Source organism: Quercus robur, chromosome 8, assembly GCF_932294415.1.
Source record: "Quercus robur chromosome 8, dhQueRobu3.1, whole genome shotgun sequence".
Lineage (NCBI taxonomy): Eukaryota > Viridiplantae > Streptophyta > Magnoliopsida > Fagales > Fagaceae > Quercus > Quercus robur.
In genome coordinates, this window is record NC_065541.1 from 67857268 (window position 1) to 68001446 (window position 144179).

Consider the following 144179-nt stretch of genomic DNA (forward strand, 5'->3'; position numbering starts at 1 on the left):
TATTGTAAAAATGTTGTGGATGTAGTATTACACTTATTTTTGTTGAACCAAAATTATTGTGATTTTCAAGGTAGGGTGTTCAATATTTTTCTAGGTTGGTCACAATAGGTTAGTTTAGTATATGACATTTTTTTCCAAGTCAAGGTGGTCTTGTGAGTTGTGACCACCCTGACATCAATGCAAAGCCGCCATTATCTTTTGTCCTAATTTTCTTGTTCTACTCTATGCTCTACCAATAATAATTTACCGCATCTACAACTATTTTATTAAAATCTAATTGTTTTCCTTTAATTTTTTTAGTTTCCTAAAATAAATAAACAAAATAACCCAAACCATCCCCACCGACCACAACCAACAACCTTCGCCAACGCCATTAGGAAGAGATTGTCGATTTCATCAACAACCAACCACCACCTTTGACCAGCCATCCACCACCTACAACTAGTGGCCAAACATAAATAATTTTCTTTATAAAAAATTTAAAAAAAAAAAAAAAAAAAAAAAAAAAAAAAAAAAAACAACACATCCCCACCAATCACCACCACCTTCTCTAGCGCCACTAGGAAGAGATCCCTGTGATTTGTGATTTTTTTTTTTTTTTTGGGGGTTTCCCTCTTGCATTTGTTGTCAATGGCAGCGTGGACAGCGGTAACATTGTGACTTGGCGGTAGAGAGGAGAAAGGGTGAAAGAGGAGAGAGAGACAGAGAGGGATGCATTTTTACTTGATATTGTAGCAAGTTTTATAATTTACAATATGAATAAATAACTGGATGTGGGAGCATTTTTTTTTTTAATTGAGCTACAATTTTTTTTTTTTAGAAACAAACACACACACACAAGGGTGAAGAAAAGAGGTTCTAAAACGAAGTTATTTATTTTACACTTTAGAGGATTTTGTATTCTCATCTAATAATCAATTTGACCTCAGATTCTATCATTTTTTTTACTCAAATTTATTGAGGGTTTCTTTTTTTCCTTTTTTTTTCACAAAGAGAGAGAGAGAGAGATTTCTTGGAGCAATTAAAAAAATTGTAAGAATTTACTTAGCAAAGCTATAGTGCCTTTCCAATTGAAGTATTGTAGCTTCCACTAATTTTGTTGTGCAATTGACGATTTGTTACTGTGGGGGATTTTTTCCTGCGCACACTCAGCTCATTGTTCGCTTTGGGGAGCCAAGCCCGCACGGATTTATTCTCGTCCCCGAGTGTGGGAAGACTTTGAGTGCAGTCCCACATCGGTTAGAGAAGCGCCCCATGCATGCCTTATAAGCCCTTGGAGCAAGGCATGGTGTACCACTCGTCACACATGTGTGGCCGAGTGGTACACCATGCCTTGCTCCAAGGGCTTATAAGGCATGCGTGGGGCGCTTCTCTAACCGATGTGGGATTGCACTCAAAGTCTTCCCACACTCAGGGACGAGGACAAATCAGTGCGGGCTTGGCTCCCCAAAGCGAACAATGAGCTGAGTGTGCGCGGGAAAAAATCCCCCATAGTTACAATTATGATTTTTGGGGTTTGGCTAACCAAATTTGAAAAAAAAAAAAAAAAAAAAAAAAAAAAAAAAAGCAAACGTTTGGAGCATTACAAATATTATGGATGCATAGTGTTTGTTCTACTATAATAATTTAAAAGTTATCATTGAGAGTGTAACCAATCTTGTTGATAGAGACATAGAGTTCTCATTAAAAAAAAAAAATCTTATTGATAGAGTTACTAACAGTGCAACAATTATTTATTTATTTATCTTTAGTTAAATCAATGTTTATTTAACTGTGTCACATCATTGTGTGTACGAACAAATTTTTTTTGTTGTTGATAACATTGTGTGTACGAACACAATACTTACTTTAAGATGATACACGATATGCATCATTTGATATATATTAAATCATAGTAAAAAAAAGAAGTCACATTGACTCTCAGTACTCTGGTATGTAGAGATAAGGATGACAGCTTGGGTAGTGAGATCAATATGTTAAGAAAGGAGATTAATGATTTATTGGATAGTGAAGAAATTATGTAGCATCAGAGATCGAGGGTGCAATGGTTAGGCCTTGGGGATCGAAATACGAAATACGAAATACTTCCACACTAGGGCTTCAGATAGGAGAAGGAGAAATACTATCAACAACATTATGGATGAAAATGGAAATTGGCATGATTCTATTGATGGTATTGCAGAGGTGGCTGTGTCATATTTTAAAAATCTGTATACCACTTCTTATCCGACTCGCATTTTGGAAGTCCTTGATACTATTCCAACTAGAGTCACTGAGGATATGAATCAGCTCCTTATCCAAGAGTTCACAAGAGAGGAAGTTGAGGCAGCACTAAAACAAATGCATCCAACAAAAGTCACAGGTCCTAATGGTATGTCTGCTATTTCCTTTCAAAAATATTGGGGTATTGTTGGTAATGATGTCATATGCATGGTCTTAAATGTGCTAAACTCAAATATGTCTATGGTAGAGATTAATAAAACAAACATCACTTTGGTGCCAAAAATAAAAACCCCCACAAAAATGACTGATTTTAGACCTATTAGTCTATGTAATGTTGTTTATAAACTCATATCAAAAGTGTTAGCCAATCGTCTCAAAATATCCTTCCACAGATTATATTAGAAAATCAAAGTGCGTTTCTCTCTAGGAGACTAATTACAGACAATGTTCTTGTAGCTTTTGAACTTATGCACTATTTAGAACATAAGAAGGAAGGAAGGGAGGGTTTTGTAGCAATAAAGTTGGATACGAGTAAAGCATATGATAAGGTGGAGTGGGGTTTTATTAAACAAATGATGGAAAAAATGGGCTTCCATGAAAAGTGGATAAATTTGATCATGCATTGCATAACTACTGTATCTTATTCTATCCTCGTTAATGGTGTTGCTTATGGTAGTATTATTCCTACGAGGGGTCTCCGTCAAGGAGACCCAATTTCACCTTATATCTTTCTTTTGTGTACAGATGGTTTTTCCTCCCTTATTAATAATGCTGCCAGGAATCAAAGAATTAATGGAGTATCAATATGTAGAGGTTGTCCCAAGATTACACATTTATTTTTTGCAAATGAAAGTCTATTGTTTTGTAAAGCAAATAGCCAAGAATGCCAAAATCTTATTGATATTCTCCAGCTATATGAAGCTGCCTCAGGTTAGAAAATCAATGCGGATAAATCTTCAGTCTTTTTCAGTAACAATACCCCTGATGATAGAAGATGTGAAGTGCTGAATATGTTGGGTCCAATGCAAGATAACCGACATAAAAATACCTTGGCCTACCCTCAATCATTGGCAAGTCAAAAGTTGAAGTTTTTTAGAAATTAAAGAGAGGGTGCAGAAAAAATTATCGAGGTGGAAGGAGAACATTCTTTCAGTGGGGGGCCGAGAGATCCTTATCAAAGCTGTTGCTCAAGCAATTCCAACATATACCATGAGTTGCTTCCAGATCCCAAAGAGTCTTTGTGATGAGATTGAAGGAATGATGAGAAAGTTTTGGTAGGGCCAAAGGGGTCAAGAATCAAAAATTACTTAGGTTAACTGGAAGAAAATGTGTAAGTCAAAGTTGAATGGAGGAATGGGTTTCAGAAATTTACAGGCTTTCAACCTTGCTATGCTAGCTAAGCATGGTTGGAGGTTGATCTCAAATCCTAACTCTCTGGTGGCCCAAATCTACAAAGCGAGATATTATCCACATGGTGATATTTTTAGAGCAAAACTTGGTTCCAACCCTTCCTATACTTGGAGAAGCATCTTCAATGGGCTAGAAATTGTGAAGAGAGGTACTCGGTGGCGAGTTGGCAATGGCAATATGATTCATATTTGGGAGGATAAGTGGCTGCCTACTCCAACAATGTACAAAGTAATCTCCCCCCCCCCCCCCCCCCCCAAAGCCCTTTGATGATTTTCCTAGGGTCTCGGTGCTAATTGATAGAGACACAAGGAGGTGGAAAGGTGATGTAGTAAGATCTTTGTTCTTGCCTTTTGAAGCAAGGACTATTTTGAATATTCCCCTTAGCCACAACCTTCTAGAAGACCAAATCATATGGGTAGGTAATAAAAAGGGAGAAATCAGTGTAAAAAGTGCTTATTATAATGCTGTTAGGGTGCTAGATACAATGGAGGAAGGTGAAAGCTCTCCGGGTGATTCTAGGAGTCCTCTTTGGAAGAAGTTATGGCATTTAAACATCCCTCCCAAGGTGCATATCTTTGCTTGGAAAATGTGTATGAATGCTCTTCCTACTTTTGTGAACTTGCAAAGAAGAGGAGTTAAGCTTTGTGATTTTTGTCTAGCTTGTAGAAAGGAGCTTGAATCAACTCTCCATGTTTTTGTTAAGTGTGAAGTGGCTATGAGAGTATGGAGATGTTGGGTGGATAGTCCGGTTAATTTGTTGAATGTAAATATGGATATTATAGATATTACTATGCAAATTTTTGAATCTGGTACGTCACGAGACTTGGAGGTTTTCTTTGGAGTTACATGGGCAATCTGGTATAATAAGAATAAAATAGTGCACAAGTCCTCAAGTTAGTTTCCAAATCATATTTGGAGTTTTGCTAGAAAATATATTCTTGAATTCAAGAACGCCTCAATAGCTTGGCTCGGACAGAAGAGAAGTGGACAGCACCTCCTTCAGGAGTTTTTAAAATCAATGTTGATGGTGCTACATCTGAAAATGAAAAGAACTCAAGTGTGGGAGTTGTTATAAGAGATGCAGATGGTATTGTTCATGTAGCTTGCTGTAAATACCTTCAGGGACAATACTCGATGGAGGAAGTTGAAGCGCTGGCTATGGAGTGTGGTCTAATTCTTGCCAAAGAGAAAAAGCTATCTCAAATCATCTTGGAATTTGACGCATTAACAGCTGTTTCAAGTGTCACAGCAGCTGAAACAAGTGGTTGTATTGGTCATATGTATCAGGGGATTCTTAGTTTGCTTCTTCGTTTAGCAACTGGAAAATCAAGCATGTGAAAAGATATTACAACAGGGCAGCTCATGAGCTTGCACAGTATGCAAGGCAAAAGGAAGAGTCTTATGTTTGGAAGGGAGTTTGTCCTCCCATGGTGATTCGCATTGTCCAGGAAGATTGTGTGTAGTATGTACTGTGTTGAGCTTTTCTCTTTGCTTTGTTGTACTCCCTTTTCTGTTTGGCAATGATAATCCAGTTTGGTTGTTTCAAAAAAAAAAAAAATCACATTGTAAAGTGTTTACTAGGTAGACTCTTGATTCACACAATACAAATATACTTATTGTATTGATCATATTAAATTAGTGAATTGAACATATTATATGATACATAAACAAGTACGCTTATATTGAAGTTTTGCTATATATTTGAGATTTGATTAAAGTCCAATGATTAATTTTAATGCAAGCTTTTTAGGTCACTCGATCAAACCCAATAAATCGTTCACATTCTCTCTCTCTCTCTCTCTCTCTCTCTCTCTCTCTCTCTCTCTCTCTCTCTCTCTCTAGGATCCCACATACTTTTCAATATCAAGTTTGTTTTTCTTCCTTGTAGACTCTCCAACTCTTAAAATCCTCATTTTTTTTGGTCTCTCTTTCACTCATCATCCTTTTGGTCTCCTAACTTGTCCCCCCACCCCTCTCCCCCCTTCTAATCCATGGAACCATAAGAGTCACTTTTAGTGGCTAGTGGATTCTCTTTGAACTTTTGATTTAGATTAACAATATTCTTTCTTAAATCTATTAGTAATTTTGATTTGCTCATTTTCAAATTTACAATATATGTATCAAATTACTTTGTGATAATGTATGTGCATTATCTATTATAGGGAAATATTTTATGGCAATATGAATGTTCTAACAAATTAATCTAGTATTTTATTTTTATCGTACTATTTTTTTAAGGATCACCATACTAGTCTATATATATATATATAAAACCGAAACTTTTAACTTTTTATTGACCTCTCCAGAACATGTCACATCATTATCATTCTTTTTTTTTTACATAAAATTATTTTTGTTTAGTCCAAACTTAACAATGAATGAAACTCTATCTCTCTAACAAGTCCAACTTAAACTCAAACTCATCATTATCATTTTTTTAAAACAAAATTATTTTTGTTTAGTCCAAACTTAACAAGGAGTGAAACTCTATCCCTTTAACAAGTCTAACTTAAACTCAAATTCAAACGTTGATAATTTATCTCTAAATTTGTGAGGTTAATCATGAACACTATAAAAGCAGTGCAAACTCCAATATATATATATATATATATATATTTAAGCCGAGTAGAGGTATAAACTCTTCTTCTGTTATTTTATTCTCCTCTACTTTGTTAATATATATATATATATATATATATAAATATATATATATATATATATTTTATGATTTTTCATGTATTTTTTTAAAAGTAATTTTCGTACATGAACCACCAAACTCTCTTTAGCCTTTTTTACCAGATAAAAAAACTTGCAATAATTGAAATTTAAGGTTACTGCTATTGCATATATCTTTGCTTCACCTAACGATATGAAAGTATGTTAATTTCTTAGGCAAAAAGCTTACATACGATATATTAAGAGGAGTTATGATTTTTATTATTTCAACATGGGCTCTTGCTCAACATTTTTTAGTGTAGGCCACATGCTGATAAGGTTCATTTAAAGTTTAGACCCGTTAAAATTTATTACTTTATGGGTTCGTGTACTTTTTTCTTTTTCTTATATTTTTCTTTTGAATAGTCATATATTTTTTGAATTGTTTCAATAACTTATTCTTTAATTATATATCTTTTTTGGCATTTTAGAAGTTTTAACATCTGAATTTGTGTAGTCACACACACACACACACACACACACACACACATACACATATATATTATCTATAATTTGTAGGCTTTGAATCTTTTGATTCCTTTCAATAGTTATAGCCATGAATTATTTTTTTGAATGTAACTATTGTGGTGGGCCTTTTTGCGTTGTTGGGCCTCCATCCCTCTTGCTGCACTACGGCCCGTAGGTTTGAGGTAAAAGAGTTGGGACTGGCCTAAATGAGGCTATACTTTAGGTCAACTTGTGCGCAAGTTGAGCCATCCCAATATAGATGCGTTCTGGCAGGAGCATTATGGGCTAGGCATATGGCATGGCCATGGTAAGAATAACTGTTACAGATGTTATAACAGAAATACAATACAATAGGATAACTGCAATACTAATGAAATGAATAAGAATAACACCAAGAAGGAAAACAATTAATAAAGTTACGGTAGAATAATACAATAAATAGAAATAACGCTACAACAAACAACTTAATAATTGAATAGTAGACGAATCACCCAATAAGCATGAATAGTAAAAGAAGCGGACCCAAGAAGGGAGCCAATCTCCAACGTAAGTAACATCAAGGAAGGCTTCTGCCGTAGAAGTTACACACTTTGGAAAAAGGACCTAAATGGTTAAAGTTTCGATTCTCAATTCCTCAGAGAGTGGGTCTGTCAAGAGGGAGAAAAAAAGTGGTCTATTGATGCATGCCTCTATTCCTACCTCTTATATCTCTCTGGTTTTTCTGTGTGTTCTTTCTTTCTACCTCTCCTTCCTTTTGTTCTATTAGTCTCCCTTCCCCCTTTATTCACTGTTCACAGTTACCCCTTTTATACCATCTATTATAGTGGGATTAACCATTTTTACCCCTCAACTGCTTTTGACTCCTTATGGGTGTCCTTCTAGGACTGCCCACTAGCCTATCGGTTGCCCAACCATTACCTCTACTCAGAGTGTGTTGGTTGCACCATTCTCCATTCCCAGACAAATTGCTTGTCTTGTTTCTTACCTCTCTCCGTTTTCACTTCACTCATTCGGATAAGGATTAAGCTCCCTCATCACCTACCTTTATGGCATGCATCAAGTGGTCCCAATCCATACTTACTTCTTTTGGGTGAGATGCCATCCCAACAGGACATTTTTCCCAAAGAAGCTGAAGCGGGAACCCCAGAATAGACCATTTTTTCTCCCTACCGCCAAATCATACCCTTTGAAAGCCTTGACCCATGCCCACCTCCCATGTATTGGCTGGGTACAAGTAGGTGGTGCCATGGTCCTTTGTGCAAGCTTTACTCCATTTGAATTTGTTTCTTTCTGGCCTTCACACCATTTCTGCTGCTTCAGCGTTTGTTTGATTCTACTGTACATGCTAGTTGATGTTTATCTTTTGTGGCATGAAGGATGTGTGGAATTTTGGACTCATATTTTCTGCCTTTTACCCCTTTTTGGACTGGGTATTGCTTGGGAAAAAGCCTTCATCTCCCTTTTAAGCCTGTGCTTTTCCTTCTCTATGACCATGAGTCTTTTGGCCATTGATCCTGCCATGTCACTTCATCGTGCCTGCTATAGTTTTACATCTCTTTTTATTTCTTGTTACCCCATGGGCTTGTGGACTGATGCTTCGTCGTGTCAATCCACTTCTTCATCAATCTTTTGCTCAAGGCTTCCTTGGCTCACTTTCCACATCTTTGCCTCTTTTGGGCTTTGTTGGCCAACATTCCTGTTGTGCCAACCCATTTCACTACCTTATTCCTTGGGCTTCTTTGGCCCATTTACCTTTTTTACTCCCATGGGTTTTTTTGCTAAATTCTTTGGGCTTCTTCAGCCCAATTTCTACATCTTTACCTCTTATCACTTTTCAAGCTTATTGGCCTTCAAGCCAACCTATTGAATTTACTAATTCATTTCCCGGGCTTCCCAGACTCATTTACTTCCTCTTTACCTCTTATTATTCTCATGGACTTACTACTTCATTTCTTGAGCTTCCTTGACTCATTTACTTCTTCTTTACCTCTTTTTATTCTTGTGGACCTGTTGGCCATCAATCCTGCCGTTGCAGCCCACCGAGCTTGTTTTCTTATTTCTTTACCGTTTTTTCCTTCTCACATTCTCTATTGTTGGGCTTCTTCTATTGTTGGGTCCTTTGTCAAAAATGGGCATCAACACCCATCTATCTCTTATATTTCTCTATTATTTAGTCATATATATTTTGTTTTGTTTCAATAATTTCTAAGTAGTGAATCATCTGATTCTTTAATATTTTTTGGTCTTTCAAAAGTTTTAATATCTGAATTTTTGAGTTATTTTTTTGCAGTATCTAAAACTGTCTGACAAATTTTTCGAAAGCCATTGCACATTCAAGCAATGACTTTTTCATCAAATTGTAACACAAATTGAAGTCATACAAGAGTATCATGCAATGATGTAGTTTCTTAATCAATTTAAGATTTTATAAAATTATTTTTATCTATCTCACAAATAGGTAGATTCCCATGAATAGCACGGATTAGTGATTAGTTTAATATAAATATATGACTTATAAAAAATTAGTTTGATATAAGCGTATGTAATGAAGATATTATAAATTTATCCTAATATATAAGTGTTATATATAGTTTTCAAATAAAAATGTTATATATATATATATATATATTAATGTGAATAAATATTATATTATTATATATATTTAGAGCTAGTTTATTATATGCATAAATACATCCCAAGTTTATGATAAATATATACATTTTATATACAAAATATATCTATAATATTATATATATAAAATATTGAAGGGAAACATTTGACTTTTTGTTGACAACATGGGTATATAAATTTATGCCACATATACATTTAAAAATACCAAACAATTGTGCTTTTTTCATTTTGCCCGTTAACTTTCAGTATCTACTTCACATAAGATGTATGTATTAACACAAAAAAACTACTATTGAGAAGAAAATCATCGGTAAGGCGTAGCGAAGAGAATGGGAAATCTAAGAAGAATAGCATTCGTAAGGCGTGTAAAGAAATCATATAATATTATTGTTGCTACCATTGGTATGACTTGATTCTTGGACATTTTCACTATTTAACCAAAAAAAAAAAAAAACCGACTTACAAATAGTAATTTTGGAGAAAACCCATAGAATTCTTGTGTTTTTAAGAAAGATGAAAGAGAAGAAGTTACCAAATGAAAAATCGTTCAATATTATTGTTAATAATGTTGGTGTGGCTTGATTCTTGGATCTTTTCACTATTTAATAATAAAAAAATGACTTAAAAAAAATAATTTTGGAGAAGATCCACATGTTTTTTTATGTTTATAAGAGATGAAAGAGAGCTAAGTTTTTTTTTAAAATATGAAAGAGAGTAAGTTAAAAAGAAGTTGCCAAATAAATAAAACAACATTACCTTTTTTTTTTTTTTTTCTTGAAACTCATCCAATAGTTTCTTAATCAATTTAAAATTTTATATAATTATTTTTATCTACCTCACAAATAGATAGGTTCCCATGAATAGCACGGATTAGTGATTAGTTTAATATAACTATATGACTTATAAAAAATTAGTTTGATATAAGCGTATGTAATGAAGATATTATAAATTTATCCTAATATATAAGTGTTATATATAGTTTTCAAATAAAAATGTTATATATATATATATATATATTAGTGTGAATAAATATTATATTATTATATATATTTAGAGCTAGTTTATTATATGCATAAATACATCCCAAGTTTATGATAAATATATACATTTTATATACAAAATATATCTATAATATTATATATATATATATATATATAAAATATTGAAGGGAAATGTTTGACTTTTTGTTGACTACATGGGTATATAAATTTATGCCACATATACATTTAAAAATACCAAACAATTGTGCCTTTTCATTTTGCCCATTAACTTTCAGTATCTACTTCACATAAGATGTATGTATTAAAACAAAAAACTACTATTGAGAAGAAAATCATCGGTAAGGCGTAGCGAAGAGAATGAGAAATCTAAGAAGAATAGCATTCGTAAGGCGTGTAAAGAAATCGTATAATATTATTGTTGCTACCATTGGTATGACTTGATTCTTGGACATTTTCACTATTTAACCAAAAAAAAAACCGACTTACAAATAGTAATTTTGGAGAAAACCCATAGAATTCTTGTGTTTCTAAGAAAGATGAAAGAGAAGAAGTTACTAAATGAAAAATCGTTCAATATTATTGTTAATACTGTTGATGTGGCTTGATTCTTGGATCTTTTCACTATTTAATAATAAAAAAACGACTTAAAAAAAAATAATTTTGGAGAAGATCCACATGTTTCTTATGTTTATAAGAGATATGAAAGAGAGTAAGTTAAAAAGAAGTTACCAAATAAATAAAACAACATTACTCTTTTTTTTTTTTTTTTTTTTCCCTTGAAACTCATCCAGGAGCTATTCTTGTGTATCGAAATTGTTAGCAATTTACTAATTCGCGTGTGGATTAGAAAGACAGCAGCTGAAGTAAGAGCAGGCCCAAAAGTAGAGTCCGGTTTCTCTACGGTCCATATTCCATAAAGTAATGGAACAAAATGTGAAAGCCCATTGGAAAGCTATTTGTCGTGAAGATCCAAATCCGGAATTTGAAAAGAAAACGGACACGCACACAAATTGAATTGAAATCAGACATAGACACGTAAATAATTGATCATTCTAATCTCTCTCTCTCTCTTTTTTTTTTCTTTTTTTTTTAAATATTTTTTTTATCCTTACCTTTTCAGAGATTGAGAGATACAGCTCCAGATTGCAGTGGTTTGGGTATTTTCTTCTGGGGAACGGCCAGGTTTAGAATTTTGTTGTTCTATTTTAAAAATATACAATAATATTTTAGGGGTTTTGGATGATAGGGAGGGGAGGGGAGGGAGAAGTTGAAGTTAGGGTTTAATGATCTGGGAAGCTGAAAGATAAAAGATTTTATTTTATTTTATTTTAATATTTTAAAATTAGTAATTGCGGAAAGGAAACAGATTGATAGTAAATGTTGTTATCGTGGGTGGTTGATTAGGTTATCAAAATATATATATATTTTTTTTAAATTTATTTTTGGAGTTAAGAGAGATGGAAGGCGGTAGGAGGATATCGGTGAGTCCTCGGCCTTGCAGTGGAAGGCGGGTAGTGGCAAAGAAGCGAGCACGCGGAAGCGGTGTGGATGGTTTCGTCAACAGCGTTAAGAAGCTTCAGAGACGGGAAATCAGTTCCAAGCGTGACCGTGCTTTCAGTATGAGCGACGCCCAGGAACGCTTCCGTAACATCCGTTTGCAGGTAGGTACCTCATCTCTTCTTTTTATTTATTTATTTATTTTTATGTTCAATTTTATATCAACCAATTCTTCTTCAAACTTCAAACCCACTTCATTTTTCATTTATCCATAGGTCTGCTCTTCATAATTTATATTTATTTCTCATTTGATTTATTCATGTGTAGGAGGAATATGATACCCATGATCCAAAAGGTCATTGTTCCATGGGACTGCCTTTTCTAAGAAAGAGGTCAAAGATAATTGAGATTGTAGCAGCACGTGACATTGTGTTTGCTCTTGCTCATTCTGGTGTTTGTGCAGCATTTAGCCGAGGTTTATAGCTGCATTATTCTTTCTTTTTTCATATTCTGTTTGCATCTGATAGTAGAATCACTATGAGGGGATTATTATATCGGTTTCCCTTGTTGGATGCAGAGACTAATCAGAGGATATGCTTCCTGAATGTCAGTCCTGATGAAGTTATACGAAGCCTGTTTTATAATAAAAACAATGACTCACTCATCACAGTTTCTGTATATGCTTCAGACAATTTCAGTTCTTTGAAATGCAGAAGCACAAGAATTGAGTATGTTCATCTTTTAACTCCACAGCCCCCCCTCTCCAAAAAAAAAAAAAAAAAAAAGACCTCAACTCCAAAAAGATTGAAAGAATCTCAAACTATATGACTACCTGTCCCAATTTCCTTTTGTCTGCTTCTACTTCATGTTGAAATTGTTGTCTGTTCATATGTTTTAGATATATAAGGAGGGGTAAACCAGATGCTGGCTTTGCCCTTTTTGAATCTGAGTCACTGAAATGGCCTGGTTTCGTAGAGTTTGATGATGTCAATGGGAAGGTACTCACTTATTCTGCACAGGATAGGTAATACATCATTATATGAATATTCTTTTCTGCTAAGATATGATTATCTATTACACAATTCGCGTATTGATTTTGATATGATTTTCCTTTTCACTCTTGTGCTAGCATTTACAAAGTATTTGACCTGAAAAACTATACAATGCTGTACTCCATATCGGATAAACATGTTCAAGAGATTAAGATCAGGTAATGAATCTGTATGTGCTTATACATTTGCATGATAGTGGTTGTTCATGTTGCACATTCTTTTTGGAATGAACATGTTGCATCTGCTGTTCTCTTTAATACTGCTAAATTGGTATTTGCAATTGGTTCCTTTTTCCCACTTTCATATTCACTTATGTTTCTTGTCCTTGATGGTTTTTCCTGAACAGTCCAGGGATCATGTTGTTGATTTTTACCAAAGCAATTAGCCATGTTCCCCTTAAGATTCTTTCAATAGAAGATGGAACTGTTCTCAAGTCTTTCAACCATCTTCTTCACCGGAATAAGAAGGTGGATTTCATTGAACAGTTTAATGAAAAGCTACTAGTAAAGCAAGAAAATGAGAATCTACAGATTCTTGATGTAAGGGTCTCTATTGATATCTTTTAATGGTATTTGTTCATTTTGATTTAGACATCTGACTGCTATTATACATAGGTCCGCAATTTTGAGCTGACAGAAGTTAGCAGAACTGAATTCATGACACCATCAGCATTTATATTTCTGTATGAGAATCAGTTATTCCTGACATTTAGGGACCGAACAGTGGCTGTTTGGAACTTCCGTGGGGAGCTTGTAACTTCATTTGAGGATCACCTTTTGTGGCATCCCGACTGCAACACGAATAACATATACATCACAAGTGATCAGGATCTTATTATCTCTTACTGCAAGGCTGATTCTGATGATCCACTGTCTGAAGGAAATGGTATTTTTTTTAAAGAAAAAAAATTCAATAGTAGTTATGTTTGTGATTTCCACTATTATTGTATTACAAAGATTCAACTTTGTGGTATTTACTTGTGGGGAAAGTTCTACAGTGACTACAAATTTTAAACTGTTACAAACAGACGTGGCGATGAATATGATTTTTGGATTTAAAAATATAATAAATGAATCTATGATATACTTTTTCCTGATTGGTTTACACATCATTTTGTAAAAGTTATCTAGTAAAATTTGTAGCATCTCTAGTATTACCCTACTTGTGGTGTTTTCATAGGGGCAGTATTTTAAAACTTCATAAATTAGGGTGGTGATTAAATATGTGAACAGAGATAACAGAATGAGAGAAGAATGTGGATATTGAATGGTGTGGTTTGCTTTTACAATGTTTGTGGGTGTTTTGTTTTGCATTTCAGTTTTGGGGAGAGAGAAGGGGGGGTGGGGGTGAGTTTGTATGTGGCTGTTTGCTATAAATTATTTTCTTATTTATACAAAAAATAGTCTATATTTTGTTATTCTCTTCAATTGTACAAGAAGTTGAAGCATCTCTTTTTTGAAAACGCATGACTATCAGCAATATTAATAGTCTTTGTATCACTAATGCAGCAGGATCCATCAATATCAGCAATATTTTGACTGGGAAATGCCTTGCTAAGATTAGAGCAAGCAACAGCTTCCCCATGGAAAATGAATGCAGTTGCAGTGGCAATTGTTGTGGTAGCAGTTGCGCTTTAAAGAAGCAGAGTCCTGCCTCCAGAATTAGGAGCACGGTTGCAGAAGCCTTGGAAGATATTACTGCTCTCTTTTATGATGAAGAGCGGAATGAAATATATACTGGCAATAGGCATGGTCTAGTTCATGTATGGTCCAACTGATGGTTTCTGTATTTGTTCCTAGTTATCTTTAGATTTATTTTACCTCTTTTCTATCGTTGAATTGATTGTTCTGCTGCGCCATGAGAATGGGAACTGTACCATTTAATGTTATCATACCAATTCTTTTTTTCTTTGTTCATTAGGCTGTGTTAGGCTAGGCTGTGTTAGGCAACATGTAAAATATTTTCCGAGTGTAAAATATTTTCAAGTGAAAATATTTTTGGGAAAGGAAAATATTTTCAAGTGTTTAGCTGCATTATGAAAATTGTTTCAGAAAATGTTTTCGGGTGTTTGGTTGCATTCTGAAAATGCTATTTTCCTACTAATTTCTCACATTTTCTTAACTTCCAAACAAACTTTGTAATAGAAAATTTCAATAAATAAACTTAAAGAAACAAAAATCAAAACAAAACCATTCGTTAAACTCAAAAATTCGGTCAAATTGAGAGGGGGAGGAAGAGAGAGTGATTGTAAATTGAGGGAAAGGGAGAGGTAAATTGAGAAAGAGAGAGATCAGTTATGGGTGGGTCATGGGCGACGAGACCGGTTAAGTTGTGGTAGGATTCAGGCAGTGTCGAGATTGAGATGACGAGAGTTCGATCTAGAGGGCAGTAGTGGCGCGATCTTAGTGATATGCAACCAAACACGTTGCTGGGTGTAAAATATTTTCCGAATTTTATTTACACCCAAAACAAACTGTCTTAGTTGAGTCTCTTCTACATTAGGATCAAGTTAAACTTTACATAATTTTAAACAACATTTTGTCACCTAAATTCTTTTTTTAGATTATTATTTTAAAAATCCCGACTATTGTTTCAATAGCAGGGAAGGTGTTGAATGATGTTGGGTTGGCCAACCAATATCCTGGTGGGCTGGCTCTGCCTTCCCCTTTTCTTGGGTGGACATTTTTCTGGTAAAGTTTCTTCACACGAATCAAGGGGCACAATCTCTGTGATGATTACGAACACTCAACTCAAGGCATGAGTAGAGTGATCCCTTTACGATTTTCCAACTCCGTCTTGCTTGTGCTCCAAGCAATATCTGATGTTGTCTTTGCTACAAGTTTATAGTAACGCTGTGACCACAAGAGGAAACAAGTTGAATGCTTCATCTTTAGCATCAAATAGGATTGTTAAAATTGGGATTCTATGTAGGTTGGTGAAGGTGCTTAACGAATCTGATCTTAGAATCGTGTTGAGAACTATAAGATACTACTTTTATTTAAAAATAAAAAGTGTTAAATTTATATAATCATTAGAATTATTTGTTAAAAAAATGTTAAATTTCATTGTAGTGTAATTTTTATACCATTTATGGCTACATCCCTATAAACTAAAGAGATATGTTTTGTTTTGTATTGTGCTTTTTGTTTAAAAAAAAAAAAAAAAAAAAAAAAAAAAAAAAAAAAAAAAAAAAAAAAAACAAAACAAAACGAAAACTATCCAAAAGTTCATAAGTTAGCAACCATGTATTAAATTACGTTTTATATAAATAAAAAAAAGAAAAAAAAAGAAGTATTTAATTATGAATACATGAGGAAAATGTTTTTCAAGTTCCAAATTGTTACACTTTGATATCTTCAGTGAATTAATTATCCACACACGCACTAATTGAAGTACTTGAAGAACAAAAAACAAAGAACTTACTAAGAGCACCGGTGGGATGCCGACTAAAAACCCTTCGAAGGTTAAGTCAATGATAGAAGAATCTCTAAGAACTTAGTAGTGTGAGAGTTAAGGATTATTTTCCGTACCTTAAGGAAGAAAAGGTTTGATACTTATATAGTGGTGTAGAGCTTGACTGAGTTCCCTTGAATGTAGGAGAATTCCTTGTGAAGAAGATTTGGAGTTAAGGTTTCGAGATCTTAGGGTTTCTCTTCCTATATGGGGAAGACATGAACGTGTAGTGGGGTTTTTGGACGTGGTGTGTAAGTTTTTTCCATGTAGGGACACATAAGTGGGGAATACGTAAATGCTTGTGGGACCCATTAGGTTCAATTGTTGGTGTGCCCATCCGTTTGTCGGGATGATGAACCATCTTTTGGTATCCAAGAAAAGGATAAAGTGTAGGCCACCCGTCAGGTATATACACAAGCTACCTGACGGTCCTTCGAGGGGGTGACTTACTCGTCGGGATGATGAGGCATTCGAATATTTTATCCCAATGGGGCCTTGGTTGTCATCCCATTAGGAGTGACCCTGACGGGTCAAAATGTGCTAACAATCATTATGGACAAAAATACCCCTATCACACTTGATGATGGAGTTGATTACAAGGTTGATCTTGATCCACAAATACTTGCTAGAGAATGAAAAACACTGGGTGAGCTGTTGGGGGACTCTTCTTTGCTTAATTCAGATAGGCCTCTCACAAAATTCTTATTAAAAACATGCCTATTTTACTAGTTTTTGGGATGAGCCATGAGTGTTTCTTTTCCTAGCTTTCCCTCGTCAATTGTCTTCCATTTATCCTCACTGTGAGAGAAACTTCCTCTATGATTCTAGCTCAAATCTTGAAATTTGGATTTGAGTGTGATATCTAAGAGGCTGTTTGGATGCAAAAATTTCATCACTCAATTTCCATCACTTAATTTTCATCACTCATCACTCATAACTCATCACTTAATTTTTCATACCCGTTTGGCACTATCACTCACTTTCCATCACTCAATATTTTTCACACTATTTGTGGGTCCCATACCTGTCACTCGATGCAGGTTTTTTTTTTTTTTTTTTTTTTTAGTACCCAAACTCACCGAACCCAGTAAAAAAAGAAAAAAAAAATTGAACCCAGAAAAACCCAGCCAAAAAAAGAATCTAGTGAAAGAACAAAAAAAGAAAAAAAGAAAAAAGAAAAAGAAAGAAAGAACTGAATCCAGAAAAACCCAGCCAAAAAAAGAACCCAGTGAAAGACCAAAAAATAAAAAAGAAAAAAGAAAAAAGAAAAAAGAGGAAGAACTGAACCCAGTGAAGAACATGAAGAAGCCACTAGTGTGAAAGTAAAAAAAAAAAAAAAAAAAAAGAAGAAGAAAAGAGATGGTTAAAATTTGCGACTGTGATTGACAGTGGGTTCCTCCATGTAGTGTTATTTACGGAAATGCCATTGAGTTATGAGTTATGGAAACTGAAAACAGCTAAAATGTGTTTTCAGTTTCCATAACTCATAAATAAAAAATCAGAGAATTGAGTGATGGAAACAGAGTTATGGAAATAGAGTTATTGTGTGCCAAACGGATATTGAGCTATGAGTCCCATCATTTTTGAGTTATGAGTTATAGAAACTGAGAATTGAGTTACAGAAACAGGTCATCCAAACAGCCTCTAACTTTCCCTACTTAAAACTCGTGGGGGGTTTGTTGTTGTTGTTGTTTTTCTCCTTTTTTTTTTTTTTTTTTTGGTGTGTGTGTGTCAAAGTAGCTCAAAATGGCTGAGCTTACTTATTGAGTTACGAATGGTTGAGTTACCACTTTATTATGGTGATGTTGCCAACTAGATTACACTAAGGTTCCACGTTAATGATACATAGTAAGTAAATAGCTAAAACATAAAATTATAAAACTTATATAGAGCCACAAACAAAAAAACTTATATTATAGGTTAGTAATAATTTTGGTCCTCAAGCATTTCTTTATGTTTCAAAATGGTTTATAACCTTTTAAATATTTTAGTTTAATACTTATACATTTAATTTTGTGTCAAAGGGTCCCTGCTGCTAATTATTGGATGAAAAATGGGTGGCATAGCAAATGGAAAGGGATTCACTTTTTTTTTTTGAGCTTGAAAGGGATTCACTTGAGCGAGATATATTTATCATTTTTTTTAGTATATTTCAAATTGAGATTGTTTAATAAAATACCAAAATGTTTTAATACTGATAAAGGAGGGTTTAAAGATTGCATTGGGGGACTCAAACCTCGAGAGGTAAATGAATATTGTAGGGTCACGTTTTTCAGGCCAAGCCCAAGATGCATGGGACCTTAGACCAGTAAGCCCGATATAATGAATTGATAGAGAGTGAGCCGAAGAGCTAGGCTTTAGTGTATGGACAACGACCATTACGACATTCCCAATGGACCGAGTTTACCAAAGAAAATTGGTCCTCAGTATGATTCGAGGAGTTTTTGCTGGCATCCCTCATTTGTTGGGGGGGGGGGGTGGGGAAGAATCCCCCTTATGTTTCTCTTTTTCCCTTTTTTATAGTCGTTTCCTTTTTCTTGAATAGGGTCCCTAGGGTAGGTACTTGTCCCATCAGCCTTTCCCTTCAGTTGTTGGGAGTGGTTGTAAGGATAGAGAAGTATGGCTCTGTCAGGCACAAGGCACTGAATGCAATAGTTGTAGCCTTTCCTTTAGACGTTTTTGTTTTCTCTGTTGTCTTTTTCTGCTTTAGTACTTTTCCTGCCTTGTGAAATAATATGGGGTCTCGCTCCTGGTGGTCTGTTGCCTCTTTTACCCTAGGTTATACCTTAGCTGATGAGGATTCTCCCATGGCTGAGGAGGGGTTTTCCTTGGGTTGAGCCCCTGGCCCAATGTAGACATCTACATGGGCCTATTAGTTTTTTACCCCCCCCCCACAATAGCCCCTCAAAATCCTGCTGTCCAGCTCCTCGGACGGAGAGGAGGGTTTTGGTGACATCGGGCCTTTGTTATAGTTTGCCAAATCTTGCCCTCCATTAATGCTAGCGTCTCTTCATTTACTCGAGGCATGTTTCTGGCTGTGAGACATTCTTCTAATCTATTCAAGCCACGTCCCTGTCGTTTCGGTACACGAGGCATGCTTTAATTAGGGCCCTATCACGAGGTGACATAAATCCAACGGTTGAAGACTACTTTGGAGCTCGAGCGAGAATGATCTCATTTGTAATTCCTTCTTGGGGTTTTGGGGCGAATTGATTGCCTCCAGATTCGTCCCTTATATAAGACGCGCAGTGGGAGATAGTCCCCCTTTACTTGCAGACCCTTGAATTTTTCAGGTTTCTAACTCCCCAAGTGTTCCTAAAGTCCCTACTATGAGAGTGACTGAGATTTAGGGAGTGAAATGGTCATGGTTAGGGTGAGGGTGAAGGAATCAAACCCTCTTCAGAAGCCTTGGGTGTCTCCGAGATTCAGAATGGCCCGGTCAGGACAAGGGAGACAAAGGCTCATGACCTTTTTTCATCTCGACAAGGCAAGAAAGGAGCCTTTTCTTCCTTCAGCCAAAATCCGAAACGGGTGGAGGTCGCATCAGATTTTTGGTGCGACAGCATTGGGACATCCATCCGGTGCCGTATGTCATGCACGTGAGGGCCGAGATTTCCCATCACCGGTACCATCCGTGCTTGCTCGATTGCTGCTAGAACGATACTTGCTCGATTGCTGCTAGAGCAGGTATAGGGGTTGGGCATTCTCGCTTCTTCCTCTTTTCCATCACTGGTGCCACACAGGTGCCTCCGCTTCTTCTTCTCTTCCATTACTGGTACCACCCAGGTGCCTCTGCTTCTTCTTTTCTTGCATCACTGGTGCTATCCAGACTTGCCTAGTCGTTGTTAGAACAAAATTGAAGGATCTATCGTCCCCGTGTATTCCTTCTTTTTTTTTTGGTTAGCTTATGATTACAGGCTTGTCTAAGCCCTTTTATGTATATTGTACTATCTCTTTATCCAATAAAAGATGATTTTATTGCATTTTATGTATCCTTTCTCTTCTGCAATAATTATCTTGTGAATGAATGTGCTGGTGTCTTTTCTTTCGAACCATACTTAGAACCGATGTCTTCGTCGGTAGAGTTATTACTTTGAACTTATCAAAATCGACGAGCACAACAGTGTCGACTTTAAACAAGTTAATTATAAAAGACTAACCAGGATAACAACCACACCTTTTGTATTGCGAATGGGGTGACCGCCCAAGGATGTGTAATTCGAAATAAACCATCCGAGGGGGTCGCTGGGTATTAGGGTTCTTTTCCGCATTTCTGATGATATTCGTAACTTTAACTTGTTTTAGATGTATGGACCGAGGACCGAGGCATGACTGTACCTGGTCTAAACACAGAAAGACACCATTGTGTGTTAGTTTCCATAAGGCCGGAGGTCCGAGGACCATGCAATACCTCCATTCTGCCTAAGACTTAGGACCTTCTTGAAGTTGCTAGTTTCCCATAAGTTTAAGTCCGAGGACCATGCAATACTTTGGTTCTGTCCAGCACTTGGGCTTTTAGTGTTTAGTTTCACTATGGGCTTGAGTCCGAGGACCATGCAAGACCTTGGTTCTGTCTAGCACTTGGTTCTATCTAGCACTTAGGCTCTTAGAGTGTCTAGTTTCCCCATAGGTTTGAGTCCGAGGACCATGCAAGACCTTGGTTTTATCTAACATTTAGGTTTAGGCTCTTACAGTGTCTAGTTTCCCCATAGGCTTGAGTCCAAGGACCATGCAAGACCTTGGTTCTGTCTAGCACTTAGGCTTAGGATCTTACAGTGTTTAGTTTCCCCATAGGCTTGAGTCCGAGGACCATGCAAGATCTTGGTTTTGTCTAGCACTTATGCTCTTACAGTGTCTAGTTTCCCCATAGGCTTGAGTCTGAGGACCATGAAAGACCTTGGTTCTGTCTAGCACTTAGGCTCTTAGAGTGTCTAGTTTCCCCATAAGTTTGAGTTCGAGGACCATGTAAGACCTTGGTTCTGTCTAACACTTAGGCTTAGGCTCTTACAGTGTCTAGTTTTCCCATAGGCTTGAGTCCGAGGACCATGCAAGACCTTGGTTCTGTCTAGCACTTAGGCTCTTAGAGTGTTTAGTTTCCCTATAGGCTTGAGTCCGAGGACCATGGAAGACCTTGGTTCTATCTAGCACTTAGGCTCTTACAGTGTCTAGTTTCCCTATAGGCTTGAGTCCGAAGACCATGCAAGATCTTGGTTCTGTCTAGCACTTAGGCTTAGGCTCTCAGAGTGTCTAGTTTTCCCATAGGCTTGAGTCCGAGGACCATGCAAGACTTTGGTTCTATCTAGCACTTAGGTTCTTACAGTTTCTAGTTTCCCCATAGACTTGAGTTAGAGGACCATGCAAGATCTTGGTTTTGTCTAGCACTTAGGCTTAGGCTCTTACAGTGTCTAGTTTCCCCATAGGCTTGAGTCCGAGGACCATGCAAGACCTTGGTTCTGTCTAGCACTTAGGCTTAGACTCTTACAATGTCTAGTTTCCCCATAGGCTTGAGTTCGAGGACCGTGCAAGACAACTTCTCTCTTCGTAGGGGATTCAGCGGACTGGACTACTAGGACCGCAAGAGTTAGCTCCTTGTCAGGTGCCCGGGGCACACGTCTGACGTCAGAAGCCCCTAGGACCACGTTTCGCTGAACAACCCTTCCCACGTAATCAACGCTTCGAAGTGTGGGCCTGAGTGGAGGCTAAGCAACGACAACGACGATGTGTTTTAGGAAATAGGGGGAGGCTTTCGTGCAGCTTGTACCACCGCCACAACGGTCTTCCTGATGGACTCTTATTGGCAGGAGCTTGACCCCACCGTGATTGGCCGTTGCACTTGCTAGCGCACAAGCTCTTCCCACAAACGGCGCCAATTGTAGGGTCACGTTTTTCAGGCCAAGTCCAAGATGCATGGGACCTTAGACCAGTGAGCTCGATACAATGAATTGATAGAGAGTGGGCCAAAGAGCTGGGCTTTAGTGTATGGACAACGACCATCACGACATTCCCCATGGATCGAGTTTACCAAAGAAAATTGGTCCTCGGCATGATCCGAGGAGCTTTTCCTGGCATCCTTCATTTGTTAGGGTGGGGGGGGGGGGAAGGATCCCCCTTCTGTTTCTCTTTTTCCCCTTTTTATAGTCGTTTCCTTTTTCCTGAATGGGGTCCCTAGGGTAGGTACTTGTCCCATCAACCTCTCCCTTCAGTTGTTGGGAGTGGTTGTAAGGACAGAGAAGTATGGCTCTGTTAGGCACAAGGCACTGAATGCAATAATGACAGCCTTTTCCTTAGACGTTTTTGTTTTCTCTGTTGTCTTTTTCTGCTTTAGTACTTTTCCTGCCTTGTGAAACGATATGGGGTCTTGCTCCTGGTGGTCTGTTGCCTCTTTTACCCTAGGTTATACCTCAGCCGAGGAGGGGTTTTCTTTGGGTTGAGCCCCTGGCCCAATGTAGACATCTACATGGACCTATTAGTCTTTTACCCCCCACAAATACAAATCAAATTTATCAAACAAAGAGGTAAATGAATGAAAGCATTTGCAATTTCAATAGAAAGCAATAATAAGATTATAGTAGGGGGGAAGTTGGGGAGTTTTAAAACTTGAGAGAATGATGGTAAAAATTATATTGGTGAAAATTTTTAAACATTTTCCATTTGCAGATTTGGTTGGTAATTATATTTTATATTTTTTTAGACGTAAAATTTACTTACTTTGATTTTTTTTTTCTCTAAACAAATTCAAAAGTATAAAGATTAAATTGAAACATTTGGAAGATTAGGGATCATTTGAAATCATGATCTAAAGAATGTAGAGCAAAAGTGTAATATTTATATTCTACATTCATTTAACTAGAAAATTTTGGACAAAGGCTTATTAATTCAAGCATGAGAGAATTGTGATAAAAAGGGTTAATTGGAACGTTTTTAAAAATTTGAGATTTAAAAAGTAAATTAGATAGAAGGATAAAAAAGGAAAAGGAAAAGGAAAAAGAGTACCGACACAAGAGGAGTTGGGGGAGCGTTTAAAACACGCGTCTGTAACTGAAAGTATAGTAGTCAATGAGTGATGCATTAATATCATCTGGTTAAGCTTTTGCAAGCAAGCAAACCAACGCGCAACGCTCTACGCACACTACTTTTTTACTGTCTGTCTCTCTCTCTCTACTCCTCTTACTCTTTCCCCTTTCTCATCATCTAGCTCGTTTTCTTCTTCTTCTTCTTCTTCTTCTGGCAGCTTTGTACATGAATTTTTGAGTTCCCATTCAAACAAAGATCTATCTCTCTCCTACATTTTAAAGAGAGCCATAATTTCAGATCTCAGGTATAAGGTAAAAAAAAAAAAAAAAAAATCTAGCCTTTTCGTTTTCGTACTTTTTCTTTGGATATATAGAGATTTATTCGCATTTCTATTTGCTTTTGGGTTTTTTAATACTGCATTATTATTATTAGGATTAGTTCCACTTTGCATTTCTTTTTATTTTCAAGCAAAACTCAAACTTTAACTAATTACTACAACACTACTACTACTGTTTAATTACTCTCTTACTGCTTTGTATTCTTTTCATTATGCTCATGGTTTCTCAGATCTGAGTGCAGTGCACTTAATTATTTTTGATGTTTTATAAATGTCTCATTCTGAATCTAGGCAGGCATTATTCAATCTCAAACAATTCAAAATAAATAACAAAATGAAGTAGATTTCTTTCTATTTTTGTTTTTTTTTTGTTTTGTTTTGGAGGATGTAAAACGTAAGAAACTACGTGAATTGCTTGACGAATTTTGTTTGAGGAGGAGAGAGTGTACATATATATAAATATAATAGCATTCTGGAATTCCAACAGAGATCCTACAACTACATGGTTAGGTACTGTGTTTTGAGACGATTCATTCTTGCTCAAATAAGCTAGTATTCTTAACAGTTTCAAGCATCATCCAATCCAAATCTTGGACTAGTCTCTTCAATCTCTATTTTCATTCTAATTTATAGGCCTGAACTTTTCTCTACCTTAGGCCATCCTCCAAACACCCAAATAGTTATTGTCTATAGTAGATGATATATCTCACTCCTAAACTCCAAAACTATAAATTTCTTTTTTCTTACATGAATCCTCTGCAGTAGCATGCCAACGTACGCTATCTGAAATAAGACGAATTTGAATTAGAGGAGATAAGCTTGTAGTAGATTAGGTAGTTGTCTCCTTGAGATGGATCTCTATTTAATCTACTTAACCTTCAGATAACTCATATAAATATTCCTGAATATATTTTTCAGTTCCAATAAAAACCTCCCCGAGTGATAGTAAGGTGGAGGGTGAGGTTGTGGGTTCAAGACCCATTGGATGCGTGTGTAACTTACCAATATATCAGGCATGCAAATTATCAGGCATCTAGCTGCCCTCGACACTTTCAGTTTTTTCTCTGGTTATATATACATTTGGAGTTGCATATAAAACATCCACAAACTCAGATTGGTTTTTCAGTTAATATATACCTTTTCTTTCCTGCTTATTCAGGCTCCTTTGCTTCTACAGAAAGCTGGTTAAAAATGGAGGGTGGAATAGATGCTGATGCACCTTTAGATTATGCTGCGATTCAAATTTTGCCTAATCAAAACAGGTAAAAAATTTTCTGTAGATTATCTGAAATTTGTTGGCGGAGGTGGAGCTGACAAAAGTAGTTCACTTATTACACTTCATACATGTTAGTGAAGAATATTTAGAGAGTTCAAAAGGAGGAGCTGAAAATATTTCATCAGCCTATATAACTTCAAAATTGCAGATTGGAAAAAAAAAAAAAATTCCAAATATCCAAAAAATCATTGGAAATTTTATTTTATTTATTTTTTATTTTTTTGTTTTGTCTTCGAAAATTATGTTAGCTGTCTGTTTTGGCTTCACACACAGTCCCTCAAAAATTTTCTACTGATTACATGGTTATTAGAGAGGATTATATATATCAAGGCTTTAATGAAATTTTAAGAATAACCTTCCAATTTTGCATTGTTTTGGAATATTGATGGCTTAACCTTTCTGTATACCATATAGTCTTTTGTTTCATCGTAAATTTCGATGGATATTGAGGTTTTGCCTTTTTGTTTCAATTTTGACTTGGATTAGATTAATGCTGAAACATCTAGGTAAATATAGAATCTAGGGGTGTCCATGGATCAGGTTTGGATTTATAAATAGCTCACCCATTGTCAACTGCCAATGCTCGGGTTTTAGACCGGCCAGTTCCGGATACGGTTGGTTTTGCTGATGTGGTGCAGTGACAACAAGGAGCTACCAGTGGCTATTTGGAGATCTCCATTCCCCTTTGATGATTCTAGAAGGCCTTCAAATTCACTGTCAGATGGGTTGGATGTGTTGGATTTTTATGTGGGAAACCTGACACTCTACCTGGAAAAAAAAAGGATTTGAGGAGTTTGACTTGCCGTTGACCACCACATGCATTGAAATCAGCCAAAACTCACTGGGTTGACTTGAGTTGGATGGGTGGTTTGGGTTTTGTGGGTGTTTGGACAGTCCTAATAGAATCAAATAAGTCCTTCAAGATGGAATGAAGAGAACTTGGATTTGAGCCAGACCTGTTGAGCTTATTTGAGTTGAAATGTCAAAATATTGGCCACATGTATCTATGTTTCTGTTAGTTATAATTAACTTATCTAAAATGTTTGGTGTCAGGGATGGGGGTGTTAGGTACGAGGCATTGATTTACAGTGACAACAAAGTAGAAAAACTGGCAACTGGGCTTCTTGAACAATTGTTGGTGCATGTACCAAAAGTAAATGACTTTTATGCTAAAGGTTCTGATGGTAGCTTTAAACTTCAACTTCCAGAAAACCTCAACAGTGCTGCATGGTTCACAAAATCAACTTTGAACAGGTTCTTATAATTTAAGTTTTTTGTCCTATTTTATTATTTGGATGTTTTCTCTTGTATATTTTTTTGTGTACTAGGATTGGGCCCCTCACTTTGTTCTTTTTATTTAAATATCTAATTATAAAAAAATGTCTCTCATTTGATTTATTTATTTTTAACGAAAATGTTGGTATCTATTGCTCTTAATAGTACATATCTTATTCTGTCTTCTCAGATTCCTATGTATTATTGGTTCAGTGGATTTACTAGAGGTCACTAAAGCTATTGAAGATGAGATGATTCAATTGGAGGAAGCCAAAAAATTTCATCTCTCTTTATATAGCCAGGTGTATTTTCTGTCCTTATATAAACTATTATTTTAATGTGTATGGTTGTTCACCAACAAAAATTTTCCTCCTCAGGACTGTCACGATCAATTTGGAAGTTCGGAAGCAGGTAATTTTTTCCAAAGTGTTATCATTCGAGAAAATTTGGTGTAATAAACACAGTTGTGTTATTCTCACATGTTTTTGTTATTATAAACTCCTGTCCCCTTTTTAATATCTTTGTAACGCGGTAATTATAGAAAATCGTACTTAGAAAATTAAATTAATTAACCCTAATACATATGTATTATTTATAGTTTGAGGATAAAATATAATGTTATCAAAATACCCTCACTACTTTTACAATATTACTCATAACACTCCTTGATGACATCCTCACAATAAACAAATAGGTGCATTTAGTTTTCCAAAAGTCAATGAATGCAAATGTGTTGGTTTAATTGAATGTGTTGTGAGTAAACGTGTGTTTAGGGTTTCTTGGTCAGCCTCCTAACACACAAAAATATTATATATGCCCCTGACATATATACTAATCCATAACACTTCCCCTCAAGCTAGAGAGTATATCATATAATCCCAACTTGTTACACAATAAATCCAAATGAGTTTTACATCAAGTTGTGGTAAACATATCAGCAATTTGGACTCTCTTAGAAACATATGGAGTAGTAATTACACCATTTTCTACTTTTTGCCAAGTAATGTGACAATCTACTTCTAAATGCTTAATTCACTCATGGAGCATAGGATTGGAGGCAATGCGAATTGTTGCTTGATTATCACAATGCATGGTCATTGGCAACTTCACATCAAATTTTTATTCCTCAAGTAAATGCTTAATCCACATAAGCTTACATGATGTGTGTGCCATGGCTCTATACTCAGCCTCTGCACTAGATCTGGCTACAACAATTTGTTTCTTACTTTTCCAAGTAATCAGGTTTGCTCCTAGAAAAGCGCAATATCTAGTAGTGGATTTTCTGTTTGAAGGTGACTACCCAATCTGCACCTGTAAAGGCTTCTACCTGTAGGTGACCGCTAGCTTTATACAAGAGACCATAGCCTTGATGTGCTTTAAGGTACCTCACAATCTGAATAACTGCCTCTCAATGTGGAAGACGAGGAGCTTTCATGTAATGGCTCTCAACACTAACTGCAAATGATATATCTGGGTGACAAATATATCATTTTGGATATTATCAAAATACTCTCACTACCTTGCCAAGCTGTGCTCTCAGTAAACATCGTAACATATCATTTTGGAGGGCTGTACCACATTGCATCATGTGGTGTGCTGAGAACGGACAGTTTTGAGGGATGTGAACACTCTATCCTTGAAATTAAATCCTTCTTATTTCGTACATTACAGGATTGGAGTTTGGCTTTCATTGTGTTCCTTGCTTCTCTTTTTTAGATTTGCTTGAGCATTGTAATTTGTAAGTCTCTTTGTACTGCTCCCTGTGTACACCCCCGGTGTACTTGGGTTTCTTTTCCTATTTCAATAAAATTTTTTTGTTACTTGTTAAAATAAAAACTAAAAAAACACTCCTTGAAACTAGGGCATATATGTCATGTAGTCCCAGTTTGTTATATAACAAATCTAAACGAGTCTTGCACACTGGTTTGTGAAAAAAATAAAAGACTTGAGCCCCTATAGAGACATATGGAGTAGCAGTCACACCACTTTCTAGTTTCCACTCTTTCTCAGACTAAGTGACAACCCACCTCTATATGTTTGGTTCAGTCATGGAACACTGGGTTGGAAGTGATATGAATTGCTATGTGATTATCATAATATACTGATGGTAGCTTCACATCAAACTTCAACACCTCAAGAGGATGTTTAATCCACATAAGCTTACATGATGTATGAGCCAACCTCTGCACTTGAATGTGAGACAACACTCTGTTTTTACTTGTCCAAGTAATCAAGTTCCTTCCTAGGAAAGAGCAATTATGCTGCTTACTTGTCCAAGTAATAATTTTCCTCCGAAGAAAAAGGAATATCATGTAGTAGATCTCCTATCTGAGGGTTATCCTAGTAAAACAAAGAGAGAGAATAAAAAAGAAATAAAGAAGGTAGTATTGATCAAGACTAGAGTCAAATCAAATCCCTTGCTTTGATACCATGTTAGTGAAAAGGAAGATTTAAATAAGGAGAAAAGTATGAGAGAGAAGTTGCTGTTTCTATATTTCAGCCCTCACCCAATCCATTTCATATATATATGAGAAAATTGACAAAATATTACAAAGAATATTGTGATGGTGACACTTGGTAGAAAGACCTCTACAGTAGTTTTTTCTATAGAAGGATGCATTTCTCTCTTTTTCAAAGAATACCCAAAAAGTAACATAACTTTCCCAGATCTTTTGTCCAAAACAAAGTATGAAGAAATACCTTTAACTCAGCAATTTCCTTCTGGTTGTCACTAGTCTCCAAGGCTGTCCAAACTTCCCAAAGCCATAAAACATATCAACTTTAACAAATCAACAGAGAAGTTTTTAAAAAAGCAATTTGTGTAGGGATGAGTCTCTCAAAATTCACAAAACCAAAGAGTACAAAAAAAGGGTAGAAGAAGACTGAAAATATCATTAGTTGAAGTAACCAAAAAGGACATGTCAATTAAGGAGGTAATATAGAGTATGACTTTGGATAGAGTAGAATGAGGAAAACGAATACATGTGGCTAACCTTGATTAGTTTGTTGAGGATTCATAGCAGATCCCAAAATTTTGACTGTAATGATTGTGGTTCTCAATGGGGCATACTAGAGTTTTTAATGGTGGAGGGGTGGGCTTAAGTGTATTATATAGCATACCCCAAATTTGAATTTTATATAATAGAATTAATCATTTAATGGCTACAATTATCATTTGTTTTTGCTTTGTAAAACCCCCAAAAAGTGTGCATTGAGCTTATTGAAAAGCTCCAAAAAGTGCACCATAGTGCTTCTTCAAATGTGCCTCAATTTGGAAGTGAAAATAGCAGAAGCTTAGGCACTTTGCGCTTCCTGCTTAAGCGCACTTTTACCAACATTGATTTTGAGACTAAGACTTGGTTGTTGTTGTATTAAGTGAAATCTTTGACTTCCAGGGTTTAGTAAATGTTAATGGTTGTAGCTTTTCCACTTTTGACAGATAGCTGTAACTCTATGGATGAGGAACCAAGATCCAAAGTAATTGCTCTTCCCTTTGTACATTTTTTTTTTAGTTTGATTTCGCTGTTTAGATATTTAAAAGCTCATTTTGTTCATTTATCCATATAATCATATTACATTTACTATGAGCGGTTGACAATTTGTTGCATGCGAACAGCCTGAAGTTGAGATAGCACCATCAGATGTTTCAAAGTATGTCCTGTTCTTTGTTATGTTTCATTTAGCAGTTTTATATATATTTATTTATTTTGCATCACCACTGAGCTATTGAAAATTATCCTCGCAGAAATGAACTGTTGCGAGCTATGGACTTAAGGCTCACAGCATTAAGAGGGGACTTAGCTGCTGCTTTTAACAAGGCTGTTGGTGCTACCTGCTCCTATAAAGAAATCACTGATTTAGCACAATTTTTAGAACATTTTGGAGCAACAGCTTTGAAGTAAGTTGCCTACCAAAGTAAAGGTTGCAATGTTGTTTGAACAATGTGGTTCTACATAATTTATGGTCATATGGTAAATGAAATTCCTTTGGAACTGAATAAGATTACAATCCATGGCAGGAAATCTTTTTTCAAATTTGTAGAACTGAATGAGGAGAGCCAGAGTGCTGGTCCTCTAAATGATGACAAGTCCTTGTTCACACACAATTCAAGGAATGACAATGTAAACAAGAAAGATGGGAGTACTTGGACATCAAAACCTGTACATTCAGTTATACCAATAAAATATGGTGTTTCACCAGCAAAAGTTGCCCAGATTGAGCGAGAGGGCTCAACAGAAAGCGAGGAGTTTTCTGACTCAAGTGATGAGTATCAAACATCTGCTGAAAGAAGTCGAACTCTTATAAGGTCTGCATCACCCAGGCGGTCAGCATCTCCAATGCGGAGGATTCAAATAGGAAGAACTGGATCACGGAGGGCCACTGCATTAACGATTAAGAGCCTCAATTGTTTTCCTGCTAGAGAGAGGGCATTGTCTCATAGAGACATAGCTACAAACAATAGTGAAGACGAAGGATTTGAACAACCCATTAAGAAACCTGAGATAAATGTGCAAAGAATCAGTGTTCAAGATGCCATAAATCTTTTTGAAAGCAAACAGAGGGATCATGCTACAGATATTCAGAAACGGAGGTCATTAACAAATATCTCTATCTGTGCAAATAAATCTGTATTGAGAAGATGGAGTTCAGGTATGGGTGAAGCTTCCTCCCAATGTCTGCCAGAAATTGTTTCCGAAGACTCTTTTCCAGAGACTCCCAATAATGTCGCAGATGGTGAGATTTCAATGTCTTCAGTAGGAGTGACTTCAGAGTCAGAATGTATATCTAGAGGTCACAATCTTGTTGAGACGTCTGAAGTAGATGTAGGGCTAGAAAAGGGAGAAGAAAAAGCATATGATCCAATAGATATTCAAGCAGACATGAATGTTTTGGCAACTGATGCTAAAGAAATCCAAGGAGAAGAAATTATTGGAAAATTAACAGCCTCAGATGAATGGAATCGACAAAAGGAAGCAGAGTTAGGTCAGATGTTGATGAAAATAACTGAAAATAAGCCTGTTAGATATGCTAAGCCTCAAACTAGCAGAAATAAAAAGGTTTCTTCTGAGAAGAGAGGTGGGTTTTATGACCACTACAGGGAGAAGAGGGATGAAAAACTTCGAGGTGAGAATGCTAAAAGGCGAGCAGAGAAAGAAGTGCAATTTAGAGAAATGCAGCAAATTCTTAATGAGAGAAAAGCCGAAATGGCCTCCACAAATGGGAATGATGTTGGTAAAAAACATGCTATGCGCAAAACCCAAAAACCACATAAAAGTTCATCTCAACCTGTAAATGCTAGAAAAGAAACCTCGAAGCCATCTGTTACAAAGAAGGTTTCATCTAAAGCATCACCCCTTCCTGCTACACGCAAATCATGGCCGTCAACACCATCGCCAAGAGCCACAAGGGCATCACCAGGTAAAATCATATGTTCCGTTGGCACTACACCAGCACGTCAGAAATTCAACCCAGCACCATCACTCCCTCGACCGAGCCCTAGAGTGGAAAAATCCCAGGTGGGGCAGAGAAATGTAAAGGATACACGAAGTGATCATGACAGGAATGTAAAGGGTCTGAATGAGAAAAGGCAGGAAAGGGTGACAAACTCTTATAAAACAACCAAAACGAAAGTTGTGAGAGTTTCTGGAGATTGTTCTAGTAAAGATTCAACAAAGCCTAGTTTCTATAACAAAATCACCAGGAAAAGCAGTGTAGTCCCACTGGAATCAAAACCTTTTCTCCGTAAGGGTTCTCGGAGTGCCCCTGCTATTGGTCCTGTTAACAAGAAAAAGCATTCTCCTCAGGTGGAGGAATGTTTGACAAACTGTCAAAATTTAGTGGAAGCTCAAGAAAGTGAGGTAATTATTAATGCTTCAGATCTGGTCAGTCAGCAGCAAGAGGGAGATGTTGTGTCATTGGGTCTTCATGATGTTATACAATCAGAAACTCAGGTAAATAGTGACTGGCAATGTGGTGAGACTGAGAACTTTAAACCACTTGCTGCTGATGGAGATAATGTCTTCAAAATTCAGGAAGTTTCTTCATTGATATCTCAAGTTGAGGAGGAATCAATTGTTTCCCCCATGGCGTGGGTGGAAATAGAAGAGCATCAGGAACTGCCCATTCCATGTAATGTCAGCACATCTGAACTTGCATCTCCAGCCAATGTTGAACCTGTTGGATTGTCAATACGTGTACGTCATTCTTTGTCCCAGATGCTGCAAGAAGAAAGTAGTGAACCTGATACTATTGAGTGGGGAAATGCTGAAAATCCTCCCATCATGGTCTGCCAAAAAGATGCCCCAAAAGGATTGAAAAGGCTCTTGAATTTTGCTCGGAAGAGCAAAGGGGATGCCAGTAGTACTGGTTGGTCTAGTCCGTCTGTCTTTTCTGAAGGAGAGGATGATGCTGAGGAATCTAAACCTCTAAGTAAGAGAAATGCTGACAATTTTCTTAGAAAGGCTGCTCTTCAAGCAAAGAACTTTGCACAGCAAAAGACTTCATTATGTGAAAGCTTTGAAAGAAATTTGGATGCTCGCGAACTACTCCCTGGTATATTTTCCTCTTCCCCTTTTCTATATATATATATATATATTTTCTTTTTAGTTTTTAGTTTATTTCATCCTTGTTGGTCCTAACATTACATCCTGATCTTCTTGAACTCCCCACATTTGGGAGTATTGCTTACTAAAATAGTTTGATATGTTTCTATTTGAGTCTAATGCTTTATACCATGGCTATTTTGCATGCAGCTCAATCAAATTTAAGCAAAGTGAACGACCCCTTTTCTTCTCAAAAGTTGCAAGAGAGCTGTGACTCAGCTGTGGTCCCCACAACTAAAGGTAAGTGTTCATCTATGATCTGGAGTATTGTACATCCTTATCAAATTCCTGTATGCTTTGGTGTTATACAGGTTCTTTCCATTTCTCACTCCAGTGTTATATTTTACTAATGTTTATTGATCCTGATATTCCAGTTTTTTTATTTATTTTTTTATTTTTTATGTTTCAGCCACAAGGTCATTCTTCTCTCTTTCAGCATTTAGGGGCAGTAAACCAAGTGAGACAAAGCTACGGTAATGCGAAGGATGATTGTATAATGAGCCGTGTTTATTTACCTTCTCTCCTATGCCATATGCAGGTGAAATTGGATCAAAGCAAATTTATCATGCTTTTGCGATGCTATTGCATGTACTAGATATTGTGCTCTACATGCACAGATCAGGGAGTCATCCCTATGCTTCTGCAGGTCAGGTTGGTTAAAGTGGGGCTCTGTAAATTCAGAAGTATCATGATGTTTGATTTTGCATCCGGCTGAACATTTGGTTGCTTCCTTGTAAAGCTTTGATGTCAAACGTTAATCAAATTATAATTAGTGTACTTTAAGAATTTCACTATACATTAGAATACTGTACGTACAATAACAACAAAATAATTAGGCTTTGCTTAGGTTTGAGTCGTGCATATGGCTTGGTTCATTTATTGCTACATAATATGCTCGCTCCATAGGGAACCATAGGGGAGCATGTTTTCCGGAACAATGGAAACAGTTGTGGCTTGAGTTGTCAATCTTAAAGTTCTGGCTCTCCTTAGGCATTCACCTTAAGGTCCTGTTCTAACTTCTAAACCCCCTCCTTAGCCGAAAAAAAATGTGTAAAAATTCCTTCTGCCTAACTAGTTTGGTTGTTCCTTCAAAAAAATTTAAAAGGGTGTTATTCTAGTGCGGAAGGAAAAGAAAAGAAAACTAATTTGGTTGTTGGTAGTAAGAGCAACTAGTGCTTGTCAATTTAGTTTCAATAAAATGCGAGGCCTTGTAACCAGTAAACATGTATTGTACACCAAAAAACGAACAACTGCCTATATATAATATAGTGGTCCACCCAGGAATAAGAATAAGCAAATCATAAAAATAAAAAGATGATAAAAGGCAAGCTATCTGAAATGATCGTAAGCTAAAAAGATAGTAGAATCGATCGTCATATGAACGAAACTCCTCCCTCGATTAATAAACTTTGTTATTAAGAGAATACTTTCTGAGCTTGAATTTGAACAAAAATTTTGAATTTTTTCAACAAAAATCAAGAGAGTTATTGTCGTCTAAAAAATGGCCCACCGAGTTACTCGAAATTCGAATTCCAACTATGTGCTGATAGAAGGGCGTAAAAATAGAAGTCTAACATTTCGTTCACGAATTTGGTTTTAAAATATTATACCTATTCCTCAGGACCAATCCACACAAAATCAAATTTTTGGAAAAAAATACGTTAGTGGCTAGTTATACACGAGAATAAATCGTTTTGAAAATGTGTTGAAAAGTGACCTTTAGTCACCATTTTGACAATAAGTTTTGAATGGTGAGGAATTATTTGACGCAGTCTGAATGTTTTGGAAGGTGGACATTTTGAGCTTGAATTCAACACAAATTTTGAATCTTTTCGGCACAAATCATGAGGGTTATTGTCGTTTGAAAAAGGCCCACCGAATTATTCTAAATTCGGATTCCAACAATGTGCCGATAGAAGGACGTAAATATGGAGGTCTAATGTTTTTTTTTTTTTTTTTTTTTTTTTTTTTTTTTTTTCACGGATTTGGTTTTAAAATATTGTACCTATACCTTGAGACCAATCCACACAAAATCAAATTTTTGGAAAAAAATACGTTAGTGGCTAGTTATTCACGAGACTAAATCGTTTTGAGAATGCGTTGAAAAGTGACCTTCGGTTACCGTTTTGGCAATTACTTTTGAACGGTAAGGAATTCTTTGACGCAGTCTGTATGTTTTGGAAAGTAGACATTCCGAGCTTGAATTTGAACAAAAATTTTGAATTTTTTCAACAAAAATCATGAGAATTATTGTCGTCTAAAAAATAGGCCACCGAGTTACCCGAAATTCGAATTCCAACTATGTGCCGATAGAAAGGTGTAAAAATGGAAGTCTAACGTTTCGTTCACGAATTTGGTTCTAAAATATTATACCTATACCTTGGGACCAATCCACACAAAATCAAATTTTTGGAAAAAAATACGTTAGTGACTAGTTATACATGAGACTAAATCGTTTTGAAAATGTGTTAAAAAGTGACCTTTGGTCACCGTTTTGACAATAACTTTTGAACGGTGAGGAATTATTTGATGCAATCTAAATGTTTTGGAAAGTGGACATTTCGAGCTTGAATTCAACACAAATTTTGAATTTTTCAACACAAATCATGAGAGTTATTGTCGTTTGAAAAATGGCCCACCGAATTATCCCAAATTCGGATTCCAACAATGTCTCGATAGAAGGGCGTAAATATGGAGGTCTAATGTTTTTTTTCACGGATTTGGTTTTAAAATATTATACCTATACCTTGAGACCAATCAACACAAAATCAATTTTTTTGGAAAAAAATACGTTAGTGGCTAGTTATTCACGAGACTAAATCGCTTTGAAAATGCGTTGAAAAGTGACCTTTGGTCACCATTTTGACAATAACTTTTGAACGGTAAGAAATTCTTTGACACAGTTTGTATATTTTAGAAAGTATACATTCCAAGCTTGAATTTGAACAAAAATTTTGAATTTTTTCATCATAAATCATGAGAGTTATTCGTCTAAAAAATGGCCCACCGAGTTACCCAAAATTCGGATTCCAACTATGTGCTGATAGAAGGGCGTAAAAATGGAAGTCTAACGTTTCGTTCACGAATTTGGTTTTAAAATATTATACCTATACCACGAGATCAATCCACACAAAATCAAATTTTTGGTAAAAAACACGTTAGTGGCTAGTTATTCACGAGACTAAATCGCTTTGAAAATGTGTTGAAAAGTGACCTTTGGAAACCGTTTTTGTTGGGGGGGACCAAAATTTGATTCCCTACAACCACTCTAAAGAAAGGCTTGCATGGTGTGATGTCAAAAGCCATAAAAGATTTGAATATGTCTTCCTCATCACGAATTAGTTTTGAGGTGGAATGGCATAGCTCGCAGTTCGACAAATGGTATTTGAGCCAAGGTCGCGGGTTCGAGTCCCGGGAGTGTCATTGTGAGGGAGGAATTGTTGGGGGATCCACAATTTGACTCCCTGCAACCACTGTAAAAACAGGCATGCGTGGTATGATGTCGAAAGCCATAAAAGATTTGGGTGTCTTTCTCATCACCAATTGATTTTGAGGTGGAATGGCATAGCTCACGGTTCGACAAATTCTTTGACGCGGTCTGAATGCTTTCGAAAGTAGACATTTTGAGCTTGAATTTGGACACAAATTTTGAATTTTTTTTCGACATAAATCATGAGAGTTATTGTTGTTTGAAAAATGGCCTAACGAGTTACCCGAAATTCGGATTCCAACTATGTGCCGATAGAAGGGCGTAAAAATGGAAGTCTAACGTTTTGTTCATGAATTTGGTTTTAAAATATTAAACCTATACTTCGAGACCAATCCACACAAAATCAAAATTTTTGATAAAAAATACGTTAGTGGCAAATTATTCATGAGACTAAATCGCTTTGAAAATGCATTGAAAAGTGACCTTTGGTCACCTTTTTGACAATAACTTTTGAACGGTGAGGAATTCTTTGACGCGGTTTGAATGTTTTGGAAAGTTCAACACAAATTTTGAATTTTTTTGGCACAAACTATGAGAGTTATTATCGTTTGAAAAATGGCCCACTGAATTATCCGAAATTTGGATTCCAACTATGTGTCGATAGAAGGGCGTAAATATGGAAGTCTAATGTTTTTTTTTCACGGATTTGGTTTTATAATATCGTACCTATACCTTGAGACCAATCTAGGCAAAATCAACTTTTTGGAAAAAAATAAGTTAGTGTTAGTTATACACAAGACTAAATTGTTTTGAAAATGTGTTGAAAAGTGACATTTGGTCACTGTTTTGACAATAACTTTTGAACAATGAGGAATTCTTTGACGTGGTCTATATGTTTTGGAAAGTGGACATTCTGAGCTTGAATTCAACCCAAATTTTGAATTTTTTCGGCACAAATCATGAGAGTTATTGTTGTTTGAAAAATGGCCCAACAAATTATCCCAAATTCGGATTCCAACTATGTGTTGATAGAAGGGCATAAAAATGGAAGTCTAACATTTCATTCACAAATTTGGTTTTAAAATATTATACCTATACCATGAGACCAATCCACACAAAATCAATTTTTTGGTAAAAAACACGTTAGTGGCTAGTTATTCACGAGACTAAATCATTTTGAAAATGTGTTGAATAGTGACCTTTTGGAAACCTTTTTATTTTGGGGGACCACAATTTGACTCCCTGATAGGTCAAAAATATATTGACCCCTTGTGATAAATTAATTGATTAATTAGCCAAGTTTATTAATTAATCAAATTAACATGTAATTGTACGTGGTAGCACAAATAAATCACAAAATAAATTAAGTATGCGGCGAAAATTTAATTGACACAGTGATTTGTTTACGAATGGGAAAAACCTACACGGTAAAAATCCCTCCGGGTGATTTAAGGTCACCACTCTTGAGAATCCACTATTATCAAAACAAGCAGTTACAAGTAAAGGAATCCCAGTACCTTATACCAACCTACAGTTGAACCCTTACCCTAATACCCAATTGGACTTGTTCTGTAGTGACAATCTCTCAATTTCAATGCACGGCTCCCAGTACATAATTAACCAATTGCGTGGATCCTAGTACGCGACTTCAATCACCAACTAGAGAAGGTTGTTGGCTGCAAAGTTCTTCAATTCATCTAGACGATGAAGATCATGAAGTTGCTTAGTCAAAAAATCCTACGGTATACAAACATAGCAGCTTCTTCAAGAACTAGGGCAAACTAGGTTTTCGGTCACACTTTTCTTCACTCTTGTGAAATTTGCTCTTGTGCACCTTGTGTCACCTTTTTAGGCCCTTAAAATAATCCGTTTATATGTCTAGGGTTGTGAGAAAAGAAAGCCCAAACATACAATCACAGATTGGATGAAAAACAGTCCTGAAAAACTAAGTTTCATAAACCTCGATAGATAGCCATTTATCGAGCTAGTTGTCGAGCCACAGGCTTGAGTAGCTTTTTAAACCTCGATAGATGATAACTGTCGAGCTTTAATGAAAAACACTTTCTGACTTGGTTCTTGGACAAACTTGCATGGCTTTAACACTTGAACTTGAAACCTTGTTTCTTGAAGTATTAAACACATCGTAGATCAACCTAATTACAAGTAAAAGTGCGTTTTGTCAAAGGATTAGCCAATTACATAAAATAGTGACATATGTTCCTAACATGTGTAACACATATGTCCTAACACTCACTACAACCACTTTAAAGATAGGCCTGTGTGGTGTGATGTCGAAACCCATAAAAGATTTGAATATGTCTTCCTCATCACCAATTGGTTTTGAGGTGGAATGGCATAGCTCACGGTCCAACAAATTCTTTGATGCAATCTGAATGTTGTAGAAAGTAGACATTCCAAGCTTGAATTTTAACACAAATTTTGAATTTTTTTGAAACAAATCATGAGAGTTATTGTCGTTTGAAAAATGCCCCACCGAGTTACCCGAAATTCAGATTCCTACTATATGCTGATAGAAGGGCGTAAAAATGGAAGTCTACCATTTTTTTCACGGATTTGGTTTTAAAATATTTTGTTGGAGCAAGTCTTAGCTAGAACAGAATTTGTTGTTGGGGGGATTTAGCTTAGTACTTTAATTCTCAAGGCACCACTCGCTCTTTCACATTGCTCTCTTGCCTGTGCTGTTTCTCTCTCCCAATTCTTTGGTCACCAAAGTATTCTGTGTGCAATGGAGACATCACCTGGTCATAATCTGATTCAATTCAATCTCTTAGACTTGGAGAAAGCAACAAAAGGTTTCAAATCCTCTTACAAGATTGGAGAGGGTGACTTTGGTGCCTTCTATAGAGGCACCATCAAACTAAGTGGGAAAAGTACACCCATCCTCATCCAACGGATTCAAGGACATGTACTTAAAGTCAAGGTTTGTAACCTTTTAAAAAAAAAAAAAAAAATTTCTTGTACCATCTTCTTCTTCCTCTTTAACATGTATAACTTTTCATCTATTTTCTTCCATATATCTATCTGAATCGATCCCATAAATTTATATTTTTCAGAGTGATCATTCTTGGGTGAAAGAATTAAACACTATTGCAGCAATGAAGCACCAAAACCTTCTAAACTTGGTAGGATATTGCCTTTCAGGGGGTGTCAGATTTGTAGTAGGAGAATGTACATGCATTGGAAGCCTTAGTTACTTTCTGTCCAAGTTGTTACTGTCTTGGGTAAAAAGACTCATTATCGTACAAGTTGTTGCCCGGGCTTTGGTGTATTTTCATGATCATCAGCTATATTAATTGTTATTACTAGTCGCTAACCCATGCGATGCACGGGAAAGCTATTTTATAAAGATGTAAACTATTCTTTTTCTTTTCCTCATTGATTGTACATTCAGATTCCAGTTTCATAATTTCCTATCCTTGATATGAAACAATAAATTACATAATGAAAAATAGAAATCAAACTTAAGTTTAAATTAAAATGGAAAATCAAATCCTTTGCATCCTCAATTATCCATTAAATGAATGAAACCCAAATTTAAAGAACTACTTAATATTTCAAATAAATTGAAAGCCAACTTTGATGTGTTTTTTGTATCTTCTTCTTTTGTTACTTCGTAGTAGTCACTGAATGTCCTTTTGTTTTCCTTGATTACAGATGTTGGTGTGAGTTGCACATCCGCTTTGAACATCAAATTTTTGAAACTTTGTAGAATCACCACCTTATTCACTTGATGAGTTGATGTTATATTCATTTGAAGTATCACTACTGTAAGCCTGACAATAGAATAGGTTGAGAAACGTATTACAACATATAGAAGTTAAAAATCAAATTTGTAATTTTGCTATATCAAAGAATACGTACTTTTGTCTTTTTATCAAGCTGAATTACTTTGTCAGTTTCTTCAAAAGATTTTAAAACTTTCTTGACGGTGAAGAATTCTCATCTATACTTGAGATTATAGTCATTTAGTTGTATTTGGAAAACAAATTATTTTCCATTTAATTAATGAATATCAATCAATTCATAATTTTATAGTTAAATTTTGTAAAAGCAAGTCTATAGTACATAAAGCAATGTTAAGGACACAATGTTATTGTTCAAGATTTTCTTTCTTCTTACCTCATTATTAGATTTCCACATAATTTTGGATATTTTATTTATGGTTCTTTTGTTGATGTATCTCTTCTTGAATTGTCACTTGTGATTTGGATTGCTTTGGAATTTGTACTATTGGTTGGTTACTTTCCACCAGCTTGTTATATTATATAAAGATATTAGACATAGAATTGTGGAAACTGTAAATACATTAAAAGCGTGAATCCAAACAAAGCATTTACTGATCTTTGAAATTAGCAGTCTTAGGAATTTCCAAATCAATATGAACACTTGTTCTACTTGTTGACAATAAGTTATACTCTCCTGCATTTGATATATAAAATTTTACTGCCTTCTGATTTCATAATGTGAGATGGTCAATTCATCTTATTAACATTTGAATAAACCTGCAACTCTAAAATTGAAGCAAAAAATATATATTGATAAATTAAAATATATATTTAGGCAAAGATTCCTTCAGAAAAAATCATTACAAGCCAACACAAAAAATCTTAAAAGAAACCTATTAAAGGAATTGAAAAGCCTTCCCTCCATAGAGATTCACGTTACTACTTATATAGATTAAGGGAAAATGCCTAATTTACTTTTTCATTCCGACCTAATTTGAATTGCTTATAACTTTGTCTAGAATAAACTCCTGCTCTATTTCAATATAAGAAGTGCTTGAAAGAGACTAAGACTCGCTTAAGTTCTTTAAATCCGCTCCTTTGTGTTTTAACCCAGTCAACATAGATAGATAAATATGAACAAATTAACAAAAATAACTAAACTAAAACCAATTTTACTCAAATTCCTTAATCAAAACCAAATATAACCTAAAGACCTAAACTGAAACCAATCCATACAAATATCAAAAAACTTGATCATATTTAATGCACAAACCAAAAAGCAAAGAGAAAAACATAACTTAAAGACCTAAATAGAAACTACTCCAAACAAAGTGGCTAAATCAATTTGGAGAAGGAGATAAACACAAAAATAAATAATATAAATGCAAAGCAATTATGAGTGACTTTTACAATATAAATTATGTTACCTCTATTAGTTGGTTTCTTGCCTCGGAAATTGGTAAAAACTTCTTTATACACAATATTTTTTTTAAAAGAAATTTTAGTCCATTTTTGCTTGTAACCCTAGCCACTGCAATGTACAATTGCTCATGACTAAAAAAAGGTTTTGGCAAATACACAATATAGCATCCACGTACTAACTTCAGAATAAAAATATGCAATATAGAAATTAAAAAAACATGATTCTTTGATAGAATACAAATTGTACATAGAGGTAGTAAAAACTATGGCAATCTTGAAATGAAACAATTAAACCAAACATAAAACCAAGTTTGAGATAACCAAGAAATTTAAATATGCAATCACATTCCAATTTCAAATTATTTCTAGAAACATATTACCAATAAATATGCAAGAAATAGTACAGATTAAAGGATAGACTGGTAAATACCTGATTGTCCTTATCTTGTAGTTGTATTACCAAATAACCCAAATAAAAAAATACCAGATCCCTACTTGCAAAACAATAAGAATCCAATTTTTAGCTAACATTCAAGAAACATTAATAGAAGAGAAATAGTGCAGTGCAAAAAGATTGAAACAGTGCAGTGTAGTGCAGATTTTTATGAAACTCATTACATCAATTAGCTGACAAACCACTAGGTGTTGTTGAACCACGAAGCTTTCCTTAGCAATGGGTTTGAAATTATGACCATGATACCTAGGATTCTTCCAATATATATTAAAAATACAATTTTATTTATGATCACAATTAAGCTCTTTAAGATACATGATGCACAAATTTTTTTGGATAGTGACAATAATAATTTCTTAATTTCTTTGTCACAATAATAATAATAAAAATATGTGTAATATGTTTACCTTGATGAAAATGTTATATCTTTGACCCCAACTTTGCTATTCCTGATGCAGCCTACTATTGGGAATTCAACAATTTCCAAGGTCTCAGCCCTTTGTAAGCCAGGAAAACATGATGTTAAATTAGCTATAATGCAGATATGGTCACGTACACCTTAACCTCAGCACTATATAAAATTGTAACAAAAGAAACAAATAAATGATTTAAAAAAATAAATAATAAAAAATAAAATAAACAGAACAAAGCAATACAAAGGAAGGACTAATATAACCAAAGAGAAGAAATTTACTATGAAATTCTATATCGATGATGAGAAAGTTAAATATTTCAATTACCTCAATAAGATAAGGAAAATCAAGAGAACCCCATTCAAATTATATATATGCTAGTGTTAGTACAGCCTCACTTGTGGAGCCTTTTCACAAATAATTATACATGTTCATTTAAGAAATCTTCAATTGTTTTGCAGAAGATTTACATATTGACTTTTTTATTCATTTAATTTTTATGTAAGTATGTTACCATGTGATTCTGTCAGCAGGTCTCCATGGCAATATAAAATCTATGAATATTAATATGTTGACAAACTATGGAAAATATATTAATCTGTTGAAACCATTATCAAAAGTAGTTGTTTCACTTCGTAAACAGTTGGCATACACTCTTGATCAAAATTAAGAGGGTTTTATGAACTTGATCTCATGGCTTCCACCAAATTTAAGAGGGAATCCTCATTTTTAAGTAAAATAATAAAACTTTCTAAAAGGTTTGATTCCTTTGAAGTTATTAAGGGTAAAAAACTCTAATCTTAATGCACAAACACACCATGAAATAAGTCATTAAAAAAATCAAACCTACTTCTCAAACGGAATCATATCAAAATCTATTCCAAGACACCACCAAACCCACATATCTGTCATGCTCAGAATTGGGACCATAGGCACTTGAAACACCGACTTGTATTGATCATCCACACATCTAAACTTACATAGACTGAATAATTTCCCACAGCCCCATCAAATTTCTCTACTGCTCTTCTAGTCCACAGCAATAGCAGCACAATAGAGGCTTCTAAAGCTCCAAAGTGACACCAGTCCACAGACTAATAATCAATATTGTCACGCCCCAAACCCGATACCCGGATTTGTGACCATGACCGGCATGCTAATATCAAGTTTAAACCTGATATTAACAAGAACCAACTTAACTTTTACAAAACTTTTCTAAAAACTTCTCTTTTTTCTTTTCATACTTATTTCTTTACTTCTTGATATAATTTTTCACTTGATAGTCAGAGCATCTACACCATACTCAAAATATAACATAATCCACCAGTCATTTGATTTCCATACTTTTACATAATACATCTCTTAATACTTTTAGGTACACAACTTTCCTTAGATCCTAAAATACACAATACTAAAAAGCTAAACATCAAATTGCTAATTTAAGATCTATACATATAAAACTAAAACCAGCTCCTTCCAAACTCGACTAAGGCTCCCTCTGCTCCAAAATAAAACATGCTAACTGAAAGAGTGGAAGGGGTGAGCTACACAGCTCAGTAAAGGTAAGATATATGAGAATTCAATAAGGATGCATGTAAATCAAATCATTTCATTCTATGCATAATCAAATAGGAGAACAGCTTTCCATGCATAGTATTTTATACTATTCAGAATAATAACTTATACGCTTTTAATAGGAAAATAATTGTTCTCCCTTTTCTTATCAGAATCATATTACCAAAACCTTTCGGATTAAACTTCTTTCATTTCCTACAAAGTCACCATGTATATATTCTCATTACAAAATAATTATTTTAACTTAAATAAGATAATCGGCAACTTTGTATTAAACTAGAAACATCTTGACTGATAAGAAAACTTTTCTTTATAAACTTCTTCTCATAGAATACTATAACTTTCATGATCATAAAACTTAACGTTTCATAAAAACAGATATCTGATAACTTTTAAACATAAACTTGTACTTTCATCAGAAACTTTATCTTTATAGCACAACAGAACTTCATAAACTTTATCTTTAATGAACAGCTTTCTTTTCATCAGAAACTTCTTATTTTCATGAGAGCTTTTAACTTTTCATATTGCACTTAAACAAAATAATTCTCTCATGATTAATAACATAACATAGCCGGTCATATCATATTGGTTAGTCCATATCTGATAAGCTGTACAGAGAAGGCCTCATCACATTTGGGCGCCCCCGTGTGTATGATATTGTCCCCTTTGGGAGGCTTGATGGCACATCCCCTCCAGGTTTTGTTCCTCCCCGCCGTCCGTACACATTGGGGAGAAGGCCTTAATCGGATTAGAGTTACGGGCAACCCCATTTCCTCTACTTTAAATGGCCTAGAGTTACGGGCAGCCCCATTTCCTCTACTTTAAATGGCCAAACAGATAACATATTTCCATGGAAAGCCAGTAATTAACCCCTACTAGCCGAGTTCAGATTACCAGAGGACATAACCTGAAAACATTTCATACTTTACATCATACTGAAATTTCTTCTTTTGCGTAACATTTCATAATCATAGCACTTCTATTCTTTTCATTAAACATCATGTTCGTGAAATCAATAATAGCATCAATATGCTTAAATCATATACATAAGTCTTTCGAAAGCTCACGAACATATCTTTATCAGAATAATGATTACATGCCATATCTCTAATAAAAAACATTTTAATGCATAATATACTTTAAAATAACCTCATGACTTACCAAATGCCCATATAACTTATCCCTTACCTGAAAGCAGAGGAACCGAGAGCCTAAAGTCGGAGGAGCTTAGACTTGGATACTGGTAACACCTAAACCATAAATCAAAGCTTATTACTATCCATAATTCTTTACCATAAACTTCACGTTCATCTCAAAGCCTATTTCTTAGAATTAAGGAAATCCTAATCCCACCTCAACGAGGTTCCCACAAACAAAAAAATACATTCATCAACAACAAGTACAAAATCCTAGAGAAACCAACATTCTTATATTAATCCCATATCTCTAAAAGAGCTAACTTTATTTCAAAATGTGCTTTAAGGTTAGGGCAATAATGCATGCATAAATATAAAATCTTTTAAGCATGATCATGTAACTATATAGATTCATATGATAACATACAACACGTCGGGCAAAACAGCTTCATACATACAACCATCCCATGGTTTACAACCCCTTCCTTTGGGTACTAAACCTCAAAACAAGTTACACAAAATTAATCTATGATCGAAACATACCAAAAGATAAGCATATCAAATTATAGCTCAAAACATTCACCCTAACTTGATAATTAAATCCACAAAGTTAGGCATGTCCCTTACTATTCACTGTTCTATTCCAGCAGCATAGGCTCCATTTGTAAAATACAAACGGGCTACTCAAACACATCCAATTGTCATGAAATTTAACATAACTACTCCCCTATATGTCCAGTATATACCATAAAAATTTCGGAGTCAAAGCATAAATCCATGATTTACTAAAAATCACGCAAGACAGCATACTCAAATCTGTCCTGTCAGAAATTCATGCAACTTATAAATTAAACCATTAATTTTATGTTCATCCAAATGCTGTGAGACCAATTCAATAACAACCAAAAGTGTCTTAAGTTTCATAGGAATTATCCCTAGCATCCAAATTCACTATATAAAATTTAATACATAATTTAACATGCATGAACACAGAATCTGTCACAGTGACAGCTTCAGAACATATTCTTACAAAATCATCAACAAATAGCAATAAGCCTTAATTTCATTTGGGTATTTTTATACCTATAATTAACATACTAAAATATGTTATTAAACATTAAATAAACCATAATATCATTAAACCTTCAAATCACTAAAACAGAATCACCAATTCAACTTCCAAAAACAGAGCAGAGAACAAAGAGAGAAAGTAAGCAAACAATTATACTATCCAAATACACAAAATAAGATGAGGTTTAATTACTTACCCACCACAATTTGAAGCTGAAACCTTAGGGTTAATTGTTTAATTTCATCTTTAGAGAGGAATGTATTGTGTTGGTGAGAAAGGGAGGGCTGCCGTGTAGAAGCAACAGAAGAAGAGAGAAAGAAGAACAAAGAGGAAAAGGAGTAGTGAGAGAGGGGCTGGACTTCTGATCTGATGCAGCCAAGAAAATGAGTAAAGTGTGAAGACTTTTGGGGCAGCAAAAATCAGATAAGAGAGGAGGAAAAATTGGGGTGGATACGTCTATGGCTAGGGAAAGAAATATCCCACCCACTTTCCACTTTCTTGCATTCACACTTTTATATATATATATATATATATATATATATATAATCTTTGCATTCACACTTACTTTTCTACCAAAATAATTCCTTGCATTCACACTTACTTTTCTACCAAAATAATATCACTTTGCATATATATATATATATATATATAAATATATATATATATATATATCTCACAACTTAACTACCTAATATAGTTTTGTACATGCTAAATATATTTTATAATACAAATAGTCATTTCAATTATTTATAATCTTTACAAATTCCTATTCAATAACATTATAAAATAATATGTTCATTAAATACTTTGTAAGCAAGTGGCTTAAAATATTAATCATACTTAACCACTTAAACATATAGTTTAATTATAAAAATTGGATTGGGGTGTTACAAATATAGTAAATCATCGTTACAATAGTGCAGCAAAAAAAAAAAAAAAAAAAAAAAAATCTTTACAATAATATCAAATATTACCAAAACTATCTAAATGTTGTTTTCTAGTATATAAACCTATCTCACCATCAATACCAATCCCAATATCTAACATATGAATCATAAATTTTTGGTGATATGAATTGCAGTTTATCTTCAAGAAGACTTCCAAGTTCTACCAAAGGTGTACCAAGTTTTTATTTTGAGCTTAAATCTTACCTTTTATGGTCTTTGATCCTATTGCGTTGTTTTCCATGGGGGACTATTCATCTCAAGGTGTGAGTACAGGAAAGGCCTTTTCCTTGATAGTGTTACTTTCATTGCACACATAAGTGGCCCCGACATAATGGTATACTGTTACTGGTATTCCATAACAATTATTGCATTCATGGACCAAAAGAATTGAAACAGGCATGAGAAATATGAATTTATTCTGCACTGTCTAGTGGTTAGCTAAAATGAAATAGCTTAGCCAGCTAGGTGCATCATGGTCATAAAATGGAGATATAATTTTTCCAGACCCAATATCTAACATATGAATCATAAAAAAATTTCAAATACACAATCTCAAAGAATTAGAATTTAAAATTCCTAATGAATTTCGAATTTAAATCCACAAACTATACACTAAAATCAAATTTTTAAGCGGTAGCCACATGAACCCAGATAAAAATTCACAAAATTAAATCCAGAAAAACTGAATAGAAAATCCGAATTATAAAGAGAGCAATAAAAATTCAGAAAAATACAAATTTTCAGTCGTGAGTTGCATTGTAACAAATAATCCCTTAAAAAATATTATTTATAATATAATATAGGGTTATGGATTCCTAATCAAATTTGGTTAGGGTTATGGATTCCTAATCAAAATATACATAGGAGTATAATGGGTTGAATCTACAGGTTCTAGAAAGTTAGCTGTGAAATTTTCTTCACCTTGCTCTGTGCGTGCGAAGGAGTAGCAAACCATCGCTTGTTAAATTCAATGTAGCATTTGAGGAGACAGGAGGGTTATCTGGTTTTGCAGTCCAGACATTAGTGTTATTTGGTTGAGTATGCAGCCATATTCCAATAGTGAAGCCTTTGCGGCCTTGTGGGTAGAAACCAAAGCGAAAAGGCCGTGTATACTTTTGTTGGCCCTTGTGTTTCTCTAAATCTTAACCAAAGGGGTTTTCTACGCTTAATCGACGACGGTTCCACGTTAATCATTTTGACGAATAAGTCTTACCCTACTAAGAAGGAAACTAGAATTGTATTCACACCACTTTTGGGGCAATAGTCGTGTGAGCAGCACCATGGAAAGATCGGTGATGCCTTCTATCTATTTCAGACTTGACAGTGTGGGGATGGCTTCTTGGCGAGATTGAGTTTTAGTGTTGGGTTTTGGGGAAGGAGAGGGTTTTAGAAAAAAAAATTTTGCGTTTATGTTTTTTTTTTTTTTTTGGTTTTAGAAAAGTTTTTATTTTTTTTATTTTATAAATATTGTGCTGATGTGGAAAATTGTGGGAGTTTCAGAGGCTTTGGTTATATATATATATATATATATATAGATTAGTAGCATGTGCGTGTGTTTTCCTTGCTAGACTATGGTATTAAGTAGTTATTGTTAGGAAAATTTTGACCCCCAATTAAACTAAAAGATCACCCAAGTAGATTAATTACGTTAATTATGCAAAGGTCCATTTAACATGTGAAGGGTAGACTTTCCTCTTTTCTCAGCAGTGATAGGCCAAGAACGTATTGACCCATTGTGATGAATTAATTGATTAATTAGCTAATTTTATTAATTAATCAAATTAACATGCAAACGCGTGGTAGCACAAACAAATCACCAATTAAACTAAGTATGTAGCGGAAAATAAATTGACACAGTGATTTGTTTACGAATGGGGAAAACCTATACGGGAAAAACCCCACCAGGTGATTTTAAAGTCACCATTCCCGAGAATCCACTATTATCAAAACAAGCGGTCACAAGTAAAAGAATTCCAGTACCTTATACCAACTTACAGTTGAACCCTTATCCCAATACCCAATTGGACTTGTTCTGTTGTGGCAATCTCTCTTTTTCAATGCACGGCTCCCAGTACGTGACTAACCAATTGTGCGGATCCCAGTACGCAACTTGATCACCAACTTGAGAAGGATGTTGACTGCAAAGTTCTTCAGTTCATCTAGACAATGAAGATTATGAAGTTGCTTGGTCACAAAACCCTACGGTGTACAAACATAGTAGCTTCTTTAATAGAAAGATGAACTAGGACAAATTCTGTCTCCGGTCACAATTTGCATGAACAAGACTTTGCTTCACACTTGTGCAACTTGTGTCACCTTTGACGGCCCTTAAAATAATCCTTATATATGTCTAGGGTTGTGAGAAAAGAAAGCCCAAACATATATCCACGGATTGGATGAAAATAGAATTGAAAAATTTGTTTTACATAAACCTCGACAGATACCTATTTGTCGAGCAGCTGTCGAGCCACGGGATTCAGATAGCTCTCTATGCCTCGATAGATGCTAGCTGTCAAGCTTTAATGAGCAACACTTTCACATTTGTTTCTTGGAAAGACTTACATGGTTTTAACACTTGAACTTGAAACCTTGTTTCTTGAAGCATTAAACCCATTCTAGATCTACCCAAATACAAGTAAAGTGCGTTTTGTCAAGGGATTAGCCAATTACATAAAAATAGTGACATATGTTCCTAACATGTGAATCACATATGTCCTAACAAGCAGATTCATGAGTTGTTTACTTGTGTCTTCAAAATAGATCTTCATTTCATCTTGGACATTAAGAAACTTTACAAAACAATTACATTAAAATGTGTTTTGACTCAGATTTCTCAACACAAACCTTTTAACAGTTATGATGTGCATTTTTTCTTTTTTGAAACATATAGTATTAAGGAGTTTCAAATCTTCCTCCATTGTCATTGATGAAAATCTGAAATGCAAACTTTTCGACTAGGCAGTTGCTACAGTAAGTATATAAATACCCGCAAGTTTATTTTTTATTTGATATGATACTTTTTTTCTTCTTTGTGAAATTGATTATAAAACATATGATTAATGTTGGAGAGAGAAATTAATAACACTTTTATTATACATAAATCATGACATGTCACCTCCTCAGTGGTTGTAAAACAATATATAAAAATAAAATAAAAATCCTATTAATTTTCAGAATTTGAGGAATATCAAGGTTAAGATTTTATTTTATATGTCTAACAATGTGTCACGTCATTTAAAATTATGGATCTATTTCTAATAGAGAGAATAGGTCAAGGACAATCCACTCTTACCCCTTCTATTTGTAGGTGCCCACCCCAACCAACTTCTTAATTTAGAATGACTACAAATGTTTTTTTAATTTTTAGTATGATAAAATTCAACCTCTTTTTTTTTATTGTCTATTGGTATAGCTTAAATGAATGCACCTTATAATTTTTACTTTATATGTATTTTATATTGAGAAACTTCAACCAAGATCCACATAACAAATATTGTACACTCATTATCCTTAAACTAAATATTGTGCTCAATAAGCTTGGGCAAATTTATAACTGAAACTAATACATCTTCTACATGTGTGAAATAGTTTGTAGAGATAGAGATGCAAAACAGTACTCCAAGTGCTGGACAACTTGTGTAAGGTTGAATTTATTCAACCATCTAATTGGCTTTATTCCGTGCCAAATTTGCTTGTAATTCAGCATTTAGTAACCCTATATTTAGGTGGGATTGTTGTAAGGGTAGTGAGTGAGATAGTGTGAAGATTGCTCAAGAGTGTGCAAGAAAACAGAGTGTCGCGGCTGGGACTCGCGGGTGGACTCGCGGCTTCAACCCGCCAGAAGATGCACACGTGCCAAGCATGCTGGAAGATGAACAGTCATGCTAGCTGGAGCACTACAGAAAAAAACAGGACAACTGGCCATACGGTTAACTCGCGACTGGATCTCGCGACTTGGTCAAGCCGCGAGGTCAAGCCGCGAGCCACCCCTGTTTTGGAAAAACCTGACGTTTCGCATTCCTCTTCACTCCAGTATAAATACCCTTTTAACCCACGATTGAAAGAGAGCCTCCAAAGAGAATTTTGAGAGAGAAACCCTAGAGAAAAACAAGATTGATTCATCCACAATCTTCACCTAAGAGACTCTTCAAATTCCTCTACTCTCTTCCTCTCCATTGATACATCCTTGAGAGGTTCTTGGCCAAATCCTTTTCTCACCATACCCATATCTGTGAGAAGATTTATTTGGTGCTTTGGGAAGCAGTTAGGAAGGAACCAATCTACATTGGTTGATGCTATGGTCAAGTAGCGGAATCCGGAAAGCTAGAAAAGAAAAAGGTTCGGCGCAACCTCGTTGGAGCAAGAAGCTTGGAGGGCTTAGGTACACTGGGTAGATTAGGCTTGGAGGGTCTATTGCTGTCCTTGTATCCCAACTACATTTTCTAGTGGATTATTGACCGCTTGGAGGGCGGCGGAGAGGTTTTTCGCCGAGGTCTTCGGTTTCCTCTTCGATAACACATCGTGTGTTGTCCTTGTGTTTGCATCTCTCTTCCCTTTATCTTTGCCTTTTATTTTCTGCTGTGGATGTGATTTATAATTGGCTTAGATTGATTTCCAATTCTGTTTATAGCTTATGTTCATTTTCCGCACACTAGTTGTTTGTCATAAAGCTTGAATTGGTTATTTTGTATTTGGGGGTCTAAACGTTCAAGGGTGTTTATACACGTTTTTGAACTTTCAACTTGATTGGAGTTTCATGGGCTATACGACTCCAGAAGTTGATCCTCATAATAAGATCAAATCCATGGACAACCGGCAAGCCCGCTTTCGATGTTAACAGGCCTAAGAATGAGAGGAATCTAGTGGAGTGGATCAAATCTTCTGTGTCTGGAGACGAAACCAAGCCGGCACAGATTATGGACCCCAACCTTATAGGCACATCTGGGTGTATAAAATCTGCTATGAGAGTTTTGACATTGTCTAGCAAGTGCATAGAGGAAGACCCAAAAAAGTGTCCCAGCATGAGTCAAGTTCTTAAGGAGAATGCTCCAATTGTGGAAGAATAAAAAAAAAAAAAAAGATTCTAATGAATTTGTTTTAATGGAGAGACAAGCAGAACGTGATGCTATGTTGTGTACTGGAGTTGCAGATGTAATAGTACACCTGATTGCGGCCTTACTTAGCGGATAGTCGTCATAGACTCATGACTCATGAGATGTGCAAGAGAATTTCAAACTCGTTGTATGATGCAAGTGTATGTTATTGCTTGTAACTATACTGCTATAACTCATTGTTGTGTGATGCAAATATATGTAATTGGTTGCAACTGTTACTGCTATTGTTAATTTGGGCAGTTTAAAGCCAAAAAGGGACATACTAATACATATATGAAACACTATAAACTTAAAAATAAATGATACGCAGAAAACACTTGTTTCATTTGCAATGGAAAACAAACTGTGCGTTTGGATTTGATCAATTTAATTTGTTTATCGTGTTTATTGTGTAAAAGTAAAGTTGTAATTTAGAAATATGTGATATTTTAAAGTATTTGTACATTCTGTTTTTGGTACTGCAAATTAGAGTTTGATGGGTTCAAGTAAGAAAGGTTTGGATGTTGTGTCTTTTAGGTGGATTAATTTTTTGTGGTGTTTGAGATTGGTGAGTGTATCAAGCTTAGGTTTTTTGTTGGGTTTAGAAGAGCAGAATTTCTTATGGAAAACCTAAACATGTGCATATGTTTGCTAAGAAAATGAGCCTTGTACAGGTGTTAGGTCCCTCAAGCAGGATTTCTCAATTATAACAAATTAATTCATGCAAAGCAAGAAATATTGCAGGAACCTCTTGACCAAGACCTCACAAATTAAGGTGTGTCAGGTATAGGGGAACTGGGAAGTACATGTGTAAGTGTAAGAGTAATGCTACATACACACATAAAAATTGACAATATTCTTCACACAAGTTGAGTTGGCAAGTTTTTATTGATTCTCATCTAAGCCTACACAAGTTGGCTGTCACATGTCTCAACTGTGGTATGTTTACTAAACCTGCACAAGTTGTCTATCACGTCTAACTAATTATTCTCGAATTAATATCAAGCAGGAACATTGGAAATGTCTGTTAGTATTAATCGGAAAAAGTCAGTTATGTTGATCATCTTACTAGATTGTTGTTTAACATGTTGATTGTCTTTTCTATCTGTAACTTTTTCTTCATGTCTTATCTTCTTGTTGCTGGAAAGATTATGGAAACAAACTATAATGTTAAATTAAAAATAAACATAACATATTAAGTAAAGAAGAATAAGTAAATATTTTATAAGAATTACATCTTAATCTCAATCTACTTAACGTTGGTAGCAGGTTCAGCACTGCAAATATTCATGCTTGCAAATTGTAGCTCAAGTTGGCCAATTTTGTCAGCATCTTCATCTACAATACAATATTTTAATATAACTTAATGTACCATGAAAGCAAATCAATAAAGAATTAAAATTGTATAATTATGACTATAAAAAAAATTAAATTACTTTCAAATTCCTATAGCCAACCTTTAGTACACAACGTAGCTTTCACATCCTCAAATAAAAGATGTGATCGATATGGAGTAAAATTATTTTTTCCCGTGCTAAAACTTGATTTAAAGGCGCAAGCTTTGGAGCCCTTTGTGGTTTGGAACTTTGGTCTGTCACGTTCCAACTTTCAACTTTCAGGTTTGTTTTATGCATTGTGGGCGTGGCTTTGGTTTTGGCTTTGGCTTTGGAGTCTTGGACAATGGATTACAACTAAGCTAGTATTGAATGAGATTTTTTTTTTTTTTTTTTTAAATGGTTGTCTTGACAGCCTTGAGCCTTGTGTTGTCTTGTCTCTCATGTCACTCATGTCCGTGATTTATTTGTGAGCTCTTATTGGTTGTGATGAAGGCATGAAGCTCAAACAGTCTTCAACCAAAAAAAAAAAAAAAAAAAAAAAATCAAATAGTCATTCTCTACAACAGTTTTACTTGTTTATATAATATGTTGACTATTAGTTTTGTTGCTTTGTGTTTTATGCACCTAGTATCATGACGTAGTTTAAATATTTTTTTAGCGAATTTTTTTTTAACGAGTCGGGTCACAGGTTATCTAGGTCGGGTCGGGTTAACTTGCAAAAAAAAAACGGGTCGGGTCACGGGTCAACCCGTTTTTGCTTTGGGTCAAAAAAATCGGGTTCGGGCCATGTCTAAATGGAGTATTAAGTATCAACTATGAGTGAGTTTCAATTAACTTAACCGGTAAAGTTTTTGATAGTTGAATAAAAGATCTGAAGTTCAATTCTTGCCTACACCAAAAACTGATTAATATCTTGGTTTGATGATAAAAAGTTATGGCAGATATAATCTACATAAATTAACGCATTGTTAGGTCCTTCTCAACCTTCTACCATAAAAGAATATGTTTAAGCTTCCAAGTAGGTTTTTTTTTTTTTTTTTTTCTTCATAAATTAAAACTCTATTAAAAAAAAAAAACTATGAAGGTCCAAAGTGCCACGTCAGCTTACGGCGGTTTCGATTTGATTCGGCGCCACTTTAAAAAAACGAAATTCAAGAAAAGCAGGCCTAAAGAGACGACAGTCCTGCCTTTGCGAACATTCTTTCCGTTACGATTCCGCATTCGTTACGATTCCGCATTCCGTTCCTGCCTTTGCCTTTGCCTACTTCGCACGCAGTCCATTTCTCAAAAATTTTATCCTCAAGCAAACCAAAACCCAAAACCAAAAAAAAAAAAAAAAAATCTTAGCTTCGTTCGATCCCACAACTTATTCCTCTGATTCTCAGACTCACGCAGGTACGTAAAGTTTCGTACTTTGTCTCTGCTTTTACATTACTTCTACCACAAATTCCTTTATTTTTATTTAATTTATTCAATTTTTTTTAATGGGGCTTGTTTGAATTTTAAGAAAAAGTTTGGAACTTTTTGAAACTGTGGAATTTATAAGGATTAGTTTTTTTTTTTTTTTTTTGTTTTTGTTTTTTTTTTTTTTTTTTTTTTTTTTTTTAGGGTTGTTGCAATTTGAGGGTGAATTTTTTTAGTTGAATTTGTTGTCTTTGTTTTGTTTTATTTGTTAGTTTAAGTTATTGAATTTAGAGTTTGAAAGTTTGATGATAAATTAATTCAGTGGTTTTGCTTTTTGGTTCTTAATTCAGTAGTTTGATTGAAAGTTTTCACTTTTGCACATATATGAAAGTTTATATTTCAGGTATAGTTTCATATTTGTGGGTTATGCATCAAAATTTTATAGAAATAATTTGATTGTGGATTAACTGTATTTCTCATATCTGGCATCTTTTTTTTTTTTTTTTTTTTTCCCTGTGGGTGAAGGTAATGTTATGTAGTTAGGTGTATCAGGAACTGTTACATTGAAGTTTGGCTAGTTTTGTTAATATTTGAGATTCTTTTAATTGGGTTATGCCTGTATGAAATTTTTAGTTTGGATGTTTCATTTTTTACTGTGACTAATTTATGTGTCTCACCCAGATATCAAAATCTTTTGGGCATAGAGATAAGGAAGCAACCTATAGTTATGCGTGCAAATGGCAACATATGATTATGATCCTGATGTTACTCGGTGGGGTCTCCATCATCTTACATATGATTATGATCCTGATGTTACTCGGTGGGGTCTCCATCATCTTACATATGATTATGATCCTGATGTTACTCGGTGGGGTCTCCATCATCTGCTAGATGTTTGCACTCTTACGAATAATGCTTCTTGTAGTGGTGTGACTCGATATGACCAAGATTTGAGTCGAGTTGAGTTTGTTAGAGAAGGTTATTGTGAGAAGGATAATGTGGAGAATGATGAGGCTATAGCACATGCGCTTCAAGAAGAATTTTTGCGGATTGATTGTTTAGAAGCTTCCGGAGTATCTAATGGTGGGCCAGAGCATTTGCAAGAATCGGTTCTTGCACAGAATTGTCTTGGTCCTTCGGGTAGACACTATAGTTATGGTAGTGGAAATTTTGGCGGTGGCTGCCTTTGTGATTATTGTTCATTTTGGTGTTATTTTCTGTTTTGCTTATTCGATAGATTGCGAACAAATATGTAGGGCATGCCAATGATCAGCAAGCAGCAAATGGACCTGGCATACAGATGGAGAATGCAGTTCCCTGTGGAATCATAATAGAGGAGGTGGGTGATCATAACAGAGTGGAAAATAATGTACAACCTGAAATTAAAATGTTCGCATCATGCTCTAAACCAGGAGGAGAAAAATCATCTTATGTGGATGATTTGTTTCATATAATCGATATAGCTGATGAGTCAAGTCTTGATGGTGAAGTAGGCAAACGATTGAATCAGATGGTTCCTGTTCCTGTAAGTATAGTATCTTATCTTCAGTTGTTCTGTTCACCTGTTTGGCAACATATATATTCAAGTTATAGATTATCATTGTCATCCTCTTCATTATTTGTGTGTGGAATCTGCTATATATTACAATAGGAGGATTGTATGGCTAGAAGTGGAATTGTCTGGCATGTCTTACGTTTAGTGGTTTGTCCTTTTAGAGAGAGAGAGAGAGAGAGAGAGAGAGAGAGAGAGAGAGAGAGAGAGCGATATTTAGCATTTTCAAGAAAATGAAGGTTTTGTATCCAGGGTGCTTAATTAAAGTCACAGTGAGAATGGGTGTGAATTTATTCTATTGTGGGTGTTTAGTTGCTTTGGATTTTCATACAGATGGAGAATGCAGTTCCCTGTGGAATCATAATAGAGGAGGTGGGTGATCATAATAGAGTGGAAAATGATGTACAACCTGAAATTAAAATGTTCGCATCATGCTCTAAACCAGGAGGAGAAAAACCATCTTATGTGGATGATTTGTTTCATATAATCGATATAGCTGATGAGTCTAGTCTTGATGATGAAGTAGGCAAACGATTGAATCAGATGGTTCCTGTTCCTGTAAGTATAGTATCTTATCTTCAGTTGTTCTGTTCACCTGTCTGGCAACATATATATTCAAGTTATAGATTATCATTGTCATCCTCTTCATTATTTGTGTGTGGAATCTGCTATATATTACAATAGGAGGATTGAATGGCTAGAAGTGGAATTGTTTGGCATGTCTTATGTTTGGTGGTTTGTCCTTTTAGAGAGAGAGAGAGAGAGAGAGAGAGAGAGAGAGAGAGAGAGAGAGAGAGAGAGAGAGAGAGAGAGAGAGAGAGAGAGAGAGAGAGAGAGCGATATTTAGCATTTTCAAGAAAATGAAGGTTTTGTATCCAGGGTGCTTAATTAAAGTCATACTGAGAATGAGAGTGAATTTATTCTATTGTGGGTGTTTAGTTGCTTTGGATTTTCATACAGATGGAGAATGTAGTTCCCTGTGGAATCATAATAAAGGAGGTGGGTGATCATAACAGAGTGGAAAATGATGTACAACCTGAAATTAAAATGTTCGCATCATGCTCTAAACTAGGAGGAGAAAAACCATCTTATGTGCATGATTTGTTTCATATAATCGATATAGCTGATGAGTCTAGTCTTGATGGTGAAGTAGGCAAACGATTGAATCAGATGGTTCCTGTTCCTGTAAGTATAGTATCTTATCTTCATTTGTTCTGTTCACCTGTCTGGCAACATATATATTCAAGTTATAGATTATCATTGTCATCATCTTCATTATTTGTGTGTGGAATCTGCTATATATTACAATAGGAGGATTGAATGGCTAGAAGTGGAATTGTCTGGCATGTCTTACGGTTAGTGGTTTGTCCTTTGAGAGAGAGAGAGAGAGAGAGAGAGAGAGAGAGAGAGATATATTTAGCATTTTCAAGAAAATGAAGGTTTTGTATCCAGGGTTCTTAATTAAAGTCACAGTGAGAATGGGTGTGAATTTATTCTATTGTGGGTGTTTATTTGCTTTGGATTTTCATACAGATGGAGAAGGCAGTTCCCTGTGGAATCAAAATAGAGGAGGTGGGTGATCATAACAGAGTGGAAAATGATGTACAACCTGAAATTAAAATGTTTGCATCATGCTCTAAACCAGGAGGAGAAAAACCATCTTATGTGCGTGATTTGTTTCATATAATCGATATAGCTGATGAGTCCAGTCTTGATGGTGAAGTAGGCAAACGATTGAATCAGATGGTTCCTGTTCCTGTAAGTATAGTATCTTATCTTTAGTTGTTCTGTTCACCTGTTTGGCAACATATATATTCAAGTTATAGATTATCATTGTCATCATCTTCATTATTTGTGTGTGGAATCTGCTATATATTACAATAGGAGGATTGAATGGCTAGAAGTGGAATTGTCTGGCATGTCTTACGTTTAGTGGTTTGCCCTTTTAGAGAGAGAGAGAGAGAGAGAGAGAGAGAGAGAGAGAGAGAGAGAGAGAGAGAGAGAGAGAGAGAGAGAGAGAGAGAGAGAGAGCGATATTTAGCATTTTCAAGAAAATGAAGGTTTTGTATCCAGGGTGCTTAATTAAAGTCATAGTGAGAATGGGTGTGAATTTATTCTATTGTGGGTGTTTACTAGCACGAGTGCGTTTCGGGACTCGAGTACGGGTGCGGGTGCAGGTGCGGGACTCGGCAATTTTTGAAAAAGTAGGGTGCGGGTGCGGGCGCGGCGGGACTCGACGATTAAAAAATTATTAAAAATATTTTTTTTTTTATATTTTCTATATATTTTTACTATTAAAATATTCTTAAAAAACACATTAATATACTTGATTCACAAAACAAAGAAAGAATAAGGCAAGAAACGCATCTGAGGTCAGAATTTCGGCCTCTCCGGTGATTTTCAAGGCTGATTTCGACCGATTCCGGCCTGTTTCGGCCGTATCGGTTGCCGGCCGATATTGACCGATATGGCCGATACGGCTCGATTCTGGCTGGATCAGCCCGGTTCGGCACGAATCGAAGCCGATTTGGCGCGAATCGAGCTGCTTCGGCGCGAATCGAGCCGAGTCGGCACGAATCTGAGAAGAAAAAAAAAAAAAAAACGCAGACGCGGCACCGACGCGTGGTCAACCGCGTTGGACGCTGCGTCCCGCGTCGCGCCACGTCGGACTCGGGTGCGGCACCCTCCCAGCCGCGTTCGTGCCTTCTAGGTGTTTAGTTGCTTTGGATTTTCAAACCTCTCCTAAGCTGTGATATTCTTGGCTGTCAATATTCACACATATTGAACATGATGCCATTGTAAAGCAGATTCCATAAATGATTTTTGAATAACTTTTATTATTGTAACATCAAGGAGAGTTGCAGTTCAGCTTAAAGTGGATCAGCGACATAGATCATCCTCTAGTTTTTTTAGGGGTGCTGTTGGGAATAGAATGGATATATATACTTGTCCAAAATCTCTTGTGAGTCAAATCCTTTTAAATTACAGACTATCTTCATTACAACTTCAATTTGACTTCAATTTCTTTGAAACAAATATGGTTACTTTTGAGCAGATAGATCCACTTTCTTAATTTCTTGTCCAGGCTGTGGCTATTGACATTTAAACTATACAGCAATTGATGCTCTCTCATTTACGTTTTGCAGCATGTTCCTAAGACTATTGAGAAAATACCTACAGCTGATGAAGAAATATCAGATCATCAAAGGCTGCTAGAGAGGTCTTCTGTCATTTTTTCTTGTCTTGCTATGCTTAGTATTTTTTTGAGTTTTGAGCAGTCCAGGTTGTTATATGCTTATAAATTATATTACTAAAAAGAATAATTACTGAAAATATTACAACTATTAAAACAGTCTTTTACTTCATAATTGATCAAAAGCACTTGAATGATCCTTGAGCTGCCAGTCTTAACATTTTTGATTTATGTACTGAGAACTGAAATTTTCCACTTGCGCAGAATGAAGGGGAACTTGAATTATGAACAAAGAGCATAAATAGTAAATAGGGTACTAAAATTTGAAATTATTATATCAGGATTGAATTTGTATTGAACATGGTTTAGGGGTCATTTTGAAATTTTAAGATGGACAGGATTTTGAAGTTCATGTTGTGGAACTTTGTGGAGAAAGTGGTTATCATATTACATATCAAAAAAAGAAAGGGTTATTGTTTGAAATTTACTAGTCGTTTGGTCCGGAGTAATCTTTTAAGATTTCCAAGCATTCCCGTGTTTGGTTACAAATAGTTCTAGGTAATCTAGATACCTACAAGCATCTGGAAGGGTGGTTTGTGGATACCCTCTTAAAAAGGTGGGTAACACATTCCCATGCTTTGGAAGGCTCTATTTTATAAAGAGATATAATTATATCCTCAATTTCATACCATTTGACTAACTAAAATTTTACTGTCTCTATTAAAGTAATTATGCTACATATTCAACTTCTTTTTTGGTTGATGTTATGGTTATATTCACCTTTAATTTTTTTATAAATTTATCTCCTATTTGGAATTTTTTTTTGTCTTTTAAGAAAATAAATAATTTTGATTGACAAGGCAAGACATCCTTGAAAACCATTTAAAAAAAAAAAAAACTGAAATAATTCTTATTATTATTTTAGGAGATTTGAGCTAATTAATGGTTCATATTGTTATTCTCATTATATTTTTTGTATAAGCCATGTAAAAGTGATGGGTAATACACGTGTGACACATTGTATTTATAAATCTGAGGATAATTTGGGAAGAATAAATCATTCTTATAAAACTTTTGTAAATAAACCAAATCTGTGATCTCACATTCTCAACAATCTTAATATTCCTAATCAAACCAAACATGAGCAACTTACTTTCTTGGGCATTGAGGTTCCCCAACATCATATTCCCAAGAATCTAAATGCCGGTGGCATATTTGATTTCTCGAACCAACACCTACATTAGGGTGGCTTTGGAATTTATAAGAGGGGCAGGGAAAAAGAGAAGGGTTTGGAAGGGTACAGTATTTCTGATTATAGCATAAATGTAATGAATATAAGCTTAGAGTCATCTTTAGTTTAATAAATCCAAGATCTTCATTTTGTATGTGTTTCTCATACACTATTGACATGGCTACGAATGAGGTTTTTGTGATGGCCTTGGTGACAAAATTTTTTAAATGCATTTTTCTTGTCAAGTTCTTACATTTTTATAAGTTATTACTTTAGTGTGTGACCTTTCTTTTTGGGTATTTATATTAATTGAAAATTCATTCAAATTACTGCATATCTAATATTAAGATATTTGGTCTTTTCAGGCTGCAGTTATATGAGCTGGTTGAGCTTAAGGTTCAAGGAGATGGTAACTGCCAGGTTGGTTCCCACCCCCCCACAACACATGCACACGCACAAAAATATTTCGGCATAAATGCTTATGCTTGGAAATGGAAACGATAGGTTCTATGATATTGTTCAGTGGTGAAAAATAGTGTTGGTTTATTGCTTATTTATTTATTTATTTTGGGTGGGATGAGGGTGAAGAAAAAGAAGTTTAATTTATAATATTTATATGCCTGCACATTGTATCTCAGTTATCCCTTTTTATGGGCTTGTTATGAGTATCACCTGCAGTGCACTCTTGGATGTTAGTTGGTGGTCATAGTATTTATTCTCTTTTGAGTCTGGCCTTAGAAGCAATTCATTGCACCGTAAAAAATTCAACCTTAATTTTCATGAAAATGATTTATGTAAATTCAATTCAATTTCAAAGTGGATCCAAATAAGTTGGAATTTAATGGACCTCATGAATCATGTATAGCAGATTCCTTGAATTGTCATTTGCTAATATTCTGGGATGGCTGATATGCGGAGCTTATATGTTAAGTAATAGGCATCCAATGAAGGCAACAAACCTTTATCTGGATCTTCTTCTATAACTACTTTTTAAATGCCTTATTTGAATAGATGATAGGTTGGGGTGGTTTCCTTTGCCAGATACAGTTGGTGTCCAAGTCATGTGTAGATATACTTGACATATGTGTACTTGTTAAATTTTAATGGTCATTAACTGCAGGTAACATGTGTCTTTTTCTTCTCTAATTTGTATAAATTCCTCATTTGAGTTGCAAATGAAATTGTCCGATAGCTCATTCTTTGTGGTCGTATATACTTCGGTTGTTTGGGATCGACTGGGTCATGCCAGGTTTAGTTGTGGACTTATTATTTTGTTGGTATCATTGACTTGGGAAACATGGTTCTGATATTTGGAATTTAGTCCTAGGCTGTTTAATGTGGACTATTTAGACTGAACGGAATTAGCAGTCTTTTGAAGATAAGGGGAAAACTGTGGTTCAGTTATTAGATTTATGCCAACGGACCCTCTTTGATTGGTCTCGGTGTTGGGGTTTCTCGAATTGTTCCACCCCTATGGATTTTCTTTCGTCTATTAGAATAACTTAGTGGCTGCTTGTGTCTATTTGTTTTCCATATTGTTTTTTTTTTTTCACTATTGTGAACTCTTTGTATTTTTCTTACTTTTCCTTGATTAATAATATTTTCTTCTTACTTATCAAAAAAAAAAATGACATCAAATTATTTGATAATTAACCATTGACTTAAGAAGCTTTGTTTCTTTTTAAATCCTTGTGTAAAATTCATCATTCATGATTTTTGAGTGAGAAAGGTCCAGATTGCTGATGTATGCTATCTATATTGCAAGTGAATTGCTTGAAGTTATACAAAACTTATACAATGATCAATGAAAGTGGACTGTTATGTATTAATATTTGTGATGCTTGATAATAATTATTGGCATTACTTCTTGATGTTATATATTTGAAAGACATTTTATTAGTTCTATATTTTCCCAGTTTCGTGCTTTATCTGATCAACTGTATCGTTCTCCTGACCACCACGCTTCTGAAAGAGAACAGATTACTCAACAGGTTGGTTGCATTTGATCTGTTCTTATTTTAAGATGTCAAAAGTTAATTATTTATTTGAAGTGTCATAATTTTTGTTTGTTGTCATCAGCTTAAGTATCACCCGGAAATGTACGGGGGTTATGTCCTCACGGCTTACAATGACTATTTGAAGAAAATGAGCAAGTATTGTGCTATTGTCTGTTTTAATGGTATTTTATTCACAAAATTATTAATATTACAATATTTCTCATGCTTATATGCCTTTTTTTGGGTTCATGAACTAGGAGTGGCGAATGGGGTGATCATGTGACATTGCAGGCTACTACAGATTGGGTATGAGGAACTATAAGACTTTCCTATTTCCCCCTTTACTTTCTGCAAGCTTTGGTGATTTAGGAAACAATTTTTAACGTTTTCATCGATACTTCTATTACCTGATTGCCTAAACTTTATTGAACTTGAAGGAATTTCTTATACCAAATTGATGCAAACCTAATTTTGACTCCTTTTCATATGTCTCCTTCTCATATTAGATATATATATATATTTTTTTTGAAATAGGATTTTTTTTTTAAAGATAATGGAGATATAATCTTTCATAGATCTAAAAAATTATTGTGTCATACGTTTAAAATCCCACCACACCCCCACCCAATAAAGAATTATATCTAATTTTAAATAACTTAAACACCCTATACAACCTCTTCCGATATGCATGAGAAAACAAAATTATATTGTAAATATCCTTTAAAAAAAAATGAAAATGAGAAAGAATCCTAATACAACAGCAAATAGTCAACAGCTAGAAAGCAAGCTAGGTATAATTTTTTTTTTTTCCCAAAACTAGTATACATTTAAATACTTATTATGTTTCTATTGAATAATATATATATATATATATATAAAATCATAGATTATCACGTTGATTTTTGAGAAAAATCGATTTCATTAACTAATAAAAACAACAACATTCTCCTCATGAACTACTCAAAAAAAAAAAAAAAAAAAAACAAGAGAAAGAGACTAAGAGAGTGTTTATTAGTTATTACAAGAGCCAAAATACCTATATACAACAATATATTTAGCAAGGACATAAATAACTTAATTAGCATATGACATAATCTAGCTAAAATATAAACTAAACAAAAGTATAGATTATCATATTGATTGGATGGTATCTATTCTCTCTCATTGTCTCACACATAAGAATGACTCTCATTAGTGGGTTTCAGTTTGTTCAACTGGTAAAGTTTCTGATGGTTAAATAAGAGATCTGGAGTTTAATTCCCACCTACGCTAAAAACTGATTGGTGTTTTGGTATGATAAAGAGTTATCATCAAAAGCTGCCATAAGTTGAAACTCTCTTTAAAAAAAAAAAAAAGAATGACTCCCATTAAGATCCAACTCCAATAGCTCATTAATTTTTTCAAGCCCACTAGGTAAAAAAGAGAAATGTCATGTTTATAATATTTTCACAACAAATTATAAGTGGCAGGTTGTTATACGTTGTTATTGATGGGTAAAAAAGTAATTTCAGTGATAAATTTAAATTACAACCAATAATTTATTATAAAAATATTGTGAAATTGTTATGAGTGTAATACTTTTGGATAAAAAGTGGTTGAGGACTTGGCCCTAATAATTTCATAACAATTAAAAGTGTTCGTTACTCATCTTAAAAGACACAGCAACATTGTTGACCAATGATTTAAACCCGATGGGCGCTTACAATAAAAGATCCTGTCACAACATATATGTATAACTTGTTGCATATAATGCATAGAACTGTAATGGAAGAAAGTAACAAATATTCTCAAATTGCCTATTTTGTAGGGTTTATTGGCCTTTTATGGTCTTTCTCTTCCTCATACCCTAGTCCAACTTACTGCTGGGGTCCCAACATCATTGCCTGCAGGAGTAAAGTATGAATTTCAGACATTTCCGGTAAGAACCACTCTCTTTTCAGACTCAATGTATGTTACCATAATCAAGTCATAAAGCTGGGTTTGATATAATGAATCACTATAGATACAATATTTTTCACTACTTACCGAGGTGGCAAGTTGTAAATTGTAATTGACTTTCACATGTGTCCATCACTGACATCATTTTATTGTCTAGTATTAACAACTTGCCACCTCAATAGTTGTGAAAAATGACATTAATTATGTCTATAAACTTATTGATAATGAATTATTGGAATGAAACTAGGTTGATTCAAGAGCTATAGCAGATGGAGATGGGATGACAGTGTATACAGTCCCAAGGGAGCCATCTTGTGTTCCTATAGAAGTACAAGTAGCAGCTGTCCAAAGATCACAAGCGTGTGTTGAGAAAAATTATACAAAAGCATTTGCAATTCACAAAAAAATTATTGAGTCTGGATATCGGTTAGTCATCTACTAGGCATAGGCCTTGATTCCAATTTTGATTCAATATTATAGTTTGTTATTGTTTTCTTCCACTAGGATACTCGATTTTCAGAACAATAAGGAAACCCTTGCTCGAAAGTATCGAATTCGACTAAGGTAAAATTATAGTAGGATTCAAGTAGCTAAATCTTTTAGTTTTTTGGTTAATTGCAATTTGCCCCCCTAAATTATGGGGTCAAATTCAATCCCCCATTATCTGTGAAATCGAACAAGTTTCCAATGATTAATTGGTGATTGACAAAATATCCCTCGCAGTTAATAATTTCCATCAATTTCAAAATTTTAAGGAAAAAAAAAAAAATTGAAATCAAACAATTTCCACATAGAGAATTGAACTATGGAATTGAACTTCACCCCATAGTTTAAGAGGACAAAGTGCAATTAATCTCTTTATTTATTTATTAGTTTTTTATTTTTTATATAGAATCAGTTGTTAATAGCTTCTGAACAGGGGAATAGATGCACCAGAGAATCAAATGCCATATGGGAAAGAAGCAAAGGAGGAGCTGACAAAGATTGTGCAAGGAAAGTGCTTGCGAGTCCTTGTTTATGGGGAAGATCAATATGGCCGTTGCGTAGCTGACATATATTGCGATGGCAAATTTGTTCAGGTGCTATTTCTCTGAACATTGGTTTCTTTTGTGTTTGTTAACGCTAAGCTAACTTATCCCTCTTTTGTCATTGCCAGGAATTAATGCTTAAGAAAGGTTTTGCATGGCACTATGCAACCTATGACCAACGCCTAGAACTTGCAAGAGTAAGAAATTACCTTCACTTCATTCTTGTACTTTCTCCATGTTATGCCTCTTTAATCTAACACTATGTTTGTGAGTTTTCAATAACAATAAAAGGTAAAGATAAGACTTACTGACAAGAATTGTAAATCTCTATGTTTATGAATTATGATACCAGTGGGAAAAAGAGGCTCGAGCCACAAGAGTTGGCCTCTGGGCTTCATCGAATCCTGAGAAGCCATGGGAATGGAGAAAGAAGAATAAGAAGAAAGGACAAAAGAGAATAAGGAGAAAGGACAAAAGCGAAGGTAGATGACATTTTCCAAATGGGAAGGAAAGTGAGACCTCCTTGTGACTAATTATCTTATTTGTTCCAAGGCAACCCGAGTTTTATACTAGCTAAGAAGTTGGCAGCTTTGAAGTTGGATCTAAAAAAGTGGAACGAAGCAGAGTTTGGTAATGTCACTATTAAAAAACAGCATCTTTGGAACAAGTTGAATGATTTGGATGTGAGAGAGGAGACTCAACCTTTAACAGTTGAGGAAAAGTTAGAACAAACTGATCTCCGTACCGAGATTGAAAAGCTTACTCTTTTAGAAGAGGTTAGTTGGAGGCAGAAGTCTAGGGTGTTGCATTTGAGGGAGGGAGATGCTAATACTAAATTTTTCCATAGAATGGCTAATTCCCATAGAAGAAATAATGGTATTGAGAGCCTTATGGTTGATGGAATCTTGTCTTCAGATCAAGGTATGATTGCTGATTGTATTACTCAATTCTTTATGAAATTATACTCTGAGGTGCAAGTTGATAGACCGTTTCCAGAAGTCTTGGTATTTCCTAGGATTTCTGGTGATAATGCAGATTGGCTAGATAAACCCTTCGAAGAGGTAGAAATTTTTGAGGTCATACAGAATTTTAATGGTGATAAATCGCCTGGACTTGATGGGTTTCCAATGGCTTTCTTCCAAGCTTGCTGGGGTATTCTCAAAACTGATCTTATGGCTGTTTTTCATGATTTTTTTTGCTAAAGGTTAGTTTGAGAAGAGTTTGAATGCAACTTTCATCACCCTCATACCTAAAAAAAATGAAGCAATTGAAGTTAAGGATTTTCGCCCCATTAGTCTTGTTGGGGGGGGGGGGGGGGGTGGGGGTTATAAAATCATTGCTAAGGTCTTAGCCAACAGACTTTGCACAGTCATGGAAGATATAATTTCAGCTTCACAGAATGCTTTTGTGAGGAACCGGCAAATTCTTGACCTTGTACTTATTGCTAATGAATGCCTTGATAGTAGATTGAAAACTGGGTTGCCGGATAACTTCTGAACGGTAAGGAATTTTTAGAAGTGGCCTGAATATTTTAGAAAGAAAACAATCAAATTTTGGGTAAAAAAAAATGTTTGTGGCTAGTTATTCACGACACGTAATCGCTTTGGAAATGTGTTGAAAAGTGACCTTTGGTCACCGTTTCGACAATAACTTTTGAACGGTAAGGAATTTTTAGACGTGGCCCGAATGTTTTAGGAAGAAGACAATCGGAGCTTCAATTTGAACAAAAATTTTTTATGTTTTCGTAGGAAATCAAGAGAGTCATTGTACTTTGAATCTGTCCCACCAAGTTCCCCAAAATACGGATTCCAATTATCTGCCGATAGAGGGGCGTAACAACAGAAGTTCAACGATTTGATCATGAATTTGGCCTGGAAATATTTTTCCTATATCCCGAGATCAAAAATCTTTTAATCAAATTTTGGGTAAAAAAAATGTTTGTGGCTTGTTATTCACGACACGTAATCGCTTTGGAAATGTGTTGAAAAGTGACCTTTGGTCACCGTTTCGACAATAACTTTTGAACGGTAAGGAATTTTTAGACGTGGCCTGGATGTTTTAGAGAGAACACAATCGGAGTTTCAATTTGAACACAAATTTTTTATGTTTTCGATGGAAATCGAGACACTTGTTGTACTTTGAATCTGTCCAACCAAGTTCTCCAAAATACGGATTCCAATTATGTGCCGATGGAGGGGCGTAAGAATGAAAGTTCAACGATTTGATCATGAGATTGGCCTGGAAATATTTTTCCTATATCCTGAGATCAAAAATCTTGAAACCAAATTTTGGGTAAAAAAAATGTTTATGGCTTGTTATTCACGACACGTAATCGCTTTGGAAATGTGTTGAAAAGTGACCTTTGGTCACCGTTTCGACAACAACTTTTGAACGGTAAGGAATTTTTAGACGTAGCCTGAATGTTTTAGAAAGAACACAATCGGAGCTTCAATTTGAACACAAATTTTTTATGTTTTCGTAGGAAATCGAGAGAGTAATTGTACTTTGAATCTGTCCCACCACGTTCCCCAAAATACGGATTCCAAGTATCTGCCGATAGTGGGGCGTAAGAATGGAAGTTCAACGATTTGATCATGAATTTGGCTTAGAAATATTTTTCCTATATCCCGAGATCAATAATCTTGAAATCAAATTTTGGGTAAAAAAAATGTTTGTGGTTAGTTATTCACGACACGTTATCGCTTTGGGAATGTGTTGAAAAGTGACCTTTGGTCACCGTTTCGACAATAACTTTTGAACGGTATGGAATTTTTAGACGTGGCCTTCATGTTTTAGAAAGAACACAATCGGAGCTTCAATTTGAACACAAATTTTTTATATTTTCGATGGAAATCGAGAGAGTTATTTTACTTTGAATCTGTCCCACCAAGTTCACCAAAATACGGATTCCAATTATCTGCCGATAGTGGGGCGAAAAAATGGAAGTTCAACGATTTGATCACGAATTTCGCTTGCAAATATTTTTCCTATATCCCGAGATCAATAATCTTGAAATCAAATTTTGGGTAAAAAAAATGTTTGTGATTAGTTATTCACGACACGTAATCGCTTTGGAAATGTGTTGAAAAGTGACCTTTGGTCACCGTTTCGACAATAACTGTTGAAAGGTATGGAATTTTTAGACGTGGCCTGCATGTTTTAGAAAGAACACAATCGGAGCTTCAATTTGAACACAAATTTGTTATGTTTTCGATGGAAATCGAGAGAGTTATTGTACTTTGAATCTATTCCACCAAGTTCCCCAAAATACTAATTCCAATTATTTGCCGATGGAGGGGCGTAAGAAAGGATGTTCAACGATTTGATCATGAATTTGGCTAGGAAATATTTTTCCTATATCCCGAGATCAATAATGGAAATCGAGAGGGTTATTGTACTTTTAATCTGTCCCACCATGTTCCCCAAAATACGGATTCCAATAATTTCCCGATAGAGGGGCGTAAAAATGGACGTTCAACGATTTGATCATGAATTTGGCTTGGAAATATTTTTCCTATATCCCGAGATCAATAATATTGAAATCAAATTTTGGGTAAAAAAAATGTTTGTGGCCAGTTATTCAAGACACGTAATCGCTTTGGAAATGTGTTGAAAAGTGACCTTTGGTCACCATTTCGACAATAACTTTTGAACGGTAAGGAATTTTTAGACGTGGCCTGAATATTTTAGAAAGAAAACAATCAAAGCTTCAATTTGAACACAATTTTTTTATGTTTTCGATGGAAATCGAGAGAGTTATTGTACTTTGAATCTCTCCCACCAAGTTCCCCAAAATACCGATTCCAATTATCTGCCGATAGGGGGACGTAAAAATGGAAGTTCATCGATTTGATTATGAATTTGGCTTGGAAATATTTTTCCTATATCCCGAGATCAATAATCTTGAAATCAAATTTAGGGTAAAAAAAATGATTGTGGTAGTTATTCACGACACGTAATCGCTTCGGAAATGTGTTGAAAACTGACCTTTGGTCACCGTTTCGGCAATAACTTTTGAACGGTAAGGAATTTTTAGACGTGGCCTGAATGTTTTAGAAACAACACAATCGGAGCTTCTATTTGAATAAAATTTTTTTATGTTTTCGATGGAAATCGAGAGAGTTTTTGTACTTTGAATTTGTCCAACCAAGTTACCCAAAATACGAATTCCAATTATCTGCCTATAGAGGGGCTTAAATATGGAAGTTCAACGATTTGATCATGAGATTGGCCAAGAAATATTTTTCCGATATCCCGAGATCAAAAATCTTGAAATCAAATTTTGGGTAAAAATAATGTTTATGGCTTGTTATTCACGACACGTAATCGCTTTGGAAATGTGTTGAAAAGTGACCTCTGGTCACCGTTTCGACAACAACTTTTGAACGGAAAGGAATTTTTAGACGTGGCATGAATGTTTTAGAAAGAACACAATCGGAGCTTCAATTTGAACACAAATTTTTTATGTTTTCGATGGAAATCGAGAGAGTAATTGTACTTTGAATCTGTCCCACCACGTTCCCCAAAATACGAATTCCAATTATCTGCCGATAGAGGGGCGTAAGAATGGAAGTTCAACGATTTGATCATGAATTTGGCTTGGAAATATTTTTCCTATATCCCGAGATCAATAATCTTGAAATCAAATTTTGGGTAATAAAAATGTTTGTGGTTAGTTATTCACGACACGTTATCGCTTTGGGAATGTGTTGAAAAGTGACCTTTGGTCACCGTTTCGACAATAACTTTTGAACGGTACGGAATTTTTAGACGTGGCCTTCATGTTTTAGAAAGAACACAATCAGAGCTTCAATTTGAACACAAATTTTTTATGTTTTCGACGAAAATCGAGAGACTTGTTGTACTTTGAATCTGTCCAACCAAGTTCCCTAAAATACGGATTCCAATTATCTGTCGGGCGTAAAAATGGAAGTTCAACGATTTGATCATGAATTTGGCTTGGAAATATTTTTCCTATATCCCGAGATCAAAAATCTTGAAATTAAATTTTGGGTAAAAAAAATGTTTGTGGCTAGTTATTCACGACACGTTATCGCTTTGGGAATGTGTTGAAAAGTGACCTTTGGTTACCGTTTCGACAATAACTTTTGAACGGTATGGAATTTTTAGACGTGGCCTTCACGTTTTAGAAAGAACACAATCGGAGCTTCAATTTGAACACAAATTTTTTATATTTTCGATGGAAATCGAGAGAGTTATTGTACTTTGAATCTGTCCCACCAAGTTCCCCAAAATACGGATTCCAATTATCTACCGATAGAGGGGCGTAAAAATGGAAGTTCAACGATTTGATCATGAATTTCGCTCGGAAATATTTTTCCTATATCTCGAGATCAATAATCTTGAAATCAAATTTTGGGTAAAAAAAATGTTTGTGGCTAGTTATTCACGACCCGTAATCGCTTTGGAAATGTGTTGAAAAGTGACCTTTGGTCACCGTTTCGGCAATAACTTTTGAAAGGTAAGGAATTTTCAGACGTGGCCTGAATGTTTTAGGAAGAACACAATCGGAGCTTCAATTTGAACACAAATTTTTTATGTTTTCGACGGAAATCGAGAGACTTGTTGTACTTTGAATCTGTCCAACCAAATTCTCCAAAATACGGATTCCAATTATCTGTCGGGCGTAAAAATGGAAGTTCAACGATTTGATCATGAATTTGGCTTGGAAATATTTTTCCTATATCCCGAGATCAAAAATCTTGAAATCAAATTTTGGGTAAAAAAAATGTTTGTGGCTAGTTATTCACGACACGTAATCGCTTTGGAAATGTGTTGAAAAGTGACCTTTGGTCACCGTTTGGACAATAACTTTTGAACGGTAAGGAATTTTTAGACGTGGCCTGAATGTTTTAGGAAGAACACAATCGGAGCTTCAATTTGAACAAAAATTTTTTATGTTTTCGTAGGAAATCAAGAGAGTTATTGTACTTTGAATCTGTCCCACCAAGTTCCCCAAAATACGGATTCCAATTATCTGCCGATAGAGGGGCGTAACAACGGAAGTTCAACGATTTGATCATGAATTTGGCCTGGAAATATTTTTCCTATATCCTGAGATCAAAAATCTTGAAATCAAATTTTGGGTAAAAAAAATGTTTGTGGCTTGTTATTCACAACACGTAATCGCTTTGGAAATGTGTTGAAAAGTGACCTTTGGTCGCCGTTTCGACAACAACTTTTGAACGGTAAGGAATTTTTAGACGTGGCCTGAATGTTTTAGAAAGAACACAATCGGAAGTTCAATTTGAACACAAATTGTTTATGTTTTCGATGGAAATCGAGAGAGTAATTGTACTTTGAATCTGTCCCACCACGTTCCCCAAAATACGGATTCCAAGTATCTGCCGATAGAGGGGCGTAAGAATGGAAGTTCAACGATTTGATCATGAATTTGGCTTAGAAATATATTTCCTATATCCCGAGATCAATAATCTTGAAATCAAATTTTGGGTAAAAAAAATGTTTGTGGTTAATTATTCACGACACGTTATCGCTTTGGGAATGTGTTGAAAAGTGACCTTTGGTTACCGTTTCGACAATAACTTTTGAACGGTATGGAATTTTTAGACGTGGCCTTCATGTTTTAGAAAGAACACAATCGGAGCTTCAATTTGAACACAAATTTTTTATGTTTTCGACGGAAATCGAGAGACTTGTTGTACTTTGAATCTGTCCAACCAAGTTCCCCAAAATACGGATTCCAATTATCTGTCGGGCGTAAAAATGGAAGTTCAACGATTTGATCATGAATTTGGCTTGGAAATATTTTTCCTATATCCCAAGTTCAAAAATCTTGAAATCAAATTTTGGGTAAAAAAAATGTTTGTGGCTAGTTATTCACGACACGTAATCGCTTTGGAAATGTGTTGAAAAGTGACCTTTGGTCACCGTTTCGACAATAACTTTTGAACGGTAAGGAATTTTTTGACGTGGCCTGAATGTTTTAGGAAGAACACAATCTGAGCTTCAATTTGAACAAAAATTTTTTATGTTTTCGTAGGAAATCAAGAGAGTTATTGTACTTTGAATCTGTCCCACCAAGTTCCCCAAAATACGGATTCCAATTATCTGCCGATAGAGGGGCGTAACAACGGAAGTTCAACGATTAGATCATGAATTTGGCCTGGAAATATTTTTCCTATATCCCGAGATCAAAAATCTTAAAATCAAATTTTGGGTAAAAAAAATGTTTGTGGCTAGTTATTCACGACACGTTATCGCTTTGGGAATGTGTTGAAAAGTGACCTTTGGTTACCGTTTCGACAATAACTTTTGAACGGTATGGAATTTTTAGACGTGGCCTTCACGTTTTAGAAAGAACACAATCGGAGCTTCAATTTGAACACAAATTTTTTATATTTTCGATGGAAATCGAGAGAGTTATTGTACTTTGAATCTGTCCCACCAAGTTCCCCAAAATACGGATTCCAATTATCTACCGATAGAGGGGCGTAAAAATGGAAGTTCAACGATTTGATCACGAATTTCGCTCGGAAATATTTTTCCTATATCCCGAGATCAATAATCTTGAAATCAAATTTTGGGTAAAAAAAATGTTTGTGGCTAGTTATTCACGACACGTAATCGCTTTGGAAATGTGTTGAAAAGTGACCATTGGTCACCGTTTCGGCAATAACTTTTGAACGGTAAGGAATTTTTAGACGTGGCCTGAATGTTTTAGGAAGAACACAATCGGAGCTTCAATTTGAACACAAATTTTTTATGTTTTCGACGGAAATCGAGGTACTTGTTGTACTTTGAATCTGTCCAACCAAGTTCCCCAAAATACGGATTCCAATTATCTGTTGGGCGTAAAAATGGAAGTTCAACGATTTGATCATGAATTTGGCTTGGAAATATTTTTCCTATATCCCGAGATCAAAAATCTTGAAATCAAATTTTGGGTAAAAAAAATGTTTGTGGCTAGTTATTCACGACACGTAATCGCTTTGGAAATGTCTTGAAAAGTGACCTTTGGTCACCGTTTCTACAATAACTTTTGAACGGTAAGGAATTTTTAGACGTGGCCTGAATGTTTTAGGAAGAACAAAATCGGAGCTTCAATTTGAACAAAAATTTTTTATGTTTTCGTAGGAAATCAAGAGAGTTATTGTACTTTGAATCTGTCCCACCAAGTTCCCCAAAATATGGATTGCAATTATCTGCCGATAGAGGGGCGTAACAACGGAAGTTCAACGATTTGATCATGAATTTGGCCTGGAAATATTTTTCCTATATCCCGAGATCAAAAATCTTAAAATTAAATTTTGGGTAAAAAAAATTTTTCTAGCTTGTTATTCACGACACGTAATCGCTTTGGAAATGTGTTGAAAAGTGACCTTTGGTCACCGTTTCGACAATAACTTTTGAACGGTAAGGAATTTTTAGACGTGGCCTGGTTGTTTTAGAAAGAACACAATCGGAGTTTCAATTTGAACACAAATTTTTTATGTTTTCGATGGAAATCGAGAGAGTAATTGTACTTTGAATCTGTCCCACCACGTTCCCCAAAATACGGATTCCAAGTATCTGCCGATAGAGGGGCGTAACAACGGAAGTTCAACGATTAGATCATGAATTTGGCCTGGAAATATTTTTCCTATATCCCGAGATCAAAAATCTTAAAATCAAATTTTGGGTAAAAAAAATGTTTGTGGCTAGTTATTCACGACACGTTATCGCTTTGGGAATGTGTTGAAAAGTGACCTTTGGTTACCGTTTCGACAATAACTTTTGAACGGTAAGGAATTTTTAGACGTGGCCTGGTTGTTTTAGAAAGAACACAATCGGAGTTTCAATTTGAACACAAATTTTTTATGTTTTCGACGAAAATCGAGAGACTTGTTGTACTTTGAATCTGTCCAACCAAGTTCACCAAAATACGGATTCCAATCATGTGCCGATGGAGGGGCGTAAGAATGAAAGTTCAACGATTTGATCATGAATTTGGCTTGGAAATATTTTTCGAATATCCCGAGATCAATAATCTTGAAATCAAATTTTGGGTGATAAAAATGTTTGTGGTTAGTTATTCACGACACGTAATCGCTTTGGAAATGTGTTGAAAAGTGACCTTTGGTCACCGTTTCGACAATAACTTTTGAACGGTATGGAATTTTTAGACGTGGCCTTCATGTTTTAGAAAGAACACAATCGGAGCTTCAATTTGAACACAAATTTTTTATGTTTTCGATGGAAATCGAGAGAGTTTTTGTACTTTGAATATGTCCAACCAAGTTCCCCAAAATACGAATTCCAATTATCTGCCGATAGAGGGGCTTAAAAATGGAAGTTCAACGATTTGATCATTTGATTGGCTTGGAAATATTTTTCCTATATCCTGAGATCAAAAATCTTGAAATCAAATTTTGGGTAAAAAAAATGTTTGTGGCCTGTTATTCACGACACGTAATCGCTTTGGAAATGTGTTGAAAAGTGACCTTTGGTCACCGTTTCGACAACAAATTTTGAACGGTAAGGTATTTTTAGACGTGGCCTGAATGTTTTAGAAAGAACACAATCGGAGCTTCAATTTGAACACAAATTTTTTATGTTTTCGATGGAAATCGAGAGAGTAATTGTACTTTGAATCTGTCCCACCACGTTCCCCAAAATACGGATTCCAAGTATCTGCCGATAGAGGGGCGTAAGAATGGAAGTTCAACGATTTGATCATGAATTTGGCTTAGAAATATTTTTCCTATATCTTGAGATCAATAATCTTGAAATCAAATTTTGGGTAAAAAAAATGTTTGTGGTTAGTTATTCACGACACGTTATCGCTTTCGGAATGTGTTGAAAAGTGACCTTTGGTCACCGTTTCGACAATAACTTTTGAACGGTATGGAATTTTTAGACGTGGCCTGCATGTTTTAGCAAGAACACAATCCGAGCTTCAATTTGAACACAAATTTTTTATATTTTCGTTGGAAATCGAGAGAGTTATTGTACTTTGAATCTGTCCCACCAAGTTCCCCAAAATACGGATTCCAATTATCTGCCGATAGAGGGGCGTAAAAATGGAAGTTCAACGACTTGATCACGAATTTCGCTTGCAAATATTTTTCCTATATCCCGAGATCAATAATCTTGAAATCAAATTTTGGGTAAAAAAAATGTTTGTGATTAGTTATTCACGACACGTAATCGCTTTGGAAATGTGTTGAAAAGTGACCTTCGGTCACCGTTTCGACAATAACTTTTGAAAGGTATGGAATTTTTAGACGTGGCCTGCATGTTTTAGAAAGAACACAATCGGAGCTTCAATTTGAACACAAATTTGTTATGTTTTCGATGGAAATCGAGAGAGTTATTGTACTTTGAATCTATTCCACCAAGTTCCCCAAAATACTAATTCCAATTATTTGCCGATGGAGGGGAGTAAGAATGGAAGTTCAACGATTTGATCATGAATTTGGCTTGGAAATATTTTTCCTATATCCCGAGATCAATAATGGAAATCGAGAGAGTTATTGTACTTTGAATCTGTCCCACCATGTTCCCCAAAATACGGATTCCAATTATTTGCCGATAGAGGGGCGTAAAAATGGACGTTCAACGATTTGATCGTGAATTTGGCTTGGAAATATTTTTCCTATATCCCGAGATCAATAATATTGAAATCAAATTTTGGGTAAAAAAAATGTTTGTGGCCAGTTATTCAAGACACGTAATCGCTTTGGAAATGTGTTGAAAAGTGACCATTGGTCACCATTTCGACAATAACTTTTGAACGGTAAGGAATTTTTAGACGTGGCCTGAATATTTTAGAAAGAAAACAATCAAAGCTTCAATTTGAACACAATTTTTTTATGATTTAGATGGAAATCGAGAGAGTTATTGTACTTTGAATCTCTCCCACCAAGTTCCCCAAAATACCGATTCCAATTATCTGCCGATAGAGGGACGTAAAAATGGAAGTTCAACGATTTGATTATGAATTTGGCTTGGAAATATTTTTCCTATATCCCGAGATCAATAATCTTGAAATCAAATTTTGGGTAAAAAAAATGATTGTGGTAGTTATTCACGACACGTAATCGCTTCGAAAATGTGTTGAAAAGTGACCTTTGGTCACCGTTTCGGCAATAACTTTTGAACGGTAAGGAATTATTAGACGTGGCCTGAATGTTTTAGAAACAACACAATCGGAGCTTCAATTTGAACAAAATTTTTTTATGTTTTCGATGGAAATCGAGAAAGTTTTTGCACTTTGAATATGTCCAACCAAGTTACCCAAAATACGAATTCCAATTATCTGCCTGTAGAGGGGCTTAAAAATGGAAGTTCAACGATTTGATCATGAGATTGGCCTAGAAATATTTTTCCTATATCCCGAGATCAAAAATCTTGAAATCAAATTTTGGGTAAAAATAATGTTTGTGGCTTGTTATTCACGACACGTAATCGCTTTGGAAATGTGTTGAAAAGTGACCTTTGGTCACCGTTTCGACAACAACTTTTGAACGGTAAGGAATTTTTAGACGTGGCCTGAATGTTTTAGAAAGAACACAATCGGAGCTTCAATTTGAACACAAATTTTTTTTGTTTTTGATGGAAATCGAGAGAGTAATTGTACTTTGAATCTGTCCCGCCACGTTCCCCAAAATACGGATTCCAATTATCTGCCGATAGAGGGGCGTAAAAATGGAAGTTCAACGATTTGATCATGAATTTGGCTTAGAAATATTTTTCCTATATCCCGAGATCAATAATCTTGAAATCAAATTTTGGGTAAAAAAAATGTTTGTGGTTAGTTATTCACGACACGTTATCGCTTTGGGAATGTGTTGAAAAGTGACCTTTGGTCACCGTTTCGACAATAACTTTTGAACGGTACGGGATTTTTAGACGTGGCCTTCATGTTTTAGAAAGAACACAATCGGAGCTTCAATTTGAACACAAATTTTTTATGTTTTCGACGGAAATCGAGAGACTTGTTGTACTTTGAATATGTCCAACCAAGTTCCCCAAAATACGGATTCCAATTATCTGTCGGGCGTAAAAATGGAAGTTCAACGATTTGATCATGAATTTGGCTTGGAAATATTTTTCCTATATCCCGAGATCAAAAATCTTGAAATCAAATTTTGGGTAAAAAAAATGTTTGTGGCTAGTTATTCACGACACGTTATCGCTTTGGGAATGTGTTGAAAAGTGACCTTTGGTTACCATTTCGACAATAACTTTTGAACGGTATGGAATTTTTAGACGTGGCCTTCACGTTTTAGAAAGAACACAATCGGAGCTTTAATTTGAACTCAAATTTTTTATATTTTTGATGGAAATCGAGAGAGTTATTGTACTTTGAATCTGTCCCACCAAGTTCCCCAAAATACGGATTCCAATTATCTACCGATAGAGGGGCGTAAAAATGGAAGTTCAACGATTTGATCATGAATTTCGCTTGGAAATATTTTTCCTATATCCCGAGAGCAATAATCTTGAAATTAAATTTTGGGTAAAAAAATGTTTGTGGCTAGTTATTCACGACACGTAATCGCTTTGGAAATGTGTTGAAAAGTGACCTTTGGTCACCGTTTCGGCAATAACTTTTGAACGGTAAGGAATTTTTAGACGTGGCCTGAATGTTTTAGGAAGAACACAATCGGAGCTTCAATTTGAACACAAATTTTTTATGTTTTCGACGGAAATCGAGAGACTTGTTGTACTTTGAATCTGTGGAAAGCAATTCTTAGTGCGCTTATTGTACACTCTATACGCACGAGTATTTGTTGAGTACCCTAGGAAAATCTCTTCATCACTCTTAGCATCAATGACAACATTTATTGATTCCATTTATCATCGATGACAACATTTATAGCATCGATGACAACATTTATTGATTCCATCACCATCTTAGTGCGCTTATTGTACACTCTATACGCACGAGTATTTGTTGGATACCCTAGGAAAATCTCTTCATCACTCTTAGCATCAAATTTTCCAAAATTCTCCCTATCATTGAGAATATAACACTTGCTTCCAAATACTTGAAACTATTTCACCTTCGGCTTCTTTTCTTTCCAAATTTCATATGATGTCTTCTTTGTTCCTGCCCGAAAGTAAATCCTATTTCCAATGTGACACGAAGTATTCACTGCTTCAGCCCAAAACTTCTGTGGAATGCTTTTGTATAATAACATTACTCTTGCCATTTCTTGAATCACCCGGTTCTTTCTTTCAACCACTCCATTCTGTTGTGGAGTTTTCGGAGCTGAAAATTCCTTCTTGATGCCGTGTTTATTGCAAAATGCTTCAAACTTAGCATTTTCAAATTCCTTCCCATGATCACTTCTGATTTTAACTATGAGAACTCCCTTCTCATTCTACAGCCTTTTGAATAGCCTTTCCATCTTGTCATATGCTTTCGACTTCTCTCTAAGAAATTCCACCCAAGAATATCTTGAGAAGTCGTAAACAACCACCATAATATAGCGCTTTCCACCCATGCTTTCTGTCCTTGTTGGACCCATTAGATCCACATGTTATAACTCCAAAGGGTGAGAAGTAGCAACCACAATTACTTTCGGATGGCTTGACTTTGTTTGTTTTCCTAATTGACATGGATCACAAAAGTTCTTCTCAATTTTTCCAAACTTTGGTAAACCAATCACAACTTCAAGTTTTGAGACTTTTACCACTTGTTTATAATTAGCATGTCCAAGTCTTTGATGTCACAACTCCAAAAGATTCACTCGAGCTCTTCGACATGCTATGCTTGGTTTGGGAATGACTCCATAGCAATTGTCGGTGGTCCTAAGTCCCTTCAAATCCTGAACACCTTCTTCATTTAGAATTAGACATCCTTTCTTTGAGAATTGGACTAAGAAGTCTTCATCACAAATCTGAGTGATACTCAGCAAGTTCACTTTCAATCCCTTAATGTATAGCACATCAGTTAACAAAGGCAATCCTGGAATATCCACGGTTCCCTTTCCAAGAACTTGTGAGTGACTACCATCTCCAAATGTCACAAAGCCATCTTCCTTCTCTTTAAGAGTTTTGAACAAAGATTTGTCTCCAGTCATATGTCTTGAACAACCACTGTCAAGATACCACAAACATGAATTAAATACTTTCAATGTGGTGTGAACAAAAAGACAAGCATGAGATAGGCATTCTTGACCATCAAAGCAGGACTCATCTTTCTTTACTTCATCCATCAATGAGTGAATCTTTCTTTTAAGAAAATCTAGTTTGTCACACAAATGTCTATTCCTTTTCTTATATTTGTCGATTAAGAAATTTGACTCACACAAGCTATTATGAATATCAAGATTCTTATGAACAAGTAATTTCAGCATGTGTATAAAGATTCTAGCATGTTTCTTTGACCTGAATAGCTCTAAAAATTCATTGCTAGAACAAATTTTATCACTGCTCGTAGAGTCATTTTCACAAACACCTTTACTATGCTTCATGTTGGCCTTTACCACATCACTTTCCATGGGAAGCCAAGAGGGTCTAGGATCACACTCAGGTATTTAAACCACAGCGAGTGAACCCGCTCTGATACCAATTGAAAGCTCGAAATGTGTGAAAACACAAGAGTTTGTTTAGACCCCCAATTCAAATTACAACTTGATTGATTTTACACTAACTTAATACTAAGTGCAGAATAGTGTAAATGCAAGCAAACAAACAAGAGAGCTACTCTACTTCATAATTAAAGAACACAGCAGTAAAATGAAATAAACAAGAGTAGGGAAGAGAGATGCAAACACAGATAACACCGAGACGTGTTATCAAAGAGGAAACCGAAGAACTCGACGAAAAACCTCTCTGCCGCCCTCCAAGCGGAAATCGATCCATTACACAATCAGTTGGGATACATGGGTAAGCAAGAGACCCTCCAAGCCTAATCTACCCTCTGTACCTAAGCCCTCCAAGCTCCTACTCCAACAAGGCTTCTCGGAACCGTGTCTTGTCTAGCTCTTCGGATCTCGCAACAAGCTCCATGTTGCATCTGCCATCCTTGGCTTCTTCCAATGTTTCCCAGCAGCACCAAAACCTCACTGGACGCTCTCAAAAGGTGTGGTAAGTGTTTGAGCTATTGACCTCTCAATGGTATGGAAATGGAGAGGTAGATGATGAGGAAATTCCCCAAATAAATGTGTAGAGAATTGTTGGTATAATAATTTCTAACTCTCAAGTGTTTTAGCTAGGGTTTTCTCTGAGAAGCTCTCTATCACATTTGTGGGTAATAAGGGTATATATAATGAAGGTACAAAAAGTGTGTATCAGGCAGTACAGACTGGCAGAATAGAATGTCTCACGGGTGTCTCGCAGGAAGGCCTTACTCGCGAGATACTCACGAGACACAGTTGTCTCCATCTGTACAGACTCTTCGCATTCCAGTCATGTGCAAGGCACATGCTTCACTTCACGGGAAGCTTAGTCGTGAGACACCTGCGAGAATTCTCAGGCTTCACTTGTTTGAGTCTTCACACACTCTCTCTCTCTAACATATAACCCTTACAATCACATCCCACAATAAATACAGGGTACACAAGATTGAATAAAATTACAATCAAATTTGGCACGGAATAAAAGCCAACAAAATAAATATTTGTAATCACGACTTTACATATCCAAACATGAATCATGAGCATGGCCCAACCCATAAAAATGATTCTACCTTTCCAACAAGAATAAATTGGAGTAAGTAAAAGTTCAGCTAAGCTAAAAGGCAACTCACATAGCTGTCAACAACCTAAGGTATTTTTTAGCTGGAAGCACATTTCGGCATACAGGTTAATTTGTCAAAAAAAAAAAAAAAAAGTCATCGTTGTTGGTAGAAACTGGAAAGACACGAAGTCTTCCACTATAGTAGTCTAGCTAGGTCTTCTCTGTTAGGAGTCTTAATTAGGAGGATTGCTAAATGTAATGACCATTGCTATTTTAATTGGTTAAGTGATTGGCTGCCTGCTAAGGTACCTAATTAGCTAAAATAGCAAAGGTGAGTATGTAGGAACTACAATAAGGCTACAGGGATGCTTGTACCCGAATCAGGTGTAAAGGTTAGTGAAGTTAGTTATGACAGCTAGGACAGCTGGAGTGTGAGTTAGTTACACAGCTGTAAGCACAGCCATGTGCAGTCACTTACCAAAGAGAATTGGGGTATAAGGATGAGAGGATGTAACCATAAGAGGCATCAATACAGTAAAGCTCAATATTCTTTCTGTTATTCTATTTCTCTTTCTGTTACTCTATTCTTCTTCTCCATTCTTTCATTCATCCCAGGAGGCTTAGCTAACCTCGAAATCTAGCTATTATCACCTCATCAATTCAGCACTTAACAATTGGTATCAGAGCAGAGATTCTGTGACTAATGGCTGAGACACGATCAACAGCTGCCATGGCAGCCACTAATGAAGCTATTTCTTCTCTTCGAGCTACTTCTGATCATCATGGCAAAAGCATCCAGGAAATGCAAAAGATTCAGGAGATTCATACCAGAACAATGAATGAGATGAACCAACATCTTATTTCAATTCTTCAGAAGTTAAACACGGATGACAATAGATCACAGGAACCTTCATCTACAATTCCTAATTCTTCAACAATGACCCTTGGCAAACCTGTTAGGCTTGATTTTCCTCGCTTCTCAGGTGATGATCCTGCTAGCTGGGTTTATAAAGCTAATCAGTATTTTGCCTATTACCAAACTCCAGCTATGGAGAAACTTTTGGTGGCTTCCTTTCACATGGACCAAGAAGCTCTGGTGTGGTACCAGGACGCAGAGGATGCTGGAATTTTCTGTAATTGGGAGGGTATGGTACAAGCCTTGTATGTCAGATTTGGATTAACACCATATGATGATCCAATGGAGGCCCTTACCAGGTTGAAACAGACTTCATCAGTAGCTGTTTACAAAGCTGAATTTGAGGCCTTATCAAATCGAATCAAAGGCTTATCATCAACACACAAGATGAGTTGCTTCTTAAGTGGTTTGAGAGATGAAATCCGTTTGCCTGTGAGAATGTTAAATCCACCATCATTGAATGCAGCCTTTGGTTTGGCTAAGATTCAAGAGGAGTATTGGAGCAGTTGCAAAAGGAGTTCTAGAATCCAACAAGAATCGGGTAAGCCATCTATTTTGGGTCCTCCTAGAGTCAACACATTTTTAGAGGCCAAGTCTAGAATTCCAATTAAAAGAATCTCTCCTGCTCAAATGGAAGATAGGAAAAAGAAAGGATTATGTTATAATTGTGATGATAAATGGAGTCCTGGTCATAAATGTAAAAGTGCCAAGATATTTCTGCTTGAGGGAATTGATTTGGGACTTGATCCACAGTCGGGTGTCAAGATTACTGAGTTGGAAGAAGACCTGGGAAGTTCAAGGGCTGAGAAAGAAGACACTAATGCCAATCCTGAGGAGGTAGAGATAACCTTATATGCTTTAATTGGCAACCCCACGCCTGGTACTATGAGGATTAGGGGTAAAATCAATGGAGTAAGTATGGTAGTGTTGCTTGACACAAGCAACACCCACAACTTCATTGATGCAGCCTTAGTCCCTGGACTGAAATTAGCAGTTGACCAATCACAGACACTGGAGGTCAAGGTAGCCAATGGTGCCTTGATCAGGACTAAGGGATTTTGTGATCAAGTACCAGTCTGCTTGCAGGGAAGGGAGTTTTCTATTCAATTCCATGTGTTACCACTTGGAGGCTGTGATGTGGTGCTAGGAACACAATGGCTAACTACATTGGGGGATATTCAATGGAATTTCCAATTCTTGACTATGGAATTCTGTCATCAAGGGCACAACATCAAGCTACAAGGATTGAAGCAAACTGATTCACATCTCATTGATGGTGATCAATTTCTTAAAACCCCAATCAAAAAGGGTCTGTTGGTTCATATTTCAAACACTTCATCACTGGAGAAACAGGCTGCATTACCTGTGGCAGTAACTGATCTACTGCAAGATTTTTCTCATGTTTTTGATACTCCAGTAGGTCTGCCTCCTCTCAGGGGTCATGAGCACCATATTACCCTTAAAGATGGAGTTCAACCAGTCTGCCAGAGGCCATACAGGTATCCTTTTTATCAAAAGAATGAGATAGAAAAAATAGTTAAGGAATTGTTGAATGCTGGTTCTATAAGGAATAGTTGCAGCCCCTTTTCATCTCCTGTTTTGTTGGTGAGGAAGGCAGATGGTTCTTGGCGTATGTGCATTGATTATAGACAGCTTAACTTGAATACCATTAAGGATAAGTTTCCAATACCTGTTATTGATGAATTGCTTGATGAGCTGAATGGTGCTTGCATTTTTTCTAAACTTGACTTAAGGTCGGGCTATCATCAGATTAGGATGAGTGAGGAAGACATTCCTAAGACAGCCTTTAGGACTCATGAAGGGCATTATGAATTTCTGGTTATGCCCTTTGGACTCACTAATGCTCCTTCAACATTCCAGTCCCTAATGAATCAAGTGTTTCGACCCTACCTTAGAAGGTTTGTTCTTGTGTTTTTTGATGACATTCTGGTGTACAGCAAGTCCCTGGTAGAACATATTTCTCATCTCAAAACTGTATTGGAGGTGTTAACCAAGGAGAAGTTATTTGCAAAGAAATCCAAGTGTGTCTTTGCTTGTGAAGAGGTGGAGTACTTGGGCCACTTGATTTCTGGTGAGGGAGTAAGGACAGATCCTAGGAAAACAATGGCAATGCAACAATGGCCTACTCCAAAGGATGTTAAGGCCTTGAGGGGATTCCTAGGTCTCACAAGGTATTACAGGAAGTTTGTGAGAGGGTATGGGCAGATTGCAGCACCACTGACAGCCCTTTTGAGAAAAGATTCTTTTGCTTGGACTGAAGAAGCTGAGATGGCATTCCAGAATCTCAAGTCTGCTATGTCCAATCCACCTGTCTTAGCTCTTCCAAACTTTGATAAACTATTTGTGGTGGAGTGTGATGCTTCAGGTGTTGGGTTGGGAGCTGTGTTAATGCAGGAAGGGAGAGCTATAGCATTTCACAGCCAGGCTCTTAAAGGCAGGAGTTTAGCTTTATCAACTTATGAAAAGGAACTGCTAGCCTTGGTCACTGCTGTGCAAAGGTGGAGGCCATACCTAGTTGGAAACTCCTTTCTGGTAAGGACAGACCAGCAGAGCCTCAAGTATATTCTGGAACAGAAAATTGGTACACCAGCCCAACAAAAGTGGATCACCAAGCTGCTAGGGTATGCCTTTATTGTGGAATATAAGAAGGGTAAAGAAAATGTAGTAGCTGATGCTTTGTCCAGACAAGTCCCTAGTGATGAAATCTCATCTCAAAATGGGGTTTTGTGTATGATTTCTTTCCCTACTCCTGACTGGTTAGCTCAACTTAAGTCCAGTTATGCTACTGATGCCCATGTTAAGAGTATTTTGGAAGCTTTTCAATCAGGTAAGGAGGGTCCTAAGGGATTTAGTATGCACAATGGGCTGCTGTTGTACAAGGGCAGGATGTATGTGGGGTCATGTGAAGCCTTAAAAACAACTATTCTGTAGCAAGTACATGATGGGCCATGGGGGGGACATTCTGGGGTCCTTAAAACTTTGCACAGGGTTCAAAGGGACTTCTATTGGCCCGGATTGAAGTCAGATGTGAGGAAATATGTTAGGGAGTGTGACACTTGTCAAAGACTCAAGCATGAAACATGTCATCCAGCAGGTCTACTACAGCCCTTGCCTATTCCAGAGAGACCTTGGGTGGCTGTGAGCATGGATTTTGTTGAAGGCTTGCCAAAATCTCAGATGAAGGAAGTAGTGATGGTAGTGGTGGACAGGTTCACAAAGTTTGTTCACTTCATAGCCTTGTCACATCCCTACACTGCTTCTAAAGTGGCAAACTTGTATCTGCAACATGTGTTTAAATTGCATGGGATGCCTACTTCAATTGTGAGTGACAGGGACCCTGTTTTCACTTCTCACTTTTGGCAAGAACTGATGAAACTTCAGGGCATTCAATTGGAAATGTCCTCAGCATATCATCCCCAGACAGATGGCCAAACAGAGGTTGTGAACAAGAGTCTTGAACACTATCTGAGAGCTTTTGCAGCTGACAGACCAGCCACTTGGGTGGAGTGGTTGCCACTTGCTGAGTATTGGTTTAATACCAACTTCCACACCTCACTCAAGCTCACTCCTTTTGAAGCAGTGTATGGCTACCCTCCTCCACGATTGATGGACTACATTGCTGGTACAACAAAAATTGAAGGAGTAGATGCTCATTTGAGGACTAGACAGCAATTAACTACCTTACTAAGGCAGAATTTAGTAGCAGCACTAAACAGAATGAAGCTATATTCTGACAAGCAGAGGACTGAGAGAAGCTTCTCTGTGGGGGATTGGGTGTTCCTGAGGCTCCAACCTTACAAACAGAAGTCCCTTAAGCACCATCAGTTGAAGAAATTAGCTCCTAAGTTCTATGGACCATTCCAGATTTTGCAGAAGGTTGGGGAGGTGTCATATAAATTGGATTTACCTCCAAATTCTAAAATTCATCCCACCTTCCATGTATCTTGCTTGAAAGCTAAGTTGGGTCAACATGTGGTTTCAATTCCCACTCTACCACCTACTGATATGGAAGGGGCAGTCATCACAGAGCCTGTAGTTGTGCTGCAGGAAAGGTCACACCAGCTTCGAAATAGGACCATCACTCAAGTCCTAGTTCAGTGGCAAGGAGAAGGGGTTGATGATGCCACTTGGGAGAACTTATATGTGATGCAGCAGAGGTTCCCTCACCTTGTGGGCAAGGTTTTTTAAAGAGGGAGGTATTGTTAGGAGTCTTAATTAGGAGGATTGCTAAATGTAATGACCATTGCTATTTTAATTGGTTAAGTGCTTGGCTGCCTGCTAAGGTACCTAATTAGCTAAAATAGCAAAGGTGAGTATGTAGGAACTACAATAAGGCTATAGGGATGCTTGTACCCGAATCAGGTGTGAAGGTTAGTGAAGTTAGTTGTGACAGCTAGGACAGCTGGAGTGTGAGTTAGTTACACAGCTGTAAGCATAGCCATGTGCAGTCACTTACCAAAGAGAATTGGGGTATAAGGATGAGAGGATGTAACCATAAGAGGCATCAATACAGTAAAGCTCAATATTCTTTCTGTTATTCTATTTCTCTTTCTGTTACTCTATTCTTCTTCTCCATTCTTTCATTCATCCCAGGAGGCTTAGCTAACCTCGAAATCTAGCTATTATCACCTCATCAATTCAGCACTTAACATTCTCCAATAATGCAAGGATTATCTAAGAAAGCACAGTATAAGGTGCAGAGAAAGCACCATTGGCCCCAAGTCCTTGGCGTCTTTGTTAAGTTTAGCTATTTAGGTCTTGTTTATCACTATCCATAGAGAGCTCTACTTAAGCTTAACTTGTTTATATATGTAAAGTTGTGATTTAGAACTATTTTGTGTTGACTTTAATTGTTGGACTTTGTGGAGCCTAGTTTTGTTTGATCCGGTTCGACAACCTGACTCGACTCGAATAATATTGTGTGGTTTTTTAATGGGAGATTTACTAAGGCTTAGTCCATGGAGCGGAGGCTTGGGCCTATTGGCCCAAGCCAGTGTGCTCATGGACAAGCCTCTTGGGGGTTCGAGGGCAACGCCCTTGGGAAAAAAATTTTGGCCCGTTTAGCCCATTGTGGAACCGACTTTGGTGATTAGGGTTTTATAGGGTTGTTGCCATGTTTTTTGAGAGAGTGAAAAATCTTGCAGCTGCACTTTTGTACTTTTCCCTGAAAATAGTGAAATTCCAGCAACTCTGTCGACGTAGGCAAATTGCCAAACCACGTAAATATTGTCTTGCGCATGTGATTGTTTTCTTTAGCATGTGTTTTCTTTTTTTTCTTTTTTTCTTTTTTTTGTTTCTCATAGGTTGGGATTTTGATTAAATTCCCTACATTAATTTTGTGCCAAATTTGATTGTAATTTTGTTCAATCATGTTTACCTTGTATTTTAAGTGAGATTTTATTGTATGGGTTGTGTTAGGTTCTAAGAATTTAGGAACTAAATGTATTAGAACTTCACTTTGTATATGTTGGTAAACCATGATCAAAATATTTAGTCTAGGTTTAGACTTGCTCAAAGTTTGGTTTAAATTAAGTTTGAAATCGAGTAATTGCAGGAAATTACTATTCAATTTCTGCAAGGCTCGATCGATCAAAGTCACAGATCAGCAAGAATTAACAAACATAAAAAGGCCATAACTGATTCGTTTGAAGCCCAAATCGTGATCCGTTTTTTCCAATATTTAAAGGACATCATAAGCTAACCCTAGGTAGGGTTTTCCAGGCTTTTTAGAGAGAGATTAGAGTGCAGCTTGTGCCTCTTTTGTAGACCTAGGGTTTTGTACCCAAAAGCTCTCTAAAGTCTTTGATGTGTTGTATGTTGAATCTCTTGTGAGATCTAGAGATGTTTACCTTCATACACACTTAGAGTTATCAAGATTAAGATTCATGTCAAGAACTTGGTGATCGCTTCAATTACTACATAAAGAATTCAAAGAAGATCTGAAACCCTTGAGTGGAGTCTCAAAGTCACAAGTGGAAGTACTTGTGGTTACAGTGGATCAAGGAAAGAAGTAGTCCGTGGACTCGGAGCTATCATGTGGTCGTGGTAGTAAGTTTTCTACTCGAGGTAGTAATAAGATGTTAGTGGTCTAAGTTCTATTGTACAAACTTTAATTATTTCATAGTGGATCTGTTTTACCTTAAGGATAGCTAGGTTAAATCCTCCCCAGGTTTTTTACCGGTTTGGTTTTCTTGGGTTATCATATCGTGTGTTCTTTATATTTCCGCATTATTTACATGATATGATTTGAATGTGTTAACCTAGATATGAATAATTTATCTAAGTATTCACTTAGCTAAATAACTAGGTTAAACAACTTGTGTTAAGGGGTCTAAAACTTAACAGGTTGTGTGTGAGAGAGAGTGTGAAGACTCAAGCTCCATTGAAGACAAAGTGAATTTCGCAAGAAGTTTCGCGAGAAGCCTTCCTACGAAGTGAGCCACGTGCAGAGCACATTACTAAAATGCAAAGAGTCATGACAGCTGGTTTTCGCGAGTAATTCACGGGTAAGGCCATCCCGCGAAATACCCGTGAAACATTTTGTTTTGCTATTTTGGCATATCTGCTACACCATGTTTTCACCTACACTATATATACCCTTATTACCCACATATTGTAAGGAGTGCTTTTCAGAGAGAAAACCCTAAACATTACTCTTGAGAGTTAGAGATTGTTATGCCCACAATCCTCTACACAATCCTTTGTGGTTTTCCTCAACTCCCATCTCTCCATATCCAAATCCTTGAGAGATTGATAACCCAAACACTTACCACACTCATTCTGAGTGTAAAATGAGGTTTTGGTGCTGCTGGAAAGCATTGGAAGAAGCCCTTTGTTTGGTGAATGCAATCAGGATGAATTGCATGATTCGAAGAGCTAGAGAAGACAAGGCTTTGTTAAGTCAAGAAAACCAAAAAGTACTTTGGTGGCCAGTTCTTCACGAGAGTTAACCGCCTTGAAAATGTGCCAAAAAGTGACCTTTGGTCATAGTTTCAACAATAACCATTGAAACGTAAGGAATTGATAGACGCGGGCTTAATGTTTTAGAAAGTGGACATTATGGGATTGAATTTGAACACAAATTTTGAATTCTTTCGACCTAAAACAAGAGCGTGATATATGTTTGAATTTGTACCATCGAGTTTTACCTGAAATTCGGAGTACAACTATGTGCAAATAGAATGGCGTAAAAATCGATGTCTAAGGTTTTTTTCTCAGATTTAGTGCTAAAATATTAGACATATACCTTGAGAAAAATCCACAGAAAATGTGCCAAAAAGTGACCTTTGGTCATAGTTTCGACAATAACCATTGAAACGTAAGGAATTGATAGACGCGGGCTTAATGTTTTAGAAAGTGGACATTATGGGATTGAATTTGAACACAAATTTTGAATTCTTTCGGCCTAAAACAAGAGAGTTATTGTCGTTTGAATTTCGACCATTAAGTTTTACCCAAAATTCGGAGTACAACTATGTGCGGATAGACAGGCGTAAAAATGGATGTCCAAAGTTTTTTTCACGGATTTAGTGTTAAAATGTTAGACATATACCTTGGGAACAATCCACACAAAATGATGTTTTAGTAAAAAAAATACTTTGGTGGCTAGTTAGTCACGAGAGTTAATCGCCTTGAAAATATGCCAAAAAGTGACCTTTGGTCATAGTTTTGACAATAACCATTGAAACGTAAGGAATTGACAGACGTGGGCTGAATGTTTTAGAAAGTTGACATTGAATTTTAAAACAAATTTTGAATTCTTTCGACCTAAAACAAGAGAAGTTCATACATATTGATGAGGCTTGCTGAAATTCAAATTCTTCATTTTGATGTCATTTTGAATTGGAATATTTGAAATATGTGGCTTCCTTTTTCAAAAGTGTATATTACCCTTATAATGAAAGGAATTTGTTTTCTATACCCATCTATATATGAAAAGAGTGAATGACCATAGCTACAGTAACAAAGCTACAGTACTTTGGTTCAAGGTTTTCAGACCCGGACCGTTCATTGAACCGTAAAAGGGAGAGGTTCAAGGGTTTTGAGGTTGGACCGAGGTCGAACCGGGGTCGAACCGTGATGACGTCATAATTAATTTAATAATTATTTTAAATATATATAAAAACATTAAATTAATAAAAAAAATAGAAAAATTAACTAAAATAGCCTAATTCATTTAGAAAAGCTTATTTCTAAAAAATACATAAAACTTACAAAAATACAGTACACAATTACACATTGTTACACACTAGACAAAAAAAACTCCTTCCCATAAAAAATGCATGAAAGAAACAAGTCACTAGACAAAAAAACTTTTCAAATGTAACATCCTTTCCACAAGTTAATTGAACCATAATACAAAAACTGATCCCTAAAACATCCTAATCCCACATTCACTTTTCCTTTTCAACTTTCCACAGAACCTACTCATTATGCAATAGACCCAAAAAAAAAAAAAAAAAAAAAAAACTAAATAATTAACTTGTATTGCTGGGAAAGCATAGGGTTTCTGAGAATAATGTCTTCTTATCTGGGAAAGCACAGGGTTTCTGCAAGTCATTGGTACTTGTATTACTGTTTTTGCTTCTTCTCACTTTGACTAGCTATTAGCTTACTTTTGTTTCACACTGTTTTTGCTTCTTCTCACTTTGACTAGCTATTAGCTTACTTTTGTTTCACATTTTGATTAGTCATTTCTTCTTCATTGTGCTTCTCAAGTATGTGAGACATTAGGGCCAATTGTTTTCAGGACACCATCATAAGAAAAAGCTAGTTAAGATACTATAAGGCGTCTGCCTGTTCTATCACTGAACTCATTTTGAAACAGGTCCATGGTCCACCTGTTCTATTCTTGAGGGTCATTTTTCTTCTTCTCTTTTTATTTTTTTATTAATATGTGGTCTGATAGCTGTAGTTAAGTAAATTTGAAATCTAGCATATTCAGATGCTATGTTAATTATGGGATTTCAATTATGTTGAGATTGCTTTTAGTAATGGGGCAAATGATTTGAGAATAATGTAAATATTATTGAAACCAACAGCAATAAAAAATACAAAAAAAAAAACATGCAGCAAGAAGTTGCAGACACAACAAAGTAATTTTGGCAGACAGAAACACCAATTGACCAAAATCAATTTTCACAATTACAATAATATCACAAGCCTTGTCTTCACATACACCAACACTTCAGATCTATATCATCATCCACAATCAATTTTCAATTGACCCAAATCAATTTACACACCAACATTTCAAATCTATATCATCATCCACAATCAACTTGCAAATATTAACAAAGAAAAAACAGATTAAAGTACCAACGACGGCAACGGCGACGAGGCACAGAGTGAGCTGCGACAGGGACGAGGGAGAGAGGCAGAGATGAGCGTGAGAGAGTGAGCTGCGATCTGGGTTGAGCTGCGACGGCAACGAGGGAGAGAGGTAGAGACGAGAGAGTGATTGAGACTTTGAGAGAGTGAGGAAGAGATCTGGGCTAAGCTGCAACAGTGCGACGGCAACGAGGAAGAGAGTGATTGAGAGAGTGAGGATTGAGGAAGAAATCTGGGCTGAGCTGCGACAGTGCGACGGTGATTCAAAGTACAACAAGTGTCTCGATTTCCATCGAAAACATAAAAAATTTGTGTTCAAATTGAAACTCCGATTGTGTTCTCTCTAAAACATCCAGGCCACGTCTAAAAATTCCTTACCGTTCAAAAGTTATTGTCGAAACGGTGACCAAAGGTCACTTTTCAACACATTTCCAAAGCGATTACGTGTCGTGAATAACAAGCCACAAACATTTTTTTTACCCAAAATTTGATTTAAAGATTTTTGATCTCGGGATATAGGAAAAATATTTCCAGGCCAAATTCATGATCAAATCGTTGAACTTCCGTTGTTACGCCCCTCTATCGGCAGATAATTGGAATCCGTATTTCGGGGAACTTGGTGGGACAGATTCAAAGTACAATGACTCTCTTGATTTCCTACGAAAACATAAAAAATTTTTGTTCAAATTGAAGCTCCGATTGTGTTCTTCCTAAAACATTCGGGCCACGTCTAAAAATTCCTTACCGTTCAAAAGTTATTGTCGAAACGGTGACCAAAGGTCACTTTTCAACACATTTCCAAAGCGATTACGTGTCGTGAATAACTGGCCACAAACATTTTTTTTACCCAAAATTTGATTTCAAAACATTCAGGCCACGTCTAAAAATTACTTACCTTTCAAAAGTTATTGTCGAAACGGTGACCCAAGGCCATTTTTCAACACATTTCCAAAGCGATTACGTGTCGTGAATAACTAGCCACAAACATTTTTTTTACCCAACATTTGATTTCAAGATTATTGATCTCGGGATATAGGAATAATATTTCCAAGAAAAGTTCATGATCAAATCATTGAACTTCCATTTTTACGCCCCTCCATCGGCAGATAATTGGAATCCGTATTTTTGGGAACTTGCTGGGATAGATTCAAACTACAATAAGTCTCTCGATTTCCATGAAAAACGAAAAAAAATTTTGTTAAAATTGAAGCTCCGATTGTGGTCCTTCTAAAACATTAAGGCCACGTCTAAAAATTCCTTACCGTTCAAAAGTTATTGTTGAAACGGTGACCAACGGTCACTTTTCAACACATTTTCGAATCGATTACGTGTCGTGAATAACTAGGCACAAACATGTTTTTTACCCAAATTGTGATTTCAAGATTATTGATCTCGGGATATAGGAAAAATATTTCCAAGCCAAATTCATGATCAAATCGTTGAACTTCCATTTTTACGCCCCTCCACCGGCAGATAATTAGAATCCGTATTTTGGGGAACTTGGTGGGACAGATTCAAACTACAATAACTCTCTCGATTTCCATCGAAAACATAAAAAATTTTTGTTCAAATTGAAACTCCGATTGTGTTCTTTCTAAAACATTCAGGCCACATATAAAAATTCCTAACCGTTCAAAAGTCTTTGACGAAACGGTGACTGAAGGTCACTTTTCAACACATTTTCCTAGTGATTCCGGCTCGTGAATAACAGGCCACTAACGTTTTTTTTTAACCAAAATTTGATTTCCAGATTGTTTATCCCACGATATAGGAAAAATATTTCCAAACCAAATTCGCGTGCGGATCGTTAAACTTCCGTTTTTACCCCCCTCCATTTGCACATAACTGGAATCCGTATTTCGGGTAACTCGGTGGGACAAATTCCATTGACAATAACTCTCTTGATCTCCATCAAAAAAATACAAAATTTGTGTTCAAATTGATGCTCCGAATATGTTCATTCGAAAATATTCAAGCTGCTTCTAAAAATTCCTAAGCATTCAAAAGTTATTGTCGAAACGGTGACCAAATGTCACTTTTCAACACATTTTCTTAGCGATTATGGCTCATGAATAACTAGCCACTAACGGTTTTTTTACCCAAAATTTGATTTCAAGATTATTGATCTCGTGATATAGGAAAAATATTTCCAAACCAAATTCGTGTACGAATCGTTGAACTTCCATTTTTACACCCCTCCATCGACAGATAATTGGAATCCCGATTTTGGGGAACTTGGTGGGACAGATTCAAAGTACAATAACTCTCTTGATTTCCATCAAAAACATAAAAAATTTGAGTTCAAATTGAAGCTCCGATTGTGGTCTTTCTAAAACATTCAGGCCACATCTAAAAATTCTTTACCGTTCAAAAGTTATTGTCGAAACGATGACTAAAGGTCAATTTTCAACACATTTTGAAAGCGATTACGTGTCGTGAATAACTAGCCACAAACATTTTTTTTACCCAAAATTTGATTTCAAGATTATTGATCTAGGGATATAGGAAAAATATTTCCAAGACAAATTCATGATCAAATCATTGAACTTCCATTTTTACGCCTCTCCATCGGCAGATAATTGGAATCCGTATTTTGGTGAACTTGGAGGGGCAGATTCAAAGTACAATAACTTTCTCAATTTCCATCAAAAATATAAAAAATTTGTGTTCAAATTGAAACTCCGATTGTGTTCTTTCTAAAACATTCAGGCCACGTCTAAAAATTCCTTACCGCTCAAAAGTTATTGTCGAAACGGTGACCAAAGGTCATTTTTTAACACATTTCCAAAGCGATTACGTGTCGTGAATAACTAGCCACAAACATTTTTTTTACCCAAAATTTGATTTCAAGATTATTAATCTCGGGATATAGGAAAAATATGTCCAAGCCAAAATCACGATCAAATCGTTGAACTTCCATTTTTACTCCCCTCCATCGGCAGATAAATGGAATCCTTATTTTGGGGAACTTTGTGGGACAGATTGAAAGTACAATAACTCTCTCGATTTCCATCGAAAACATAAAAAATTTGTGTTCAAATTGAAGATCTGATTGTGTTCTTTCTAAAACATTCAGGCCACGTCTAAAAATTCCTTACCGTTCAAAAGTTATTGTCGAAACGGTGACCAAAGGTCATTTTTCAACACATTTCCAAAGCGATTACGTGTCGTGAATAAATATCCACAAACATTTTTTTTACCCAACATTTGATTTCAAGATTATTGATCTCGGGATATAGGAATAATATTTCGAAGCCAAGTACGTGGTCAAATCGTTGAACTTCCATTTTTACGTCCCTCCATTGGCAGATAATTGGAATCCGTATTTTTGGGAACTTGCTGGGATAGATTCAAACTTCAATAACTCTCTTGATTTCCATCAAAAACAGAAAAAATTTGTGTTCAAATTGAAGCTCCGATTGTGGTCTTTCTAAAACATTAAGGCCACGTCTAAAAATTCCTTACCGTTCAAAAGGTATTGTCGAAACGGTGACCAAAGGTCACTTTTCAACACATTTTCAAAGCTGTTACGTGTCGTGAATAACTAGCCACAAACATGATTTTTACCCAAAATTTGATTTCAAGATTATTGATCTCGGGATATAGGAAAAATATTTCCAAGCCAAATTCATGATCAAATCGTTGAACTTCCATTTTTACGCCCCTCCATCAGCAGATAAATGGAATCCGTATTTTAGGGAACTTGGTGGGACAAATTCAAAGTACAATAACTCTCTCGATTTCCATCGAAAACATAAAAAATTTGTGTTCAAATTGAAGATCCGATCGTGTTCTTTCTAAAACATTCAGGCCACGTCTAAAAATTACTTACCTTTCAAAAGTTATTGTCGAAACGGTGACCCAAGGCCATTTTTCAACACATTTCCAACGCGATTACGTGTCGTGAATAACTAGCCACAAACATTTTTTTTACCCAACATTTGATTTCAAGATTATTGATCTGGGGATATAGGAATAATATTTCCAAGCCAAGTTCATGATCAAATAATTGAACTTCCATTTTTACGCCCCTCCATCGGCTGATAATTGGAATCCTTATTTTTGGGAACTTGCTGGGATAGATTCAAACTACAATAACTCTCTCGATTTCCATCAAAATCAAAAAAAAAAAAAAAATTGTTCAAATTGAAGCTCTGATTGTGGTCTTTCTAAAACATTCAGGCCACATCTAAAAATTCTTTACCGTTCAAAAGTTATTGTCGAAACGATGACCAAAGGTCAATTTTCAACACATTTTCAAAGCGATTGCGTGTCGTGAATAACTAGCCACAAACATTTTTTTTACCCAAAATTTGATTTCAAGACTATTGATCTAGGGATATAGGAAAAATATTTCCAAGACAAATTCATGATCAAATCGTTGAACTTCCATTTTTACGCCTCTGCATCGGCAGATAATTGGAATCCGTATTTTGGTGAACTTGGAGGGGCAGATTCAAAGTACAATAACTCTCTCAATTTCCATCGAAAATATAAAAAATTTGTGTTCAAATTGAAACTCCGATTGTGTTCTTTCTAAAACATTCAGGCCACGTCTAAAAATTCCTTACCGCTCAAAAGTTATTGTCGAAACGGTGACCAAAGGTCATTTTTTAACACATTTCCAAAGCGATTACGTGTCGTGAATAACTAGCCACAAACATTTTTTTTACCCAAAATTTGATTTCAAGATTATTAATCTCGGGATATAGGAAAAATATGTCCAAGCCAAAATCACGATCAAATCGTTGAACTTCCATTTTTACTCCCCTCCATCGGCAGATAAATGGAATCCTTATTTTGGGGAACTTGGTGGGACAGATTCAAAGTACAATAACTCTCTCGATTTCCATCGAAAACGTAAATAATTTGTGTTCAAATTGAAGATCCGATTGTGTTCTTTCTAAAACATTCAGGCCACGTCTAAAAATTCCTTACCGTTCAAAAGTTATTGTCGAAACGGTGACCAAAGGTCATTTTTCAACACATTTCCAAAGTGATTACGTGTCGTGAATAACTATCCACAAACATTTTTTTTACCCAACATTTGATTTCAAGATTATTGATCTCGGGATATAGGAATAATATTTCAAAGCCAAGTACATGGTCAAATCGTTGAACTTCCATTTTTACGCCCCTCCATTGGCAGATAATTGGAATCCGTATTTTTGGGAACTTGCTGGGATAGATTCAAACTTCAATAACTCTCTCGATTTCCATCAAAAATAAAAAAAATTTGTTTTCAAATTGAAGCTCCGATTGTGGTCTTTCTAAAACATTAAGGCCACGTCTAATAATTCCTTACCGTTCAAAAGATATTGTTGAAACGGTGACCAACGGTCACTTTTCAACACATTTTCGATTCGATTACGTGTCGTGAATAACTAGGCACAAACATGTTTTTATCCAAAATCTGATTTCAAGATTATTGATCTCGGGATATAGGAAAAATATTTCCAAGCCAAATTCGTGTGCGAATCGTTAAACTTCCGTTTTTACCCCCCTCCATTTGCTCATAACTGGAATCAGTATTTCGGGTAACTCGGTGGGACAAATTCAATTGACAATAACTCTCTTGATCTCCATAAAAAAATTACAAAATTTGTGTTCAAATTGATGCTCCGAATATGTTCATTCAAAAATATTTTGGCTGCTTCTAAAAATTCCTAAGCGTTTAAAAGTTATTGTCGAAACGGTGACCAAACGTCACTTTTCAACACATTTTCTTAGCGATTACGGCTCATGAAAAACTAGCCACTAACGTTTTTTTTACCCAAAATTTGATTTCAAGATTATTGATCTCGTGATATAGAAAAAATATTTCCAAGCCAAATTCGTGTGCGAATCGTTGAACTTCCCTTTTTACGCCCCTCCATCGGCAGAAAATTGGAATCCCTATTTTCGGGAACTTGGTGGGACAGATTCAAAGTACCATAACTCTCTCGATTTCCATCAAAAACATAAAAAATGTGTTCAAATTGAAGCTTCGACTGTGGTCTTTCTAAAACATTCAGGCCACGTCTAGAAATTCCTTACCGTTCAAAAGTTTTTGTCGAAACGCTGACCAAAGGTCACATTTTAACACATTTCCAAAGCGATTACATGTCGTGAATAACTAGCCACAAACTTTTTTTTTACCCAAAATTTGATTTCAAGATTATTAATCTCAGGATATAGGAAAAATATTTCCAAGCCAAATTCATGATCAAATCGTTGAACTTTCATTTTTACGCCCCTCCATCGGCAGATAAATGGAATCCGTATTTTAGGGAACTTGGTGGGACAAATTCAAAGTACAATAACTCTCTCGATTTACATCGAAAACATAAAAAATTTGTGTTCAAATTGAAGATCAGATTGTGTTCTTTCTAAAACATTCAGGCCACGTCTAAAAATTACTTACCTTTCAAAAGTTATTGTCGAAACGGTGACCCAAGGCCATTTTTCAACACATTTCCAACGCGATTACGTGTCGTGAATAACTAGCCACAAACATTATTTTTACCCAACATTTGATTTCAAGATTATTTATCTCGGGATATAGGAATAATATTTCCAAGCCAAGTTCATGATCAAATCGTTGAACTTCCATTTTTACGCCCCTCCATCGGCAGATAATTGGAATCCGTATTTTTGGGAACTTGCTGGGATAGATTCAAACTACAATAACTCTCCCGATTTCCATCAAAAACAAAAAAAAAAAATTTGTTCAAATTGAAGCTCCGATTTTGGTCTTTCTAAAACATTCAGGCCACATCTAAAAATTCTTTACCGTTCAAAAGTTATTGTCGAAACGATGACCAAAGGTCAATTTTCAACACATTTTCAAAGCGATTACGTGTCGTGAATAACTAGCCACAAACATTTTTTTTACCCAAAATTTGATTTCAAGATTATTGATCTAGGGATATAGGAAAAATATTTCCAAGACAAATTCATGATCAAATCGTTGAACTTCCATTTTTACGCCTCTCCATCGGCAGATAATTGGAATCCGTATTTTGGTGAACTTGGAGGGGCAGATTAAAAGTACAATAACTCTCTCAATTTCGATCGAAAATATAAAAAATTTGTGTTCAAATTGAAACTCCGATTGTGTTCTTTCTAAAACATTCAGGCCATGTCTAAAAATTCCTTACCGCTCAAAAGTTATTGTCGAAACGGTGACCAAAGGTCATTTTTTAACACATTTCCAAAGCGATTACGTGTCGTGAATAACTAGCCACAAACATTTTTTTTACCGAAAATTTGATTTCAAGATTATTAATCTCGGGATATAGGAAAAATTTGTCCAAGCCATAATCACGATCAAATCGTTGAACTTCCATTTTTACTCCCCTCCATCGGCAGATAAATGGAATCCTAATTTTGGGGAACTTGGTGGGACAGATTGAAAGTACAATAACTCCCTCGATTTCCATCGAAAACATAAAAAATTTGTGTTCAAATTGAAGATCCGATTGTGTTCTTTCTAAAACATTCAGGCCACGTCTAAAAATTCCTTACCGTTCAAAAGTTATTGTCGAAACGGTGACCAAAGGTCATTTTTCAACACATTTCCAAAGCGATTACGTGTCGTGAATAACTATCCACAAACATTTTTTTTACCCATCATTTGATTTCAAGATTATTGATCTCGGGATATAGGAATAATATTTCGAAGCAAAGTACATGGTCAAATCGTTGAACTTCCATTTTTACGCCCCTCCATTGGCAGATAATTGGAATCCGTATTTTTGGGAACTTGCTGGGATAGATTCAAACTTCAATAACTCTCTCGATTTCCATCAAAAACAAAAAAAATTTGTGTTCAAATTGAAGCTCCGATTGTGGTCTTTCTAAAACATTAAGGCCAGGTCTAAAAATTCCTTACCGTTCAAAAGATATTGTTGAAACGGTGACCAACGGTCACTTTTCAACACTTTTTCGATTCGATTACGTGTCGTGAATAACTAGGCACAAACATGTTTTTTATCCAAAATCTGATTTCAAGATTATTGATCTCGGGATATAGGAAAAATATTTCCAAGCCAAATTCGTGTGCGAATCGTTAAACTTCCGTTTTTACCCCCCTCCATTTGCACATAACTGGAATCCGTATTTCGGGTAACTCGGTGGGACAAATTCAATTGACAATAACTCTCTTGATCTCCATAAAAAAAATACATAATTTGTGTTCAAATTGATGCTCCGAATATGTTCACTCAAAAATATTTTGGCTGCTTCTAAAAATTCCTAAGCGTTTAAAAGTTATTGTCGAAACGGTGACCAAATGTCACTTTTCAACACATTTTCTTAGCGATTACGGCTCATGAATAACTAGCCACTAACGGTTTTTTTACCCAAAATTTGATTTCAAGATTATTGATCTCGTGATATAGGAAAAATATTTCCAAGCCAAATTCGTGTACGAATCGTTGAACTTCCATTTTTACGCCCCTCCATCGACAGATAATTGGAATCCCGATTTTGGGTAACTTGGTGGGACAGATTCAAAGTACAATAACTCTCTTGATTTCCATCAAAAACTTAAAAAATTTAAGTTCAAATTAAAGCTCTGATTGTGGTCTTTCTAAAACATTCAGGCCACATCTAAAAATTCTTTACCGTTCAAAAGTTATTGTCGAAACGATGACCAAAGGTCAATTTTCAACACATTTTCAAAGCGATTACGTGTCGTGAATAACTAGCCACAAACTTTTTTTTTACCTAAAATTTGATTTCAAGATTATTGATCGAGGGATATAGGAAAAATATTTCCAAGACAAATTCATGATCAAATCGTTGAACTTCCATTTTTACGCCTCTCCATCGGCAGATAATTGGAATCCGTATTTTGGTGAACTTGGAGGGGCAGATTCAAAGTACAATAACTCTCTCAATTTCCATCGAAAATATTAAAAATTTGTGTTCAAATTGAAACTCCGATTGTGGTGTTTCTAAAACATTCTGGCCACGTCTAAAAATTCCTTACCGTTCAAAAGGTATTGTTGAAACGGTGACCAACGGTCACTTTTCAACACATTTTCGATTCGATTACGTGTTGTGAATAACTAGGCACAAACATGATCTCGGGATATAGGAAAAATATTTCCAAGCCAATTCGTGTGCGAATTGTTAAACTTCCGTTTTTACCCCCCTCCATTTGCACATAACTGGAATCCGTATTTCGAGTAACTCGGTGGGACAAATTCAATTGACAATAACTCTCTTGATCTCCATAAAAAAAATACATAATTTGTGTTCAAATTGATGCTCCGAATATGTTCATTCAAAAATATTTTGGCTGCTTCTAAAAATTCCTAAGCGTTCAAAAGTTATTGTCGAAATGGTGACCAAATGTCACTTTTCAACACATTTTCTTAGCGATTACGGCTCATGAATAACTAGCCACTAACGTTTTTTTTACCCAAAATTTGATTTCAAGATTATTGATCTCGTGATTTAGGAAAAATATTTCCAAGCCAAATTCGTGTGCGAATCGTTGAACTTCCATTTTTACGCCCCTCCATCGGCAGATAATTGGAATCCCTATTTTGGGGAACTTGGTGGGACAGATTCAAAGTACAATAACTCACTCGATTTCCATCAAAAACTTACAAAATTTGTGTTCAAAATGAAGCTCCGATTGTGGTCTTTCTAAAACATTCAGGCCACGTCTAAAAATTCCTTACCGTTCAAAATTTATTGTCGAAACAGTGACCAAAGGTCACTTTTCAGCACATTTTCAAAGCGATTACGTGTCGTGAATAACTAGCCACAAACATTTCATTTACCCAAAATTTGATTACAAGATTATTGATCTCGGGATATAGGAAAAATATTTCCAAGCCAAATTCATGATCAAATCGTTGAACTTCCATTTTTACGCCCCTCCATCGGCAGATAACTGGAATCCCTATTTTGGGGAACTTGGTAGGACAGATTCAAAATACAATAACTCTCTTGATTTCCATCGAAAATATAAAAAATTTGTGTTCAAATTGAAACTCCGATTGTGTTCTTTCTAAAACATTCAGGCCACGTCTAAAAATTCCTTACCGTTCAAAAGTTATTGTTGAAACGGTGACCAATGGTCACTTTTCAACACATTTACGAATCGATTACGTGTCGTGAATAACTAGGCACAAACATGTTTTTTACCCAAAATTTGATTTGAAGATTATTGATCTCGGGATATTGGAAAAATATTTCCAAGCCAAATTAATGATCAAATCGTTGAACTTCCATTTTTACGCCCCTCCATCGGCAGATAATTGGAATCCGTATTTTGGGAACTTGGTGGGACAGATTCAAAGTACAATAACTCTCTCGATTTTAATCGAAAATATAAAAAATTTGTGTTCAAATGGAAACTCCGATTGTGTTCTTTCTAAAACATTCAGGCCACGTCATAAAATTCCTTACCGTTCAAAAGTTATTGTTGAAACGGTGACCAATGGTCACTTTTCAACACATTTTCGAATCGATTACGTGTCGTGAAAAACTAGGCACAAACAAGTTTTTTACCCAAAATTTTTTTTCAAGATTATTGATCTCGGGATATTGGAAAAATATTTCCAAGCCAAATTCATGATCAAATCGTTGAACTTCCATTTTTACGCCCCTCCATCGGCACATAATTGGAATCCCTGTTTTGGAGAACTTGGTGGGACAGATTCAAAGTACAATAACTCACTCGATTTCCATAAAAAACATAAAAAATTTGTGTTCAAATTGAAGCTCCGATTGTGGTCTTTCTAAAACATTCAGGCCACGTCTAAAAATTCCTTACCGTTCAATAGTTATTGTCGAAACGGTGACCAAAGGTCACATTTCAACACATTTTCAAAGCGATTACGTGTAGTGAATAACTAGCCACAAACATTTTTTTTACACAAAATTTGATTTGAAGATTATTGATCTTGGGATATAGGAAAAATATTTCCAAGCCAAATTCATGATCAAATCGTTGAACTTCCATTTTTACGCCCCTCCATCGGCAGATAATTGGAATCCGTATTTTGGGGAACTTGGTGGGACAGATTCAAACTACAATAACTCTCTCGATTTCAGGATTATTTATCCCACGATATAGGAAAAATATTTCCAAACCAAATTCGTGTGCGAATCGTTAAACTTCCGTTTTTACCCCCCTCCATTTGCACATAATTGGATTCCGTATTTCGGGTAACTCGGTGGGACAAATTCAATTGACAATAACTCTCTTGATCTCCAACAAAAATCTACAAAATTTGTGTTCAAATTGATGCTCCGAATATGTTCGTTCAAAAATATTATGGCCGCTTCTAAAAATTCCAAAGCGTTCAAAAGTTATTGTTGAAACGGTGACCAAATGTAACTTTTCAACACATTTTCTTTGCGATTACCGCTCATGAATAACTAGCCACTAATGGTTTTTTTACCCAAAATTTGATTTCAAGATTACTGATCTCGTGATATAGGAAAAATATTTCCAAGCCAAATTCGTGTGCGAATCGTTGAACTTCCATTTTTACGCCCCTCCATCGGCACATAATTGGAATCCCTATTTTGGGGAACTTGGTGGGACAGATTCAAAGTACAATAACTCTCTCGATTTCCATCAAAAACATACAAAATTTGTGTTCAAATTGAAGCTCCGATTGTGGTCTTTCTAAAACATTCAGGCCACGTCTAAAAATTCCTTACCGTTCAAAAGTTATTGTCGTAACGGTGACCAAAGGTCACTTTTCAACACATTTTCAAAGCGATTACGTGTCGTGAATAACTAGCCACACACATTTTTTTAACCCAAAATTTGGTTTCAAGATTATTAATCTCGGGATATAGGAAAAATATTTCCAAGCCAAATTCATGATCAAATCATTGAACTTCCATTTTTACGCCCCTCCATCGGCAGATAATTGGAATCCGTATTTTGGGGAACTTGGTGGGACAGATTCAAAGTACAAAAACTGTCTCGATTTCCATCGAAAACATAAAAAATTTGTGTTCAAATTGAAACTCCGATTGTGTTCTTTCTAAAACATTCAGGCCACATATAAAAATTCCTAACCGTTCAAAAGTTTTTGACGAAACGGTGACTGAAGGTCACTTTTCAACACATTTTCCTAGTGATTACGGCTCGTGAATAACAGGCCACTAACGTTTTTTTTAACCAAAATTAGATTTCAAGATTATTTATCCCACGATATTGGAAAAATATTTCCAAACCAAATTCATGTGCGAATCGTTAAACTTCCGTTTTTACCTCCCTCCATTTGCATATAACTGGAATCCGTATTTCGGGTAACTCGGTGGGACAAATTCAATTGACAATAACTCTCTTGATCTACAACAGAAAAATACAAAATTTGTGTTCAAATTGATGCTCCGAATATGTTCATTCAAAAATATTCTGGCCGCTTCTAGAAAGTCCTAAGCGTTCAAAAGTTATTGCCGAAACGGTGACCAAATGTCATTTTTCAACACATTTTCTTCGCGATTACCACTCATGAATAACTAGCCACTAACGTTTTTTTTCCCCTAAATTTGATTTCAAGATTATTGATCTCGGGATATAGGAATAATATTTCCAAGCCAAGTTCATGATCAAATCGTTTAACTTCCATTTTTACGCCCCTCCATCGGCAAATAATTGGAATCCGTATTTTTGGGAACTTGCTTGGATCGATTCAAACTACAATTACTCTCTCGATTTCCATCAAAAACATACAAAATTTGTGTTCAAATTGAAGCTCCGATTGTGTTCTTTCTAAAACATTCAGGCCACGTCTAAAAATTCCTTACCGTTCAAAAGGTATTGTCGAAACGGTGACCAAAGCTCAGTTTTCAACACATTTTCAAAGCGATTACGTGTCGTGAATAACTGGCCACAAACTTTTTTTTTACCCAAAATTTGATTTCAAGATTATTGATCTCGGGATATAGGAAAAATATTTCCAAGCAAAATTCATGATCAAATCGTTGAACTTCCATTTTTACGCCCCTCCATCGGCAGATAATTGGAATCCGTATTTTGGGGAACTTGGTGGGACAGATTCAAAGTACAATAACTGTCTCGATTTCCATCGAAAACATAAAAAATTTGTGTTCAAATTGAAACTTCGATTGTGTTCTTTCTAAAACATTCAGGCCACATATAAAAATTCCTAACCGTTCAAAAGTTTTTGACGAAACGGTGACTGAAGGTCACTTTTCAACACATTTTCCCAGTGATTACGGCTCGTGAATAACAGGCCACTAACGTTTTTTTTAACCAAAATTTGATTTCAGGATTATTTATCCCACGATATAGGAAAAATATTTCCAAACCAAATTCGTGTGCGAATCGTTAAACTTCCGTTTTTACCCCCCTCCATTTGCACATAACTGGAATCCGTATTTCGGGTAACTCGGTGGGATAAATTCAATTGACAATAACTCTCTTGATCTCCAACAAAAAAATACAAAATTTGTGTTCAAATTGATGCTCCGAATATGTTCATTCAAAAATATTCTGGCCGCTTCTAAAAATTCCTAAGCGTTCAAAAGTTAATGCCGAAACGGTGACCAAATGTCACTTTTCGACATATTTTCTTAGCGATTACCACTCATGAATACCTAGCCACTAACGTTTTTTTTCCCCTAAATTTGATTTCAAGATTATTGATCTCGGGATATAGGAAAAATATTTCCAAGCCAAATTCATGATCAAATCGTTGAACTTCCATTTTTACGCCCCTCCATCGGCAGATAATTGGAATCCGTATTTTGGGGAACTTGGTGGGACAGATTCAAACTACAATAACTCTCTCGATTTCAGGATTATTTATCCCACGATATAGGAAAAATATTTCCAAACCAAATTCGTGTGCGAATCGTTAAACTTCCATTTTTACCCCCCTCCATTTGCACATAATTGGATTCCGTATTTCGGGTAACTCGGTCGGACAAATTCAATTGACAATAACTCTCTTGATCTCCAACAAAAAACAACAAAATTTTTGTTCAAATTGATGCTCCGAATATGTTCGTTCAAAAATATTCTGGCCGCTTCTAAAAATTCCAAAGCGTTCAAAAGTTATTGTTGAAACGGTGACCAAATGTAACTTTTCAACACATTTTCGTTGCGATTACCGCTCATGAATAACTAGCCACTAACGGTTTTTTTACCCAAAATTTGATTTCAAGATTACTGATCTCGTGATATAGGAAAAATATTTCCAAGCCAAATTCGTGTGCGAATCGTTGAACTTCCATTTTTACGCCCCTCCATCGGCACATAATTGGAATCCCTATTTTGGGGAACTTGGTGGGACAGATTCAAAGTACAATAACTCACTCGATTTCCATCAAAAACATAAAAAATTTGTGTTCAGATTGAAGCTCCGATTGTGGTCTTTCTAAAACATTCAGGCCACCTCTAAAAATTCCTTACCGTTCAAAAGTTATTGTCGAAACGGTGACCAAAGGTCACTTTTCAACACATTTTCAAAGCGATTACGTGTCGTGAATAACTAGCCACAAACATTTTTTTTACCCAAAATTTGATTTCAAGATTATTGATCTCGGGATATAGGAAAAATATTTCCAAGCCAAATTCATGATCAAATCGTTGAACTTCCATTTTTACGCCCCTCCATCGGCACATAATTGGAATCCGTATTTTGGGGAACTTGGTGGGACAGATTCAAACTACAATAACGCTCTCGATTTCCATCAAAAACATAAAAAATTTGTGATCAAATTGAAACTCCGACTGTGTTCTTTCTAAAACATTCAGGCCACATATAAAAATTCTTAACCGTTCAAAAGTTTTTGACGAAACGGTGACTGAAGGTCACTTTTCAACACATTTTCCTAGTGATTACGGCTCGTGAATAACAGGCCACTAACGTTTTTTTTAACCAAAATTAGATTTCAAAATTATTTATCCCACGATATAGGAAAAATATTTCCAAACCAAATTCGTGTGCGAATCGTTAAACTTCCGTTTTTACCTCCCTCCATTTGCACATAACTGCAATCCGTATTTCGGGTAACTCGGTGGGACAAATTCAATTGACAATAACTCTCTTGATCTACAACAAAAAAATACAAAATTTGTGTTCAAATTGATGCTCCGAATATGTTCATTCAAAAATATTCTCGCCGCTTCTAAAAAGTCCTAAGCGTTCAAAAGTTATTGCCGAAACGGTGACCAAATGTCACTTTTCAACACATTTTCTTAGCGATTACCACTCATGAATAACTAGCTACTAACGTTTTTTTTCCCCTAAATTTGATTTCAACATTATTGATCTTGGGATATAGGAAAAATATTTCCAAGCCAAATTCATGATCAAATCGTTGAACTTCCATTTTTACGCCCCTCCATCGGCAGATAATTGGAATCCGTATTTTGGGGAACTTGGTGGGACAGATTCAAAGTACAATAACTCTCTCGATTTTCATCGAAAAGATAAAAATTTTGTCTTCAAATTGAAGCTTCGATTGTGGTCTTTCTAAAACATTCAGGCCACGTCTAAAAATTCCTTACCGTTCAAAAGTTATTGTCGAAACGGTGACCAAAGGTCACTTATCAACACATTTTCAAAGCGATTACATGTCGTGAATAACTAGCCACAAACATTTTTTTTACCCAAAATTTGATTTCAAGATTATTGATCTCGGGATATAGGAATAATATTTCCAAGCCAAGTTCATGATCAAATCGTTGAACTTCCATTTTTACGCCCCTCCATCGGCAAATAATTCGAATCCGTATTTTTGGGAACTTGCTTGGATAGATTCAAACTACAATTACTCTCTCGATTTCCATAAAAAACATAAAAAATTTGTGTTCAAATTGAAGCTCCGATTGTGGTCTTTCTAAAACATTCAGGCCACGTCTAAAAATTCCTTACCGTTCAAAAGTTATTGTCGAAACGGTGACAAAAGGTCACATTTCAACACATTTTCAAAGCGATTACTTGTCGTGAATAACTAGCCACAAACATTTTTTTTACACAAAATTTGATTTGAAGATTATTGATCTTGGGATATAGGAAAAATATTTCCAAGCCAAATTCATGATCAAATCGTTGAACTTCCATTTTTACGCCCCTCCATCGGCAGATAATTGGAATCCGTATTTTGGGGAACTTGGTGGGACAGATTCAAACTACAATAACTCTCTCGATTTCAGGATTATTTATCCCACGATATAGGAAAAATATTTCCAAACCAAATTCGTGTGCGAATCGTTAAACTTCCATTTTTAAACCCCTCCATTTGCACATAATTCGAATCCGTATTTCGGGTAACTCAGTGGGACAAATTCAATTGAAAATAACTCTCTTGATCTCCAACAAAAAACTAAAAAATTTGTGTTCAAATTGATGCTCCGAATATGTTCGTTCAAAAATATTCTGGCCGCTTCTAGAAATTCCAAAGCGTTCAAAAGTTATTGTGTAAACGGTGACCAAATGTAACTTTTCAACACATTTTCGTTACGATTACCGCTCATGAATAACTAGCCACTAACGGTTTTTTTATCCAAAATTTGATTTCAAGATTACTGATCTCGTGATATAGGAAAAATATTTCCAAGCCAAATTCGTGTGCGAATCGTTGAACTTCCATTTTTACGCCCCTCCATCGGCACATAATTGGAATCCCTATTTTGGGGAACTTGGTGGGACAAATTCAAAGTACAATAACTCACTCGATTTCCATCAAAAACATACAAAATTTGTGTTCAAATTGAAGCTCCGATTGTGGTCTTTCTAAAACATTCAGGCCACGTCTAAAAATTCCTTACCGTTCAAAAGTTATTGTCGAAACGGTGTCCAAAGGTCACTTTTCAACACATTTTCAAAGCGATTACGTGTTGTGAATAACTAGCCACACACATTTTTTTTACCCAAAATTTGATTTCAAGATTATTGATCTCGGGATATAGGAAAAATATTTCCAAGCCAAATTCATGATCAAATCGTTGAACTTCCATTTTTACGCCCCTCCATCGGCACATAATTGGAATCCCTGTTTTGGAGAACTTGGTGGGACAGATTCAAAGTACAATAACTCTCTCGATTTCCATCGAAAACATAAAAAATTTGTGTTCAAATTGAAACTCCGATTGTGTTCTTTCTAAAACATTCAGGCCACATATAAAAATTCCTAACCGTTCAAAAGTTTTTGACGAAACGGTGACTGAAGGTCACTTTTCAACACATTTTCCTAGTGATTACGGCTAGTGAATAACAGGCCACTAACGTTTTTTTTAACCAAAATTAGATTTCAAGATTATTTATCCCACGATATTGGAAAAATATTTCCAAACCAAATTCATGTGCGAATCGTTAAACTTCCGTTTTTACCTCCCTCCATTTGCACATAACTGGAATCCGTATTTCGGGTAACTCGGTGGGACAAATTCAATTGACAATAACTCTCTTGATCTACAACAGAAAAATACAAAATTTGTGTTCAAATTGATGCTCCGAATATGTTCATTCAAAAATATTCTGGCCGCTTCTAGAAAGTCCTAAGCGTTCAAAAGTTATTGCCGAAACGGTGACCAAATGTCATTTTTCAACACATTTTCTTTGCGATTACCACTCATGAATAACTAGCCACTAACGTTTTTTTTCCCCTAAATTTGATTTCAAGATTATTGATCTCGGGATATAGGAATAATATTTCCAAGCCAAGTTCATGATCAAATCGTTTAACTTCCATTTTTACGCCCCTCCATCGGCAAATAATTGGAATCCGTATTTTTGGGAACTTGCTTGGATCGATTCAAACTACAATTACTCTCTCGATTTCCATCAAAAACAAAAAAAAATTTGTGTTCAAATTGAAGCTCCAATTGTGGTCTTTCTAAAACAATCAGTCCACGTCTAAAAATTCCTTACCGTTCAAAGGTTATTGTCGAAATGGTGACCAAAGGTCACTTTTCAACACATTTTCAAAGCGATTACGTGTCATGAATAACTAGGCACAAACATGTTTTTTACCAAAAATTTGATTTCAAGATTACTGATCTCGTGATATAGGAAAAATATTTCCAAGCCAAATTCGTGTGCGAATCGTTGAACTTCCATTTTTTCGCCCCTCCATCGGCACATAATTGGAATCCCTATTTTGGGGAACTTGGTGGGACAGATTCAAAGTACAATAACTCTCTCGATTTCCATCACAAACATACAAAATTTGTGTTCAAATTGAAGCTCCGATTGTGGTCTTTCTAAAACATTCAGGCCACGTCTAAAAATTCCTTACCGTTCAAAAGTTATTGTCGAAACGGTGACCAAAGGTTACATTTCAACACATTTTCAAAGCGATTACGTGTAGTGAATAACTAGCCACAAACATTTTTTTTACACAAAATTTGATTTGAAGATTATTGATCTTGGGATATAGGAAAAATATTTCCAAGCCAAATTCATGATCAAATCGTTGAACTTCCATTTTTACGCCCCTCCATCGGCAGATAATTGGAATCAGTATTTTGGGGAACTTGGTGGGACAGATTCAAACTACAATAACTCTCTCGATTTCAGGATTATTTATCCCACGATATAGGAAAAATATTTCCAAACCAAATTCGTGTGCGAATCGTTAAACTTCCATTTTTACCCCCCTCCATTTGCACATAATTGGATTCCGTATTTCGGGTAACTCGGTGGGACAAATTCAATTGACAATAACTCTCTTGATCTCCAACAAAAAACAACAAAATTTTTGTTCAAATTGATGCTCCGAATATGTTCGTTCAAAAATATTCTGGCCGCTTCTAAAAATTCCAAAGCGTTCAAAAGTTATTGTTGAAATGGTGACCAAATGTAACTTTTCAACACATTATCTTTGCGATTACCGCTCATGAATAACTAGCCACTAACGGTTTTTTTACCCAAAATTTGATTACAAGATTATTGATCTCGTGATATAGGAAAAATATTTCCAAGCCAAATTCGTGTGCGAATCGTTGAACTTCCATTTTTACGCCCCTCCATCGGCAGATAATTGGAATCCCTATTTTGGGGAACTTGGTGGGACAGATTCAAAGTACAATAACTCTCTCGATTTCCATCAAAAACATACAAAATTTGTGTTCAAATTGAAGCTCCGATTGTGTTCTTTCTAAAACATTCAGGCCACGTCTAAAAATTCCTTACCGTTCAAAAGTTATTGTCGAAACGGTGACCAAAGGTCACTTTTCAACACATTTTCAAAGCGATTACGTGTCGTGAATAACTAGCCACAAACATTTTTTTTACCCAAAATTTGATTTCAAGATTATTGATCTCGGGATATAGGAAAAATATTTCCAAGCCAAATTCATGATCAAATCGTTGAACTTCCATTTTTACGCCCCTCCATCGGCAGATAATTGGAATCCGTATTTTGGGGAACTTGGTGGGACAGATTCAAAGTACAATAACTCTCTCGATTTCCATCGAAAACATAAAAAATTTGTGTTCAAATTGAAACTCCGATTGTGTTCTTTCTAAAACATTCAGGCCACATATAAAAGTTCCTAACCGTTCAAAAGTTTTTGACGAAACGGTGACTGAAGGTCACTTTTCAACACATTTTCCTAGTGATTACGGCTCGTGAATAATAGGCCACTAACGTTTTTTTTAACCAAAATTTGATTTCAAGATTATTTATCCCACGATATAGGAAAAATATTTCCAAACCAAATTCGTGTGCGAATCGTTAAACTTCCGTTTTTACCCCCCTCCATTTGCACATAACTGGAATCCGTATTTCGGGTAACTCGGTGGGACAAATTCAATTGACAATAACTCTCTTGATCTACAACAAAAAAGTAAAAAATTTGTGTTCAAATTGATGCTCCGAATATGTTCATTCAAAAATATTCTGGCCGCTTCTAAAAAGTCCTAAGCGTTCAAAAGTTAATGCCGAAACGGTGACCAAATGTCACTTTTCGACATATTTTCTTAGCGATTACCACTCATGAATAACTAGCCACTAACGTTTTTTTTCCCCTAAATTTGATTTCAAGATTATTGATCTCGGGATATAGGAATAATATTTCCAAGCCAAGTTCATGATCAAATCGTTGAACTTCCATTTTTACGCCCCTCCATCGGCAAATAATTCGAATCCGTATTTTTGGGAACTTGCTTGGATAGATTCAAACTACAATTACTCTCTCGATTTCCAGCAAAAACAAAAAAAATTTGTGTTCAAATTGAAGCTCCAATTGTGGTCTTTCTAAAACATTCAGGCCACGTCTAAAAATTCCTTACCGTTCAAAGGTTATTGTCGAAACGGTGACCAAAGGTCACTTTTCAACACATTTTCAAAGCGATTAGGTGTCATGAATAACTGGGCACAAACATGTTTTTTACCAAAAATTTGGTTTCAAGATTATTGATCTCGGGATATAGGAAAAATATTTCCAAGCCAAATTCATGATTAAATCGTTGAACTTTCATTTTTACGCCCCTCCATCGGCGCATAATTGGAATCCCTATTTTGGGGAACTTGGTGAGACAGATTCAAAGTACAATAACTCACTCGATTTCCATCAAAAACATAAAAAATTTGTGTTCAGATTGAAGCTCCGATTGTGGTCTTTCTAAAACATTCAGGCCACCTCTAAAAATTCCTTACCGTTCAAAAGTTATTGTCGAAACGGTGGCCAAAGGTCACTTTTCAACACATTTTCAAAGCGATTACGTGTCGTGAATAACTAGCCACAAACATTTTTTTTACACAAAATTTGATTTCAAGATTATTGATCTCGGGATATAGGAAAAATATTTCCAAGCCAAATTTCATGATCAAATCGGTGAACTTCCATTTTTACGCCCCTCCATCGGCACATAATTGGAATCCGTATTTTGGGGAACTTGGTGGGACAGATTCAAACTACAATAACTCTCTCGATTTCCATCGAAAACATAAAAAATTTGTGTTCAAATTGAAACTCCGACTGTGTTCTTTCTAAAACATTCAGGCCACATATAAAAATTCTTAACCGTTCAAAAGTTTTTGACGAAACGGTGACTGAAGGTCACTTTTCAACACATTTTCCTAGTGATTACGGCTCGTGAATAACAGGCCACTAACGTTTTTTTTAACCAAAATTAGATTTCAAAATTATTTATCCCACGATATAGGAAAAATATTTCCAAACCAAATTCGTGTGCGAATCGTTAAACTTCCGTTTTTACCTCCCTCCATTTGCACATAACTGCAATCCGTATTTCGGGTAACTCGGTGGGACAAATTCAATTGACAATAACTCTCTTGATCTACAACAAAAAAATACAAAATTTGTGTTCAAATTGATGCTCCGAATATGTTCATTCAAAAATATTCTCGCCGCTTCTAAAAAGTCCTAAGCGTTCAAAAGTTATTGCCGAAACGGTGACCAAATGTCACTTTTCAACACATTTTCTTAGCGATTACCACTCATGAATAACTAGCCACTAACGTTTTTTTTCCCCTAAATTTGATTTCAACATTATTGATCTTGGGATATAGGAAAAATATTTCCAAGCCAAATTCATGATCAAATCGTTGAACTTCCATTTTTACGCCCCTCCATCGGCAGATAATTGGAATCCGTATTTTGGGGAACTTGGTGGGACAGATTCAAAGTACAATAACTCTCTCGATTTTCATCGAAAAGATAAAAAATTTGTATTGAAATTGAAGCTTCGATTGTGGTCTTTCTAAAACATTCAGGCCACGTCTAAAAATTCCTTACCGTTCAAAAGTTATTGTCGAAACGGTGACCAAAGGTCACTTATCAACACATTTTCAAAGCGATTACATGTCGTGAATAACTAGCCACAAACATTTTTTTTACCCAACATTTGATTTCAAGATTATTGATCTCGGGATATAGGAATAATATTTCCAAGCCAAGTTCCAGATCAAATCGTTGAACTTCCATTTTTACGCCCCTCCATCGGCAGATAATTGGAATCCGTATTTTTGGGAACTTGCTTGGATAGATTCAAACTACAATTACTCTCTCGATTTCCATAAAAAACATAAAAAATTTGTGTTCAAATTGAAGCTCCGATTGTGGTCTTTCTAAAACATTCAGGCCACGTCTAAAAATTCCTTACCGTTCAAAAGTTATTGTCGAAACGGTGACCAAAGGTCACATTTCAACACATTTTCAAAGCGATTACTTGTCGTGAATAACTAGCCACAAACATTTTTTTTACACAAAATTTGATTTGAAGATTATTGATCTTGGGATATAGGAAAAATATTTCCAAGCCAAATTCATGATCAAATCGTTGAACTTCCATTTTTACGCCCCTCCATCGGCAGATAATTGGAATCCGTATTTTGGGGAACTTGGTGGGACAGATTCAAACTACAATAACTCTCTCGATTTCAGGATTATTTATCCCACGATATAGGAAAAATATTTCCAAACCAAATTCGTGTGCGAATCGTTAAACTTCCATTTTTAAACCCCTCCATTTGCACATAATTCGAATCCGTATTTCGGGTAACTCAGTGGGACAAATTCAATTGAAAATAACTCTCTTGATCTCCAACAAAAAACTAAAAAATTTGTGTTCAAATTGATGCTCCGAATATGTTCGTTCAAAAATATTCTGGCCGCTTCTAGAAATTCCAAAGCGTTCAAAAGTTATTGTGTAAACGGTGACCAAATGTAACTTTTCAACACATTTTCGTTACGATTACCGCTCATGAATAACTAGCCACTAACGGTTTTTTTACCCAAAATTTGATTTCAAGATTACTGATCTCGTGATATAGGAAAAATATTTCCAAGCCAAATTCGTGTGCGAATCGTTGAACTTCCATTTTTACGCCCCTCCATCGGCACATAATTGGAATCCCTATTTTGGGGAACTTGGTGGGACAGATTCAAAGTACAATAACTCACTCGATTTCCATCAAAAACATACAAAATTTGTGTTCAAAATTGAAGCTCCGATTGTGGTCTTTCTAAAACATTCAGGCCACGTCTAAAAATTCCTTACCGTTCAAAAGTTATTGTCGAAACGGTGTCCAAAGGTCACTTTTCAACACATTTTCAAAGCGATTACGTGTTGTGAATAACTAGCCACACACATTTTTTTTACCCAAAATTTGATTTCAAGATTATTGATCTCGGGATATAGGAAAAATATTTCCAAGCCAAATTCATGATCAAATCGTTGAACTTTCATTTTTACGCCCCTCCATCGGCGCATAATTGGAATCCCTATTTTGGGGAACTTGGTGGGACAGATTCAAAGTACAATAACTCACTCGATTTCCATCAAAAACATAAAAAATTTGTGTTCAGATTGAAGCTCCGATTGTGGTCTTTCTAAAACATTCAGGCCACCTCTAAAAATTCCTTACCGTTCAAAAGTTATTGTCGAAACGGTGGCCAAAGGTCACTTTTCAACACATTTTCAAAGCGATTACGTGTCGTGAATAACTAGCCACAAACATTTTTTTTACACAAAATTTGATTTCAAGATTATTGATCTCGGGATATAGGAAAAATATTTCCAAGCCAAATTCATGATCAAATCGTTCAACTTCCATTTTTACGCCCCTCCATCGGCACATAATTGGAATCCGTATTTTGGGGAACTTGGTGGGACAGATTCAAACTACAATAACTCTCTCGATTTCCATCGAAAACATAAAAAATTTGTGTTCAAATTGAAACTCCGATTGTGTTCTTTCTAAAACATTCAGGCCACATATAAAAGTTCCTAACCGTTCAAAAGTTTTTGACGAAACGGTGACTGAAGGTCACTTTTCAACACATTTTCCCAGTGATTACGGCTCGTGAATAACAGGCCACTAACGTTTTTTTTAACCAAAATTAGATTTCAAAATTATTTATCCCACGATATAGGAAAAATATTTCCAAACCAAATTCGTGTGCGAATCGTTAAACTTCCGTTTTTACCTCCCTCCATTTGCACATAACTGCAATCCGTATTTCGGGTAACTCGGTGGGACAAATTCAATTGACAATAACTCTCTTGATCTACAACAAAAAAATACAAATTTTGTGTTCAAATTGATGCTCCGAATATGTTCATTCAAAAATATTCTCGCCGCTTCTAAAAAGTCCTAAGCGTTCAAAAGTTATTGCCGAAACGGTGACCAAATGTCACTTTTCAACACATTTTCTTAGCGATTACCACTCATGAATAACTAGCCACTAACGTTTTTTTTCCCCTAAATTTGATTTCAACATTATTGATCTTGGGATATAGGAAAAATATTTCCAAGCCAAATTCATGATCAAATCGTTGAACTTCCATTTTTACGCCCCTCCATCGGCAGATAATTGGAATCCGTATTTTGGGGAACATGGTGGGACAGATTCAAAGTACAATAACTCCCTCGATTTCCATCGAAAACATAAAAAATTTGTATTCAAATTGAAGCTTCGATTGTGGTCTTTCTAAAACATTCAGGCCACGTCTAAAAATTCCTTACCGTTCAAAAGTTATTGTCGAAACGGTGACCAAAGGTCACTTATCAACACATTTTCAAAGCGATTACATGTCGTGAATAACTAGCCACAAACATTTTTTTTACCCAAAATTTGATTTCAAGATTATTGATCTCGGGATATAGGAATAATATTTCCAAGCCAAGTTCATGATCAAATCGTTGAACTTCCATTTTTACGCCCCTCCATCGGCAAATAATTCGAATCCGTATTTTTGGGAACTTGCTTGGATAGATTCAAACTACAATTACTCTCTCGATTTCCATAAAAAACATAAAAAATTTGTGTTCAAATTGAAGCTCCGATTGTGGTCTTTCTAAAACATTCAGGCCACGTCCAAAAATTCCTTACCGTTCAAAAGTTATTGTCGAAACGGTGACCAAAGGTCACATTTCAACACATTTTCAAAGCGATTACTTGTCGTGAATAACTAGCCACAAACATTTTTTTTACACAAAATTTGATTTGAAGATTATTGATCTTGGGATATAGGAAAAATATTTCCAAGCCAAATTCATGATCAAATCGTTGAACTTCCATTTTTACGCCCCTCCATCGGCAGATAATTGGAATCCGTATTTTGGGGAACTTGGTGGGACAGATTCAAACTACAATAACTCTCTCGATTTCAGGATTATTTATCCCACGATATAGGAAAAATATTTCCAAACCAAATTCGTGTGCGAATCGTTAAACTTCCATTTTTAAACCCCTCCATTTGCACATAATTCGAATCCGTATTTCGGGTAACTCAGTGGGACAAATTCAATTGAAAATAACTCTCTTGATCTCCAACAAAAACTAAAAAATTTGTGTTCAAATTGATGCTCCGAATATGTTCGTTCAAAAATATTCTGGCCGCTTCTAGAAATTCCAAAGCGTTCAAAAGTTATTGTGTAAACGGTGACCAAATGTAACTTTTCAACACATTTTCGTTACGATTACCGCTCATGAATAACTAGCCACTAACGGTTTTTTTACCCAAAATTTGATTTCAAGATTACTGATCTCGTGATATAGGAAAAATATTTCCAAGCCAAATTCGTGTGCGAATCGTTGAACTTCCATTTTTACGCCCCTCCATCGGCACATAATTGGAATTCCTATTTTGGGGAACTTGGTGGGACAGATTCAAAGTACAATAACTCACTCGATTTCCATCAAAAACATACAAAATTTGTGTTCAAATTGAAGCTCCGATTGTGGTCTTTCTAAAACATTCAGGCCACGTCTAAAAATTCCTTACCGTTCAAAAGTTATTGTCGAAACGGTGTCCAAAGGTCACTTTTCAACACATTTTCAAAGTGATTACGTGTTGTGAATAACTAGCCACACACATTTTTTTTACCCAAAATTTGATTTCAAGATTATTGATCTCGGGATATAGGAAAAATATTTCCAAGCCAAATTCATGATCAAATCGTTGAACTTCCATTTTTACGCCCCTCCATCGGCAGATAATTGGAATCCGTATTTTGGGGAACTTGGTGGGACAGATTCAAAGTACAATAACTCTCTCGATTTCCATCCACAACATAAAAAATTTGTGTTCAAATTGAAACTCCGATTGTGTTCTTTCTAAAACATTCAGGCCACATATAAAAATTCCTAACCGTTCAAAAGTTTTTGACGAAACAGTGACTAAAGGTCACTTTTCAACACATTTTCCTAGTGATTACGGCTCGTGAATAACCGGCCACTAACGTTTTTTTTAACCAAAATTAGATTTCAAGATTATTTATCCCACGGTATTGGAAAAATATTTCCAAACCAAATTCGTGTGCGAATCGTTAAACTTCCGTTTTTACCTCCCTCCATTTGCACATAACTGGAATCCGTATTTCGGGTAACTCGGTGGGACAAATTCAATTGACAATAACTCTCTTGATCTACAACAAAAAAATACAAAATTTGCGTTCAAATTGATGCTCCGAATATGTTCATTCAAAAATATTCTGGCCGCTTCTAAAAAGTCCTAAGCGTTCAAAAGTTAATGCCGAAACGGTGACCAAATGTCACTTTTCAACACATTTTCTTAGCGATTACCACTCATGAATAACTAGCCACTAACGTTTTTTTTCCCCTAAATTTGATTTCAAGATTATTGATCTCGGGATATAGAAATAATATTTCCAAGCCAAGTTCATGATCAAATCGTTGAACTTCCATTTTTACGCCCCTCCATCGGCAAATAATTGGAATCCGTATTTTTGGGAACTTGCTTGGATAGATTCAAACTACAATTACTCTCTCGATTTCCATCAAAAACAAAAAAAATTTGTGTTCAAATTGAAGCTCCAATTGTGGTCTTTCTAAAACATTCAGGCCACGTCTAAAAATTCCTTACCGTTCAAAGGTTATTGTCGAAACGGTGACCAAAGGTCACTTTTCAACACATTTTCAAAGCGATTACGTGTCATGAATAACTAGGCACAAACATGTTTTTTACCAAAAATTTGATTCAAAGATTATTGATCTCGGGATATAGGAAAAATATTTCCAAGCCAAATTCATGATCAAATCGTTGAACTTTCATTTTTACGCCCCTCCATCGGCGCATAATTGGAATCCCTATTTTGGGGAACTTGGTGAGACAGATTCAAAGTACAATAACTCACTCGATTTCCATCAAAAACATAAAAAATTTGTGTTCAAATTGAAGCTCCGATTGTGGTCGTTCTAAAACATTCAGGCCACCTCTAAAAATTCCTTACCGTTCAAAAGTTATTGTCGAAACGGTGGCCAAAGGTCACTTTTCAACACATTTTCAAAGCGATTACGTGTCGTGAATAACTTGGCACAAACATTTTTTTTACACAAAATTTGATTTCGAGATTATTGATCTCGGGATATAGGAAAAATATTTCTAAGCCAAATTCATGATCAAATCGTTGAACTTTCATTTTTACGCCCCTCCATCGGCGCATAATTGGAATCCCTATTTTGGGGAATTTGGTGGGACAGATTCAAAGTACAATAACTCACTCGATTTCCATCAAAAACATAAAAAATTTGTGTTCAAATAGAAGCTCCGATTGTGGTCTTTCTAAAACATTCAGGCCACCTCTAAAAATTCCTTACCGTTCAAAAGTTATTGTCGAAACGGTGGCGAAAGGTCACTTTTCAACACATTTTCAAAGCGATTACGTGTCGTGAATAACTAGCCACAAACATTTTTCTTACACAAAATTTGATTTCGAGATTATTGATCTCGGGATATAGGAAAAATATTTCCAAGCCAAATTCATGATCAAATCGTTGAACTTCCATTTTTACGCCCCTCCATCGGCACATAAATGGAATCCGTATTTTGGGGAACTTGGTGGGACAGATTCAAACTACAATAACGCTCTCGATTTCCATCGAAAACATAAAAAAGTTGTGTTCAAATTGAAACTCCGATTGTGTTCTTTCTAAAACATTCAGGCCACATATAAAAATTCCTAACCGTTCAAAAGTTTTTGACGAAACGGTGACTGAAGCTCACTTTTCAACACATTTTCCTAGTGATTACGGCTCGTGAATAACAGGCCACTGACGTTTTTTTTAACCAAAATTAGATTTCAAGATTATTTATCCCACGATATAGGAAAAATATTTCCAAACCAAATTCGTGTGCGAATCGTTAAACTTCCGTTTTTACCTCCCTCCATTTGCACATAACTGGAATCCGTATTACGGGTAACTCGGTGGGACAAATTCAATTGACAATAACTCTCTTGATCTCCAACAAAAAAATACAAAATTTGTGTTCAAATTGATGCTCCAAATATGTTCATTCAAAAATATTCTGGCCGCTTCTAAAAATTCCTAAGCGTTCAAAAGTTATTGTCGAAACGGTGACCAAATGTCACTTTTCAACACATTTTCTTAGCGATTACCACTCATGAATAACTAGCCACTAACGTTTTTTTTCCCCTAAATTTGATTTCAAGATTATTGATCTCGGGATATAGGAAAAATATTTCCAAGCCAAATTCATGATCAAATCGTTGAACTTCCATTTTTACGCCCCTCCATCGGCAGATAATTGGAATCCGTATTTTGGGGAACTTGGTGGGACAGATTCAAAGTACAATAACTCTCTCGATTTCCATCGAAAACATAAAAAATTTGTGTTCAAATTGAAGCTTCGATTGTGGTCTTTCTTAAACATTCAGGCCACGTCTAAAAATTCCTTACCGTTCAAAAGTTATTGTCGAAACGGTGACCCAAGGTCACTTTTCAACACATTTTCAAAGCTGTTCCGTGTCGTGAATAACTAGCCACAAGCATTTTTTTTACCCAAAATTTGATTTCAAGATTATTGATCTCGGGATATAGGAAAAATATTTCCAAGCCAAATTCATGATCAAATCTTAGAACTTCCATTTTTACGCCCCTCCATCGGCAGATAATTGGAATCCGTATTTTGGGAACTTGGTGGGACAGATTGAAACTACAATAACTATCTCGATTTCCATCGAAAACATAAAAAATTTGTGTTCAAATTGAAACTCCGATTGTGTTCTTTCTAAAACATTAAGGCCACATATAAAAATTCCTAACCGTTCAAAAGTTTTTGACGAAACGGTGATTGAAGGTCACTTTTCAACACATTTTCCTAGTGATTACGGCTCGTGAATAACAGGCCACTAACGTTTTTTTTAACCAAAATTTGATTTCCAGATTATTTATCCCACGATATAGGAAAAATATTTCCAAACCAAATTCGTGTGCGAATCGTTAAACTTCCGTTTTTACCCCCCTCCATTTGCACATAACTGGAATCCGTATTTCGGGTAACTTGGTGGGATAAATTCAATTGACAATAACTCTCTTGATCTCCAACAAAAAAATATAAAATTTGTATTCAAATTGATGCTCCGAATATGTTCATTCAAAAATATTCGGGCCGCTTCAAAAAATTCCTAAGCGTTCAAAAGTTATTGTCGAAACGGTTACCAAATGTCACTTTTCAACACATTTTCTTAGCGATTACCGCTCATGAATAACTAGCCACTAACGTTTTTTTTACCCAAAACTTGATTTCAAGATTATTGATCTCGTGAAATAGGAAAAATATTTCCAAGCCAAATTCGTGTGCGAATCGTTGAACTTCCATTTTTACGCCCCTCCATCGGCAGATAATTGGAATCCGTATTTTTGGGAACTTGCTTGGATAGATTCAAACTACTGTAACTCTCTCGATTTCCATCAAAAACAAAAAAAATTTGTGTTCAAATTGAAGCTCCAATTGTGGTCTTTCTAAAACATTCAGGCCACGTCTAAAAATTCCTTACCGTTCAAAAGTTATTGTTGAGACGGTGACCAACGGTCACTTTTCAACACATTTTCGAATCGATTACGTGTCGTGAATAACTAGGCACAAACATGTTTTTTACCCAAAATTTGATTTCAAGATTATTGATCTCGGGTTATAGGAAAATTATATCCAAGCCAAATTCATGATCAAATCGTTGATTTCCATTTTTACGCCTCTCCATCGGCAGATAAATGGAATCCGTATTTTAGGGAACTTGGTGGGACAGATTCAAAGTACAATATCTCTCTCGATTTCCATCGAAACCATAAAAAATTTGTGTTCAAATTGAAGATCCGATTGTGGTCTTTCTAAAACATTCAGGCCACGTCTAAAAATTCCTTACCGTTCAAAAGTTATTGTCGAAACGGTGACCAAAGGTCACTTATCAACACATTTTCAAAGCGATTACATGTCGTGAATAACTAGCCACAAACATTTTTTTTACCCAAAATTTGATTTCAAGATTATTGATCTCGGGATATAGGAATAATATTTCCAAGCCAAGTTCCAGATCAAATCGTTGAACTTCCATTTTTACGCCCCTCCATCGGCAAATAATTGGAATCCGTATTTTTGGGAACTTGCTTGGATAGATTCAAACTACAATTACTCTCTCGATTTCCATAAAAAACATAAAAAATTTGTGTTCAAATTGAAGCTCCGATTGTGGTCTTTCTAAAACATTCAGGCCACGTCTAAAAATTCCTTACCGTTCAAAAGTTATTGTCGAAACGGTGACCAAAGGTCACATTTCAACACATTTTCAAAGCGATTACTTGTCGTGAATAACTAGCCACAAACATTTTTTTTACACAAAATTTGATTTGAAGATTATTGATCTTGGGATATAGGAAAAATATTTCCAAGCCAAATTCATGATCAAATCGTTGAACTTCCATTTTTACGCCCCTCCATCGGCAGATAATTGGAATCCGTATTTTGGGGAACTTGGTGGGACAGATTCAAACTACAATAACTCTCTCGATTTCAGGATTATTTATCCCACGATATAGGAAAAATATTTCCAAACCAAATTCGTGTGCGAATCGTTAAACTTCCATTTTTAAACCCCTCCATTTGCACATAATTCGAATCCGTATTTCGGGTAACTCAGTGGGACAAATTCAATTGAAAATAACTCTCTTGATCTCCAACAAAAAACTAAAAAATTTGTGTTCAAATTGATGCTCCGAATATGTTCGTTCAAAAATATTCTGGCCGCTTCTAGAAATTCCAAAGCGTTCAAAAGTTATTGTGTAAACGGTGACCAAATGTAACTTTTCAACACATTTTCGTTACGATTACCGCTCATGAATAACTAGCCACTAACGGTTTTTTTACCCAAAATTTGATTTCAAGATTACTGATCTCGTGATATAGGAAAAATATTTCCAAGCCAAATTCATTTGCGAATCGTTGAACTTCCATTTTTACGCCCCTCCATCGGCACATAATTGGAATCCCTATTTTGGGGAACTTGGTGGGACAGATTCAAAGTACAATAACTCACTCGATTTCCATCAAAAACATACAAAATTTGTGTTCAAAATTGAAGCTCCGATTGTGGTCTTTCTAAAACATTCAGGCCACGTCTAAAAATTCCTTACCGTTCAAAAGTTATTGTCGAAACGGTGTCCAAAGGTCACTTTTCAACACATTTTCAAAGCGATTACGTGTTGTGAATAACTAGCCACACACATTTTTTTTACCCAAAATTTGATTTCAAGATTATTGATCTCGGGATATAGGAAAAATATTTCCAAGCCAAATTCATGATCAAATCGTTGAACTTTCATTTTTACGCCCCTCCATCGGCGCATAATTGGAATCCCTATTTTGGGGAACTTGGTGGGACAGATTCAAAGTACAATAACTCACTCGATTTCCATCGAAAACATAAAAAATTTGTGTTCAGATTGAAGCTCCGATTGTGGTCTTTCTAAAACATTCAGGCCACCTCTAAAAATTCCTTACCGTTCAAAAGTTATTGTCGAAACGGTGGCCAAAGGTCACTTTTCAACACATTTTCAAAGCGATTACGTGTCGTGAATAACTAGCCACAAACATTTTTTTTACACAAAATTTGATTTCAAGATTATTGATCTCGGGATATAGGAAAAATATTTCCAAGCCAAATTCATGATCAAATCGTTCAACTTCCATTTTTACGCCCCTCCATCGGCACATAATTGGAATCCGTATTTTGGGGAACTTGGTGGGACAGATTCAAACTACAATAACTCTCTCGATTTCCATCGAAAACATAAAAAATTTGTGTTCAAATTGAAACTCCGATTGTGTTCTTTCTAAAACATTCAGGCCACATATAAAAATTCTTAACCGTTCAAAAGTTTTTGACGAAACGGTGACTGAAGGTCACTTTTCAACACATTTTCCTAGTGATTACGGCTCGTGAATAACAGGCCACTAACGTTTTTTTTAACCAAAATTAGATTTCAAAATTATTTATCCCACGATATAGGAAAAATATTTCCAAACCAAATTCGTGTGCGAATCGTTAAACTTCCGTTTTTACCTCCCTCCATTTGCACATAACTGCAATCCGTATTTCGGGTAACTCGGTGGGACAAATTCAATTGACAATAACTCTCTTGATCTACAACAAAAAAATACAAAATTTGTGTTCAAATTGATGCTCCGAATATGTTCATTCAAAAATATTCTCGCCGCTTCTAAAAAGTCCTAAGCGTTCAAAAGTTATTGCCGAAACGGTGACCAAATGTCACTTTTCAACACATTTTCTTAGCGATTACCACTCATGAATAACTAGCCACTAACGTTTTTTTTCCCCTAAATTTGATTTCAACATTATTGATCTTGGGATATAGGAAAAATATTTCCAAGCCAAATTCATGATCAAATCGTTGAACTTCCATTTTTACGCCCCTCCATCGGCAGATAATTGGAATCCGTATTTTGGGGAACTTGGTGGGACAGATTCAAAGTACAATAACTCTCTCGATTTTCATCGAAAAGATAAAAAATTTGTATTCAAATTGAAGCTTCGATTGTGGTCTTTCTAAAACATTCAGGCCACGTCTAAAAATTCCTTACCGTTCAAAAGTTATTGTCGAAACGGTGACCAAAGGTCACTTATCAACACATTTTCAAAGCGATTACATGTCGTGAATAACTAGCCACAAACATTTTTTTTACCCAAAATTTGATTTCAAGATTATTGATCTCGGGATATAGGAATAATATTTCCAAGCCAAGTTCATGATCAAATCGTTGAACTTCCATTTTTACGCCCCTCCATCGGCAAATAATTCGAATCCGTATTTTTGGGAACTTGCTTGGATAGATTCAAACTACAATTACTCTCTCGATTTCCATAAAAAACATAAAAAATTTGTGTTCAAATTGAAGCTCCGATTGTGGTCTTTCTAAAACATTCAGGCCACGTCCAAAAATTCCTTACCGTTCAAAAGTTATTGTCGAAACGGTGACCAAAGGTCACATTTCAACACATTTTCAAAGCGATTACTTGTCGTGAATAACTAGCCACAAACATTTTTTTTACACAAAATTTGATTTGAAGATTATTGATCTTGGGATATAGGAAAAATATTTCCAAGCCAAATTCATGATCAAATCGTTGAACTTCCATTTTTACGCCCCTCCATCGGCAGATAATTGGAATCCGTATTTTGGGGAACTTGGTGGGACAGATTCAAACTACAATAACTCTCTCGATTTCAGGATTATTTATCCCACGATATAGGAAAAATATTTCCAAACCAAATTCGTGTGCGAATCGTTAAACTTCCATTTTTAAACCCCTCCATTTGCACATAATTCGAATCCGTATTTCGGGTAACTCAGTGGGACAAATTCAATTGAAAATAACTCTCTTGATCTCCAACAAAAACTAAAAAATTTGTGTTCAAATTGATGCTCCGAATATGTTCGTTCAAAAATATTCTGGCCGCTTCTAGAAATTCCAAAGCGTTCAAAAGTTATTGTGTAAACGGTGACCAAATGTAACTTTTCAACACATTTTCGTTACGATTACCGCTCATGAATAACTAGCCACTAACGGTTTTTTTACCCAAAATTTGATTTCAAGATTACTGATCTCGTGATATAGGAAAAATATTTCCAAGCCAAATTCGTGTGCGAATCGTTGAACTTCCATTTTTACGCCCCTCCATCGGCAGATAATTGGAATCCCTATTTTGGGGAACTTGGTGGGACAGATTCAAAGTACAATAACTCACTCGATTTCCATCAAAAACATACAAAATTTTTGTTCAAATTGAAGCTCCGATTGTGGTCTTTCTAAAACATTCAGGCCACGTCTAAAAATTTCTTACCGTTCAAAAGTTATTGTCGAAACGGTGTCCAAAGGTCACTTTTCAACACATTTTCAAAGCGATTACGTGTTGTGAATAACTAGCCACAAACATTTTTTTTACCCAAAATTTGATTTCAAGATTATTGATCTCGGGATATAGGAAAAATATTTCCAAGCCAAATTCATGATCAAATCGTTGAACTTCCATTTTTACGCCCCTCCATCGGCAGATAATTGGAATCCGTATTTTGGGGAACTTGGTGGGACAGATTCAAAGTACAATAACTCTCTCGATTTCCATCGAAAACATAAAAAATTTGTGTTCAAATTGAAGCTCCGATTGTGTTCTTTCTAAAACATTCAGGCCACATATAAAAGTTCCTAACCGTTCAAAAGTTTTTGACGAAACGGTGACTGAAGGTCACTTTTCAACACATTTTCCTAGTGATTACGGCTCGTGAATAACCGGCCACTAACGTTTTTTTTAACCAAAATTAGATTTCAAGATTATTTATCCCACGATATTGGAAAAATATTTCCAAACCAAATTCGTGTGCGAATCGTTAAACTTCCGTTTTTACCTCCCTCCATTTGCACATAACTGGAATCCGTATTTCGGGTAACTCGGTGGGACAAATTCAATTGACAATAACTCTCTTGATCTACAACAAAAAAATACAAAATTTGCGTTCAAATTGATGCTCCGAATATGTTCATTCAAAAATATTCTGGCCGCTTCTAAAAAGTCCTAAGCGTTCAAAAGTTATTGCCGAAACGGTGACCAAATGTCACTTTTCAACACATTTTCTTAGCGATTACCACTCATGAATAACTAGCCACTAACGTTTTTTTTCCCCTAAATTTGATTTCAAGATTATTGATCTCGGGATATAGAAATAATATTTCCAAGCCAAGTTCCAGATCAAATCGTTGAACTTCCATTTTTACGCCCCTCCATCGGCAGATAATTGGAATCCGTATTTTTGGGAACTTGCTTGGATAGATTCAAACTACAGTAACTCTCTCGATTTCCATCAAAAACAAAAAAAATTTGTGTTCAAATTGAAGCTCCAATTGTGGTCTTTCTAAAACATTCAGGCCACGTCTAAAAATTCCTTACCGTTCAAAGGTTATTGTCGAAACGGTGACCAAAGGTCACTTTTCAACACATTTTCAAAGCGATTACGTGTCATGAATAACTAGGCACAAACATGTTTTTTACCAAAAATTTGATTCAAAGATTATTGATCTCGGGATATAGGAAAAATATTTCCAAGCCAAATTCATGATCAAATCGTTGAACTTTCATTTTTACGCCCCTCCATCGGCGCATAATTGGAATCCCTATTTTGGGGAACTTGGTGAGACAGATTCAAAGTACAATAACTCACTCGATTTCCATCAAAAACATAAAAAATTTGTGTTCAAATTGAAGCTCCGATTGTGGTCGTTCTAAAACATTCAGGCCACCTCTAAAAATTCCTTACCGTTCAAAAGTTATTGTCGAAACGGTGGCCAAAGGTCACTTTTCAACACATTTTCAAAGCGATTACGTGTCGTGAATAACTTGGCACAAACATTTTTTTTACACAAAATTTGATTTCGAGATTATTGATCTCGGGATATAGGAAAAATATTTCTAAGCCAAATTCATGATCAAATCGTTGAACTTTCATTTTTACGCCCCTCCATCGGCGCATAATTGGAATCCCTATTTTGGGGAACTTGGTGGGACAGATTCAAAGTACAATAACTCACTCGATTTCCATCAAAAACATAAAAAATTTGTGTTCAAATAGAAGCTCCGATTGTGGTCTTTCTAAAACATTCAGGCCACCTCTAAAAATTCCTTACCGTTCGAAAGTTATTGTCGAAACGGTGGCCAAAGGTCACTTTTCAACACATTTTCAAAGCGATTACGTGTCGTGAATAACTAGCCACAAACATTTTTCTTACACAAAATTTGATTTCGAGATTATTGATCTCGGGATATAGGAAAAATATTTCCAAGCCAAATTCATGATCAAATCGTTGAACTTCCATTTTTACGCCCCTCCATCGGCACATAAATGGAATCCGTATTTTGGGGAACTTGGTGGGACAGATTCAAACTACAATAACGCTCTCGATTTCCATCGAAAACATAAAAAAGTTGTGTTCAAATTGAAACTCCGATTGTGTTCTTTCTAAAACATTCAGGCCACATATAAAAATTCCTAACCGTTCAAAAGTTTTTGACGAAACGGTGACTGAAGCTCACTTTTCAACACATTTTCCTAGTGATTACGGCTCGTGAATAACAGGCCACTAACGTTTTTTTTAACCAAAATTAGATTTCAAGATTATTTATCCCACGATATAGGAAAAATATTTCCAAACCAAATTCGTGTGCGAATCGTTAAACTTCCGTTTTTACCTCCCTCCATTTGCACATAACTGGAATCCGTATTACGGGTAACTCGGTGGGACAAATTCAATTGACAATAACTCTCTTGATCTACAACAAAAAAATACAAAATTTGTGTTCAAATTGATGCTCCAAATATGTTCATTCAAAAATATTCTGGCCGCTTTTAAAAAGTCCTAAGCGTTCAAAAGTTATTGCCGAAACGGTGACCAAATGTCACTTTTCAACACATTTTCTTAGCGATTACCACTCATGAATAACTAGCCACTAACGTTTTTTTTCCCCTAAATTTGATTTCAAGATTATTGATCTCGGGATATAGGAAAAATATTTCCAAGCCAAATTCATGATCAAATCGTTGAACTTCCATTTTTACGCCCCTCCGTCGGCAGATAATTGGAATCCGTATTTTTGGGAACTTGGTGGGACAGATTCAAAGTACAATAACTCTCTCGATTTCCATCGAAAACATAAAAAATTTATGTTCAAATTGAAGCTCCGATTGTGTTCTTTCTAAAACATTCAGGCCACGTCTAAAAATTCCTTACCGTTCAAAAGTTATTGTCGAAACGGTGACCCAAGGTCACTTTTCAACACATTTTCAAAGCTGTTCCGTGTCGTGAATAACTAGCCACAAACATTTTTTTTACCCAAAATTTGATTTCAAGATTATTGATCTCGGGATATAGGAAAAATATTTCCAAGCCAAATTCATGATCAAATCTTAGAACTTCCATTTTTACGCCCCTCCATCGGCAGATAATTGGAATCCGTATTTTGGGAACTTGGTGGGACAGATTGAAACTACAATAACTATCTCGATTTCCATCGAAAACATAAAAAATTTGTGTTCAAATTGAAACTCCGATTGTGTTCTTTCTAAAACATTAAGGCCACATATAAAAATTCCTAACCGTTCAAAAGTTTTTGACGAAACGGTGATTGAAGGTCACTTTTCAACACATTTTCCTAGTGATTACGGCTCGTGAATAACAGGCCACTAACGTTTTTTATAACCAAAATTTGATTTCAGGATTATTTATCCCACGATATAGGAAAAATATTTCCAAACCAAATTCGTGTGCGAATCGTTAAACTTCCGTTTTTACCCCCCTCCATTTGCACATAACTGGAATCCGTATTTCGGGTAACTCGGTGGGATAAATTCAATTGACAATAACTCTCTTGATCTCCAACAAAAAAATACAAAATTTGTGTTCAAATTGATGCTCCAAATATGTTCATTCAAAAATATTCTGGCCGCTTCTAAAAATTCCTAAGCGTTCAAAAGTTATTGTCGAAACGGTTACCAAATGTCACTTTTCAACACATTTTCTTAGCGATTACCGCTCATGAATAACTAGCCACTAACGTTTTTTTTACCAAAAATTTGATTTCAAGATTATTGATCTCGTGAAATAGGAAAAATATTTCCAAGCCAAATTCGTGTGCGAATCGTTGAACTTCCATTTTTACGCCCCTCCATCGGCAGATAATTGGAATCCGTATTTTTGGGAACTTGCTTGGATAGATTCAAACTACAATAACTCTCTCGATTTCCATCAAAAACAAAAAAAATTTGTGTTCAAATTGAAGCTCCAATTGTGGTCTTTCTAAAACATTCAGGCCACGTCTAAAAATTCCTTACCGTTCAAAAGTTATTGTTGAGACGGTGACCAACGGTCACTTTTCAACACATTTTCGAATCGATTACGTGTCGTGAATAACTAGGCACAAACATGTTTTTTACTCAAAATTTGATTTCAAGATTATTGATCTCGGGTTATAGGAAAATTATATCCAAGCCAAATTCATGATCAAATCGTTGATTTCCATTTTTACGCCTCTCCATCGGCAGATAAATGGAATCCGTATTTTAGGGAACTTGGTGGGACAGATTCAAAGTACAATATCTCTCTCGATTTCCATCGAAACCATAAAAAATTTGTGTTCAAATTGAAGATCCGATTGTGGTCTTTCTAAAACATTCAGGCCACGTCTAAAAATTCCTTACCGTTCAAAAGTTATTGTTGAAACGGTGACCAACGGTCACTTTTCAACACATTTTCGAATCGATTACGTGTCGTGAATAACTAGGCACAAACATGTTTTTTACCCAAAATTTGATTTCAAGATTGTTGATCTTGGGATATAGGAAAAATATTTCCAAGCCAAATTCATGATCAAATCGCTGAACTTCCATTTTTACGCCCCTCCATCGGCACATAATTGGAATCCCTGTTTTGGAGAACTTGGTGGGACAGATTCAAAGTACAATAACTCACTCGATTTCCATCAAAAACATAAAAAATTTGTGTTCAAATTGAAGCTCAGATTGTGGTCTTTCTAAAACATTCTGGCCACGTCTAAAAATTCCTTACCTTTCAAAAGTTATTGTCGAAACGGTGATGATAGGTCGCTTTTCAACACATTTTGATAGCGATTACGTGTCGTGAATAACTAACCACAAACACTTTTTTTACCCAAAATATGATTTCAAGATTATTGATCTTGGGATATAGGAAAAATATTTCCAAGCCAAATTCATTATCAAATCGTTGAACTTCCATTTTTACGCCCCTCCATCGGCAGATAATTGGAATCCGTATTTTGGGGAACTTGGTGGGACAAATTGAAAGTACAATAACTCTCTCGATTTCCATCGAAAACATAAAAAATTTGTGTTCAAATTGAAGCTCCGATTGTGTTCTTTCTAAAATATTCAGGCCACGTCTAAAAATTCCTTACCGTTCAAAAGTTATTGTCGAAACGGTGACCCAAGGTCACTTTTCAACACATTTTCAAAGCTGTTCCATGTCGTGAATAACTAGCCACAAACATTTTTTTTACCCAAAATTTGATTTCAAGATTATTGATCTCGGGATATAGGAAAAATATTTCCAAGCCAAATTCATGATCAAATCTTAGAACTTCCATTTTTACGCCCCTCCATCGGCAGATAATTGGAATCCGTATTTTGGGAACTTGGTGGGACAGATTCAAACTACAATAACTATCTCGATTTCCATCGAAAACATAAAAAATTTGTGTTCAAATTGAAACTCCGATTGTGTTCTTTCTAAAACATTAAGGCCACATATAAAAATTCCTAACCGTTCAAAAGGTTTTGACGAAACGGTGATTGAAGGTCACTTTTCAACACATTTTCCTAGTGATTACGGCTCGTGAATAACAGGCCACTAACGTTTTTTTTAACCAAAATTTGATTTCCAGATTATTTATCCCACGATATAGGAAAAATATTTCCAAACCAAATTCGTGTGCGAATCGTTAAACTTCCGTTTTTACCCCCCTCCATTTGCACATAACTGGAATCTGTATTTCGGGTAACTCGGTGGGACAAATTCAATTGACAATAACTCTCTTGATCTCCAAAAAAAAAATATATAATTTGTATTCAAATTGATGCTCCGAATATGTTCATTCAAAAATATTCGGGCCGCTTCAAAAAATTCCTAAGCGTTCAAAATTTATTGTCGAAACGGTGACCAAATGTCACTTTTCAACACATTTTCTTAGCGATTACCGCTCATGAATAACTAGCCACTAACGTTTTTTTTACCCAAAATTTGATTTCAAGATTATTGATCTCGTGAAATAGGAAAAATATTTCCAAGCCAAATTCGTGTGCGAATCGTTGAACTTCCATTTTTACGCCTCTCCATCGGCAGATAATTGGAATCCGTATTTTTGGGAACTTGCTTGGATAGATTCAAACTACAATAACTCTCTCGATTTCCATGAAAAACAAAAAAAATTTGTGTTCAAATTGAAGCTCCAATTGTGGTGTTTCTAAAACATTCAGGCCACCTCTAAAAATTCCTTACCGTTCAAAAGTTATTGTTGAAACGGTGTCCAACGGTCACTTTTCAACACATTTTCGAATCGATTACGTGTCGTGAATAACTAGGGACAAACATGTTTTTTACCCAAAATTTGATTTCAAGATTATTGATCTCGGGTTATAGGAAAATTATATCCAAGCCAAATTCATGATCAAATCGTTGATTTCCATTTTTACGCCTCTCCATCGGCAGATAAATGGAATCCGTATTTTAGGGAACTTGGTGGGACAGATTCAAAGTACAATATCTCTCTCGATTTCCATCGAAACCATAAAAAATTTGTGTTCAAATTGAAGATCCGATTGTGGTCTTTCTAAAACATTCAGGCCACGTCTAAAAATTCCTTACCGTTCAAAAGTTATTGTTGAAACGGTGACCAATGGTCACTTTTCAACAAATTTTCGAATCGATTACGTGTCGTGAATAACTAGGCACAAACAAGTTTTTTACCCAAAATTTGATTTCAAGATTATTGATCTTGGGATATAGGAAAAATATTTCCAAGCCAAATTCATGATCAAATCGCTGAACTTCCATTTTTACGCCCCTCCATCGGCACATAATTGGAATCCCTGTTTTGGAGAACTTGGTGGGACAGATTCAAAGTACAATAACTCACTCGATTTCCATCAAAAACATAAAAAATTTGTGTTCAAATTGAAGCTCAGATTGTGGTCTTTCTAAAACATTCAGGCCACGTCTAAAAATTCCTTACCGTTCAAAAGTTATTGTCGAAACGGTGACCAAAGCTCACTTTTCAACACATTTTCAGAGCGATTACGTGTCGTGAATAACTAGCCACAAACATTTTTTTTACACAAAATTTGATTTCAAGATTATTGATCTTGGGATATAGGAAAAATATTTCTAGGCCAAATTCATGATCAAATCGTTGAACTTCCATTTTTACGCCCCTCCATCGGCAGATAATTGGAATCCGTATTTTGGGGAACTTGGTGGGACAGATTCAAAGTACAATAACTCTCTCGATTTCCATCGAAAACATAAAAAATTTGTGTTCAAATTGAAGCTCCGATTGTGTTCTTTCTAAAACATTCAGGCCACATATAAAAATTCCTAACCGTTCAAAAGTTTTTGACGAAACGGTGACTGAAGGTCACTTTTCAACACATTTTCCTAGTGATTACGGCTCGTTAATTACAGGCCACTAACGTTTTTTTTAACCAAAATTTGATTTCAGGATTATTTATCCCACGATATAGGAAAAATATTTCCAAACCAAATTCGTGTGCGAATCGTTAAACTTCCGTTTTTACCCCCCTCCATTTGCACATAACTGGAATCCGTATTTCGGGTAACTCGGTGGGATAAATTCAATTGACAATAACTCTCTTGATCTCCAACAAAAAAAATACAAAATTTGTGTTCAAATTGATGCTCCAAATATGTTCATTCAAAAATATTCTGGCCGCTTCTAAAAATTCCAAAGCGTTCAAAAGTTATTGTTGAAACGGTGACCAAATGTAACTTTTCAACACATTTTCTTTGCGATTACCGCGCATGAATAACTAGCCACTAACGTTTTTTTTACCCAAAATTTGATTTCAAGATTACTGATCTCGTGATATAGGAAAAATATTTCCAAGCCAAATTCGTGTGCGAATCGTTGAACTTCCATTTTTACGCCCCTCCATCGGCACGTAATTGGTATCCCTATTTTGGGGAACTTGGTGGGACAGATTCAAAGTACAATAACTCACTCGATTTCCATCAAAAACAGACAAAATTTGTGTTCAAATTGAAGCTCTGATTGTGGTCTTTCTAAAACATTCAGGCCACGTCTAAAAATTCCTTACCGTTCAAAAGTTATTGTCGAAACGGTGACCAAATGTCACTTTTCAACACATTGTCAAAGCTGTTACGTGTCGTGAATAACTAGCCACAAACATTTTTTTTACCCAAAATTTGATTTCAAGATTATTGATCTCGGGATATTGGAAAAATATTTCCAAGCCAAATTAATGATCAAATCGTTGAACTTCCATTTTTACGCCCCTCCATCAGCAGATAATTGGAATCCGTATTTTGGGAACTTTGTGGGACAGATTCAAAGTTGAATAACTCTCTCGATTTCCATCGAAAATATAAAAAATTTGTGTTCAAATGGAAATTCCGATTGTGTTCTTTCTAAAACATTCAGGCCACGTCTTAAAATTCCTTGCCGTTCAAAAGTTATTGTCGAAACGGTGACCAACGGTCATTTTTCAACACATTTCCAAAGAGATTACGTGTCGTGAAAAACTAGCCACAAACATTTTTTTTACCCAAAATTTGATTTCAAGATTATTAATCTCGGGATATAGGAAAAATATTTCCAAGCCAAATTCATGATCAAATCGTTGATTTCCATTTTTACGCCCCTCCATCGGCAGAGAATTGGAATCCGTATTTTAAGGAACTTGGCGGGACAGATTCAAAGTACAATATCTCTCTCGATTTCCGTCGAAAACATAAAAAATTTGTGTTCAAATTGAAGATCAGATTGTGTTCTTTCTAAAACATTCAGGCCACGTCTAAAAATTCCTTACCGTTCAAAAGTTATTGTCGTAACGGTGACCAAAGGTCACTTTTCAACACATTTTCAAAGCGATTACGTGTCGTGAATAACTAGCCACACACATTTTTTTAACCCAAAATTTGGTTTCAAGATTATTAATCTCGGGATATAGGAAAAATATTTCCAAGCCAAATTCATGATCAAATCATTGAACTTCCATTTTTACGCCCCTCCATCGGCAGATAATTGGAATCCGTATTTTGGGGAACTTGGTGGGACAGATTCAAAGTACAAAAACTGTCTCGATTTCCATCGAAAACATAAAAAATTTGTGTTCAAATTGAAACTCCGATTGTGTTCTTTCTAAAACATTCAGGCCACATATAAAAGTTCCTAACCGTTCAAAAGTTTTTGACGAAACGGTGACTGAAGGTCACTTTTCAACACATTTTTCCAGCGATTACGGCTCGTGAATAACAGGCCACTAACGTTTTTTTTAACCAAAATTAGATTTCAAGATTATTTATCCCACGATATTGGAAAAATATTTCCAAACCAAATTCATGTGCGAATCGTTAAACTTCCGTTTTTACCTCCCTCCATTTGCATATAACTGGAATCCGTATTTCGGGTAACTCGGTGGGACAAATTCAATTGACAATAACTCTCTTGATCTACAACAGAAAAATACAAAATTTGTGTTCAAATTGATGCTCCGAATATGTTCATTCAAAAATATTCTGGCCGCTTCTAGAAAGTCCTAAGCGTTCAAAAGTTATTGCCGAAACGGTGACCAAATGTCATTTTTCAACACATTTTCTTCGCGATTACCACTCATGAATAACTAGCCACTAACGTTTTTTTTCCCCTAAATTTGATTTCAAGATTATTGATCTCGGGATATAGGAATAATATTTCCAAGCCAAGTTCATGATCAAATCGTTTAACTTCCATTTTTACGCCCCTCCATCGGCAAATAATTGGAATCCGTATTTTTGGGAACTTGCTTGGATCGATTCAAACTACAATTACTCTCTCGATTTCCATCAAAAACATACAAAATTTGTGTTCAAATTGAAGCTCCGATTGTGTTCTTTCTAAAATATTGAGGCCACGTCTAAAAATTCCTTACCGTTCAAAAGTTATTGTCGAAACGGTGACCAAAGCTCACTTTTCAACACATTTTCAGAGCGCTTACGTGTCGTGAATAACTAGCCACACACTTTTTTTTTACCCAAAATTTGATTTCAAGATTATTGATCTCGGGATATAGGAAAAATATTTCCAAGCCAAATTCATGATCAAATCGTTGAACTTCCATTTTTACGCCCCTCCATCGGCAGATAATTGGAATCCGTATTTTGGGGAACTTGGTGGGACAGATTCAAACTACAATAACTCTCTCGATTTCCATCGAAAACATAAAAAATTTGTGTTCAAATTGAAACTTCGATTGTGTTCTTTCTAAAACATTCAGGCCACATATAAAAATTCCTAACCGTTCAAAAGTTTTTGACGAAACGGTGACTGAAGGTCACTTTTCAACACATTTTCCCAGTGATTACGGCTCGTGAATAACAGGCCACTAACGTTTTTTATAACCAAAATTTGATTTCAGGATTATTTATCCCACGATATAGGAAAAATATTTCCAAACCAAATTCGTGTGCGAATCGTTAAACTTCCGTTTTTACCCCCCTCCATTTGCACATAACTGGAATCCGTATTTCGGGTAACTTGGTGGGATAAATTCAATTGACAATAACTCTCTTGATCTCCAACAAAAAAATACAAAATTTGTGTTCAAATTGATGCTCCAAATATGTTCATTCAAAAATATTCTGGCCGCTTCTAAAAATTCCTAAGCGTTCAAAAGTTAATGCCGAAACGGTGACCAAATGTCACTTTTCGACATATTTTCTTAGCGATTACCACTCATGAATACCTAGCCACTAACGTTTTTTTTCCCCTAAATTTGATTTCAAGATTATTGATCTCGGGATATAGGAATAATATTTCCAAGCCAAGTTCATGATCAAATCGTTGAACTTCCATTTTTACGCCCCTCCATCGGCAGATAATTGGAATCCGTATTTTGGGGAACTTGGTGGGACAGATTCAAACTACAATAACTCTCTCGATTTCAGGATTATTTATCCCACGATATAGGAAAAATATTTCCAAACCAAATTCGTGTGCGAATCGTTAAACTTCCATTTTTACCCCCCTCCATTTGCACATAATTGGATTCCGTATTTCGGGTAACTCGGTCGGACAAATTCAATTGACAATAACTCTCTTGATCTCCAACAAAAAACAACAAAATTTTTGTTCAAATTGATGCTCCGAATATGTTCGTTCAAAAATATTCTGGCCGCTTCTAAAAATTCCAAAGCGTTCAAAAGTTATTGTTGAAACGGTGACCAAATGTAACTTTTCAACACATTTTCGTTGCGATTACCGCTCATGAATAACTAGCCACTAACGGTTTTTTTACCCAAAATTTGATTTCAAGATTACTGATCTCGTGATATAGGAAAAATATTTCCAAGCCAAATTCGTGTGCGAATCGTTGAACTTCCATTTTTACGCCCCTCCATCGGCACATAATTGGAATCCCTATTTTGGGGAACTTGGTGGGACAGATTCAAAGTACAATAACTCACTCGATTTCCATCAAAAACATAAAAAATTTGTGTTCAGATTGAAGCTCCGATTGTGGTCTTTCTAAAACATTCAGGCCACCTCTAAAAATTCCTTACCGTTCAAAAGTTATTGTCGAAACGGTGGCCAAAGGTCACTTTTCAACACATTTTCAAAGCGATTACGTGTCGTGAATAACTAGCCACAAACATTTTTTTTACACAAAATTTGATTTCAAGATTATTGATCTCGGGATATAGGAAAAATATTTCCAAGCCAAATTCATGATCAAATCGTTGAACTTCCATTTTTACGCCCCTCCATCGGCACATAATTGGAATCCGTATTTTGGGGAACTTGGTGGGACAGATTCAAACTACAATAACTCTCTCGATTTCCATCAAAAACATAAAAAATTTGTGATCAAATTGAAACTCCGACTGTGTTCTTTCTAAAACATTCAGGCCACATATAAAAATTCTTAACCGTTCAAAAGTTTTTGACGAAACGGTGACTGAAGGTCACTTTTCAACACATTTTCCTAGTGATTACGGCTCGTGAATAACAGGCCACTAACGTTTTTTTTAACCAAAATTAGATTTCAAAATTATTTATCCCACGATATAGGAAAAATATTTCCAAACCAAATTCGTGTGCGAATCGTTAAACTTCCGTTTTTACCTCCCTCCATTTGCACATAACTGCAATCCGTATTTCGGGTAACTCGGTGGGACAAATTCAATTGACAATAACTCTCTTGATCTACAACAAAAAAATACAAAATTTGTGTTCAAATTGATGCTCCGAATATGTTCATTCAAAAATATTCTCGCCGCTTCTAAAAAGTCCTAAGCGTTCAAAAGTTATTGCCGAAACGGTGACCAAATGTCACTTTTCAACACATTTTCTTAGCGATTACCACTCATGAATAACTAGCTACTAACGTTTTTTTTCCCCTAAATTTGATTTCAACATTATTGATCTTGGGATATAGGAAAAATATTTCCAAGCCAAATTCATGATCAAATCGTTGAACTTCCATTTTTACGCCCCTCCATCGGCAGATAATTGGAATCCGTATTTTGGGGAACTTGGTGGGACAGATTCAAAGTACAATAACTCTCTCGATTTTCATCGAAAAGATAAAAATTTTGTCTTCAAATTGAAGCTTCGATTGTGGTCTTTCTAAAACATTCAGGCCACGTCTAAAAATTCCTTACCGTTCAAAAGTTATTGTCGAAACGGTGACCAAAGGTCACTTATCAACACATTTTCAAAGCGATTACGTGTCGTGAATAACTAGCCACAAACATTTTTTTTACCCAAAATTTGATTTCAAGATTATTGATCTCGGGATATAGGAATAATATTTCCAAGCCAAGTTCATGATCAAATCGTTGAACTTCCATTTTTACGCCCCTCCATCGGCAAATAATTCGAATCCGTATTTTTGGGAACTTGCTTGGATAGATTCAAACTACAATTACTCTCTCGATTTCCATAAAAAACATAAAAAATTTGTGTTCAAATTGAAGCTCCGATTGTGGTCTTTCTAAAACATTCAGGCCACGTCTAAAAATTCCTTACCGTTCAAAAGTTATTGTCGAAACGGTGACAAAAGGTCACATTTCAACACATTTTCAAAGCGATTACTTGTCGTGAATAACTAGCCACAAACATTTTTTTTACACAAAATTTGATTTGAAGATTATTGATCTTGGGATATAGGAAAAATATTTCCAAGCCAAATTCATGATCAAATCGTTGAACTTCCATTTTTACGCCCCTCCATCGGCAGATAATTGGAATCCGTATTTTGGGGAACTTGGTGGGACAGATTCAAACTACAATAACTCTCTCGATTTCAGGATTATTTATCCCACGATATAGGAAAAATATTTCCAAACCAAATTCGTGTGCGAATCGTTAAACTTCCATTTTTAAACCCCTCCATTTGCACATAATTCGAATCCGTATTTCGGGTAACTCAGTGGGACAAATTCAATTGAAAATAACTCTCTTGATCTCCAACAAAAAACTAAAAAATTTGTGTTCAAATTGATGCTCCGAATATGTTCGTTCAAAAATATTCTGGCCGCTTCTAGAAATTCCAAAGCGTTCAAAAGTTATTGTGTAAACGGTGACCAAATGTAACTTTTCAACACATTTTCGTTACGATTACCGCTCATGAATAACTAGCCACTAACGGTTTTTTTATCCAAAATTTGATTTCAAGATTACTGATCTCGTGATATAGGAAAAATATTTCCAAGCCAAATTCGTGTGCGAATCGTTGAACTTCCATTTTTACGCCCCTCCATCGGCACATAATTGGAATCCCTATTTTGGGGAACTTGGTGGGACAAATTCAAAGTACAATAACTCACTCGATTTCCATCAAAAACATACAAAATTTGTGTTCAAATTGAAGCTCCGATTGTGGTCTTTCTAAAACATTCAGGCCACGTCTAAAAATTCCTTACCGTTCAAAAGTTATTGTCGAAACGGTGTCCAAAGGTCACTTTTCAACACATTTTCAAAGCGATTACGTGTTGTGAATAACTAGCCACACACATTTTTTTTACCCAAAATTTGATTTCAAGATTATTGATCTCGGGATATAGGAAAAATATTTCCAAGCCAAATTCATGATCAAATCGTTGAACTTCCATTTTTACGCCCCTCCATCGGCACATAATTGGAATCCCTGTTTTGGAGAACTTGGTGGGACAGATTCAAAGTACAATAACTCTCTCGATTTCCATCGAAAACATAAAAAATTTGTGTTCAAATTGAAACTCCGATTGTGTTCTTTCTAAAACATTCAGGCCACATATAAAAATTCCTAACCGTTCAAAAGTTTTTGACGAAACGGTGACTGAAGGTCACTTTTCAACACATTTTCCCAGTGATTACGGCTAGTGAATAACAGGCCACTAACGTTTTTTTTAACCAAAATTTGATTTCAGGATTATTTATCCCACGATATAGGAAAAATATTTCCAAACCAAATTCATGTGCGAATCGTTAAACTTCCGTTTTTACCTCCCTCCATTTGCACATAACTGGAATCCGTATTTCGGGTAACTCGGTGGGACAAATTCAATTGACAATAACTCTCTTGATCTACAACAGAAAAATACAAAATTTGTGTTCAAATTGATGCTCCGAATATGTTCATTCAAAAATATTCTGGCCGCTTCTAGAAAGTCCTAAGCGTTCAAAAGTTATTGCCGAAACGGTGACCAAATGTCATTTTTCAACACATTTTCTTTGCGATTACCACTCATGAATAACTAGCCACTAACGTTTTTTTTCCCCTAAATTTGATTTCAAGATTATTGATCTCGGGATATAGGAATAATATTTCCAAGCCAAGTTCATGATCAAATCGTTTAACTTCCATTTTTACGCCCCTCCATCGGCAAATAATTGGAATCCGTATTTTTGGGAACTTGCTTGGATCGATTCAAACTACAATTACTCTCTCGATTTCCATCAAAAACAAAAAAAAATTTGTGTTCAAATTGAAGCTCCAATTGTGGTCTTTCTAAAACAATCAGTCCACGTCTAAAAATTCCTTACCGTTCAAAGGTTATTGTCGAAATGGTGACCAAAGGTCACTTTTCAACACATTTTCAAAGCGATTACGTGTCATGAATAACTAGGCACAAACATGTTTTTTACCAAAAATTTGATTTCAAGATTACTGATCTCGTGATATAGGAAAAATATTTCCAAGCCAAATTCGTGTGCGAATCGTTGAACTTCCATTTTTTCGCCCCTCCATCGGCACATAATTGGAATCCCTATTTTGGGGAACTTGGTGGGACAGATTCAAAGTACAATAACTCTCTCGATTTCCATCACAAACATACAAAATTTGTGTTCAAATTGAAGCTCCGATTGTGGTCTTTCTAAAACATTCAGGCCACGTCTAAAAATTCCTTACCGTTCAAAAGTTATTGTCGAAACGGTGACCAAAGGTTACATTTCAACACATTTTCAAAGCGATTACGTGTAGTGAATAACTAGCCACAAACATTTTTTTTACACAAAATTTGATTTGAAGATTATTGATCTTGGGATATAGGAAAAATATTTCCAAGCCAAATTCATGATCAAATCGTTGAACTTCCATTTTTACGCCCCTCCATCGGCAGATAATTGGAATCAGTATTTTGGGGAACTTGGTGGGACAGATTCAAACTACAATAACTCTCTCGATTTCAGGATTATTTATCCCACGATATAGGAAAAATATTTCCAAACCAAATTCGTGTGCGAATCGTTAAACTTCCATTTTTACCCCCCTCCATTTGCACATAATTGGATTCCGTATTTCGGGTAACTCGGTGGGACAAATTCAATTGACAATAACTCTCTTGATCTCCAACAAAAAACAACAAAATTTTTGTTCAAATTGATGCTCCGAATATGTTCGTTCAAAAATATTCTGGCCGCTTCTAAAAATTCCAAAGCGTTCAAAAGTTATTGTTGAAATGGTGACCAAATGTAACTTTTCAACACATTATCTTTGCGATTACCGCTCATGAATAACTAGCCACTAACGGTTTTTTTACCCAAAATTTGATTTCAAGATTACTGATCTCGTGATATAGGAAAAATATTTCCAAGCCAAATTCGTGTGCGAATCGTTGAACTTCCATTTTTACGCCCCTCCATCGGCAGATAATTGGAATCCCTATTTTGGGGAACTTGGTGGGACAGATTCAAAGTACAATAACTCTCTCGATTTCCATCACAAACATACAAAATTTGTGTTCAAATTGAAGCTCCGATTGTGTTCTTTCTAAAACATTCAGGCCACGTCTAAAAATTCCTTACCGTTCAAAAGTTATTGTCGAAACGGTGACCAAAGCTCACTTTTCAACACATTTTCAAAGCGATTACGTGTCGTGAATAACTAGCCACAAACATTTTTTTTACCCAAAATTTGATTTCAAGATTATTGATCTCGGGATATAGGAAAAATATTTCCAAGCCAAATTCATGATCAAATCGTTGAACTTCCATTTTTACGCCCCTCCATCGGCAGATAATTGGAATCCGTATTTTGGGGAACTTGGTGGGACAGATTCAAAGTACAATAACTCTCTGGATTTCCATCGAAAACATAAAAAATTTGTGTTCAAATTGAAGCTCCGATTGTGTTCTTTCTAAAACATTCAGGCCACATATAAAAATTCCTAACCGTTCAAAAGTTTTTGACGAAACGGTGACTGAAGGTCACTTTTCAACACATTTTCCTAGTGATTACGGCTCGTGAATAATAGGCCACTAACGTTTTTTTTAACCAAAATTAGATTTCAAGATTATTTATCCCACGATATAGGAAAAATATTTCCAAACCAAATTCGTGTGCGAATCGTTAAACTTCCGTTTTTACCCCCCTCCATTTGCACATAACTGGAATCCGTATTTCGGGTAACTCGGTGGGATAAATTCAATTGACAATAACTCTCTTGATCTACAACAAAAAAGTAAAAAATTTGTGTTCAAATTGATGCTCCGAATATGTTCATTCAAAAATATTCTGGCCGCTTCTAAAAAGTCCTAAGCGTTCAAAAGTTAATGCCGAAACGGTGACCAAATGTCACTTTTCGACATATTTTCTTAGCGATTACCACTCATGAATAACTAGCCACTAACGTTTTTTTTCCCCTAAATTTGATTTCAAGATTATTGATCTCGGGATATAGGAATAATATTTCCAAGCCAAGTTCATGATCAAATCGTTGAACTTCCATTTTTACGCCCCTCCATCGGCAAATAATTCGAATCCGTATTTTTGGGAACTTGCTTGGATAGATTCAAACTACAATTACTCTCTCGATTTCCAGCAAAAACAAAAAAAATTTGTGTTCAAATTGAAGCTCCAATTGTGGTCTTTCTAAAACATTCAGGCCACGTCTAAAAATTCCTTACCGTTCAAAGGTTATTGTCGAAACGGTGACCAAAGGTCACTTTTCAACACATTTTCAAAGCGATTAGGTGTCATGAATAACTGGGCACAAACATGTTTTTTACCAAAAATTTGGTTTCAAGATTATTGATCTCGGGATATAGGAAAAATATTTCCAAGCCAAATTCATGATTAAATCGTTGAACTTTCATTTTTACGCCCCTCCATCGGCGCATAATTGGAATCCCTATTTTGGGGAACTTGGTGAGACAGATTCAAAGTACAATAACTCACTCGATTTCCATCAAAAACATAAAAAATTTGTGTTCAGATTGAAGCTCCGATTGTGGTCTTTCTAAAACATTCAGGCCACCTCTAAAAATTCCTTACCGTTCAAAAGTTATTGTCGAAACGGTGGCCAAAGGTCACTTTTCAACACATTTTCAAAGCGATTACGTGTCGTGAATAACTAGCCACAAACATTTTTTTTACACAAAATTTGATTTCAAGATTATTGATCTCGGGATATAGGAAAAATATTTCCAAGCCAAATTTCATGATCAAATCGGTGAACTTCCATTTTTACGCCCCTCCATCGGCACATAATTGGAATCCGTATTTTGGGGAACTTGGTGGGACAGATTCAAACTACAATAACGCTCTCGATTTCCATCGAAAACATAAAAAATTTGTGATCAAATTGAAACTCCGACTGTGTTCTTTCTAAAACATTCAGGCCACATATAAAAATTCTTAACCGTTCAAAAGTTTTTGACGAAACGGTGACTGAAGGTCACTTTTCAACACATTTTCCTAGTGATTACGGCTCGTGAATAACAGGCCACTAACGTTTTTTTTAACCAAAATTAGATTTCAAAATTATTTATCCCACGATATAGGAA

General features: G+C 35.6%; 4 protein-coding genes across 29 annotated transcripts; 3 read left to right on the plus strand and 1 right to left on the minus strand.

The window, feature by feature from the left end:
• Window positions 1–11489: 11489 nt before the first annotated feature.
• LOC126697917 (uncharacterized) lies at window positions 11490–14913 on the plus strand. Of its 2 annotated transcripts, none has more exons than XM_050395044.1 (8): window positions 11490–12109; window positions 12273–12420; window positions 12523–12673; window positions 12844–12969; window positions 13075–13155; window positions 13344–13536; window positions 13612–13882; window positions 14506–14913. In XM_050395044.1, the coding sequence occupies exons 1-8, from the start codon at window positions 11906–11908 to the stop codon at window positions 14772–14774; spliced, it is 1443 nt and encodes a 480-aa protein (XP_050251001.1). In that variant the 5' UTR covers window positions 11490–11905; the 3' UTR covers window positions 14775–14913. The 2 variants fall into 2 exon arrangements, with proteins under 2 accessions (XP_050251001.1, XP_050251002.1); XM_050395045.1 differs by having other exon boundaries at window positions 14509–14913.
• An 8630-nt stretch (window positions 14914–23543) lies between these two features.
• Window positions 23544–33815, plus strand: LOC126697918 (uncharacterized). 5 transcript variants are annotated; one of them, XM_050395047.1, is made up of 11 exons: window positions 23544–23775; window positions 24961–25063; window positions 26131–26331; window positions 26543–26654; window positions 26730–26763; window positions 29792–29829; window positions 29969–30003; window positions 30098–30250; window positions 30371–32904; window positions 33105–33194; window positions 33364–33815. In XM_050395047.1, exons 2-11 carry the CDS (start codon window positions 24993–24995, stop codon window positions 33429–33431), a joined length of 3336 nt encoding a protein of 1111 aa, XP_050251004.1. In that variant the 5' UTR covers window positions 23544–23775; window positions 24961–24992; the 3' UTR covers window positions 33432–33815. The 5 variants fall into 5 exon arrangements, with proteins under 5 accessions (XP_050251004.1, XP_050251006.1, XP_050251007.1 ...); XM_050395049.1 differs by having other exon boundaries at window positions 24979–25063; XM_050395050.1 differs by having other exon boundaries at window positions 23544–23768.
• A 6039-nt stretch (window positions 33816–39854) lies between these two features.
• On the minus strand, window positions 39855–46702 carry LOC126697919 (uncharacterized). 13 transcript variants are annotated; one of them, XR_007646298.1, is made up of 6 exons: window positions 46402–46702; window positions 45186–45247; window positions 42414–42503; window positions 42189–42252; window positions 41983–42043; window positions 39855–40178 (listed from the first exon to the last, which is right to left on the minus strand). XR_007646298.1 is itself a non-coding variant. In XM_050395052.1 (4 exons), the coding sequence occupies exons 2-4, from the start codon at window positions 45167–45169 to the stop codon at window positions 39908–39910; spliced, it is 372 nt and encodes a 123-aa protein (XP_050251009.1). In that variant the 5' UTR covers window positions 45170–45247; window positions 46402–46702; the 3' UTR covers window positions 39855–39907. The 13 variants fall into 13 exon arrangements, 1 of the variants encoding a protein (XP_050251009.1); XR_007646296.1 differs by having other exon boundaries at window positions 42171–42252; XR_007646299.1 differs by having other exon boundaries at window positions 42189–42260.
• A 7994-nt stretch (window positions 46703–54696) lies between these two features.
• LOC126697920 (uncharacterized) lies at window positions 54697–67442 on the plus strand. 9 transcript variants are annotated; one of them, XM_050395055.1, is made up of 17 exons: window positions 54700–54977; window positions 55668–55729; window positions 55826–56144; window positions 56243–56511; window positions 56872–57096; window positions 58072–58296; window positions 59685–59758; window positions 61328–61382; window positions 62879–62953; window positions 63042–63115; window positions 63217–63265; window positions 64767–64877; window positions 65145–65323; window positions 65402–65461; window positions 65817–65976; window positions 66054–66122; window positions 66278–67442. In XM_050395055.1, the coding sequence occupies exons 2-17, from the start codon at window positions 55724–55726 to the stop codon at window positions 66413–66415; spliced, it is 2088 nt and encodes a 695-aa protein (XP_050251012.1). In that variant the 5' UTR covers window positions 54700–54977; window positions 55668–55723; the 3' UTR covers window positions 66416–67442. The 9 variants fall into 9 exon arrangements, with proteins under 9 accessions (XP_050251015.1, XP_050251011.1, XP_050251014.1 ...); XM_050395054.1 differs by having other exon boundaries at window positions 54698–54977; window positions 55668–56126; XM_050395053.1 differs by having other exon boundaries at window positions 55668–56144.
• Window positions 67443–144179: the final 76737 nt, after the last annotated feature.

Coding starts and splice junctions, on each gene's coding strand:
- LOC126697917 (XM_050395044.1), top strand. CDS start 11,906: ATGGAAGGCGGTAGGAGGATATCGGTGAGTCCTCGGCCTTGCAGTGGA. Junction 12,110..12,272: donor TCCGTAACATCCGTTTGCAG/GTAGGTACCTCA, acceptor ATTCATGTGTAG/GAGGAATATGATACCCATGA. Junction 12,674..12,843: donor TGCAGAAGCACAAGAATTGA/GTATGTTCATCT, acceptor CATATGTTTTAG/ATATATAAGGAGGGGTAAAC.
- LOC126697918 (XM_050395046.1), top strand. CDS start 26,057: ATGTCAAAATATTGGCCACATGTATCTATGTTTCTGTTAGTTATAATT. Junction 26,655..26,729: donor ATCTCTCTTTATATAGCCAG/GTGTATTTTCTG, acceptor TTTCCTCCTCAG/GACTGTCACGATCAATTTGG. Junction 30,251..30,370: donor TTTGGAGCAACAGCTTTGAA/GTAAGTTGCCTA, acceptor AATCCATGGCAG/GAAATCTTTTTTCAAATTTG.
- LOC126697919 (XM_050395052.1), bottom strand. Junction 40,179..42,413: donor GATATAACATTTTCATCAAG/GTAAACATATTA, acceptor TTCTATTGTCAG/GCTTACAGTAGTGATACTTC.
- LOC126697920 (XM_050395053.1), top strand. CDS start 55,724: ATGGCAACATATGATTATGATCCTGATGTTACTCGGTGGGGTCTCCAT. Junction 57,097..58,071: donor ATCAGATGGTTCCTGTTCCT/GTAAGTATAGTA, acceptor ATTTTCATACAG/ATGGAGAAGGCAGTTCCCTG. Junction 58,297..59,684: donor ATCAGATGGTTCCTGTTCCT/GTAAGTATAGTA, acceptor TACGTTTTGCAG/CATGTTCCTAAGACTATTGA.